At 38.5% G+C, this 144179-nt stretch overlaps 1 protein-coding gene across 3 annotated transcripts; it reads left to right on the top strand.

Moving 5' to 3' along the window:
- The first annotated feature begins 8669 nt into the window (after positions 1-8669).
- Positions 8670-98782, top strand: LOC131068483 (ankyrin repeat domain-containing protein, chloroplastic). 3 transcript variants are annotated; one of them, XM_058003664.2, is made up of 8 exons: positions 8670-9800; positions 42615-42691; positions 86239-86337; positions 86663-86761; positions 94116-94214; positions 94311-94409; positions 98241-98381; positions 98532-98782. In XM_058003664.2, the coding sequence occupies exons 1-7, from the start codon at positions 8780-8782 to the stop codon at positions 98376-98378; spliced, it is 1632 nt and encodes a 543-aa protein (XP_057859647.2). In that variant the 5' UTR covers positions 8670-8779; the 3' UTR covers positions 98379-98381; positions 98532-98782. The 3 variants fall into 3 exon arrangements, with proteins under 3 accessions (XP_057859647.2, XP_057859649.2, XP_057859650.2); XM_058003666.2 differs by lacking the exon at positions 86663-86761; XM_058003667.2 differs by lacking the exon at positions 86239-86337.
- Positions 98783-144179: the final 45397 nt, after the last annotated feature.

Consider the following 144179-nt stretch of genomic DNA (forward strand, 5'->3'; position numbering starts at 1 on the left):
GGTTGACTTAGACTTAATCGAGGACAATCAAGAGCTATTTGCAAGAGGTCATTCTGACGAGAGTATCATTCCTGACATTGAAATACATATTGAAAACTTTGACATCTCTATCATGACCCCTAATATCTTTGAAATAATTCAACCTGAGGATCCTTTACCCTTAATCCATCCTGAACTTATGGAGTGGGAAAATGAAAGACATACTACCACCATTGATACCTTTCCTAATGACCATGCCATATCCTTATACCTCAATACAATCGAACCCGCAACAACTCTCACCAGGGATTTCGCTAGCACATCTTCCAATCAAGTGGGTGCCAAATCTCCTAGTCGCAAAAGTGAAAATAAAGAAAACAATATCAGCTCTACTGCTGAAAACCATTTATTGGCAACATTAGACCGAGAAAAAGTAAAAAGAAAGGACGCATCTAATGGTGAAAACCTCCTCGAGGCACCGGAAGATGGGAGATTTGACACCTTACCTAAATACTATCAAGAGAGGTCATATATCATGATAGAACCAACAGAGGTAGTTAACATTGGCACAACTGATCACCCAAAGATTCTACATCCAACAACTTCTCTATCAGAACAAGAAGGACAAAAATATTTGGAACTCTTAAAAAGATGGCAAATCAATTTTACTTTGTCATATGTAGACATTCCAGGGTTAGATCTAGATCTTATAATGCATCACCAAGATGTAAGTCCAAGAGCATGCATCAATAATGGAACACAATATGGACCAGGAGCAGGCATTCTATTCATCACCTCGCAAGGTCACACAATTCCAAAGGCATATAAATTGAGTTTTCCATGCACCAACAATACAACAAAATATGAAGCTTTGGTCACAGGAATCAAGATGGCCATAAAATGGAACATTACACAGCTACAGGTCTTTGGAGACTCTCAACTCGTCATCAATCAAATCAATGAAGATTATCAAACAAAGGATGTAAGGCTAATGCCTTATAAGAAGATGGTTGATGATGTCAAGAAATACTTTGTCGAAATAACTTTTTAGAAAATTTTGAGAAATGACAACAAAGAAGCAGACGCCATGGCAACACTTGCTTCTCTCCTTCAGACACAGGAAAATCAAGAGCATTACGAATTCCTGGTGGAAGAGTAGTTTTACCTTGCACATGATTGTCCTGATTCCCAAATCATCTGTCACCTTGTTGGGCATGATTCCTCCCACTATGGCCAAATTTATACATACCTGAATGATAACACCCTCCCTCTTGACTTGTCAAAAAACCAAAAGAGAAATTTCATCCGCCAATCCTCCCATTATACTCTTGTCGCAGATACCCTTTTTAAACGAGGTCTGGACGGTACTCTTTTAAGATGTCTCAATCAAGAAGAATCTAAGAAGGCCTTAAATAAAGTTCATAACGTCATCTGTGGCACTCATTCAAGTGGTCTTACCCTTTCAAAAAAACTCATACACTTGGGCTATTATTGGTCAACTATGGAACGAGATTCTTTTCAGATAGCTAAAACATGCAAACAATATCAGATCCATAGAAATTTAATTCATGCACCAACACAAGAGCTTCATGCTTTGGAAACATTTTGGTCGTTCTGCCAATGGGGTCTTGATCTAGTAGGAAAGATAAACCCTCCTTCATCAAATGGTCACAAATTCATCCTTTTAGCTACAAAATATTTTATAAAATGGATTGAGGTGGTACCTCTAACAAATATCATAGGAAAAACAAATTTCTGCATTTATCTTGAACTACATCATATGTCGTTATGGCATTACCCATGACCATTATCATGGATAATGGGTGATCGTTCAAGAACCAGGATGTACAAGAGCTTTGTGAGAAATTTCAGATACAACATAGATTCTCCACACCCTACTATCCACAAGGGAATGGACAAGAAAATGCATCAAACAAAACAATTTTAAAAATCCTCAAAAAGACAGTAAATGATGTTGGCAGAGATTGGCATATTCAATTAAACCCTGCTCTATGGGCCTACCATACTAGTATTCACACACCAACAGGAGCCACATCATTCTCTCATGTTTATGGATCAGAAGCAATACTGCCAATAGAAGTAGAGATACCTTCTCTACGAGTATCATTAAAAGGTCTTATCCCAGATGAAGAACAACGAGTATCTAGATTGCAAGAGAGAGAATTAATCCATGAATGAAGACATAATGCCTTTGATCATTTAAAGGTATATCAACAAAGAATGTGCTGCAGTTATAATCACAAGGTCAAACCACGAGCCTTTCAAGTTGGAGAACTAGTACTAAAGGAAAATCCACGCAATCAGTCAGATCAAGAAAAGAAAGGGAAGTTTGAACCAAACTGGTTAGGTCCGTTTGTGGTCACAACAGTATTTGGGTCAGGAGCATATCAACTATCAACATAGGATGGGGATCAACTCAAGGAACCCATCAATAGCATACATATGAAGAAGTTTTATGTCTGGAAAAGCAAAAAAATCCAAAAACAGTGGAAAAACTAGAAAAATCCAAAAACAGTGGAAAAGCAGAAAAATCCAAAAAAGTAGAAAAGTAGAAAAATCCCCCAAAAAAGTGAAAAAGCAAAAAAAAAAAACAAAAACAGTGAAAAACAAAAAAAAATCAAATATGAGAAAAAGTGCAATAAAAATAGATGGTGAAAACTTGGCAAACAGGCGCTATCTGTCAGCTAGCTCTTCCATCTATTGGTCCATGCATCCATCTGCTTGCATTCATTTCCATCAATGTTATTCATATCCATAATAAAGCCTTTGTACATACGCAAGCATCACAGGTGATTTCTCCCCATGGTTTGGATCATTGCATATATCATAATAAAGTTTGTTTCTAGATTGGGGAAAAATCCTGAACCTAGCTGGGGGCAAAAAAATTCATTGTTTTGAGCTTAATCAAATAGGTAGAACAACAATTAGGCAACACTTGTCAAGCGAAAACTGAGACACATCCAACATTGAGCACAAGATCAAATTGTCAACCATCAACTATCAGATATTAGTCTAAACCTAACAAACATATATCAACGGATGGTATCTTTTGACTAATGATTTTAACACTTTGACAATAATGGCTCAATTATTTTTACTTGATTTTTAGCTATCATGATTTCTGAGTGACTCCAGGATGTCTTTGACTAGAGGAACAAGGAAGGAACATGATATTTTCTTGTTTTATGTGTGTAAATTAATCACTGATATGTGCAAATTTGTCTCAGGACATGATCATTGGAGTATCATTGAAGACATTTCCGATTTGCATATAGAAATGGTTAATACTGTCTATTTTACACAAGCAACACTCAAGTCATCTTGATTCAGTTGTACCTCGATGCTTGTGCTAACTTGCAATATCAAAATCCAAGTAAGTAGTGCTCAGGTCAACATGGTTCAATTATACCATTGATGTTTGCACTCACTTCCCACATTTTGAAAATCTCAATGATGACACAATGCAATAACCTAGTGACTAGTCCGATCGTAGCATTTTAACACTAAGGTCTACTTACAAAATGACATCTACAGAGTTTTGAATTTTAATATGGGTAGGCTTCCCTGCAAGTATCTAGGTCTGCCCCTGGATAAGGACAATGGTTCGTCTAATTTGTGGGATTCAGTGTTAGATAGGATTAGGAATAAGGTAGCAACCTGGAAAGACAAGAGGCTATCCTTTGCTGGGAGAGCTACCATGGTCAAATCGGTTTTGGCAGCGATGCCAATCTATCAATTATCATGTATAAACCTCCCTCAGTCCAAAAAGGAAATATTGAATAGACATCTTAGGTCTTTTTTTGGCAAGGTGCTGAGGAGAAGAAAAAGATCTCCCTTATGGCTTGGGATAAGATCTGTAGGCCAAAGTCAGAAGGGGGTATCGGGATTAAGAATATTAAGGACCAGAGTAGAGCGCTAGGGGCTAAATTAGTTTGGAGAATGTTCAGATCCCCCCACCTCAAGTGGGCTCAAATCTTATTCCACAAATATCTTAGAGGTAGGGACCATACTAGCCTCTTTAGGGAATCTTCTCCCTCGAAAGGTTCTTGCATTTGGAATTTTATGTTGGAATGCAGGAAAATAATTTTAGATAAATTATCTTGGAATTTGGGCAATGGTGAAGAAGCCCTTTTTTGGATAGATTGTTGGGGAGGTGTCAAGGCCCTTCATAAGAGTGCAGATCTGGAGTAATCTAGAGTAGTGTTGGAATCTGTATGGGGTAGGTATGTTAAGGATTACATATCGCCAATTGACAAATATCTAGTTAAGGGTTGGAAATGGAAATCTTTAGATTATGTGGATATCCCAGTAGGGAAAAAACAGATGCTCCAAGACATCCTTAATAAGAGAATGGTCACTTTCAATAGGGGGTCAAATACTCTTGTTTGGGATGGATCAAAATCGGGAGAGTACACCTCAAAAGATGGTTATAATCTTCTCCTTAGTCAAACACTTCTGTCCCCTCAGTCCTATGTTGGGATAAGATGTGTTTGCCAAAGGCAGGACTATTTTCATGGTTTGCTCTCCAAAATAAGATTCTAATGGCAGACAGATTTAGGAAAATGGGCTTTGAGGGACCCAGTAGATGCCTTTTATGTGAAAAGGCAGAAGAGGATAAGGACCATATCCTCCTCAATTGCAATTATGCCTCCAATTGTTGGCTCTAGTTATGTAACAAATTAGGATGAAGCTCATCTCTCCCTAATTCCATTCTTGGAATGTTTCAAGCATGGCCCATTCTACATCAACGCTCCCTCTTTGGAGGGCTATGGAAACTGGCCCCATCTTTGGTTCTTTGGGAACTTTGGAAGGAATGCAATAGCAGACTCTTTAAGGATAAGAAATTGTATTGGCTCCAACTTGTGAATAAAATTGAATCCTCAGTAGTAGAAACCCTTAATAGCAGGACTTCTAAATTTCCTAGGAAACTTTTTGAGATGACATATTGGGATGAGAAAATGAGAGGCAGATGGTTAGGTCTGAAGATCCCTCCCTTTGTAAGAATAAGCAATTCTAATAAAATGGAGTTAAGAGAATCCTGCAAATGGAAGGTCCCAAAAAAAGGGTGGGCTAAGCTTAACTTCGATGGTGCTTCTCGTGGGAATCCAGGTCCTGTAGGGATCGGGTGTTGTCTGCATGATGATGATGGCAGAGAATTAGCTAAGTTGGCCAAACCTATAGGGATTGAATCCAATAATAAAGTAGAGATTTTAGCCTTAGTTGAAGGCCTCCTCTTATGTTAGAATAGGGGCATTAGTAAGCTTGCCATTGAAGCAGATTCGGGTATTATTATCAATGGCCTTAGAAAAGGTTTTCTTCTTAACTAGAAGCTGAATGTGATCTTGTCAAGAGCTCTAAGCCTCCTCAAGGATTTCAAGAAAACAACCTTCAATCATATTTATAGAGAAGGTAACTTTAGGGCGGATGAATTAGCTAATGCAGGGGTTGATGGACGGTTCATAAGTTAAGATAGAGTCCTCCCTCTTGTCCTAAGAATCTGCAGCAAGGTTTAGACTCTTAGGCTTTTGTTCTCTATTAGTTAAGTTTTGGTATCTCCCCGGGGATTCGTCCCTTGACCTAGCCCCCCTTTAAGAGGTTGTAGGTTTCGTCAGTGACAGATGGTTAAGACTAGGTCGAAGGTTGTAGAGAAATTTTATCTTGCATTTCTTAAAATCTTGAGTATTCTAAGACATGTTGGATATCAGAGCACGGTCCTCTTCCTTATCACTCTGATTATAAATATCAAAGGTATTCGGGACAAATTCACAATGTATCATTTGTATATGTGCTTATATTCACACACACACACACACACACACACACACACACAGGTGTATATGTAAATGTATGGATGTATTTATATAGAATTATATATATATGGTAACACTCATCTACAGGCATATTACTAGTTTAAAGGGGCAATTAGATGCCTTTAAACATATTTATTATGTCATCATCTTGTCAGCACATTATCTTGAGTATTGCCTTCTTTGGCGGCATACTTAGAATTGATGATGTGACTTCCCTTGTTGTATGAGCCAACTAATATTAAGGAGCTCACTCTACTAGTGGCGACAATATTTATTACCTTGATCCTGGAGATTGTTTAACTTGCATCACGACCCTTCATCCTTGCTCCTCTGACACTCTTTAGCGATCAAATTGGTCCTTTACTGAGAAAGATGAGTTGTATTTCTCGACGCCTTTCAAATCTCAATTAAGACAAGTAAGGGCTTGTTTTGAGCAGATGGTTATCTGAGAAACTCGAAGCTCATTATGGATACTCCACTAAGGCTTATAGGGCTCAAGTGTCAAATAGCTTTTATAGGGGAAATTAAGGAAGAAAGACTGAAAGGCATTCTGGTCTTCCCGAATGTCCTGGTTATCACGACAGTCATGAAAATTCTTGAGGAGGAATATATCATGAATGAAGACCGCACTAGGGCTAATTCTGATATTGCTTCTATGTTCTTAGTGGTGGCTATGCATTTTGAGAAGGACAAGGACATGGTGATAAAATTATGCAGAAGTGTCTTCAGGAAAGAATTGCTGGGTGAACTTGAGAGGGTGGTTGTCAATATTGACGAGGAGTTAACTGCACCAAAGCCTCGCAATTATGATATACTCATACAGATGAATAACCTGGTGCCCAGATTTCCAATCTTGGAAATTGAGGATATGGCTACCTTTGCGGCCTATAGTCCAACTAGGCGAAGGAATTTTTTCTTTCTTATGTGGCTTTTGCATATTAGGAAACCGTCATGTAACAGGTGGCTGGCCAACTATCTAGAAGCTGAAAACATTGAAGTTGTCCTGGATGACATGGTCATCCCTCCCGTCCTTGCCTCTAGCCAAAATAATTTTCCGGTTAGCTTAGGAAAGAAGGTAATAGAGGTGCGGGCAAGAAGGTGTCGGGTAGGATAGTTGGTCTGTTGTCCCAGGTTTATCTTATTGTTTCTTTTTGATTCTTAAAGGGTTTACCGTAATACTTTTAGTTTATTTCAGACTTAACTTTTAAAGACTTATGGATGTTAAGGTTAATTCTTGCTCTAGCTTTAGATATGCTTTTTTCTATGTCTAGTTCGATGGCTTTCCTTTCTCAATCTGCCCTAAAATGATTCCTTTGAATTTTGGTGTGACTTTTATGGGTCGTGCTTGTGGGTTTAACAGATTATGTCTGAAAACTAAGCTTCCTATAGTATTTTCAATTCTTGGCTCTGTGTGATGAACCAATGCTCTCATCTTTTATATTCATAAATACATGCATATATATACAGAGGTGGGGAGGTTGACTGCTTCTATTTTATTTTTCTGAAAGAGAATTGTGAAGCCTGGAAAGGATACTCTTTGTTAATTCTCTCCTGGAATTTTGGATATCTCCCCTCATTCTTTTCCTTCCTGCTTTCGGTTTTGGTTGGTTCTGATATTAAGGGGGATAATTGTTTTTTAAAATTCTCTTTGGTGACTCAAATAGGCTGACTTTCTGAAAGGAATTGGTCTCTGAAAATCAAATATGATTAAGTCTTTCTGAAAGGAGTAGGTTTCTAAACATCAAATATGAATAGGACTTTCTGAAAGAAGTGATGTGACTTTGAGATCTTTTTGGGCGATAGATTCTCTATCTCCCAGATCTAGGCTATGTTATTTCTATGTCTGTCTTAATTATGATCAAGATGAAGGCAGTGTTAAGGATTTGGGTTTTTCTCAATACTTCTATGCTTTTTCAATACTAAAGATCTATGGTTGCAACAACAGCTATGGAATATGCTTAGCAACCTGGATATGAGATTGTATATTGGCTAACAATTCATGAAGTGGTCTTTCGTAAGGTTTGAAGGTTTTTGCAGGTATTTGAGATTTCATTTAGTCTGAGTGTCTTGACAACAGTGGAAAGGCATTTACAGTCTGTTAATAAGAAGCGGTCCCCAAAGGCAGACCTTTGCCTCAATTTGAGAGAAGGGATAGTAAATCTTCTGGGCCTGTAGGTGAATGTTCAGTATAGGATGACAGATTGTATTGATTACGCTGTAATCTCATAATACTGCTAAGTTGTAAGGCTGTAATCATAACTAGTCTTTTGTAACTGGACTTAATGTCCCAGGCAAGGCCGAAGGTTTTCTCCTCTATGCTCTTTCCTACCGACGCCCACACTGAGCGGAGATTGTAATGCAATGTAATGAATTTTTATTCTAATAAAATTTTATGGCTTTGGCCTTTTATTGATAAAAAATAAAATAAAATAAAAAATTATGCGTATTAAAAAAAAGTAATGCAATTTTTTTTCAATTAATACTTAATTTTATAATAAAAAAATTATGACTAGATTTTTTAAAATTTAATATTTCAAAAATTCAATATTTTTAAATTTTTTTTCAATTTTCAATTATTAATATATATTTAAATTTAATTATTTTGATTGTTTTTTGTTTATATTATTAAAAATTGTAATTACATTTATTAAAAATTTTAAATATAAAAAAATTAGAAATTTGCAAAAATTGATTTATTTTCAATTTTTTTTTATGAATTTTAATTTTGTTCAATTTAATTTTTTTTTTGGATAGAAAATTTGTTAAACTGAAATTATATTCATTATTAATATTCCTATAATTTAAATTGATATCTCAACGTAGTTTTTTAATGTTGTAGAAATCATTACATGAATTACAAATCGTAGCCTGAAAAGTGAAGGTTTCCGTCTGAACGACCCTTATCCATTGAAAAAGAAAGCAGTGTTAAAAACAACAATACACAATACCGGGAACAGCAGCAGTAAGCCATGATAACTCACAAAGCTGCTTCCATATTTACCCCGCATAATTTCTCGCCAAACTCTCTTCCTCATTGTCTTCAGTACAAACTCCACAAATTCCAGTTGAGCCTACCATTTCGCCTCAGAAAATCGCTTCAACTCCGCACCTTCTTTTCTCACCAAAATTGGACGGATTATGGCCAAGATGACAACATTCTTGGCGACTGCGTTGTTTTTGAAGAAGGCATATTTGAACAACCACAAATTATAAGTAAACAGACAAAAAATATTTCAAAGGAGGATGAAGAAGAAGAAGAAGAAAGCTTAATACCGGAAGAATGGCGGGAGCTGCAAACGGAGCTCAACGTCCCAAAAAGGGAAAGAAAGAAAAGAATGCAGAGTATTGAATCGGCCAACAGTTTTCGGAGAAACAGAGAATTTGAGCTTTCCAGGGACGGTTTATCAGAAAACAATACTATTAAATTGCCAGAGTTGAATTTTACACAAACGATAAAAATCTCTGATAATCAAGCGACGGAGATTTCGTCTGCAGAGGCCGGGGGTTCAGATAATATTTCTGTTACGGAGGAATTGACGGGAATTTCTTCTGTCAAGGACGACAGTGACGAAAGTCGCTGCATTGAAGAGGAAAATGTACAAGCCTTGAGGAGTTTCTCTGTTGGTGAAAGGGGTATAAGTTCTTCTCAAACGTCACAAATTTATTCTTCTTCTGTGAGAGAACGCAATGGACAAATTAGTTGTGCTGAAGGGGAAAGTGGGAAGCCACCGGAGAACTTTTTTGTTAGTGATGGGATTTTAAGTCCATCTCAAGTGACAGAAGTTTCTTCTTCTGTTAGTGAAGGGAATGATGAAATTCATTGGGGAAACGGTGTTGATAAAGTTAAAATTTCGTCAGAGAGTTCTGTTAATGCAAGGGTGTTTCCAAAGAACCCTCGGCTTCAGGTTGTCGGAGCGGGATTTGAAGAGATCTCTAAGAGGCTGGATGAAAAGTACAAGGTTGAAGATGATGAAGAAAATCAGCCACAAGGTACATTTTGTTTTTGAAAGTACTTGTTTATTGCCAGTCGTACCTACTACATGAATCTCAAATCAAGAGGTATTACACATTTTGTTTTTGTAGTTGCTCGTGTGTTTGCAGTCATAACCTTATACATGAAATTTCAAATCAAGACAATTAAATGAAGTTGGGGAGAATTTAATTAAATACAAACAGCTACTGTCTAAAGGACGAGAGTGGAATCTTTAATGGTTGTTGTTTCTCTTAGTTCTGACACACAAACCAGAAAATTGTACAAGGCGACAAAGAAAGAGGTTTTACAAACCATGAATCTAACTACTGTTGGTAGGGATTAGCTTGTCCATTTATCAACTAGGTTTATGCAGACCAGTTCTGTCTCTGTGTGTGTTGACTTTTTAATTTGCCTCTTGTGAGAACACCAAACAGAACCCTTCTTCAAATTGTTAGGGGAAGTTTCCTGAGACACCACAAAATGGTAAGTTTCCTCAGATCTAATTAAATCTAAAACTAACACTAGACTATAAGTATAGGTAAGGTTTACAGGTGGGGGTTTGCATAAATGAAAATGATTAAATGCCTTTGTTTTTGGCCTTGGATGTATGTGCAGGACTACTAATAGTCAAGCCTTGCAACAAGATTTTTAGATATTAAAGAGACAAATTATCAAACACAAACTAAAACCACAACTTCCTACCAGTTAAAACATAGACTTGAATTCCGCTATTAACAACTTTGGTGAATGACTCTGGTAAACATTGTAAGTGCCTTTATGATTTTATATATGAACGATCCAAGCTAGTGGAAAAAATGTCCTATTAACAAGTTCATTCATTAAATTGAGATGAATAGGATTTTGAGGCAAGAGAAGTTTGAAGTAGGAAGTGTGTTTGAGATTTTGTTTTGTATTGCAAGTGGTTAAGATGCATCATTTGTTCTGAATTATGGTGAAATGGTGCCCAAGTTTTCTTTCATTGCAGATCTAAGAGCTCATAAGGTAGAGCAAAGTTACGAGACTCGGACTCGGGACTCAGGGTAAAACTTGGCGCAGACTCGGCAAAGTGAAAAACTCAAGAAATTTAGAGATTTTTAAAGATTTAAAACTTGTTTCATGTGCCCTCTATTAAATAAACCTTGAAGACACAATAACATCATCAAATAGAAGCTAATTGTTGGTTGTAATTAGGGCTGGCGGATTCCAATTGCCTTGGGCAACATTGGAATCCGCCTCCTTCATATAGGGCCTGGCCCAATACCTTTCGGTGCGCCTAAAAGGTTTCCACGCTTCACCCAAACCCACTCGCCTCCTTGATAGGGCCGACCCTATCTCACTTCACCTAAAAGGAATTAAAATAAATAAATATCTAAATGCAAAGAAGGCCGACATAAATAAAAAGCAATATGACTCCTATAAAGGTGGCGTATACTTCTCAATATCCTCATTCAGAATGCACATGCAAAATATATTCAGTGAAGGCGAAATTCATAGAAGGGCAGTTGGTAACAGCGAACTCCAATAGAAGTTATCAGATCTTGAAATAGGAGGCAGCGAACTTCACCAGATGGCAGCAGATCTCTAATAGAAGACAGCGAACCTATTTAGCAGCAGATTTCCAATTGAAGTGAGCGAACCCTTGAAGGACTTCATTGAAGGACTGTAATCTACTTAAGGTGCTGCTACCCTTGTTACACTCAGAAAATTCCGATGAGAAGGACTGCAAATCATAACCTCATTAGCAACCTAATTGTGAAGACTTCTATCTCTTCTTCTTTGTGACTGCAACCTCTATGCTCCAGATAAGTGTGTAATGTTCAGTTCATAATCATAATCAGATCTGAGGATCCTTTGGCTGGGTTTTTCCTCCTAGGAGGTTTTCCCAGGGTAACTGTGTTTTGTCCTTGTGCATTTCATTTCATTTCATTTTCTTATTATGCCTAAGTCTGGAAAACTATAAGTTAATTAACCTAGTTTAAACTAATTCTGATTTTTCTGAGTTTATTCAATCTGAAAGTACTAAAATTAACACTAATATGATTGCTTACACAACAATAAAGTTGACTTATATATTCAGTCCAATTCCCATCTATCATAAACTTCATGCCATAGTATCACAATCAATTGCCCAACTCAATATATCAAACTCGGCTCGTTAATGAAGAGCACATGATTATACTGAGACGGGGGGTGAATCGGTATAATAACAAACTTTTGCTTTTCAAATCTTGATTAGATGCAATATCAATACTTCAAAAATCTTAATCAACCACACATGCTAGATCTAGCAAGTAAGAACACAAATGAGAACATGATTTACGTGGAAACCCTTGCGGGATAGAACCATGGTAAAATATTGCTTTTGTATTGGGAACTTCTTACAAATTTCATAGACACCAACCAACAGGAGACGCCAATCCCCTCTAGAAGATTTGTAGGCACCAAACCTTCTGGAGACACCAATCCCCACAATTGAGCACCAACTCATCAGGAGACACCAAACCTCCAAATCGTGCAAAGTAGAAGGCACCAACCTTCGAAATGCAAAGTGATTATAATGTTGTTGGATCTGCCCGAGATCCCTTCAAGGTCTTCAACAAAATCTGCCCACTCCTCCACACAAATCTGTGTTGTCGATTGTAGCAGCGGGAGTCTCCTTGGCCGACTACGATCAAATATGCAATTAGCCTTTCGGCTTTGTATATTTGTATATGCCGATTAAAATAAACGATTTGTTAATAAAATATATATATTTTGTTGAAGGGCCGACTTGGTAAAAGTCCGCCACCCTTGAGGAAAGACGTGTTGATTTGAATGGAGCCGACCCTTGGTGAAGAGACACCCACGTATGGGTATAAACAAAGATCGGTTCCCTCTCCATTACATCGAATATAATCTACAGCAGTTCAAATCTAATCTACTGCAGTTCGAATACATACAGCAGTTCACTCTCACACTGCAGATTGCAGAACATCTACAGCAGTTTGCACTTCTAGAGTAGATCGGGTATCATCTAGAATAGTTCGTGTATCCTCAGCAGACCGATTCATTCTGATCATGCTTCAAAGAGTGAAGTGATTCACATTGATATTGTAAATGCGTCTTATTGTACCTATTTGTTAAATATAATAAGAGATCTTGTTGTTGGGTTTTTCCCCCAGGGTTTTCCCAGGGTTTTTTTCTGTGCAAATTTGATTGAATTGTCTTATATCTACATTCTATTAATCTGATCATAAAAATAACATGGTATCAGAGCGGGTTTAAGAAAATCGTGATCAGATTTCTCTAAAGCAGTGAAGTTCACTATTCTCCTCCCCATTCTAAGGAGTAATTCTTAGCATCAATATGATGAATGGACTCAAGGTTGAAGATAGGCTTGAAGGTGCAACAAACTTCACTTCATGGAAATATAGAGTTCTCATTGCACTTGAAGAAAATGATCTTCTTGAGTTCGTAGAAAAGGATGATATATCTGAACCAACCGATGTGTTGTGCATAGTGCACACACACCTCGTCCTTTTGACAGGGGACCCCCGTCGTTGCCCTTCTGGCTGCCCGAATGAGAGAGAACCCCTCCATTACTGCCCAGGATGTTTAGAACGAAAAGAGAGGCTCAACAAAATGAGATCTTTGTGCCGATAGCCTCTGCAATCAAACAAGTCAAAATGCCTTCATGACAAAGACTCGCAAAGTGGTGTAGTAGGCCGAAAATGCGAAAATCACAAAAATGTCTAAATCTTCCAAATCGGCTCATAGACTGAAAGTTCTAAATTGCGCGTTTTAACTCCAAAAGGTTCAGGTCGCGCAAAGTTGTCAAAGGCCGAAAATGGGTTAAGTTCGCCAAATCCTTCATTTGGCCGAAGTTCACCAAATCGGCTAATATGCCAAAAATGATAGAAGGAAAACATATTCGCGTGAAGAGGATGAAAGAACCGAGAAATGTAAAGCTCGCAAAGTGGCCTTAGAAGCCAAAAACGGGTCCAAATCGCACCAAATAGACCCATGGGCCAAAAATGAACTAAAGCGCAAAACCAATTTGCACAAAAGGGTCATTTGGCCGAAAATCCCATAGGCCGAAAATCATAAAGAGTCTAAGTCGCACAAAAGGGGTTCAAGGTCGAAAGTAGAGAAAAGGAAAAATCGTGCAAAAAGACCAAATAAGCCGAAAAAGAAGAAAGAAGACTAAAATCGCCTAAAGGACCAATTGGCCAAAAATAGTTAAAGGAGCAAAATCACTAAAAATTCTTCAAAAACCCGAATTCACTTAACTGAGGGGGAGAAAGCAAAGTTCGGTGGTTTCATTAAGTTTGCAAGCAAAGAAAGAGTCTTCACAAAGTTCGCTCATTTGAGCAAAAGTGGCTGAATTCCATGAAGCAAAAGGGGGCGTTTAAAATTAAAAGAGAGAAGTTCGCTTATTTTGAGTAAAAGACCAAATAAGCTCGAAATGAAGGAAATGAGTTTTAAAACATAAACCAAAATTGTGCATTTTCCTCCTAGTGGCCAACTTTCTTCTCTAGAAGTTAGGCATTTTAAGTCAAAACAACAAGAAGTTCGCCCAAACTAAGAACAAAGACTGAGTTTCACGAAACAAGAGGGGGGGATAGAATTTTAAAATGAAAGCTTGCAAATTTCCTCTCAAGGCTGAATTTCTCCCTTAGTTGAGAAAATAAGTGAAAAGATAAAGGGGCGAAATTTGTAAGGAGGAGTTTTGAACTCAAGGTCGCACATTTCCATTGAAGGGGGGGTCGATATGTCGTTTTGCCTAAAACCCGGGTCTTGACATTTAAAAGTTAAATTTAATATTTGTTAAATTAATTTATTTAATTTTTCAAATGATTAATGCGGGTCAAAATTGATTGTTTGCAGGATGACATCGGGAAGAGCTAGAGCGTCAACTTGAAACGCAAATCAAAGACGCGATCGCGACCAAAGTTGGGAAGTGACGATGCAGAATGCAGGATCAAAAAATGAAGCATGGGAAGCACGCCACCACTTGAACCAATAAGACCGAAGTGAAGAACACATAATGCTACAAAATGTGCATTCCCAAAAGGATACACAGCTGGATTTAATTCCAGAAATTCAGTTTTTGAAAACTGAAATGCTTTATTGTAAAAGAACTACTTGTGGGTCCCGTTCAAGATATTTTAAACAAGGGAACATAGGTCAGTTATGTCCAACTACTTGATAAACCTGAATTAAAGCCAAACAGTTGTAGGTAGTTGAAAATGTGGTTGAAGGGATAACTGAGAATTGAGTAGGCATGGGTTAAAGCTGCCAGGCTTCTAGAGGGCAGATCAGGGCCTTTGGATGCAGTCAATCCTGACCCTCAATTCAAATTGTAAAATCTATAAAAGGCAGGGTGCCTCTCATTGTAAAGGGTTAGATTTTTAGGGTTTAGAGTTTTTTTGTAGACAGTTAGAATAGGTTAGATTGTTAGAAGGTTAGAATTTAATAGTTAAGGAATAGAGTAGAAATGTTGTAGAAATTGTTGTAATAGTAGCTAGAATCAATATAATGGACATTGATTTTGGTGTTTATTGTAAATGTTATTGCAATTTCCAATTTAATAAACAAGTTATATGCTAGATAGTGTATTTCTGATTTTGGTATTATTATTATGACAATAATATTATTGTCTTTCTTTTCTGCAGGTCTGAAGGATGAACATGTATCGATTTCAATGTCATTCCTTTTCTTTTGAATGTTGTATATATAGTAAAGCAATCACGATCAAGTGGCACCTTGATCGGACATGTCTTTTAGACACGTCCGACCAAGATGTCACTTGGTCGTGACTGTCTACTAATTCATTCGGTGTTTATGATAATTTAATCGGTGCCAATACTAAATGATAACAGATCGATAAACACACCCGATAATGAATCGGTGTCAAGGCAAATGTTAACTGATCGATATAACCACACCCAAATGAATCGGAAGGCAAATGTTAACCGATCGATATAACCACACCCGAATGAATTGGTGTTAAAGCAGATTATGATATAAGCACACCCGATAATGAATCGGTGTTAAAGTAAACAATAACAATAACTAATAGCATTATATGCTATTGGGTTAATACCCCGATAGTATATTAATGCCCGATAGCATTTAGATCGACGCTTAACTATGTTAAGTAGGTCGTCGATCTAATCCATCTTTATCCAATATCAATATCATAATCAAGATCAAAGTTACAGTCTGATAAACATATTCAGTTCAGATAATCTAATAGCATAGATGAGTAAACCAAAAACAGAATAGAGGAGATTAATGAGTTAGGAAAATCTTATCTTGCAAAAGCTACTAATGCATTAACATTTATCATCTTGGTTTTAATCTGTTTGCATGTTTTCCTTCAGCAGATTAGATAAATCCTTTTGGTGTGTAGGTATTTGATGGATTTAGGCTCATACCATTGAAGATATGCTGATTGTGTATCCTTGTGTATGGTTAGCCCGAGCCTTTAAAATTGTGTTTAGTTCAATTGCAGGTGCTCGTCTGAGCTGCGCCAAAATTGGGTGTTTGGGCATGTACCTGCAGTCTGAAAATGTTGTAAGTGCCCTTGAAGATTGTACCGTTCTTGTGAGGTTGTGAGTTATTTTGGCCAAGTAGGGATTGGTTATGTTGAATCCGTCTACTTGCACACCAGTCTTGTTAACTTTAGGTCTCTTAACCCTGTCCTTTTGCATTTATTTTTCTTGCAACATCTTAGGATGCAGACCAGCTTGTTGTAAACGTAAGGCCCCTTGTGCTCCCAACAAATCACATCAGACCATTGAGTTATCCCGCAGTTAAGAACTGACATTTGGAACCTTGAGGTTGTCCCCTTTGATCAACTAAAACAACATTAGGGATTCCTTATACAAGAGAGGATAGGATACTCGACGAGTACATTCTATTCTGCATTGGCCGGATAGAGTCGTAGCAATGCAACTTTAGCCACGTCAATACGATGAAGCTGAGAAATTTCAAATGAAGAAAAATGGTATAAAGGCCAAGAAGATGTTGATTGATTCGGTGAAGGATCATTTAGTGCCACTTATCTCCAAGATGTCAACCGCTAGAGATATGTTCAAAACCTTGGAAGGACTTTATGAGATCAACAACACTAGTAGAGCCCTAGCTCTAAGGCAACAACTTCATCAAATCAAGATGGCGAAAGGAGAATCTGTCATATCATACTTCATGAAGATTATTGAGTTAAGAGATTAACTAAGCGCCATTGGAGATCAAGTTGTGGACAAAGACCTTGTCATGTTGGCATTAAATGGTCTCCCTCAATCTTGGGAACCATTAATTCAAAGTGTTAGTGGGAGATCCAAGTTTCCCAAGTTTGACCGTCTTTGTGCAGATTGCATCCAAGAAGAATCTAGGTTGGCTGCAAGGGGAAATGGCCGAAACTCTCACAATGAAGAAAATCATGATCTAGCCACTCAAACTACAAAGAAGAAAGGAAGAGATGGGAGAAAAGGCAACTTCAAAAGAAACATAGATAGAAGTTCAGTTTCCATACCTAATTCTAAGAAGAAGAAAGATCTCTCCCACATCTAGTGTTTTAGATGTGACAAGTACGGTCACTATGCAAGAGATTGTTTGACAAGGCCAAAGCAACATGCTTCTATGGCAGATGTTGGTGAAGTGTCTCCTCAAAAGGAATCTAGGAACAACCAAGAAGGGTTTCTATTTATTTCTGCCCTATCTAGCAGTGTTCCAACCGATAGCAGCACTTGGTTGATTGATAGTGGCGCTTCTTGTCACATCACAGGTTATAGGGAACATCTTTCAGACTTGGTGGAAAGAAAGACCAATCTTCAAGTGGTAATTGGAGATGATGCATGCTACTCGGTGAAAGGCTCTAGATCTACCTCTCTCAACTTAGAATCTGACATCCCTCTCCATCAAAGTGATGTCTTGTTCGTGCTGGGAATCAAGAGGAACCTTGTCTCCATTTCAGCCTTGGAAGACTGTAAAGTTCCCTACCCAATATCCTGAAATGAAGGCAAAGAGTTGGTAAACTGAAAGAAAGCAATTACCCTTTTAATCTAATAATTTTTGATAATATACGTAAAGATCCAAATTATTAAGAATCCTATGGTTTCACATATTAAATAATTATGATTTAATTATCAGTTGTGCGGTTCCAGTTTAATGTTACAGGTTTGGTAATCATGATAGGGTTGCCCATCCAGACCCTGCTATGCCCACTGGTCTTACTGGCATAGTGTGGGTCTTACGTCCCTAACCATACTCCGTTTGGGGTTCCAAGTCTTGTCCCGATTGCCCATCCAGACCAGGCTGTGCCCATCGGGTCATACAACGTGGTGTGGGTCTTATCTCCCTGATCATACTTGTACCCTTATCATTTCACTATAGTTGATCACATATTAATCAATTAATACCTTATTTATATTGTTATTCATTGATTATCTATTCTGATCTTCATTATGTTATTCAACACCATTGCTTGTTCTACAGATGGTATTAAATATATGACCATAGTATTGTCATCTTACTGTGCCTTCATCAGATTCAGTTCACATTATCATTATAGGTAATTTTATGATTATTATATCGGGGAAACAGAATATAAATCCATTAGACTTATATACTGTGTTATAATGTGTTTCATTCTATTATGATTACATATATCAAATCATCGACATTAGATATGCTGTGAATTTTCTGTAGCTTTATTAGCAGATTATTAGCAGATTTCCAGACAAGTGAAAGCAGTCTGTATTTATCTCATATTATAACTGTTTGACAACGACTGATACAGTTTATTAATCTCCATTATTAGGCACACTAAATTATTCTATTACTATTACTTGTTATGCAGAATGCAAATCCATTAATGTTATTTAATGTAATATAATATGATTCTTTGCTTTATGAATTTGAATGCATCCACAGATTACTACAGATTTCTGAAGGTTTATTACAGATTAATTTCAGCTACTAAATTATTATAAATCTGTTTATATATATTATATATTCAAACTGCTTTGAAATTTTAATGATCATATCAGCATTAAAATTTATTATCTATCATACGAACTAGATATTCACATTGTTCAGTTCCTAAGGAGACTTACCTGGATCGGCTCTCCTCTGATTTTTTCCTGATCGCCTTTCCTTGGGACTTTCCTTCCTTCCCTGGCGCGATTCCTTAATTCTTTTATTCTCGTCTGCAAGCTTTTCCCTCTCCAATCCTCTCCTCCCCTGTAGGAGCCCATCGAAGCCTTATAAAACGTATCGTGCAACCATGGCCGGATGAGTCATGACCCTTTGGAGGGATGCAATATCGCACGGTATAACTTATGGGTTATAAGTAACAAAATATTTAATATCAATCGTTAACATTTACAATAGAATATCATTTTGATTACACTATTAAGCAATAGTAATTTACATAAATCAGATATTACATAAATATTGTTGTTTTTTAACACAACAAATGCGTTTAATATTCAGTGTCAAAAATTAAATAAAGATTTGTAGTATAAAAATATATTCATGTTTAGTACATTCAATTCTGGGACATGACAAAGACAAAGGTTATCAAGTTGCATTTTCAGAAGGGAAAGTTCTTGCTTGGCCAAAGAACTCTAGCATCAAGACAACACGTGTGATTGGGAATCGGCATGAAAGTCTATACAAGTTTTCCATCCGTCCAGTTCAAGCTCTCCTACATGACTCTACCAGTTCCAGCAAGCTATGGCATATAAGACTTGCTCATTTGCACTACAAGGCTCTCCCATCATTGGAGAAAATGGTTAAAAGTGTACCTAAGCTCAACCATGAACATGGTGGCACTTGTAAAGGTTGCGCCATGGGTAAAAATATTAAGAGTCCATTTCATAGTAGTGAAAGTAGGTCAAAAGAAATATTAGACCTTGTACATTTTGATTTATGTGGTCCAATGTCAATGGCACCCCTAAGTGGATTTTTGTATTATGTAATTTTCATGGATGATTACTCTAGGAAGACTTGGATTTATTTTTTGAAGTCCAAAGAGTCTGAAGAAGTCCTAGATAGCTTTAAAGAGTTTAAGGCCCAAGTAGAAAACTTGTCTGTGAAGAGGATTAAAGTCTTAAGGTCTGATAATGGAGGTGAATACACTTCAGCAAGCTTTCGTAATTTCTGCATTGAGGCAAGAATTAAGAGGGAGCTTTGTGTTCCTTACAACCCACATCAAAATGGGATTGCAGAAAGGAAGAACAGATCCATAGTTGAAGCAGCTAAAGCCATGATTCATGACCAAGACTTGCAAACCTTTCTTTGGGCAGAAGCTTCTAGAACAATAGTATATGTTCAGAATAGATGTCCTCATCGGATATTGCAGAACATGGCTCCAGAAGAAGCCTTTTCAGGGGTTAAGCTTGAAGTGAGTCATTTGAGAATCTTTGGTTGCCCAGTATACGTTCATGTACCTAAAGATAAAAGAACCAAGTTGGAACCTTCTGGCAAGAGAGGAATATTTATGGGCTACAGTGAAATTTCAAAAGCCTACAGGATTAACTTTCCAAGACAGAAACATATAGAGGTTAGCAGAGATGTTACATTTGAGGAAGATGTTGCATTCAGAAGATCTAAAGGTTCATGCATGGAGATAGATGATGATGACCTGTAAAATCCTCAAGACATGGATGTTGATCATACTCCTGAGATTCAGAGGGAGTCTACTGAACTTGTAGAGGCTGTTGATCCAATTGAACCCTTGGAACCTATTGATGGTCTGAGAGACATTGTCATAAGCAAGAAGAGACCTCTTTGGGCTAGGAAAATTACGCAGGAGGCTGAAAAGTTTGTAGCTCCTAGAGGCACATTCAAAGAAAGCAAAAGACCTCAGGAATTTTCAAGTTATGTTGCATTAATGAGTAATATCATTGAATTTGAACCTTCCAGTGTTGAGGAAGCTTCAAGTCAGCATGCATGGAGAGATGCTATGGATGAAGAATATCAATCCATTATTAAGAATGATGTTTGGGACATTGTTCCAAGACCTGAAGGTAAATCAGTTGTATCCTTCAAATGGCTGTTCAAGATCAAGCATGCAGCAGATGGAAGTATTGAGAAATACAAAGCAAGATTTGTAGCTAGAGGATTCTCTCAAAAGGAGGGAATAGACTATGAAGAAACCTTTGCTCTAGTTGCCCGCTATACTTCTATCAGGACTATTATTGACATTGCAGCAACAAAATGATGGATCTACATCAGATGGATGTGAAGACAGATTTTCTCAATGGGGTAATTGAAGAAGAGGTCTACATTGAGCAACCTGAAGGCTTTTTGATTCATGGGAAGGAGTCTCATGTTTGCAGATTAAAGAAGGCTTTGTATGGCCTAAAGCAAGCTCCTCGTGCTTGGTATGAGAGGATTGATCGATACTTGATGGGCTTGGGGTTCTTCAAGAATGATGCAGATCCAAATCTTTACTTCAAGGTAATTGATGGCGAGGCTCTTATTTTGGTTCTTTATGTTGATGATTTATTTATTACTGGAGAAGATCATCTCATTGACAAATGTAAGGAGGAGTTAGCTTCTGAGTTTGAGATGAAGGACCTAGGTCTTATGCACTATTTTCTAGGATTGGAGGTATGGCAAAGACCCGGTGAGATTATTCTAAGTCAAGGGAAATATACCATAGATATCTTGAAGAGATTTGGAATGATGGACTGCAAGTCTATGTCTACAACTATGGAGACAAATTTGAAGAAGTTGAGTGAGTCTGCAGCTAGTTCAGATTTGGTAGGCTAGTTCAGATTTGGTAGATCCTATCATGTACAGACAATTGATTGGTTCATTGATGTATCTAGTCAATACTAGACCTGACATTTGTTATGCAATGAGTTCTCTCAGTTAGTTTATATGTGAACCAAGACATATTCATCTAGTTGTAGCAAAACATATATTGAGGTACTTGCGTGGCACTGTAGGATATGGGTTGAGATATACTTCTAGTGCTGATCTAAATCTGCAAGGATATTCTGATTTTGATTGGGCAAGGAGTGTTACTAATTGGAAGAGCACCTCAGGTTGTTGCTTCAGTTTGGGGTCTGCTATGGTTTCTTGGTGTAGTAGGAAGCAGTCTTCAGTGGCACTAAGCACCGCAGAAGAAGAGTTTATTGCAGCATGTGTGGCAGCCCGAGAAGCAGTGTGGCTTCGGAAGCTCCTTGTAGGATTGTTTGGACAATCGATGGAGCCTACTGTCATTCATTGTGATAATCAAAGTTGTGTGAAACTTTCTGTCAACCTTGTGTTTCATGACAGAACAAAACATGTGGAGATCAAATACCACTACATTCAAGATATGATTCTAAAGAAAGCCATTCAGCTGTGGTACATTAGCATTGATGATTAGACGACCGATATTCTCACCAAGTCCCTTGCCAAAGTGAAGTTTGTGCATTTTCGAGACAAGCTTGGAGTGCACTTGGGCATTTTGTGCATTTTTGTGATATTATTAAAACCATTAAATGGGGCAATTTTTGTGATATTATTAAAACCATTAAATGGGGCAATTTTTGTGATATTATTAAAACCATCTAATTGGGCCAACCTTCTTTTTGTGATATTATTAAAACTCTTTCCCAAAACTTGGGCGCTTGCAATAAGAAGGTTGGCCCAATTAGATGGGGCACACAAAAACTATTAAATTAAAGGGGCACACAAAAATTATTAAATTACATTCTCTTTGTCAAAGAGGTCGGTCCACTTGCTGTCCCATAAGTATATTAATAAAATATTAATATAATTACCATTAAACAAGGCCACTTCCACACAGGGTTTTTATTAATATTCTGCCTTATGATTTAATTCTTCTGCTCTCAGGAAGCAATAATGTCTGCTCCAGGAACACCTCCATCTCTGCCTTCATTTCTGCTCTTTTTAACAATACAACTGTTTTACATCAATAACAAAATAATCCAACAATTAAACCTCCAAAACCCACACCAAGAAAGTACTAAATCCACGTCAAAGGAAAGAGTTTCCTCACTTTCCAAGGAAGTCGCCAAACCCTCCATAAATCCCACACCAAAAAGTATCATAATGCAGCCGACCAAGCTTCTCAAAAATCCATGCTAGACAATATCCCCATTAAATCTCCACCAATAAGATACTTCAAAAACTGGAAATCTGTTTCTGAATAGGTCTTTCACAATATTTGCAATATGACCAGATAACCTACAATTTTGTCTCTGAAAGAGACTTCACAAAATTGAAAACTCAATCTTTGGAAGCACAATGAAATACTTGTAAGATATCTGCAACAATACCAGCCAAAGTAGATCTTTCACTATCGTAGCTAGTCTTCTTCAAGGGGATTTCATCCTCAGGAAGGCTGAGTCAAACCAAGTCCAACTCCAGAAACCACATAGGGTTTTTTTCACATCAGAGAGAAATAGCAGAAATAATAAACTCAACAACTGTCATGCCCCCGCCATGATCCTTCTCACCACCTACCTTAAAAGAAAATAATTTAATAAAATCAGATATACATGCTCAGAAAATTGTCTTATTTATAAGACCACAATTTTCTAATATCAAAGCCTAACAGCCACTCGAGGGAGTTATTAATACTGATTTCTTTAACTAGTGATTTGTTAGTCTTAAACCAGTCATTGAGTAAACCAATTTCCTAAAGCCACGATGGATGAATAGGCTTGGGGAGAGGCAGCGATTCTATGCTCATGTCAATACATGTGTTTATCAATCATTGACAGGAAGCAACTGCCTTAATCAGCAAACTTGTGAACTTAGCAAATTACTGAGCATGCGGTTGCCAAGAGGTATGTAGTTAATTTGGAAAAAAGTAGCGTTTTATTAAGTCAGGGGTAACGGTCAGCTTGAAAGGAGACACCACTTTAGAAGGGACGTGGCCATAAGAAGGGTCATAACCCTCCATTACCGATGGAGGGATATACTTATATGTTGCAGATCGACACTCCAAGGAGAGGAGGAGGGATATGGATAAGGATATAGAATATTGGATGCCTTAGCAAGTAATCAGATCAGACTATAATCTGTTAATATTCCAATTTTCTGTGGTAATGTAGAGATTATTGTTCAGTTCTATATATGAATTTATATGCACATCTCTGTTATATACTAATAAGTATTAAAATATACATAACAACACTACAACAGTCTGTCACATAGGGTAAGGAAGGAACCGCATTAAGAGAGAACAACTTGTAGGGCACCTCGCTACAGTGGCAAGTAGAGAGAACAGCTATTAGGGCACCCTATTGCATTGTAAGAGAGGGAGAGAATGGCTAAGTGCACCCTATTGCAATTTCCCTTCCAACCTTGTAATGTCCCTTATTTGGAAGCTGTCATATTTCCAACAATTATTATACATTACTGAATGCATTACCAAGTTATTATGCCCATTTTACAATTAATTCTACATTTCATAATTCATAGCCTTCTATATTATGATCTAACCTTGTTACTACCAAACCCTAAGGGAGGAAGGGGTGATTATGTTGCCAAGGCGCTAAGAAACCAAACTACACAGGCTCCCTCAAGGTATACGGATGCAGACCCTTACCCCATCTCGAAATTATACCCTCAAGGTTTATGGAATCCGATCCTTACCCCATCTCGAAATTATAACCTCAAGGTTTATGGAATCCGATCCTTACCCCATCTCGGGACTACCTAATTGGTTGGAATTAGACTGCCTCTCCCTGAGCACAAATCTAGCCCATCCTCGAAAAGGCATTTGCGAAAGATGAAGGAATAGGCTATGGGTATTCTAACTTTTCATGTGCTATGAATATATATGAAATTAAGTATGACTGTCATACGTATTGCAGTCTATATAAATATTACTACTAAATTCTGCATAAGAACATTATCAGGCTTCATATATCAAGCATACATATTAAGCACATCCCCATGCATACCACCAAGAACAAGGATGTTACTGCTTGTAACTTAATAACAGTTCTGATCTGATCTGATTGATGGTGATCCCTGGAGGCTTTTGATTCCTTTCCTTTGTATCTCTCAATGTGAGGGAGAGGTCACACCTCTTCATCATGTATGCCCTTTGGCAAGAGACACACCCTTTCACCATTATCACCCTTTGAAAGAGTACAACTCTTCATTATTTCTTCCCTTTGAAAGGGACACAACCTTTCACAATCAGATCTGCATATCTGATTCCCCAATTATCCCCCCTCAAATGAGGTTCTCTTCTCCCTTTTATATCTCATGTTTGAGGGAGTCAAAACTTTTCATTTTTGGTCTTTTGACCATTCATTAACTTAATTAAATTTTAATTATATTCTTTTATATCTTAATTTAATTTTTAATATTTTAATTTTTTTTATTATTTATTATTAAATTCTATTTCAAAGTGGGGACATTACAAACCCCTACGTTGAGGAACCGTTGATGAACCCAAAGATCTCCAGCCATGGAAGAATAAAGGGGGATTGCATGGAGGGAGAACAGTTGTCTTAAGCACCCTACCATGCCTCCTTATTCCATATCTTATATAACTGAGATTCACATACAAATCAGACTTGCTGCATATTGATGAATATATGATTTCCCTTCTCTAATAGACTTATTTCATGAATTGTGTCTGCAATGTTACCTAACTTGATTGCAGGTTTCTGGAACAGGCTTAGCTCATCTTATTTTTAAGAAAAAAATGTACCCCTAACTATATTATATGCTTTGTTTCATTTGGTTTTGTGAATTTAGGGCAAAATGTAGAATGGTCCAGCAAGGGGACATTACAAATGGTATCAGAGCATGATCCTGCCCTCCTACAGGGTAAAGACGAATCAATGAATCATTCTAGTCAATGAGAAGGAATCTAACAATACGTATTTTTATGTGTATGCTCTGTGTTTGGTTCAATACAAGTGAAATGTAATCCACAATGGTGAGAACAAGTCAAGAGATTCTAATGGGAATCTTATCAATTTGTTCCACTCCAAATCCCCAACCATCTAGCATAATCTCCTAGTAATTTGTTCCACTCCAAATCCCCAACCATCTAGCATAATCTCCTAGTATGAGAGAGAAAGGACAACATGCAGGCATTTTACTGTCAACCGTGTAGCATAACAAGGCCTCTTGCACATTGTCCATGTTGATGGGTAGCATCAAAATGAGATACTGTAATAGTGTGAATACCTATGACTATGAGACATTAAACTCAAGTAATCAAAGTGTTTTGAAGATGCCTTGGTCAAGGTCTTAGAACAATATTACAACACATTTGCAGCATGATTATGATTAGTTTGAGAGTACCTGCACCACATTGCATCGATATATTGATGCAATAAAATTGTAACTAAATAAAAGGCTTGGGGCCACAATCCATCACATAACACAAATATTTGCACAATAAAGTTGTAGAGCCACAACACACCCACAACATCAGGTTCAAGCTAAATTCATTCACAACTATGGTGAGTACCACAAGGTACTTAGAGAGAGTGATGATTTGACTAAAGAAGAAATGTTCCCCTCGTGACATTGAGAACTAAGAAGGAATATTTGCAGCATTACAAACCATCGATGAGATTCTTCAACATTCTATGGACTCTGTTAAATTTGCAAAGATAAAATCATTGTAGTGGGACCTAGGTGTAGATCAACTGATAATGTTTGTTTTATAGTCCCCTTTAGTGGAAAATAAGGCAATTATAAGCTATAACTTAATTTGCCATGAAATTGCTCTTGATCAAGAGGAAAGACATATCCCATTATAGACGTCTACCAATTAATCCAATCCAACTAGAATGATGGAATATGGAAAGTATTAGTAAAAATGGTCAAAGGTGAGTCTTCTTTTGACATCTTGAAGAACAAGTTCTGAAAATTGTCAATGATCCTCTGGAGACATGGACATGAAAATGGGAGGCCATTTTATAACAAAAGTTACAAAACCAAACATTGCATGCTAAATCTGGAGTACAAATGCCAAACCAATAAACCAGACTTGTCTCATATATAACTAGGAGATGATTTGAAGGAGAAGTTTCAATTGGATTACCCTACCACGATAATGTGATTATTCTAATACAAGATCTATTCCACCCTTGTCAAATTCAATCACAAGGGGACAAGATGGTGAAACAAAAGGGACAGTTCTTAAAACCCTTATGACAAAGAACATTACACAGATATGTGCCATGCTTTCTTATTTTAACATTAAGAGCTATCTATGATATTGTGCATGCAGTGGGATAACCTAATTGTTTCTCTACAGTTACACAGTAATGCATGAGAAAAACTTACGAATCTTGTCAACTCTAGATTCTATTGTTACAAGTTAGTTCAAAATTGCAATTAAGGTAATATCAGAGTTGCACAGCAGAATCTAATTGTGCTATAATTCTAAGGGTTGATTTGAATCCGTGTAGTAAAAAAAGATTCAATGAAAACTAACATTGCTTGAGGACAAGCAATCTCGGGAAGTGCGGACTGTCATGCCCCCACCATGATACTTCTCACCATCTACCTTAAAAGAAAAAAAAATAATAAAATCAGATATACATGCTGAGAAAATTGTATTATTTGTAGGACTTCACAATTTTCTAATATCAATGCGTAACAGCCACTCGAGGGAGTATTCATTTCTTTAACTAGCGATACGTTAGTCTTAAACCAGTCATTGAGTAAACCAATTTCCTAAAGCCACTATGGATGAAGAAGCTTGGGGACAGGCAGTGATTCTTTGCTCATGTCAACAGGTGTTTATCAATCATTGGCAGGAAGCAACTCCTTTAATCAGCAAACTCATAAACTTAGCAAATTTCTGAGCATGCGGTTGCCAAGGGGTATGTATAATTTGAAAAAAGGTAGAGATTTATTAAGTCAAGGGGTAATGGTCAGCTTGAAAGGAGACACCACTTTAGAAGGGACGTGGGCTTAAGAAGGGATATATATATATATATATATATATATATATATATATATATTGCAGATCGACACTCCAAGGAGAGGAGGAGGGATATAGATATGGTAGAGGATATTGGATGCCTTAGCAAGTAATCAAATCAGACTATAATCTATTAATATTCCAATTTCTTGTGGTAATGTAGAGATTATTGCTTAGTTCTATATATGAATATATTTGCAAATCTCTGTTATATACTAATAAGCATTAAAATATACATATCAACACTACAACAGTCTACCACATAGGGTAAGGAAAGAACTGCATTAAGGGAGAACAGTTTGTAGGGCACCTTGCTATAGTGGCAACTAGGAAGAACAGCTTTTAGGGCACCCTATTGCACTGTAAGAGAGGAAGAGAATGGCTCAGGGCACCCTATTGCAATTTCCCTTCCAACTCCCACGTTGAGGGACTGTTGATGAACCCAAAGATCTCCAGCCATGGAAGAATGGAGGGGGATTGCATGGAGGGAGAACGGCTGTCTTAAGGCACCCTACCATGCCTCCTTGTTCCATATCTTATATGACTGAGATTCACATACAAATCAGACTTGCTGCATATTGATGAATATATGATTTCCCTGCTCTAATAATAGACTTATTTCATGAATTGTGTCTGCAATGTTACCTAACTTGATTGTAGCTTTCCGGAACAGGTTTAGCTCATCTTATTCTTAAGAAAAAAATGTACCCCTAACTATATTATATGCTTTGTTTCATTTGGTTTTGTGAATTTAGGGCAAAATATAGAATGGTTCAAGGGGACATTACAACAACCTACAAATGAGCTCCAAAAACCCTTTTTATAAACTTCAAGAACAACACCCTAATTAGGGTTATGCAACCTTTTAATTTAATTTTAAATTCACCTTATGTCTCCCTAAGTTGATACTCACTTCAAAGCACTTTATTTAATTATTTAAAACCTTAGGCACCAATATAAAAGCATTTTATCAAATTAAATAACATTAGTTAAATATTTAATTTAACTTTAGTATTCTAACATTATTTAACTTAATATCTCAAAACACTTTATGTCGCCAAGATACCATTAATTTAAGCAATCATTGACTATTTAGAAATAGTAACTTTGCCAACTGACCAAGTTGATATCCTAATTGACACTTACTATAAATAGTGAGTACAAACAAATTGTTTGAGATCCCTCCAACTCTAATAAATCCTTTGAGCTCATTGGTGACAATGAAATACTCCTCTGAATTGGTTGACACAAACCTTGAAAATCAGTGCCAACTGCACTACAAGAGAACCCAAAAAAAGGGACATTATGTTATTTGTTACCACCAGTTGTCTTTTACACTTGCATAGTGACTTTAGTGGTGTGTAATAATGTTAGCTATTATTAATATTTAGAATCTTGTACAAATGTTGTGTTTATTTATTGTCGGGTACATCTCTCAAACTCTATAAAGGAGATTGAACCTCTTCGTAATTGTCACTCCAATATTATATTGTGTTATTGTTTGAATGTGCTCATTGCCCTTTTTTAAAATGTGGTGTCAGAGCAATGTTTTTAGCCTACGCGTTAGTCTGAAGTTGGTTGTCCATTATTGGTCTTGCTTTCTCTGATTTTGAGTTACGTAATGTAGATTTGGAAAAATCATCCAAGGAAATTTGACATAATCTGAATAAATTGTTTGGAGCAAAAGTGTTTAATGCAAATTTTCTTGAAAGCTTCAGATATTTAAGTTCAAGATGGTTAGTTGAGTCACTATGTGTACCCACATAAGCAATTTAAGATTTCTAATTTGATAGCTAGAAGTCAATCCTATGGTAAATGATGAAGATGTCAAAGTTATTATGTTAAACAGTTTGACTTCTAAGTTTAGCAATGCCATTTTTACTCTTGGTCATATGACTTATGAAACTTTGGAAGACATGATTTGAGCTCGTTTAGTTGAAGAAAAGAGAACCATTGTAGGAGACATAGAAGATGATCATCAACATGAGACTGCATTATATTGAAGAAACAGTCATAGAGGATTAGATAAAGATAAAGGGGAGATTGAATTTTTAATTGCAAGAAAAGTGATCACACAGCTGTAATGTCCCCTACTAGATGTAGACCTTTTTAACAACAATTACCTAATTTTAATACACTTATGACTTAAATTAATTTGCTTGATCAGGAAACAATTTCCATTCTTAACTTGCTAAAAGTATATCTGAAACAGATATCTATCACACTCAATGTAATTATTCTTGAATCTAATATCCTACTGCAATCAAGAATTCATTAGTTTATAAATCCGACATAGGGCTTGAGGCTTACCTTGTATTAGAGGAGTGGAGACTTATAAAGATAACCTGCACCACAAGGAAATGCAAACACCTACGAGCATATCCATTCTTAATCAGTCATAATCTATTCTAAGGTAACAATAGAAAGAGTGGGTATACAAAACATGAAAGGGTTGCTTGGGTCCGTTGTCTACCCAGTCCAAAGAATGGTTGCTTCTAACCTCCTTGCTAGACTTGGCGGCCCATGTTGCTGTCCCTTCCAAGCCCATTACCTATACACCAAGACATGAAAGGGTTGCTTGGGTCTGTTGTCTACCAAGCCCAAGGAATGGTTACTTCTAATCTCCTTGCTAGACTTGGCGGCCCATGTTGCTGTCCCTTCCAAGCCTAATTTATATGAAGGATTCAACAACCCTTTCTCTCCCTACACCTATTCCCATTATGGAGCTCAAGGAGAATCACACAAAGCGTCTCGAGTCCATCCCTCTCCAACAAGCCCAAGAGCACCAAGGACCTCGCCAACTTGGCCTCTTGGCCCACACTCGGGGTAGGCATACCTGCTGGAGCCTAGTGCTCTTGCTTCCTTGTATTCTCCCTCCATAATTGGATGGTGAGATTGAAAGGTATTACAGACTCCATCATATAATTTACTTAATCATCATATGAACAGTTAGTGATAGAAAGGCATTGTTACACTGTCATACATATTGCAGTCTATATTAAATTTAATATTACTATTAAATTCTGCATAAGAACATTATCAGGTTCCATATATTAAGCATACATATTCAGCACATCATCATGCATACCACCAAGAACCAAGACATTACTGCCTATAACTTAATAACAGTTCTGATCTGATCTGATCGATTCCCTTTAGTGTTCTCAGAATGACCAGAGAACAATGATCTTATCATTTACTGTTATCATAAATAGCAATTGAATGTTATTCATACTATCTACTGCTATCAGAATAGAACAGTGATCAGATTACTTAGTTGTTAACATAAATAACAAATGAATGTGATTCATACTGTCTAGTGCTCTCAGAATAGAGCAGTGATCATGTCATTTAGTATCATCATAAATAACAGGTGAACAATATTCAGACTAGCAATAGAACAGTGATCGTAGTTGGCAAGTGAATGGTACACTAACGATACTGAACCCATAGGTTGTTGTGAACAAGTTTAATTTTATTCTAATTCTTGCTGAGTGGTACTGTTTGTTACAGAACATTAGTAGTGTATCAGTTCATGCCTGGAGTCTTTCTTATGGCTTAGAGGCAACTTACAATGGCTGCGGTGGTCTGAGTTACTTCTGTTGTGTGAGATATTACTCTCCCGATTTATTTCTTATTTCCTCTGATGCCTTTTTTTCCCCTAACTTCCCTCCTCCCTTTCCTATCCTCCCTCTGGATGCTTTATATGAGCAAGGGAGGGTGATGGCTCAAGGAAGAGTCACCACTATTCAAAGGGGGGTGACTTTTCCAAGGAGTTGTGCCTTAGGATTACGTGGGACCTCTTTGGAGATTAGGGACCCATTTATTAATTTATTTCATCCCAAACATTTCATGAATATCATCATTTAATAAATATTAATTAATTAATAATATTATCAAACATTCTTTAATTAATATTTATTAAATAATATTATCAAATATTCATTAATTAATAATAATATTAATATCAAACAAAAACTCATTAAATATTAAATAATTAATAATAAAATATCAATTAATTAATAATAATATCAAACAAACATGCATTAAATATTAATTAATTAATAGTGATTGCTACATTTATTATAAAATCATATTTCAAAGTGGGGACATTACAACAACTTGGAACTATAGAAGTTTAGCCAATGATTTTCTCAAGGGAAAGCTCAAAGACAAATCAAATGAAGCTAATACAACCATTGTTGAAGATCCACTGGATGTTGATAGTGGTGAAAAATTTGTTGATGAAGTACATGTATTTTAAGTAGCTCACACTTAGAAGATAGGAAGGGATCTAGTGTAGATGAAGTTTAACATGGATGTCCGTGCAGTTAGTTCAAGAGTTTGTGGATCTTAGGAATTATACCCTCATGAGAGTCACAAGTAAACTTGATGGAGCACCATGGATGTATAGCAACATTGTTGTTTGTTCAATAATTTAGGAGATTTGTAATTTGGGAGTTTGGGGAGGTATTGTGCATGAGGACAATACACTCAAATAGCTTCAAATATGTTATTGAATTATAATGCAAATAACAAATATGTTAGGATACAACTGGTCTAGGGCCTAGATGTGCATGAGGACAATACACTCAAATAGGGGAAAGATGAAGATGTAGATTGTATTTGGTTGTTTTTTCATTTTGACTTATTATCATATGTAAACAATTATTATGCTTTTATACAATTATTATGCGATCCCTTTCTTACGAAACATTTGGGAGTCACAAGCGTTCTAGGGTCCGAAGTTTTTTAAAAGTTACGAAACATGCGCTAGGGTCCGAAACATATTACCCTAAAAATCGCAAAACGCCTTAAAACGTGAAATCCCAAACATGATAGACATCTGAAACACTTCCAAGTTTGCGAGAAGAGGCGTTGAAGGTCCGAAATTGATAAAGGCGTTAAAATTCATCCAAAAACTCTGAAATCGCCAAGGACGCGAAAATCGCGAGGGATGCAACAGCTTCAAAGTTTGTGTAACTTGCAGAAGGCACCCAATGGTCTGAAGTTCGTCCTTAGGGTTTTAGAAATCGCAATTTGAAATTTGCAGAATAGCGCCAATGCTCTTGAATTCGCCATAAACTTCAAAAACTGCAACGCGAAGAAGCAATGCAAGAAATTCGAAGATTGAAGATAAAACGCAGTTGAAATTCCAAAGTCCCCTACTTCTCCGAAATTCACTAGAAAGCAGATGAGAGTTAGGATTTTATAATTTGCAGGAGCTCTTCAAAACTCCAGAGTCGTGCTGTAAGAAGCTTTCAAAACGCCATAAACCCCTCCATATTGCCAAAGTTTGCGTAAGAAAGGGATCGCGGAATGATTTGAAAGATAGAGCCAGGAAGCACGATTTGCATTCAAGGTAAAACGCTGCATAAACTATTCCAAATCATTCAAGTTCAGATTACCAATTGCCCAAGGTAAAAACGTTTAAAAATGATAAATTCTTTTCCATCTAACAACTGCAAAAATTTGAATCAAGGAGATAACCGTTGGAATTCGAAACTTTGTAGAATTGTCCATTTGTCTTTACGCAGCAAGGTCAGGCAATTTCTCGTCATCCACTCTCATCAGGTAAGTGCGCTTTGTCTCTCTTGATCATCTGAAATGCTTATTAATCAAATGGACGCCTGTGCAAAACTGATTAAAATGCTTAAATTTTCGAAATCTGCATCTTTTTCGCTTGAAAACGTCATTCAAAGCAGTCAAAATTTAGAATTTGCTCCTAAGGTTTAACCAGAAATTGCATTTTCAAACTTAGGAGAATTTTTCAAGCTTTGTCCCTGTTGAGAATTAATCCAGAAAGTGCTAAGTATAAATTCGCGATCAAAATCTTCATGAATACTTTGGTTTAAAATCAATCAAGCTTTTAGATAGAAATGTCGCTCCATGCCCAATCTCAATTTTGAATTAATCCTTGAATGCTGGAGTATTCTCTATCTAACCCGCCTTACTTCTTTGTGTATCGCCTCGTAATCCGCATCCGGCTGTGCAAGATAAATGCCTAAATCGGCGGTAGAATCATCAAAGACGCCCACTACAGCCGAGACATCGCGAGCATCCAAATCGGATATCCCACACAAAATTGAAAGGATGAAGTATTAGTATCAAAGAGGAGGATTGAGGGAGTCAAAGGTTCAGAGCGTCTGGGACAATATCGGTGATACCGACCTAGGCCATATCGACATCCAGGACTTCAGGAATCGGGTCTTCTCTCCTAACGCATATGGCAAGCCTAGACAGATGGTGGAAAGTGGCATCGCCCAAGCGACGGGATTTCCTCCAGCAGTACAGAACTATGACTTGGTGGTAGAGGCTGCCCGACATTATCAGCCAAATTCCAGACTGGTGCTCCTCGAGTACATGACCATCGCCAACTTCTTTCCTGAGGCCATTGGCGATGCATTCGACATTCCCTTTCCAAACAATCCCACGAACACAACTATAGATGAAGCACAGGGGGCATATGACATGAATCCGGCCCGATGCAGAGCATTGATCAACGAAGAGTGGTACAAAGAGAGAAGGCTTCTGAGCGCCAAAATTGGGAAAAAGACCCCAAGAAGTGATTTTCATAATGAGCATGGGGATATGGTCACATTACTCAGCCGAGTCATGGGACTTCCTAAATCCAACTACTTTGAAGAGTGGATGTTCTATTTTACAGAGCAAGTCTTCGCTGGGAAGTTTGACTGGGCCCAGATCATAAGCGACAACATCCACACCCAGCTGATAGAGCTTGAAACGAAGAAATACTTCACTATGACCTCTTATTTGGTCTACATGTTTGCCAAGAACCAGCCGCTGCCAGGTTTGATAATGAAAGGTGAAATCGGGAATGGGCCTGGTCAGGTGAAGGTCTATGATTGTTACCCGCAGCTGCACTACCAAGATATTGCTCAGAGGGAAAAGAGCAGCCCAGCTTATGCAGCTGGCCAATATGAGCGCGTCAATGACGCCTTCACAATGTGCCTGGTTAGGCTAATGCAGGGAGGATTACACATAAGGCTTTTAGGGCAAGCTACTATTCTAGTACAGAGGTATGGAGCCTGGTTCATTCAGTTCCCAAGGTTCTCCTATATCCGAATAGCAGGCTTTGATGGTGCCCCTCTCCGACTTCCACGGTACCCAACCGACAAAATAATTCTTATGGAGGTCGCAAGGCAGTCACGTCCGGCCGACATCTTACTCAGAGAAAGCAAGCAGGCTGGATTCGCATTCCCCATGGTCATAGGCAATTAGGATGTCCACCTGAAGACTCCCACCCTAGCAGAGGAATCCCTCGCAGAGCTGGCCTCTTATGGCCTACAGGACCATTTTCCGAGAAAATATTTCGATCACGATAATTTGGTGAAGAGAGCCTATGGCAGGCGGTACAGAGCAAAAGAATCAGTTGAAGACTCTTGGAAGAATTGCTCTGATGACTATGAGGTCTGGAGACGTGAGTATTCTAGGCTGAGTGTGCAGCAAATGCGACTCTTTGAATACCGTCGGGTCCCAGATCAGTTCACAGATTCAGGGAATTGCCTCCAGGTCCGAGAGTTTGAAGCAGTAAGGCATCTCTTGCCAGGCGTTGATTGGTCCCAGGACCCAATCACTGATTTTGAGGCAGTCATGGCAGCCCCAGCAAGGTACACAGATCAATGGTTACATCAACATATTGAGAGGCTAATTCACGAAGGAGTCCAGTTCACCTACCACCTAATGGGTAGCCTTGATTCTCAGTCCTCCGAAGATGAGGGAACGTCCAGTCCACCCAGGGAAGAAATTGAGAAACCTGAGAAGAGAAAGAAAGCTAAGGCTTGCAGAGGAACTCGAACGTCCAAGAGAACAAGAAGGAAGAAGATTCCTATAAGGAGACTAGAGGTCACTTCATCGTCAAAGGACCCTAGTTCGTCCGACGATGTAGTGGAATTAGATTATATACCTGCTCCCCCTTCCCAGAGTGACATTGATTTGTTTGAAGCCAATGATCCTCCTGTGCCCAACGTGCTAGAAACTGAGCTAAGAGCCACTGAACCAACCAAGCCAGGTAACCGAACAGTGGAAGGAGAAATTCCATCCATTCAAGGGATCGAGGTGCATGAACCCACTCAACAAAGCCGCCATGAGTTGCTGCCCCACAATACAACCAAAGATGACTCTACTGTTGAAGGAAAGCAAAGGACAGAGGAGACTCGCGAGCTCGAAAGGACTGAAGAGCAACCATCACGTGAAAATACCAGACAACTGTTCAGTGAAATGGGAGAAAGTTCAGATGCAAGTAAGGAACTTGGCACCTCTTCCACCCCTCCAGTGTCAGAGCAGCTACGAATCTGTGATGAGTCAGTTGAGAACATCAAGGAACACAATGCAAACTTAGTCATATCATTAGCCCAGGCAGTACCTCAAGAATGGTTGATTGCCAGAGCCCAGCGCAAAGCTGCCACCAAACCCCCTATTGATCTGGAGGACATTTTCTTGCGCATAGACCAAGCAAAAGCTAAGGGGAAGAAAAAGCCCAAACCCCCTATTGATCTGGAGGACATTTTCTCGCGCATAGACCAAGCAAAAGCTAAGGGGAAGAAAAAGCCCAAGGCGTATTCGAGAGTGACTAAGGATGAGCAAAGGAACCACACTCTTCACATCGCCACCCCGCCTGTAGACAAGCTAGCAGATCAGATCACACTGGCGGATTATAGCATCACGACTGTCCCCATTGGACGCGCCACCAAGGAGCAAGAAAAAGAAGAATTCAAAGATTTAGTGCAGAATATACTCAGGCAGCTTGAAGAGATAATAGCTGAAAAGAACATGTATCGGACTCGTGCTGAGCAGGCTGAGGGATACATCAATCAGCTCCTGAGGCCACTACATGATGCTTCCGAATCCCATATTCCCCCGACAACATTAGCACAGAGAACAACAACAAAATTTGAAGGAGTACGGGATACTGCAAGGGCCGTCAGAGAATGGATACAAGGCATCAAAGGGAGAGGAGAGCAAATCCTCGAGGAAGTAAAAGAGATGGCTCACATCGAGAGACCACCTTGGTCCGGCTATTAGAGGTAAAGAGGGAATCCCTCCAAATGCACGAAGTGGCTGCCACTACCCTTCCCCTCACGAGAGCTCTTTTCTGGACACACGCGCAGATTCCTACATTGTCCGCTATCCTAGATCCTCATAGCATCAGCACTCTTAAGGAATGGTATTGGACTATCAACATGAAAAATGACACTAGAGAAATCATTGACAAAGAAATGACGCGTGTGAGGTGATTCTGGGAAACATGCAAGAACTAGGTAAGACAATCCTTCGATCAATGGTTTCGGGATGGGTAAACGACTTGTCCAATGATGCAATCCAGCCGGACTGGGAAGAAAGATTGGGAACGGATAGGATTACCTATTCCGCTAAAGACTTGAGTTTTGCTGGTCAGTTCCATTCAGACATGCTATGCTTTGAGCGTAATCGCTCCAGCTGGAAGGACGGTTAAAAACACGTAGACTAGTATCTCGAAGGCATGCAATACAAAATTTGCCCTCCTCCTATGCCTCCATTCAATCTGCTTTTCAAATTATGCATCGGGTTCCAGGAATATGTTCGTGAGGAACGGGCAGCAGGTCGTGATCTATGGCGGGAATATTTGCATGATGAAGATGAATTTCTAGAAAAGGAATCTAGAGCTGAAAAAGAAAAGTGATTTCTCAAAAGTGCTTTTTTCTCTATAAGTCTTAAAAGTGCACTTTTGCACCAAAAGGTGACATTTGACTTTTAGTCAACAAAATGTAAAAGTTTATTAATGCACCTTTTTGGATTATTTCTGAAATTGTTGTAATTACCTTTTTGGGTAGTTATTGCCCATTTTGGGGTGGTTGTTGATATTTGCCTCCCATTTATGGATATGGGCAGCCATGTTTTATGGATGAATCTGGGCCACTTGTTTAGATTAAATCTGGGCCATTCATCCTGTTTTGAAGCCTATTTAAGGGATTGGTTTTCCCTCATTTTGTAAGAAGTTCTTGGATTGTTGCAAAAGCTCTGGCGAAATTTACAGGAATTAATGCAAAGATTAAGACTGTTTTCAAGTTTCCTTGTGAGTGCATGGTCTCCTTCTTCACTCAATTTAGAAATCTTTCAGTTATGTTTATTTCCTTTACATAACATTTTCAAGCAAACATCTGATAGAATCCTCGCAATCCACACCATTGGGGAACGGCTGATTGCCTTTCTCTCTGCATGGTTAATCTGGACCTTTCATGCTTAGTTCGGTTATTGAATACTCACTATGAATGTAAAAGTTCTGATGTTGTACGTGATAACATGAAAAATCTTATTTTCCTTTGAAGATTGCACTAGATTTATGCAAACACTGTGCTTGAGTAGCTGGTAATGCTTAGTCTTGTTATTTGGAGGCTTCCGTCTGTTTGATGAAACTGCTATATTAGTTAAAATTTATATTTCATGTATCTCTCTCTCCCTATCCTTCCCTCCTTTTTCCCCTTTTTTTAATCCAGAAAATCCGCAGTCCCATTAAAAAACAGTATCAACTAAACCGAAATCATTTGATAGAAAGATTATAAAAGTTCCAAGGAACTTATCTATAAATTGCCTATTTCAACGTAAGTCCCCCTTGTGTTTCCAGCATAAACACATCAAACCACTGAGAAATCCCGTAGTCAAGACCTGACAAACGAAACCTTGAGGTTGCCCCCTTTGATCAAATATATAAAAAATAGCATTAGGGACTTCCTTATCTCAAGAGAGGATAGGATACTCAGCTGGTTATTCTATTCTGTGTTGGCCGTATGGAGTTTGCAGCAATGCGATTTCAGACACGTCAACACTTTCCACTTAGTAATGATATCTTAGCATACACTTCCTATCACATTCTACAGGTATTAGAGTTTCTCATCTAAATCTCTCTTCGTTTTGTCTCATAGACACTTAGATGAGGTTTGACCATTGGAAACTTAGCTTTGAAACCCATGACTCTTCTTCCTGTTTTTCTTAAGGTGAGCATTAGTGAAACTAGCTGAGAATGCATATATTTATTATGTATGCTTACTTTTTCTTTAATATGTCTTTGTTTTGTTTATGTATTTATTCTTATCGTGAACATTCATCAATCTATATTAAGGCAAAAAATTGGTGAGTATTATTGGCAGTAAGCACTACATGAGGGACTATGAATAAAGGTGAAACCTGGAACTTGGGAGCTTGAAGTGTGAGAGGTGAAGATACAGTTGGAAAATTTGAAATGGAAAAATTCTTAAATCGTGCCCTAAATCCTTCATTTGCAGCAATTGGATTTTTTTTTGAATTGTGCCTTAAATCCATTCACAGCAATTGGATTTTTTTTGAATTGTTACCTAAATCCATTCACAACAATTAAAAAATTCCGAATCGTGCCCTACCTTTTGGTCAAGGAGTTCATTCACAAATTGAGGACAAAAAATGAAAATTGTGTCACTCTCTCAGACTGAACTGCTTGCCAAGTTTTTTGGAAAATGTGAGTTGACAAGTTTCCTTCAATTCAGGTGATCCTTTTGAAAAATTTTGGGGCAATTTATATCTAAAACTTGGCCCTGATTTATGCGGGTGATTACTTTGGTTTTTTTGTTAGCAAGTACTCGCTAGTTTTTTCATCTCCGTTCTCAACAGATAATAGAAAAATCTAGGCTGGAGGTTATGACTTTGGAGATATTTAAAAAGATGATCGAGAATGCTTGCAATGACATATAGATGATTTCAAGCAGCAATATGCATGGGAAAAATCTAGGATCATTGATCACTTTGTTGTCAACTTCTACGATATGTTCAGTCCCCTTGATTTCAGTTGACTTTATCAACATGTAGACTGTTTCCGGTTTCGACACCAAATACCATATAAGGTAGGAGCAAATTTGGATCTCTTTACTTTTGAAGGTGAAGTAGATGTTGGTGTTCTAGATAATTGACTATAATTGGCCAAGTCTCGTTTTCTCATATTATGCAGCTAATTGGTATTTTATCAAGAAAAGATCACCTGTGTCCTTTTGAGAGTTCTCTTTCTATAAAGAAATAGTGGAATAATGACATGCTAGCCACAGAGATGATTTTACACCTGTAGCTACTTATAATGGCTTTGTGGAGCTCCGAAAGAAGCCTATTACCTTGTTGGAAACTGTGATGATAAGTACATTGAGTATTCTCAACTTTGCTAAGGTTGTCATCACCCTGTTTAAGAATATATTGATGAATTCCATACTTAGATTTCCAAGTCGAACATCTAAGGAAATAAGTAAAATCTCAATTTTTGAATTATAGGTTGGCTGGAGATGATATATGTAGACCGACATGGAGTTCCTTCATATCTCTTTCTTGGGAGAAGCCTATAGGCAAGCTTGTAAGATTGAAAGCCAGGCACTAGTCCAAGAATGAAGATTCCAAGTTCCAAGATAGGTTGTAGAATAAGAACTCTTATCTATTGAGCCAAATAGAATTCAAAGTAACAAGGAAAAGGACCATTATTGCCAAAAGAAGACAATGCTTGAAGAGAAAAAGAAGCAATTCAAGATTGGCAAGTGGTGCAAATTAAACAATTCCTAAATTATCTCTTCCTAATGCCTCTGTATATTGCCATTCATTTCTTGAGAATGAAGAGATTATACAGCAGATCCATGAACTTATGGAGAAGGAACACGAGGGGCCTAGCTCTTCACCTTGTGACAGCTCCATTTTGCTTGTGCCAGATAAGTATTTTCTCATGCAGGTTTTGCATCAACTACAAAGCTCTCAACAAGATCATTATGTAGAATCATTACCCTCTTCCAAGGATTGAGGGCCTACTGGACCAGCTTTTTGGCAAATTCTTTGCTAGGCAAGATCTCAAATCAGGGTACCATCAAATTCTTGTTGAGTTCTCAGATGTTTGTAAGAGGTATTATTGCATGTATCTTGTAGATGTTGCCAGTATGTGTTGGTATCATAATTGTAACAAAATTGAAAACCTACCTGAGATGTGAGTGTAGGATCCATTGTAGAGCTAGTGATGCTGGGCTGAGTGATGCAGGCATCTTTCTACCTTAGTCCATGATTATATTTTGTACTTACTGTTTTTGATGACATCGATATTCTAATCTATGACTTTTGTAGACCAAAAAAAACAAAAAATATAATAATATTAATATATTAAAAAATCATGTTTTCTTTAGCTCAAATCTGCTTTGGTTCTCATTTTTTTATTTGTACTTGTGTATGTGAGCAAAGTAGCATTAATTGACTAGTTTTCTGTCTTTAAATTTGATTGAGAGAAGGTGATAGAAAAGGATGTGTTAAAAAATATCTATATATCAAGTTTTTTTCAAAATTTCCAAGATGAGTCTTTTTGGTGAGTCCAAGTCTGAGTCAAAAATTAGATTGCCAAGTTCTAGCCTAGTAACTATGTTTTGGTCATTGCCTTAAAACACAACGTTATATACACCCACAAAGTTGTTGGGCAATAATCTTATCCCTTACCATGCTAGAATAAGTTATAATAAGCTAGCAATAACCCTCCCCCAAGCTGACTCGGTCGGGGAGCAGTAGATTAATGACGCTCCATGGCAAACCTAGCTAAGACAGTCAAAGAGATTCCCAGTACACCCTATAAGCAATTGCACCTTTGTATTCTACTCGTTTGATTTCAGTATTCCAACAGTAGCTCTGAATCAAGAAATAGGCTAGCAAGATCAGGTTTTAAATAATATCACGAGGTGAGATATTGGTATGATTTTAATTTTTAATCAAATAAAGACAAGGATAGAGTTTGGTCTTGGTTTCTGATGGGATTCACAATGTTAAGATCATGCACCGACTGACTGGATCATCGACATGGTTGAGTAGTTAACCACCAGGAAAAGTTGATTCCACTCCATGTTTATGTTGGGTATCTTGGGTCAGCCATGCAACATTTGTTGCTGAATGCCACAACAAATCCTCTGTTTCCCAACAAACTTATAGTTGTGGTCATCACCTGCTCGTGGTATGCCTATTGCCTAACCTCTTTCTTTTAAATAGATCAATACAATAGTCAACCAAAGAAGATTACATTTGTTGAATCAAATTAGATCTCAGGTGAGCACCACAATCTCTAACAGCTCAATGCCGTATAAGAATTATAAAAGTGCAGTCTATGACTCTATACAATGGTGTTTTTTAATATAAATACACATGCACACACATTCTGACCCGAGACTCAGACCATATACTGACTAGACTTGTGATTTCAAGTAACCATGCAGTGTAAAACTCAAACTGCTATGTGTGAGTGTGTGTACTCATCACAGTCTCACCTCTCACCATATGTATATAAAGTGCTTTCTCCCTCATGATACTCTGCCCTGGCCATTGCTAATTGGGCATCCCTACATCACATGCACCAGGGAAAACAACATCAGTTTTTGATATCAGAATGAAATGAACATCAATAAAGAGTGACTCATCTGTCAATAATAATTATCATAAAATGTGTAAGAATATTGATTATGCATTCATCATAATCAAAATGTTCAACTATCTCCATGACGATGCTTATTAGCTTAATCAATCATTTGCAATTATTATAGTATATAATAAATAATAATTACTATTTTTCAGGGATATGACATTTCATCTGTAGTGTAATGTATTGGATGAGGCCAAAACAATTTGGGCTTGTAAGATCAACTTTTTTTTGCAATTGTTTTTGCACAGATGTCAGTAAGGTCACCTTAACTTTATAGCAGACACACCTTCGTCTCTTTGTAGCAGATAGAGGTGGTATTTCTGCTGGTTCTGAGGCATTTTTCTTTGTAACATCCAACAAAGATTTAGCTCTTTGTTATTTGACTAGATGATGACTTCAAATTTTGACTTATTTCTCTAATTTTTAAAAAGAAAAAATAATTTTTATTGCCTATGTAAATTTCAGAGCGTCGCCAGTTATTTACACAAGAGGAGAAGGTTCTCTTAAATAAGCGCACACCTGATCTTCAACGAGCTACATCTGTTAGTTATCTGAACTTCCCTGTATTCTTCTGGAATATAAAAATAGTTCTATGATTCATAGTTTAAACTTCAATCAGACAATTTCTTTTATCAATGCTCACATTATAGTACAGGAAAGGTCTGAACGTTGTAGTCTTACCTGTGCCTGATTTTCAAAACTAGAGCTGTATTGACTGTGTAAAAATAAGGGAATTCATGCTTGAAAACTACTTGAATTGGTATAACTTCTTGCGTGCTTTGAAGTGGCACCTAGAAACTAAGTCTGCAGATCAGGAGTATGGATTCAACGTCGAAGGCTGTGAATTTCTGTATTTCACGATTTGATCCTCATAATAGAGTTGTTGTGAACAACTTGTTTTGATTATTGAAGGTTTAAACAATGCTGTTTGAGAGGTAGATTATTTTGTGTCCTCATTAATCTGCCAAGTGTATTGCAGAAAGTAATTGCAAAATTTATGGGAAAATGATAGCTTTGGAAAGGCTTAAGTTATCTGCATAAAATACTTGATCATATAGTGACAGTAATGCTGAGAGGAGAGCATATGAGGTTAATGACCATGCCAATAAAAAATGAGTAGGATAAGTCAAATAGTCAAGAAGTGAGGATAGCCAACTACTGCATTAGTTGAGAGAAGAAGCCAGCATTTCAACAGAGCAGTTTTAATTTAGAAGTAGTGTAATAAACAGAGTGGACACAACTTGAAATTGGAAGATAACATAAAAACAAAACAGTCCATTTCGGATGGAAAGTGTCAAAACTGTTATTAATGAAAAAAGATGACCACAACATGGGCCTAGACCTGATTTGCCAGCCTACCGCACCAACTCATCATTGTTAAAAGTTCAATGAATCTCCCAACAACAGGATAGACAAGCATGTAAGTCTCTCTAACTCTAGGGCCAACAAGATATACATGGGGTTGCTGGGTACAACCAACTACCCTAGTCATCTACATGACACAAATTCTTAAGGATAATGTCAAACTACCAAATACATGAAACATACAGCCTAAGGTATAATGGATAACCCAAATAATAACATGATTGTCTAATGTCACATTGACTTGATATTTTCCTCCTTGTTTTGACATCCTCTATATATTAGGTATGAGACATCTGATACAATGTACAGATCATAGTTTGAAGACTCTCTGAGTACTTTGCAAACTCCCGAGTTGACCAGATTCCCATGCTGTGTCTGGCTGACTTTTGGAGAGTTCTCAGCTGAGTGCTACTCCAAGATTCTCCGAGTCTTAGGCTCGGATTCTCAAGTCTTGAGCTCAGACTCTTCTATCTGATGCTTGGACCTAATAGCTGCACTTTTTAAAGTGAAATTTCAACTTTTTTTGGTCATTGTTTGCTCTTATCCACCCATTTCACCCACTTAAGCATCAACATAGCAAGAAGACAGTTTGAGAAGAGAATTCTTAAGGATTCAAAGTTGATCAAATCATCAAACAGAAGCAGCAAAATGGATGCAATGGAGGAAAACAAAGACACTTTTGAAGAAACAGTCTATCATCATTTTGAAGTTGACTTACCATTTAGTTCAAGTCTTGAAAAATTAAGTTATGCTAAGAGGGGAAAGATGAAGATGTAGATTGTATTTGGTTGTTTTTTCATTTTGACTTATTATCATATGTAAACAATTATTATGCTTTTATACATTTATTATTTATAATTTTGTTGTATTATAGTGTATTATTCGATTTTGAAACTATGAAATTTCAAATTTTGAGAGTTTGAGGATCATATGATGTGTAATGTTTGAATAATGACAAATTGATAGTCAAATTAGACTTTTATGTTCTCTAAATGCATTAATTTCTGTTTTTGTGTGTAATTATGAATTTTTTTTTCTTGCCATGTCTCTATCGAGTTTTTTGCCAAGTCTGTACCAAAACCTGAGTTTGAGTCAAAATTTTGGGCTGTTGAGTTGAGTCTGAGTCTGAGTTTTCAAACTATGGTACAGATGACTGAGCATAGGTATGCTACCACAAGGAGAAAAGCAAAACCTCAAAAATTTAAACTTGACATTTTCCTTCAACTAGAATAAATAGAACATTGATGCTGATCGGAAATAATCAAGTTGTGATTTTCAAAATCATGACCTTAACATGGATATCGTGTCATGGAACTTGCAGTCAAATTGTAGAACTGCCAAAAATCCACCATTCACATTTCTGTGTTGTAAGAATAGAATTGATGTGCTGGTCTGCAACCAATGTTATGTTTGCAACCCTATTTGGTCTATTGGGCATGTCAACTATTTTAGTTCTAGTGATTAGACCTAGATGTTGTGTAGACTCCTCCTGCAACTCTCTTTATGTCTCATACATATATACACGTGGTGATTTGCAAGGTTACAACTCAACAAGCATGCTAATTTGGCATATGAGAGACTCCTCCCATAACTATCTCTATTCGTCACTTGAATAATTTATTTGTTCAAAATTTCAATTGTGTAGGTTTTTGAGTCGTACCAAATTCAAGAGTAAATCAAGCTCTACCAATCCACCTATACAAGTGTGCTCTATATATGGCATAGTCACTAGGAGATGTGGGGGTATAGATACTGGTATGAGGATGGGGATGCCATTTGAATAAGGGTACATGAATAAATGAAAAATGGTATGACAATCTTCAACATAATTAGTTACCATAAGATGTGGGTATGGGTATAGAGACAAGGATGGGGATGGAGTCCTCATCATCACAATAGAGTACTTGGCAACTATGAAACACATGTACACACATTTGTCCTTGGGAGATGTGGGTGAGTAGACAAATTGTTGGTTGAAAATTTTGTACACTTGGGGAAATATACAAAATTGTGGCTTCAACCACAATGTGTGAGTAAAACTCTCATAATTAAGGGAAAGCTCCCCCTATCTATATCTAATCTAAAACTAAACAGGATGAGACAACAGTCTTTCGTCTTTCTTCAAGAAAGCCAATATCCTTTTCTCTTCATAGAAAAGTGATAGCAAGTTAACTCAGAACAACAATAACAACTTTTTGAAATAAGATGAGAGAAATGAAATGAAGTTTCTTGAAAGCTCAAAGACTTCCGTCACTTCCTTCGGGACGAGACAGTAATATCAAGCTCAAAGACTTGAATATATGAAGTCCTATCTACTCTTTTCTATGCTAATAATATCAAGAACAAATTATAGCAGCACAAAGTCTGAAATATCTTATTCTCTTTTACACAAAACAGTAAGAACTAGTTTAAGCTCAAAGACTCATAACTATTTCTTATCACAAAATCTATTTCTAATTTCTTTCAAGAACAAGTGTAAGCACAAAGTCTTACAACTCTTCCTAGAAGAATGTTTACTCTAATTTATATTAGCCTCCAATACTTGCAACACAAAGACTGCAAATCAAATTCGATTAAGCTCTTTAAGAAACACTTGCAAGAAAGATAATATGGAACGCAAACTCAAGAATGTAGCACCAAGACTCAAAACTTGAGCAATCTTCTTCTATTCCTTTCAATTCTTCAATTTACACATAAAAGCTCAAAGACTTCTTTGCTGCAAATTTGACAGAGTTTTTGCTTGCTTTCTAAAAGATGAAAATTACAATATACCCTCTCAAGTATTTATAGGAGAGGAGTCTTGAGCAAAAGGTGGGAGGATCCTAACTAACCTGAGAAATTCTCTCAATCACCAAGACTTATTCAATAACTAACTATGACTTATTCAAAGTCACAAGTCCTATTCTAAATTGACTTGTAACTCGTCTACTTGTAATTACAAAAGTGCAAGTAATGACTTAACTTGCAATTTACAAAATGTTTTTACAAGTAAACATGTCAAAAGAGAAACTACAACTAAGAGATTACAATTTTGAAAAATGCAACAAGTGTTGAAAAACACTTAGGTTGCAGCGTGTGAAGACATGAATCCTTTGAACTTCTGGATGATCATTTGCAGCTCATCGGGATTCGGTTCATGGGTATTCTTTGCCACGATCATGGTTTTGACAATAACATCGCTGCAACGAAGGATTGTGGCATTATTCTTCTCAAAGGAAGACTGAATTTTCTGCAAGAAGACTTGATAGGCAACCAAAGCTTGAATAGATGCAGCTGAAAATGGTTCACTACTCCACTCATGATGAATCTTCAATTGTAGATTTGAGAGAACCCTTTCTTCTGATAATAATTCCCCATTGTGATCCATGATATTGCAAGAAGCTTTCTCACAACGAGAAACAATATCCTGAAATACTTCCAATCGCAATTTCATAGAATCATCAATGTTTTCAACAAGTGACTGGAGAACAAGGGCTTTCTTCTCCAAGAGCTCCTCGTATTCTAGATACATAACCCTCGAAGGAATAACTTGATGTTCTAGAAGAACACTCAACTTTTGTTGAGGAATCTTGAGCCATGTTGTCAAGCTATCTTCCACCTTTTCCAAGTTCTATTTGAAGGTGTCAGAAACTTGGTTCAATTGTTTGGTTTTCAATTTGACCATCATTTGAAAAACCTCCTTCAAGACCTGTGCACATAAATCATGAAGTTAATCCACCCAATATTCCAATGCTTGTACCTTTTGAGCAACTCTCTCAACTCCTTGAATTAATTCTTGTGGACCGGAAGAACTTGAAGGATTGCTCCCTTCACTAGCGAATTTGGTGATCTTTTGAACAGCTGCAACAAGTTGCCTATTCTCCTCTTCTAGCTTGTCTTTCTTCGCGAGAAGCTTATCATACCGTTGTACTAGTGAAGCTACAAAATGCTGGGCATCATGCTTGACCACTTCATGTGTTTGCTTACCCAACTCTATCCTTGTGAACTTGTAATCAGTAGCTTGCATCTCATGTGGCTTGTCTACAAGAGGTTCAACAATTTTAGCCACCTTCATCTTGTTACTGTCAACTGTCACCCTTGAGATTGTCTTAGCTCTTTTAGCAACCTTGGGTCTTGATTGCCTAAATTGCTGATAATCAAAGACATCAGGAGAAATTTCCTGCTTCTTTCTCTTGGGAGTGAAAGAACTGAGCCATGGAGGTAAAGCCATTAGCTCTCCTTCAGTAGCAGCTGAAAGCAGAGGAGAAGCAGTTTTTGTTTGAACAGCCGTGGTCATCCTGGGGGAAGTATCTGTCTGGATAGCAACCATTGCTTGCTTGGTAACCAAAGGACATGAGGATTGTCTCATAAACTCCTCAAAGCCGGAAGTAGAGGTATCAATCTTTGACAAATGAATACGTACAGGAGTATCCTCGAAGATTTCTAGCAAACTCTCTTGTTGATAATCAAGAGGTGGCTCAACTGTTGAAATGGGGATGGCGTCCTGAGGAGACTCATCCACTACTGTAGGAACATCATGAATAATGGAGGAAGCATCCACATCTGTGTCAGGAGGAGATAAAGGTAACTCCATGGGAACTGAGGAGGGAATCTCATGAGGTGACTCTGAAGCTAGCGACTTAGGAGCATCATTTGAATGTTCTTCTTCTTCTGGATCTTCAGGATCAATCACATGAATGTGAAGCTGGGATTTTTCCTTCACACAAATGGTCGCCTCCTCAGGAGGAAGTACCATTGCCCGACTAACTCGCAATTTGATTCTTGTGCTCGAAGATGATGCACCTTCCTTGTTATCTATTTGGATTTCAGATTTGCGTCTGAGGGGTCCTGTAGAATCATCTTCTCTTCCAACCTTGATCTTTATGAGTCTAACACCATTACCTTTGAGCCAAGTGTTGGTGTTAGTTAGGATAGGCTGAAATCTCTCAAGAATGGAAGTGCATTCTTTATGTGACCATTGAATTAAAGGAAGTGGGGCTTCATCAACTTTTCGTGAAACATATTCTGGATCAAGCACATTCCCATCATCAATCATTCCTTGCGGAATGTTCATCAGGTTCAAATCAATAATCTTCTCAACGGTGAGCTTGCAATAATCCATCTTATGAACCTCCTTTTCTGTACAAAGATCCACCCATATATCCTCTATGTGATGCACATGTATGAAGAACTTTTTAATTCTCTCCATACCTCGGTAGTCAAAATCATCTCTTGACTTAAACCTTTTGAGTTTTATCTCCTGCATTTCGGTCTCCATAGCTTTGGCTTTGGTGGATGTAACAAGGGAATACTGCCCAATCTTCAATGGGTTAGTTGTAGAAATCCCCATCCCAACCTTATGCTTGACAGATTGATGTGCATGAACTGCCATGATCTGTCTTCCCAATTCCATAAGAATAATCTTCTCAGTTGAGTATCTAGGGAGCATGTATGGCTGCCCGCTGTAACATCCAACTCTCATGTAAGTGAAAGTCGGGAATTGAAGGAACAAGCAACCATATTCATTCACCCTTTCCCATGTCTCATCTAATACTAATTCTTTAGAGTCTTATCAAACTGACACATGAAATAACCAAAGAATGCATCCCGAACCCTCCTGAAATGTAATATGCTGGGTCTCAAAGGCAGCTGATCATAATACTCCCACACAGGTATAAGCGAGCGATCACCCTTGGTAGAAAGACCAGGGAAATGTCTAAGTGATGCTGCTAAATACACCAAGTATGAGTTCATATAGAATGTCATGGTAGTAGGGACTGCTGCAAGTTGTTCACACAAGGCATCACTGATAATTTCTCCCCATGAGATGTGATGGGACTGCCTTATAAACATGATAAACTGATACCTCCAGGGCTCAAAAACATTAGAATGCTCTAGACCCAACATCCTGTTGAGAAGAGTAATGATGTCTCCAATTTCCCACTTGAAGTCACAATTGTACAACTTAGCCCACCTTGTGAAAGCGGCACGTGGCTCATGGATCCACCTGTTAATGTGGTGTTTACAATCTTTTTCCCTCTTGACATAATAATCAGTTGCACTCTCTTTGGAAATCTCCATATACACAGGTGCTGATGGTATTATGAAAACTTTGTCAATAGTATCCGCATCAAGACGGATTATTGCCTCCCCATCATCATTTCTGATAGTTCTTGTCTCTTTGTTGAAATGGTGAGCACAAGCAAGAACAAATTCAGGTTCTAGGGCAGCCACTGGAAAAGAAGAAGCATGATGAATGTGGCTGTCCAACAATTGCTACATATTACTATCTTGTGGATCCTCCACCCTTTTGATGAAGTCTGACATGTTAACATGCCCTATTTCCGTCCTTGATATGATCCAAAAGGAGAAGAAACTTGTGAAGGGGAAACTTCAGTCTGGTACTTATCAAATTTATATTTCATCTTCTTTGGAACGGAAGATGATGACAAATCTAACATTGAAGAACGACCTGGTACGCTGCGATGAAGAGTTAAAAGTGTCAAAGCAACATCAAGATCAGCTGCAACTAACATCTTCTCTTCTTCAAATGGGAAAAATTCTAACCCTTGCACTTCACAACTTTGTGAGAGGAAGATAGGAAATAAATAAGGATGTTTGAAACTTGGCTTTTGACCAATTTCGGATCTTGGGGAATGTTTTACAAGTATACAAGTGGGGAAGAACAAATGTGCAATCGGATTTTTGAAACCCGAATGCAAGTATACTTGTAAAAAGAAAAATGAAGAATTGGGCGAAAAATGAGAATTTGTTATGTGGGAAATGACGGGAATGGTAGGTACGGATGATGGTATTGAAAATGGAAAGATTTTGGGAAGATCAGCTTTATGAAAATGGGAAGAACTTTCAACTTGTAATCAGATTTTAAAAACCGATTTCGAAAGGATGAACATTTTTCAACTTAGAAACTTGAAATTTCACCTAAAGATGGTTAAAATTTTCCAACAAAAGGGGTAGATCAATTATTTTCATCTTGCTTACAATTGGGTTTTTAAATCCCGAATGCAAGTAAAGAGGGAAAATGGGGAAAGACAATGCAATTCACAAATTGCTTTGCAAACTTGGAACAAAGGGGGAAAATCTCTCACAAAACCGATTTTAGGCAAGAACTAACAAAACTAAAATATATACAAATTGATCAAGGAAACCCAAACAAACAAGAAATGAAAACAAAAAAAAGAGAAAAGAACATACCTTGATCAATCAAAACATCCTCCAAGAAGCAAGAAACAGTTCTTGAAAGAAGAGAGGAAAACTCTTAAATAGATAAGAAATCACATTCCAAAACCCTAGCCACGTTTTTGCCAAAATGCCATATGTATCAAAACGCCCATTAATAGCATGAAGAATCGGTCAAGAAAGACATCCAACCTCCACGCCTAGGCAAGACAAGAAAAAACGACTTGGAAGAAGTAAGATTCGTGGCACTTAGATGAGGAAAATCGTGGCATTTTTCAAACACGTTTTTGCTGTTAAAACACCATAAAACCAGCGATAATGTCTTCCAAATGGCATGAAGAGAGTTGGAAAATGCATAAAAATAGCAAGGAATTCAAAACGCCTTCCTCCTCCTAAGATTTCTCAACAAAAATCGGCGGAAATTGTCAACAAAATCCTTCAACAAGGCTGGTCGGGTTCTTGGGAAAGAACAACAAGTTTAAAAATGCATGCAATAAGGAAAAACAAGTTTCTCAAACCTTTTTGCATGTTTAAAATGTTCACTTTTCCCCTCATAAGGCAAAATCGGGGTTTTAAGAGCAAACAAGTTTAAAATACTTGTAATAGGGAAATAAAACTCCCTTTACAAGTTTTAAAACAAAAGACTAGTAAAGGGAAAATAAAATTCCTTCTACAACTAAAAGTGACTTTATAAAACTTGTAATGGAGGAGAAAAACCCCTACCATAACTTAAAATCACTTAAGTGGAACTTTTTAAATGAATTACAAGTTTTATTTAAACTTTATAATTTAAAGTTCACTTGTAATATGTCTAAAAAGTTCCTACAATGACTTAAAAAGCCAAAAAGCAACAAGGGGGAAATAAATAGTAAGTTACAAGTTCTATTTTTCATGAAGTGCACTTGTAATTAACTTAAAATTTCCCTACAACACTAAAACAAAGGGAAAATTAAAATTTGCAACTTAAGAAAAATTTCCCACCTCCAGTCAGGGAGAAAAAACCCGAAATTGAAGGAAAAACATAGCAAACGAACTCGAAATGCGATGAAATTTGAAACGTGGTTTGAGGATGGACTGAGGATTAGTTTAGTCCAAGGGTAAGGCGAAATTATGCATCAGGAAGCGTGCCATAGAGTAAAATTTTCATTTTTTTAACAAATTTTTTATGTAATGGTCCATCATTTTCGAAAACAAAAATGAGGACAACACAAATATTATAAGGTTTTCAAAGAATTGAGGGGGCATGTACTTAGAAAGTGGAGACAATCAAGATCCTATGAGAAGAGTGCATGAGACATGTAGATATAATATAGGCTATGCAGGGAGAGTCTATGAGATTTCTAACATTTTCAATATGAGGCTTGGCTACATCAATGCACTCCTTCTCTTCATAACCATACAAGTATTAGTGATTATGTAACCATACAAGTATTAGTGATTATGCATGCTATATATCTAATGTCTTGTTATGTATCATATAATATTATTATAATACATGCATACATATGTACATATTGTAACATTATATTATAAAATAAATTAAATAATGTTATTTTATAATATAATAAAATATAATATAGTATTGCAATATACTATTATTTATATATTATTTTGTTCATGCTTCAATAGGGGGTTGTCAATATTAATTTTTATTGCTAGAGAGTTTTGGATTTGCTTGTGTAAAATATTTGAAATTGAGACCCATAAGCTCCTAGCAATATTATTTCATTATATAATATATTGCTTCTTTTGATAAATATGAAGGATTCTTTTGGGTCTCACTTGTTTTGGAAGAAATGAAAAAAATATTACAAAAAACGGACCAATAATCATTACATGGTATAGTTGACAACTCCACCATAGAGTTTGTTGGGTCCCAAAACTACTGCTCCACTTCCTAGAACAAAATATCACTCACACGGCCCAAGTTGTTGTCATGCAAGTGAAATCAATTCATCAACAAAGTGTGGAGGGTTGATGGCCAACTCTATGAGAGTGGGTTATCTCTCCTACACTTCAAGCTCAACTTAGACTTAGGAGGGTGTTTCTAAGGGTATACCTTAATAGGTATTTAAATCAAACAAAAAGGACAACAAAAAACAACTATAGCCAAACCTAATAGCATTCTTGACCCCGAATACTGTCACTAGGTCAACGAAGATTGGTTGCATAAAATCCCTATATAGCTGATACAACCATGCAAACATAACCCACATAAATGGATTCATTTAATCTCATTTAAGACAATTTCTAAACTATTGATTTGATGGTGTGAGGTTGGTGTATGGTTGCAAATCGGTGCCTATTCCTTCGGCAACAGAGTCACAATACCTATGGAGAAAACACCTTTTTTTTTGTTCGGTAATAATGATTATTTTTATTAATATATAAAAGGAAATTTACATAGCTATATCAGAAGTTTCCAAGAGATTTCGAGAAAATACACCCATTCAGACCATACTTTACTACTTTCCCCTGCATTTGACTATACCTATCACTCAAGCACCCGTAAAGAGCTTGAAACCATTTGTAAACCCTATTGTGGGGAGAGAGGACAAAAACAATCCCCATCAACGCCAAAACCCACCCAAACCTACAGACACCCCAGAAAACCACCCTGATTACAATTTACAACTATTTCACAAGGCTTATATGCCATTTACAAACGCTCGTATGTATACTTTCTAGCCGCACCAAAAAATTTGGGCCAAAATACTGCAAGACCAAAAAGTTGACAACGAACAAAAACAAAACCAATAGTAAAAGGGCTAAAGTCCATCCCTTAGAAGGCAGGCCGCACTGTCACCTGCTCCACAAGCCTCAAACACCAACACCTCTGCTCCACCCTACAACTTCTTTCTTCCCCGCCAAGCCTTCCCTAGACCCGCACCCTTCCTTTTTCCTTTCGCCTTCTCATCCCATGTTGGAAGTCCACACACTCTGGCTCCACGAGACTCAATCTGCTTTTCCCTCAGGTACATTTTCAAAGTCCCATCCAATCGAAGCCTCTGCATGCCGTTCATCTCGGTTTACCCCAAACGACCATCGTATGAAGGGAACCAATTCCTGAAGTTCATGCACCCCATCAATGTCGAGGCCCTCCCCCACATCAAACCCTGCACCCGACATGGCCTTTTCCAGGAGCTCATTTAGTCTACATAACTAGTCATCTATTACACAACCTTGCAGAACCTACACAATGGTGTCTTCTTTCTCTCCCAACTCGAGCTCCCAAGCTAGAAGCCTAGAACCATTGTGACAATGTCAACATTGGTTCTGTATTTGTGCATTGCCCTCAAAAAACAGTTGCCCAAAAGGGTTTCCATTATTTGCACAAAAGCCTTATCCCCATGCTTGAAAATACCTTTAATCCTCTTCGCAGAAACATCCCCCACAAATGCCAGTTGTTGCTTGGAAATTTAGAGTGTAAAATGTGGCCTCCATCTGCATAGACACCTTGCCACCAACAACCTCGAGACACACCCAAAACAAACCCTGTCACCTTTAAATAATGTAGAATTACACCTTTTCCTACACATTCGGCCTTGCAGAACTATAATTGTTTACTTGCGGTGTTGTACTGTCCCCCTTCCACATCATCATTCGTGGGATCTCAAAAATCCTCAACACGTACTTAATCCTCATCAGCAAATGATAACGCCCACTTTGAAAGGACGTTTGCCACCTCATTCGCCTCCCACCGTACATGGTGATGCAGTAATAATGTTTTTTTAAAAATCATTTAAAATGGTGAAAACGTATTTGTTGAGGTGCCAAGCTTGAGCCTCCCCTTTAATAACTGCATTAATAATTATTAAAGAGTCTCCTTCTAAATGCAGATTTTGAATAGCCAATTTTAGCTCCATTGAATTGCCAACATGGCCACTTTTGCCTCCACGTTGTTCGTTTCTATCGACTGTTTTTTGCTCCCATCACTAGGATATTACCCAACCAATCTTTGATTACAAACCCTGTCCTTGATATTCTTGGGTTACCTTTAGAAGCTCCATCGAAATTTGCTTTATACCAACCCTGTTGAGGAGCAACCCATTTCACATCAGATCTTTGTTACACCACCAGATTTACCCGACAAGGCCCATGAATGGGCATATGAAGAAAACAAATTGAAACCGAAGGAAGATTGAGTTATGTATTTACATACAACAAAGATCATGGAACTCATAATAGAACATGCTAATTAATCCATAATAGAGTTGCATAAATCCATACATAATAAGAGAAGGATCATCACAAAGCTTGTGATGTTTTGAAAATACTGGCAAATTTATCTAACCCAAAATTACAGTCATGCCAACAAATGTGGCAAAGGAAATTTCTAGCCGAGACTAAGAAATCCTCTTGCATGTTTACATACCATCATGGAGACATTTTGTTAAAAAAGCCATTTAAAATATTAATTTCCCTTGATTCCATAGGTTTGTTCTTAACCCAAAAGAACTAGATTGGCATCAATGGCTGGCATGCAACTTTCTAGTGCCTGAAGGCCACAACTGAACCAACCTCTTCCTGAAAATGATCCCAAAATCATGCTTTAACACCTATGGGGCATCAAACCCTAATTTTTGCATTGTAAATATTTGAAATCCATGGTCTAGAAGTGGTCCCTCCCAAAATGAGCACTTCAAATTGAACAACATTTGCATTGAATTTTGGTAGGTGGGGGATCCACAACATTCATGGTGGGTAGGTGGTGAGAGACACAACACCACATTTGTTTGGCGCTCAAAAACACACTTGAAATTACTTTTGAAATATCACTAGCACCTCTCCTTATGAGCCTCTAGCTAGAAAATCGAACCATGTTGGGTGCCTTATCCATCAGGATGAAGATTTCTCGGGCTCTGGTGTGCAACAAGATCTTTTGTGGGAATATGCCACCTAATTGGATTTGTGGAAAAATATATTTGAATTGCACATACGGGAAAATCCAACTAAACCAACCTACTCCATAATCTTTAAATATTTGGTTTAGATGAAAAGTTTTGATGATGATATTAGTAAAAGAATAGGATAACGTCATCATGGCGTGGGGTGCTTTGAATGAGGTGACATCATGATGACGTCAGTAGAGTGGGATGCGAGAGAATGTGAGTGGATTGGTTTGCGGGGAAGACCTAAATCAGATTAGAAGGTGGATTTTGAAATGTTTTAGTTTAGTTTGTTAGTGCATGATAGCTTCGGTAAGATAAATGATTGAATGAGAGATAAATGAAGTCTCTCATTCAATCATTTATCCTATCGATAATTATGATGAAAAACTTTAAGCTATTAATACTTCATTTGATAACCATTCTTCATTTGTATATGATCAATCTACTTAGTTCGATCAAATGCTTAACTATCGATAATCATCCTATAGCATTATTTGTGTTCACCGATTATTAAATCGGGCTAACCAATGCAATCCGATTTATATCGGTTAGCATATTTAATAGTAAACAAATGATTATCGGATTAACCAAACACCGATTAGTATCGGGTGTTAATATAAGCTTGCACCGATTGATATCGGGTTATGTATGCACCGATTAATATCGGGTGGCAAGGTAAAGAAGCACCGATTGGTTTCGGGCTGTTAAAGTTAAACATACACCGGTTGGTATCGGTTGTTAAATATGCACCGTTTGTTATTAATACGATTAGCAAAGGGGCACGATCAAGTAATGTCTTGATCGGTCATGATCGGTCAAGGCATTGCTTGATCGTACCCAGCTTGCTATATATATCAAATGGCATTTGTGAGAAAGGACATCGAAATTAATAAATGCTCCTCTCACCTGCCATACAAAAGAAGATAGTCAGATTTATAATATAAATAGATAACATATAGAACAAGATAATATGAACTAGAATATAACTTGCATAGTGAATGGAAAATTGAACATCATTTACATGGTATCAGAGCCAGGTCCAGGCTAGGAGCCCCAAGCACACGAGAGGTGTGGCTTAAGGGGGGGTGTTGGTGTTGGAAATAAGCCACACCCGGATCGACGATGGATTGGTCCAAGAGGGGCTAGTAGCTCAGTGGTAGAGCACTCCAGCAGCGTATGGAAGGTCCTAGGTTTGAGTCCTAGCTGGTCAATGTCTCATCATGGTATCAGAGCTAGGTCCAGGCTAGGAGCCCCAAGCACACGAGAGGTGTGGCTTAAGGGGGGGTGTTGGTGTTGGAAATAGGCCACACCCAGGCCGACGATGGACTGGTCCAAGAGGGGCCAGTAGCTTAGTGGTAGAGCACTCCAACAGCGTATGGAAGGTCCTAGGTTCGAGTCCTAGCTGGTCCATGTCTTTACATGGTATCAGAGCTTTGGTTAAATCGAACCCGAGGCTGTTCAATTTTGCGGAAAATTCAAAACAAGCATATATTCAACATCACAATTCTTTCAATGGCTAGCGCTATCAGATTTGAAGATAGACTCGGAGGAGGTGATGACTTCTCAGCATGGAAGTTTAGAATTCAAATGATTCTAAAAGAAAATAAAGTCGAATCATTTGTAAAAACTGAAACTGAACTTGAGACTGAACTTGACAAAACAACTTGGAGAGAGGGAAATGAAAAGGCCATCAAAATGATAGTTGATGGGGTGAGAAATAATATTATGCCCATCATAAGGAAACATGAGACAGCCTACAACATGTTCAAAGCACTTGAAGATGCATTTGAGATATCTAATGCCAGTAGAACCTTGGCTTTAAAAAGAGAAATAAATCACATAGCCATGATAAAAGGAGAATCAGTCAATGCCCTACTTCATGCGAATATCTGCCCTAAGGGATGAAATGGCAACCCTTGGATATGAGATCCAAAGCAAAGAATTAATACTCATTGCTCTAGATGGGTTGCCTAGCATATGGGAAACATTCGTCCAAGGCATCAGTGCAAGGGATCAATTTCCTAAATTCAATAGGTTAAAGGCTGACTGTCTCCAAGAGGAATCAAGGCAAAATAAGAAAGGGATCAAGCAAAAGAATATAGATGAAGATCTCCAAGTTCTAAATACAAACTCAAACAAGAAAAGCAAACGGAAACAATTCAGAAAGAGAAAAGGTCGTCACGGCAAGAACACCTTCAAGAAGGACCTTTCTCAGATTCAATGTTTCAGATGTGACAAATTTGGGCACTATGTTGCCAAATGTCTAGAAAGAGCTAAGCAACAAGCCACATTTGCCAAAACAGGAAAATCTAAAAGGGAAGAGGACCCCGAGAAGTATGTACTCTATTGAGCACTCACAAACCAAGCCTTAAACAAAGTTAATTCCTGCGTGATCGACGGTGGCTCATCCAGACATATTACAGGATTCAGAGAAGTGCTAGACTCCATGAAAGAGGGGAATGATGAGGAAGTAACTATCGTAGATGACTCTACACATCCAATCAAAGGAGTTGGAACCTGCACCATCAAACTAAAGTCAGGTGTATCATTACAACTTAAAGGAGTACTATATGTTCCAGGCATCAAGAGAAATCTAGTCTCAATATCAGCACTGTAGAATAATGGATACAGAGTGACCTTCATGGACAACAGAGTATTGGCTTGGCCAAAGAACTCATCCATCAAGAAAGCTAAAACGATTGGTCAAAGACAAGGCTACCTATATGAGCTATGCACAGAGCCCAACTTAGTCCTAATCCATGAAACTACAAATGCTAATGAAGTCTGTCATAGAAGACTAGGCCACCTAAATTTTAGAGCTTTATCATCAATGGGAGACTTTGTCACAGGTCTACCTAAGTTAAAGCAATATCATTCAGGGGTATGCAAAGGATGTGCCCTAGGTAAAAATATTAAGGGTGCTTCTCAAAATAGTACTAGGAAAACAAGTAAAATTTTAGAGTTAGTTCATTCTGATGTATGTGGACCCATGTCTGCACCTTCTTTGGGAGGATTTTTGTATTATGTAATATTTGTCGATGACTACTCTAGGAAAAATTGGATCTACTTTCTGAAATATAAAGAATCAGAAGAGATCCTTAATATGTTTAAAGAATTCAAATCATTAACAGAGAACTACTCAGGAAATAAAGTTAAAACCCTAAGAACTGATAATGGGGGGAAATACACATCAGAATAATTTAAAGAGTTTTGTAAAAATTCAGGGATTAAGAGGGAGTTAACAATACCTTATAACCCTCAACAAAATGGGGTAGCTGAGAGGAAAAATAGGACAATCGTTGAAGCTGCCAAAGCTATGATTCTCGATCAGAATCTAAATGTCAATCTTTGGGCAGAAGCAACTAGCACTGTTGTATATATTCAAAATAGATGTCCACTCCCATCTTGAAGATAAGACCCCTGAGGAAGTCTTTATTAAATCAAAACCAGATATTAGCCACCTTAGGATATTTGGATGCCCTGTCTATATTCATGTACATAAGGAGAAAAGATTAAGATTAGAGCCTTCTGGAAAAAGGGGAATCCTTGTAAGATATAGTGAAACCTTCAAAGCCTACATGATCTATATACCTGGTCAAAAGAATATTGAACTAAGTAGGGATGTGATCTTTGAAGAAGACTTAGCCTTCAAAAGAGACCAAAGCTCTCTAGACCCTGAAGTCTATATCCCTACCCCTAGCATAGATAAAGATCCTACTCCTGAGCTTCAGAGGGAGAATCCCGAGGAAACTATAAGTGAAACTCAAAGTCCACCTAGAGAAAACCTCAAGAAAAGACCACTATGGGTCACCAAGACTGTAGCAGAAGCTCAGAAGTTTGTTGCTCCCTCAGGGACCTTCAGGGAAAGAAAAAGGCCAAATAAATTCACTAGCTATGTTGCCCTTATGAATGATCTCTCTAAAGCCGAACCAAACAATGTATCGGATGCACTTGAACATCAAGTATGGAAGGATGCCATGTTTGAAGAGTATCAGTCCATTATGAAAAATGATGTTTGGGAGATTGTTCCTAGGCCAACTAAGAAATCTGTTGTTTCATCTAAATGGCTTTTCAAGACCAAACGTGCTGCAGACGGCAGTATTGAAAAACGCAAGGCCAGATTTGTAGTTAGAGGGTTCTCACAAAAGGAAGGAATAGATTATGAAGAAACTTTTGCACCTATTGCCAGGTATACATCAGTAAGAGCTGTATTAGCCATTGCAGCAGCAAAGGGGTGGAAGGTACACTAGATGGATGTTAAGACAACATTTCTAAATGGTGAGATCTCAAAAGAAGTCTACCTCAAGCAACCTGAAGGGTTTGAAATTTATGATGTTGAGTCTTATGTGTGTAGACTCAAGAAAGCTCTCTATGGGCTTAAACAGGCTCCCAGGGCCTGGTATGAAAGAATTGACACCTATCTCTTAGGACTAGGCTTCTCTAAGAATGATGCAGATCCTAATCTCTACTACAAAAGAAATAAAGGTGATATGTTAATATTGATTTTATATGTTGATGACTTATTAATCACAGGAAATGATCATCTTATAGATCAATGCAAGAAAAATCTATCCAAAGAATTTGATATGAAGGACTTGGGACTCCTTCATTACTTCCTAGGATTGGAAGTATGGCAGAATTCTGACAACATTATACTCAACCAAGGAAAGTATACCTTGGACATTTTGAAGAGATTCGGAATGCTAAAGTGTAGGCCTATGACCTCTCCTATGGAAACCAACTTATATAAACTTAAAGAAGCAACAGTAGAGTCACAACCCACTGACCCTACTCAATACAGACAGATTATCGGATCTTTGATGTACCTGGTAAATACAAGGCTAGATATCTGTTATGCAGTTAATGCTCTAAGTCAGTTTATGTGTGAACCTAAGGAGAAACACCTGGTTGCAATAAAACACATTATGAGATACCTACAAGGTACCCTAAACCTTGGTCTCAAATATGAGAAAGTTGATATAGACCTACATGGATTTACAGATTCAGATTGGGTTGGAAGTGTGACTGACAGAAAAAGCACTTTAGGGTGTTGCTTCAGTCTAGGTTCAGCTATGATATCTTGGATCAGCAGGAAGCAGTCTTCCGTAGCTAAAAGCTCCACCGAGGCCGAATACGTTGCAGCTTCTATGGCTGCCCGAGAAGCAGTATGGCTTAGGAAGCTGCTTGTGGGGTTGTTTGGAGAGCCTATGAAACCCACTGTTATACATTGTGACAATCAGAGCTGCATAAAACTTTCAGTAAATCCAGTGTTCCATGATAGATCCAAGCATATTGAGATTTCATACCACTATGTGCGAGATATGGTAGACAGGAATGTGATTCAATTAGAATATGTTTGTACAGGAGATCAAATTGCAGATATTCTGACCAAACCTCTTTCCAGAGTGAAGGTTGATCACTTCAGAAAAGGTTTAGGTATGATAGAAAGGTAATTTGCTTTGTAGATCTGTATTTGCATATCAATAAGATGTTTAATGTGTAAACTTCTTTGTCATGATAGGACATTTTGGACTTTATCCCTTGGGTTCATATCTAAGAGGTGACGATCTCTCAAGATAATGAACACTTGTAGACATTATAAGGTGACGATCTTATGATGTCCAAACTAGTTATCATGTTGGATCTTTGGTGTGTCATGGATGTGCCATGATTATGTTGTGATAAAACATTTGGATAAGGTGTTGGTGCACGTATCACAACTTGGATAAGATGAGAATTTAATCCTTCTCATATGATTTTCCTTAAGCATTGCGTGTTTAGGCAATACTGATATCACATGCTTAGGTGATATCCTGTCATCACAAGATTGACGTGATGGACATTTGTATCATGTGATTAGGTGATACTTCATATCATGTGATTAGGTGATATGATTTTCTAGAGAGTCAGATTGTGTAAAGAATGCTAACTATCATTTGAATTATGATGCTTGATATATTTGCATTTATCTTACCTAGCTAAGAGGGAGTGTTAATGCATGATAGCTTCGGTAAGATAAATGATTGAATGAGAGATAAATGAAGTCTCTCATTCAATCATTTATCCTATCAATAATTATGATGAAAAACTTCAAGCTATTAATCCTTCATTTGATAACCATTCTTCATTTGTATATGATCAATCTACTTAGTTCGATCAAATGCTTAACTATCGATAATCATCCTATAGCATTATTTGTGTTCACCGATTATTAAATCGGGCTAACGAATGCAATCCGATTTATATCGGTTAACATATTTAATAGTAAACAAATGATTATCGGATTAACCAAACACCGATTAGTATCGGGTGTTAATATAAGTTTGCACTGATTGATATTGGGTTATGTATGCACCGATTAATATCAGGTGGCAAGGTAAAGAAGCACCGATTGGTTTCGGGCTGTTAAAGTTAAACATACACCGGTTGGTATCGGTTGTTAAATATGCACCGTTTGTTATTAATACAATTAGCAAAGGGACACGATCAAGTAATGTTTTGATCGGTCATGACCGGTCAAGGCTTTGCTTGATCGTACCCAGCTTGCTATATATATCAAATGGCATTTGTGAGAAAGGACATTGAAATTAATAAATGCTCCTCTCACCTGCCATACAAAAGAAGATAGTCAGATTTATAATATAAATAGATAACACATAGAACAAGATAATATCAACTAGAATATAACTTGCACAGTGAATGGAAAATTGAACATCATTTACATAGTTATCTATATAATCTTTGCAAAGGGCTAGTGATGTAATGGTGATGGAATGATGACATCACGGAGATATGGTACTTGAAACTTTCAAAGGGAACTAGACTTATATTTAGTTGGTATGGATTGGGTTCAGATTGAGCTTGAACTTTTGCAATCGTTAAATTTGGCTTGATAAAAGGTTGGATGGAGAAAGAGTGAAGTGAATTGGATTTTCACTTTGGAAATGGGGAAGTTTGGATTGGGGGCAAATTTCCACAAAAAGTATAATGATGCAGAAATCTTCAACTGATTTGGATATGTGAGAAAAGGCAATTGAATTGGACCTAAGTTTTAAAAGGGGAAATTCAGTAAGAAGTTGTGTTCCTGGAAAAATTAACTTATTTTTCTTCGTTTTTTCTCCTTTTGTGGGGACTTTCAATTGGTTAGGACCTTGTAGGGAATACTAAGGGAATCAAATGTGGTTTGGATGGACATGAAAAGCCACAAGCAAATTTCTGATTGGTTCTAACTCAATTTGACAAACATTTTGAACATTTTTTTAACCCTCTTGAACAAACTTCAACATTTGGACCCAACTTAGAAGATTTCTCATATTAATTATCAACAAATGGGTCACAAATGGCCAAGACAACACATGAAAAAGAAAGGGACTCAACCAAAAAGGGGCTCAACAGATTTGAGTCCCAACAGAATCAACTACAAAGGACTAGAAAAAGGAAGGTAGTAATGCATATTCCTTTATGATAACTCCCTTTGAATCCAAAAAGGAACCTGCTTTGTGCCAAAACCTCTAGTAGACCTCCATTGTTAGTTGATGCCCTCACAATGCTATTATCACTATGTTAGACCAATTATCGCCACCTCTAGTGGGTGCTTGAAAACCACATAAATGCTACCAACCTCTGTTTACATACTTGGTGAGTACTCACCATTTTGTACCCTTGGCAAGTAACTCATGGGTTTACTCTTGAGTTGTAGAGATACTATTTACTTGGAAAAAATTGCAGGGGACTTACAAGAACTTGCTGGTTGCAAAAGAATTGGCCGGATGCGTCCAAAATGCGACAAAAAATGCGCCCAAAATACGGCAAAACAATCCTTGAAAATGTGGGACATGCCCATAACATGCAAAAAGAAATGCAATGCAAAAAGTATGTGGGTTTAAACATGGTAAAGATGCCACTGGTTGCTGATATAAACCCTAAATGGGAAATAAATAACTATTTCCAATGATGTAGGTGAACTTCAAGTTCTTTTGAAATATCATAGTCCAAACATTATGCAAGAAAAAATATATAATCATAATGTTCAACCATTAAAATTCATGCTTTAATGTTGTCATGAGTATTAATGTTGTTGAGTCCTTGCCAATGTCTCCTCCATCAATGCTGATTTCTTTGATGATAATGGTATCATCCATGGCCTTTTCTTTCCTTATATAATCTCGTAAAGCTATCAATGTTTTGGTTATTGTATCCATATCTAAGCCTTCAATGTAGCTAGAGCAAAGGCAGTAAGAAATATACACATTTGCAATTTGATGAGCCTTAACTTGCTTCCCAACTATCTGCTTTTCAAATTCCTTAAATGTGAATTTGATTTTCATCAACTTATCAAGGAAAGAGGAATCGAAATTGAGCGGTGTTGTGACCATTTCACACATCGCCCCATCGCAAATGGGGACCCCCTCTTTTTGCTTGTTTTTTGCTCGTTTTCGCTTTCGTTTTTAGGGTTTTGTTAGTTAGTTGGTCGTCTGGGTTTAGGGTCAAACCTTAGGGTTTTAAATTTTGTCTTTTCAGGCCAAAATCCAGTCGTTTTTGAGGGCTTTTGAGCTTCCTTTTCTAGGATGCAAATTTTGAATGCAATGAATTCGCCAAAATGGTCTAATTTTCAATTGGAATGTTGATGCAGAGCTTTAAATTTGTCTAAGTGTTGGCAGTCAATGTGAATTTTGTCTAATTAAATATTTTGACCAAATTTTGACTTTTTTGAATTTTGATCTTGGGCATTGGAATTGATTTGTTTTCGCCTCGTGAAGTGTTAAAATGTGAAAAATCTTGTTATTTTGGCTTGTAGGAGCAAAATCGCTCCTGTCCCTCAGTGAAGGACGGGAGCTCATTTTCAAATATCTCATCGTCCCTGCAGAGTCCAGACAAATTTCAAGTTGGAAGTGATGGAGAACGGCAATATCTTTCCATTGAATATAAATTGAAGATTTTCATGAGCACAGAAATGCCTCCAGGAGGAAAATCGCTCCTGTCCCTCAGTGAAGGACCGGAGCTACAATTCAAATTTCGCCTTGTCCTTGCAAGATTTTGAAAACTTAACAATTTGAAAGGGTCCGAAGGAAGATACTTTGCCAAATGAATATAATTTGAGATGCAAAAACGAAGGAGAATGACCTATATTGACCAAATCGCTCCTGTCCCTCTCCAAGGGACCAGGGCGAGGTACCTTGTAGCTCTCGTCCCTCTCCCAGGGACCAGAGCGATTTCCTTCATTATGCAAAATCCAGACAAGGGTCAAGGCAAGTTTACGTTCAAAAACAAGGGAAAACATGAGATGAACGCATTGAATATAAATTGAAGATTTTTGGGACGTCCATAACAGTGTTAAATGCCTAGTTCGCTCCTGTCCCTCAGGAAGGGACCAGAGCGATTTTTGATATAATTGCTTTTCTTGCAAGGTTACAGATGATGTCAAGGCATGGACGAATGGAGTGAAGAGGGACGAATCCGTTGAATATAAACTTGGAACCTGGCAAAGTGAGATAGTGGCCACAAGGGAAGGATCGCTCCTGTCCCTCTCCAAGGGACCAGGGCGATACATTGGTGATGATACTTCCTACACAAGTTCAAGGTCGTTCCTCCAAAGTTCAAGGTCGACTCAAGTCAAGACAAGGTGGCGAGGGACATTTCAAGGCGTCTTCATCATGCGCAAACACTCAAAGGACGTTAAAATGAAGAAATTGACACCCTATAACATAGATCGCTCCTGTCCCTCAGGAAGGGACCAGGGCGATGTTAGATGCATTGGCCATTTCATGCAAAATTTACGTAAGGACAAGACGTTGCAATGTTTTATAGGGTCCATGGTATGATAAAAAGATGATAAACAAGAGTTTTGAACGTGAAATGATCATCATTTTGAGCATGGAGACTATATCGCTCCTGTCCCTCTCCAAGGGACCAGGGCGATTTGCTTTGGATTCCTTGTTTTGCTTCAAGATCAAGCTAAGTCAAGACGTCCTAAGATAGCATATGGTCCAAGGCATCGTTTGATGATAATTCGCAAGGGTTTTGAACGTCCAAACATCGCCAAATAATGTAAAAGCCTCACATCGCTCCTGTCCTTTGGATAAGGACCAGGACGATATCATCAAAAGCACGCATATTCCTTCACGATCAAAGTTAGGCGAGGATAGGCGAGGCAAGGGACATCGTTTGGAAGACATTGCAAAGAAGATTGAAGTTTAAAATTGCCAAGGTTAAGGAGAAAACGTGGATCGCTCCTGTCCCTCTCCAAGGGACAAGGGCGATGGTCCCTTTAATGCGTCCAAACACTTCGTGCAAACAAATGAAACAAACGCAAAAGGAACAAGCATAGGTGTTGTTCGCCCTACAATGAAGATCAAAGATAGAGGATGCATATTGAATGTGGAAATTAGAAGATCGCTCCTGTCCTTTGGACAAGGACCAGGGCGATATGCACTTAAAGGACACCCATATGCGCACACAAGGCGATCAAATTCGAAGGACCATCAAGATGATTGATTTTCAACGTGGAGATGAAGGAGTTGGACGTAAGAAATGCAAAAGTCAAGACAAAAATGGTGAATCGCTCCTGTCCCTCTCCAAGGGACCAGAGCGATGAGGTACGTCCCTTTTTTTTTTTTTTCAGTTTTGGCGCCAAATTAAACAATTCAAATTTTCCTTAAATGCTAAATCGATTTAAAAAATTGAAAATCCATTTTTATTTAGCATTTAATATGGCGTTATCTTTTATTAATTATTTTTTGCCTTTATTAAAAATCGAAATTCTCATTTAAAAAACGCAAGGCATTAATAATTAATTATTTAGTTAATATAAAATCGATTTGAAGCGCCCAATTAGGCAAGTCGGCCTTGTTATTTTATTGCAAATCATTTAAAAAATGGTTTTATTTGTCAAGTCGGCCTAAGGGGTGAAAGGATATGAGCGCTATTTATAAGGGGAGTGAAATGTTCATTTTCACATAATCATTTTTACCTTTCTTCATGCGAATCAAGAAGAGGCGAATATAGTGCGAATTGCGTTGAAGACCAAAGGTGGTGCGAATTTCATTCATCCAAGGGTGGCGCTTAGTTATCAAAAGGTGGTGCGAATTTGAAGACCACACCAAGGGCGAACTTGGAGATCCATCTAAGACCACGCCAAAGGCGAATTTGAAGATCATTTAAGACCACGTCTAAGGCAATACTTGAAGATCACGTTCTCTCCAGAGGTGGCGAAGTCGATTTTGAGGAAATCATATTGAAGATTATCTTATACCTCAAATTTTGCCTAGGCAAATTTTGTTTTTGCATTCTAGAGTTAGCTCTCTATCGAGGTATGGCGATTTAATTGTTATTGCTTTATTCATTCATCGTCATATTTCAAATTTTGTTGAATTTTGAATTTTGAATCTCTTGGCTCAATCGTTGTATTTTAGGAAATGATAACTCTAGAGACTTATCATGAGGTTTCCTAAAATTTATCTCTCTTATTTACGTTATTTATTGCAAAATCTATTTCTTATAATGAAATGTTGTGTAGGTATGGCGACCCCAAAGGCGGGAGCATCCACCAGTCGCTCGGCTCTCATGAAAGAAGATCAGAAGACCGAAGAAGTAGAGACCAAGATCGTGTCTAAATGGAGCAACATTGGAGATACAAACTTGGGGAACTTTAGCACGAAGAAGTTCCGGGAGGTCCCTTACATCGGCAAGCCATCACCTGTCGCCCGGAGAATAATAGAGAGTGGCATCATCAAGGCGGCCGGTTTTCCTCCAGCCATTCAGTGCCACGAGTTGATGATCGAGTGTGCCCGTCACTACAATCCACAGTCCAGGACAATTGTGTCCAAAGAGGGAAACACTTTGGCGTACCTTTCAGAGGAAGCCATAAGTGAGGCCTTCCATCTTCCAGAGCACAGGGACATGATATATAAGAGCATTGAAGGAGCCAGATCAGTGTACGATGATGATCCAGATGCTTGCCTAAGCATAATCAACAAGAACTGGCTACTCAAGAGTCGTCCCCGTCTGAGCAAAGTACCGAACACACCACACAGGATTGATTTCCAGGAGGAGTACAGAGATTTGATTACCATGCTCAACAGAGTTACAGGAGCACCTCATGCCTTCTATTTTGAGAAATGGATGTTTTACTTCATCCAGGTGATTGTTCAAGGAAAGGGTACAATACATTGGGCTAGGATAATTAGCCATTGCTTAGACGTACAGTTGAGAAGACTCAGGGCTACTAAGTCCTTCCACATGAGTTCATACGTCATCTATGCCTTAATCAGGAGCGTTGAGTACGCAGGACTACCTCACAGAGGAGTGATTGGAAGAGGACTCGGCGAGGTCAGAGCTTGTGAATCCTATACCTACTTGCATCATCCGCCAGGGAAGAACTACAAGTTAGTCAATGATACTTTCACGATGAACATCACAAGGACGTTGCAAGGAGGGATTCACAACAGATTATCTCAGGATGCCCAGGAGTTCATCAAGAGGTACGGTGCTTGGTTCATTCAGTTTCCCAAGTTCACTTACATTAGAGTGCATGGATGTCCTTTACCTCCATACATGTTGCCGAGGTACCCGACAGACAGAATTGTGTTACTTGAAGTAACAAGGCAGTTGGCAGCATATGTGAAGGCATTCAGACACAGACATCAGAATGGAGTTCAGGTACCTATTATTTTGGGTAATTCAGTTGAGGTATGTCCTAATGTCTTAGCCACGGATGACGCAAAGAAGGAGTTAACCTTGTATCCTTTTTCATCTTTTGCTTGGAGGAATAGTTTTGATCCACATGGACATTTAGAAGAGACGGTCGGTAGAAGATTTAGACATGAGCACCAAATTGAAGATTTTATGATGAATCTCCTAGATGATCTCGAAGTGAAACGAAAGATGCATTCTAGATTGCCTTTGGATTTCATCAGGAAATGTAAGATTTACAGAGTGGCCGACCAAGCTCAGGACAACGGCAGGCACATCCAATCTTCATATGATAGAGAAAGCAAAACAATAAGTTTGAATTGGAATGAGCCCGAGGCCGTGGATTTAGATGATTTGATGGCACCAGTCTTGTCTTGTACTCGCAGATGGGTAGACGTTCAGCATCAGAAGTTGAGAGAACAAGGCATAGCCATGTCTTTTACTTTGGAAGAAAAGCCAGCCGAAGGTGGAGCCAGTGTTAGTGAAGGCAATCCTAATCCTAGGAATTCAGGTGAAGGTAACCTTCGATGTGCCAGTGAGGGCAATCTCCATTCGAGAGGTTCGAAGAGAAAGGAAAGATCAGAAAAGAAAGAGCCTTCCAAGAAAAAGTTAGGTGCCAACAAAGATCAAGCACCAGGTACTTCTTCCAGACCAGAAGATAGAACAGTTCGAGTGGAAGAGTCCATGGAGTCGATGGTACAGAATGACAGACAGGAGGAAGGACAGGCACAGCATGTTTCGTCAGATGGATCTCTCCAAGACTATGATTTAGATAATGATAATGAAGTAACATCTCCTCCCAGACAAGAAGAAATAGTACATAAAGAAATTCAAGTTCAAGAGACAAGATCGAATATCCCAGATTGGTTGAAGGAAAGATTGACTAAGGTGATCGTAATAGAGGACGAGGACAGTGCAATTGATTTAGAGAGCCTTGTTGGACGTTCACATATGACAACAGAGAAGAAGAAGGCCACAAAGATGTCCAAGATGATTCGAGATGAGACTGGATCTAGAAAACTGCAGATAGCTACACCGGCAGCAGACAAATATGAGGGTGAGATCCTAGCAGAAGACTATCATATACAGACTATTGAGTTAGGACCATCCACAGCAGAGCAGACTTTAGATGATGCCACCGACACATTTGAGGCATTGAAGGACAAGCTTAGAGAAGAAGTAGAAAAGAATAGAAAGCTTGAGAGAGAGGTCGGTGCATGGAGGACATATTTCAGTCACATCAATGAACCTTTGGGACGTCAGGATCCAGTTAGATCACCAGTGCAGGCATTGCCCCTTCAATCGATCAATGAAGCAGAAAGATTCAGGAACCTGGTCCAGCGTACATGTAGTTGGATGGATAGATCTCATACAATGGCCTTAGAGTTTGTTACAAGGATGTCGAAGATCATTCATCAGGCTATCCAAGTTCTTGAAATTATCCACAGATTGATGGCAACAGTAGCTGCATTTGCCCATACTAAGGACGTTGTCATCCATGTCTTGAAAGTAATAAGACACACATCCAGAAGAATTTTAACGCAGGAGAGGATCTTAGAAGGTGATTCTCACAGTTTGTTTCAGTGGTCAACCTTACTCCATATAAAGAGTGTTCTCTTCGAGGACATCAGTGTTAGATGTGGTCAAGTTGAGGAGGTGATCAATCCGATCCAGGACAGAGTATTTGAGGTACTTCGTACCATTCTTGGCAGAAGGATCGAGGTCGAGACAGATGTGGATATACAAGAATTTGAGGATAGAATCAAGATCATCTTTCGCAAGGACGCAGATGTTACAGATGAGCAGTATGATCAGATGTATGCCACCATGCTCCTGATTGACAGAACAAAGGAACTTGAACCTACTTGGGACGCAGCTCTTCTAGATGCATTCGATCAGGTTATCCACTTGGAAGAGAGTATCAAGAATCTTCCCGAGATTCCAATCACAGAAATCGAAGGAATCGTGACAAAATTCATTGCATATGCTAAGAAAGAGAATTGGAAAGGGAATAAGATTCTAGATGAAAGGTTGTTACAGATGACATGACATCTTATTTCTCATTGGTTGATACCTCCTAGATTTTTGTGCCAAATTTAATATTTGGCTATGTATTTAATATTGTTCAGTAAAAAGGAGGTCATTTGTAACAAACCCTAATTAGGGTTTAGGTGTCATGATCTTGTCCGTTGATTTACTTTCAATCTGGACCTTTCATTGTAACTGGGGACGCTATTTATACCCCCATTTTTCATTTCATTTGGGAATAGTGAATAGTATAATAGAAGAATAGAGTAATAGTCAATAGTTGATGTAAGAGAGATTAGAGTTAGAAGCAATTTTTATTTTGTAGCAAGATTGAGTCTTGAAGAGAGAAATTCAAGCAATTGTTGTATATGATGACTTGGAAATCAATAAAATATTGAAGTTATGGTGTTTTGTTGCAAATTTCTTGAGTTATCTTCATGGTTGTTGGATGTACTTGAATCACGCTCAATCAAAGTAGTTTGTTAATTTGAAAGACTAAGTGTGGGATTTGATATTTGGTAGGATTCGCAATCCAAACCACTAGCTTCTTGCTGATTGTAGGAACCCCTTGCGTGGTCGACTGGAAAACATTTTGAGTCCTTAACCTTCAAGCATTTTCGTATCTAGGATATGTACCTTCGTAGTAGTGTCCTTGGTCTTTGATGCATTGAACATCATTATTACCTTAGAAGATCGCACTAATTTCAATTGAGTTGTTATCTTATGGCAAAATTGAAGTTGGTTGAGTCTTGCCAAATCTCATTCATGCTAAGTCATTCATAGGGTTAGGCTAGATTAGACCTCTCAAACCCTATCTTTTGCTTTTTTTTTGAAAGTCCCTTTAGTTTAGTAAAATCTTCGAGCTTTGAATACGTAAGGCCCCTTGGAGGAAACAGCAAATCACATCATACCACTAAAAAGCTTGTCCACACGTGGAGACCCCACTAAAAGAACCTTGGAGTCCATCTAACTGATCCTTTTTGCAGATCTTCAGCAGTTAGAGACTATTTTCTCAAGAGAGGATAAGATACCTATTGGTATTTTATTCTGTGTATGATTGTGTATGAAATACACGTCAACAAGCGGTTGATCAAGGCCTTGATTAATTACTACAATCAAGTACTACTTCAGAGCGTTAGTCTAGAAATTTTAGTACTTTTAAATTTTTGCCGAGTTTGTGTCAAGTTTTCGTTGAGTTTTTGCCAAGTCAAAAACTTTGGGCTTGCCGAATACTCTTAGAGTCCGAGTATGTGATTTATATTGCCAACCACTATTTAAAATAGGGTACGAACTTCTACCTAATTGCTCAACCACATTGCTAGGACAAGTCCACCTCTTAAAACCAATGATTGCCCTCTAATCACAAGGGAAACAAAAACACAAACTTAGAATTTGGTGGTGGCAGACCTTCCTCTCCATTTGACTAGGCTCACCAATTGGTCTTTGTTAACTACAACTAGGGCTGCAACCTCAAACCTAGCTTGCATCTCCATGTTATCTAGTGATATGGTTGCCATATCATTGAAGATAATTCATTGGAATTCCAAGAAATTTGTCTTCCTCTTTAAACTTTGTGACGCTATCTTTGGCTGTTAGCAAAAAGCTCATCGAAGGTGCCATGGTGGTGCACATGCCCAACCTTAGGTGTCACTCCATTTTTAATGGATCTTTGTTTAACATTGTCTTAATGTCGGAGGTGCCTTTCCCCTCCCTAATTTGCTCCATAAACATGTGGCCACTTGCCATTCTAGGTCCTCATTTTCCTTTTTGGACTTTTGGGCATGGGATCACTAGCATTGCCCTAGGAGGAGGCAATTAGAAAACCAAACTTGACTTTAATAGTTCTGCATCACTAACCAGATAATTAGAAACCTTTTTTTCAACCAACCTAAGAGAGGAAGTGAAATCCTTTTGTTTCTTGCATTGGGGCAAGTGGGCTCTCATTTCATTCCCTTAAAAAATTTCCCTCTTTCAATGTTGCAAGTAGTGCTAGGAAGGCTTGTGTTACAAACTTAATTTTTTTTCTTTTCCATTTTTCCATTTGCTGCTGCAAGGTCAACAATTGGGTGAACAACATCCTAAAGGGATTTTAGTTTTGGGAGGAAGAAATTTAGGTGGAATAAAGAGCCTTGGTTAGGAATTGGAAAGTAAAAAATGTAGGGATAGCGGAGGCTAGTTCGAGGAAATCCTCCCCTAGGGATTGTAGGTTTTCTTCATTCATGGAATATCCCTCCACTTGTGCTCCTCCATCACCTACTGCATAACGTCTTCATCCATACATTTGCCAAAATGAATCATTGTCATGGTCTCTTGGATGTAATTGTTTTGCCAAACCTCATTGTTGAATGAGATATCATAGAGGATGCCATTAGAGATCGCAAATGCAAAACTAGAAGAGGCGAGGGGGATAAAGTGCACAATATGAAGAGAGTGGCAAGAGGATGAAGGGACAACGCCTACCAAAACTTGCATATCAACTCACATGAACATATGGATTAAAGTCCTTGCCAATTTCAAGGTGCCCCAAAAATCATTTGCCAAAAAATCAGCTTCCCCATGTCATTATACTTTCCAAAATTTCCTTTGACGATATTCCACTCCATTCCACAATTGGAAAATCTATGTGGTTTTCAGTAAAGTTATCTTTTGGGGTGGTAATCTTCATGTATCCTTATAGAGCAGCTCTTTCGAATAAGGCCAATCCGAAGACAATGATATTTCTATGCTTGAGAAGAATTCTAGATTGGCCAACATGTCATTATTTGCATCAGTCTCGTTGAAGAAGTGGGTGAATGAGAGATGCTCAAATTTATCACACATGCTTTATGAAGAATTCCATCCAATTTCTGATTCATGTTGCTGCTTATGATCATAGTGATGATAATCTGAGAGTTGCCTTGTACGGCTAACTTATCCACCCTTGAAGACTCAACAATTAGAGCTCATCCATAGTACCCAAGCTTCAATCTCATTATTTGTTCCTTGATGAAGGAAGCAAATGCCACCACAAAAACTATACATTGAGATTGAAGAAGGCAAGGGTTGCTCTGTGAGGCCCTATCGAAATTGAGTTTTGTTCGCCTTGGTTCGAGAGGAGACCAACTCATTGTGGATTGATACTTGCGTTGAAATCTTCTCTTGTTAATATAGTATGATATAATTAAAATTTATACTCTGTCTCTGTCTCTGTCTCTCTCATATACAAAAGTATGGGGGAGCATCATCATCCTTGTACCCGAGTTTCCTGGTCTCTAATATCTATGTTGGAAAGTCGTAGAAAAAAAGAAATAGATATCAATACCCATAGATGACCAAAATAGGCTGATGCAACTCGACAATTTAGCTATTAGAATTATCATAGAGCAAAAAGAAGCTACGAGTTAAACTAAAGTAAAAGCAAACTAATAAAGGAGGGTATCAAACACAGGGATGAACACAAATCAAGTAAGCCCTCATTGTTAAGGAGATAAAGCCATGCATTACAAACATTAGAGATGTACATAAAAAAGGAAGATTTGTCACCACAGCAAATCGTAAACTATAGTTTTTTCCCCAATGTTAACTATATATCTCAAATTCTTCATAATCAATCATTATGAAAGAGTCCATATCAGATCCATAGTAGCATTCTACTGACATGGTGAGGCAGCAGTGTAAATCAAACTGAATAACCTAGGTTTAAAATGGGCAAAAGTCTCAAAACTGAGGTACTTATAAAATGAAAATTATATTTGTAAAAATAGAGAAATTCATGTTTTTGTTATTTCATGTGAAATATAATGCAAATAAAGTAAAGAAGTATATTGGATCAAAAGATTCCAATTATACAAAATACAATTAGGATTCTTGTAAACAATTGTTTTACTTAAGAGGGTTTATGTGAAAAATATACATTTGGTCCTACAACAGTAGGCAAGTGCTATCATCATTGAATGCAACTTTGTATTATAGGGTTGATCCCAGTGTTATATATTGAACCCTCATTAGGATTTATTTAAAAGAAAAACCCTCATCAGTCTTTAACATTTTGACTAAGAAATTAACTTATTCAAAGCTAAACTTAAAAAGTTAGATTGCCCTAGCTTTAACCTTAAACTAAACATTTCCAATCTTCTCATGTTTTTATTTTTCTTCCCACAAGTGTAGAAATGAGCCAAAAAGTAAAAGAAAAAAGGTGCAGAAATAAACCGAAAAAGAAAAGAAAAGATATGCATAAAATTTCCAAACCACTTTCTGAAAAACTCCGGAATGTCATAGCAAATGAGTCAGGTGGCAATTACTCAGGGTGAATTGTGAGTTTTTGGAGCGTAATGCCACCATGAATTAAGACCTAATATCCATGGGAGATTGGCCAGGACTAAGTGGGCTTGGATGGGTGATCCTGCCATTAAGAACTTTTCCCAGAAATGCCCATATCATCCAAGACTGATAATCCTTTAATAGTAGAAGAGAATAACTGTCTTGTCAAATCTCCTAGAATGTGTTTGGTCAGATATCCTAGAATGTATCTGGTTAGATTTCACAGAATTTTCCAGGCTAAATCTCTTGGATGAGTCTAGGCAGATCTTTTGAAATGTGTCCATCTAGATCATGGACTGTGAACAAGAAGTTTTAGCTGATCCTCAACCCCTGATTTTACCATCCTATGGCCTTGATCAATCTGGTTGATCAAGCATATCCCTTTTTCCAAGATAATCTTCATGCCATTCTTCCATATAAGAATCAGTGAACAGAGTTTTTTCTTGAATGGTGGCACATAGAGTATATATTTAAACCATTCATATCTCCACTCTGTAGTTTAAAGTTATACTTTACCAACATTTTCAGCTGAATGGGAAGTACCATATACCAAGTGAACTGAACAGCCCCCCTTACCTATGATTTTGATTTAGTATGGCAAGCTATGATAAGGGATGCTATGGTTATAGATGGAGATGATAGTCTAAACCTAGGAGATAGATGTCAAACTAGGTTGTAGACAAGATCATGTGGAAATGGAGATCTAAACCTTAGCAAGAGGACAATCCTAATCCAAACAAACAAAAGTTGAAAGACTTCGTGTTTTTGAAATATCTTGATATTTTTTGCTTTTTGGTTTTTTGAAAGTCTAAGCTAAAAAGAGGACAGAAGGTTAAAAAATCTAAGGCTCAAAAAGGATAAAGTCCCCCGTTTGGCTTCAAGTGGGGATGTTCTAATCTAACAATAACAAACACATCAAACACAACAACAATAACCTATGTAAGATTTTTCTCAGCATCTGCCTAATTCCAAAATTAATTTGTAATATGTTATGTTGTGTTTCACTTATTTTTAGCAACTGAACATCCTTAATATGAACTTTGGAATTATTTGCCAGGAAGAGAAAGTCTTCCAGGTCAGCTTCCATTCTTAGGCCTGCTTCTCCTCTCACATCTGTGCATTCTTCATCTCGAACAGTCTTGAATTTAATGGTTTCCTCAATATCCATTGCAGATTATTTTCTCTTTTCTTTTCTTTTGCTTGAAGAAGGTGCCTCTGAAATTTCTCTGCATTTGCAAAATTAATTCCTTTAAACTCTCATCATCATTACATTTGTCTTTTTGTTGCTTGTGGAGTTTCTCCCATGCCTACTTTTTTAACTCGTTCTCTGCTTGACATTTGCAAGTTCTTGTTTGTTAGGTACAATAAAAAGCTCCTTAATGTAGTTTATGAGATTTCTTAAGACCATCTGATCCAGACTTTCTTTCATATGCAACATCTCCAAACAGTTTTAGTAAGGAGGCAACCCTTTAATTGTGGTTCTCTCTAAATGTTGTTCTTCCAGTTATTTTGTTCCTATGTCATCTCCTAAGATTTTGATTCTTGACAGGCATTCAAGAACCCTGTCTCCATTCTCCTTGTTTACATTTAACAGCTTCAAACAAAGATCAACTTTCTTACTACTTGACACTCTCTCTTATGTATCGTTTATCATGTCTTATGCTTCAGGATAACTAATGGAATGCTAATCTTTGTGAGGAATTCAGATGTAAAAAAAACTGTAATTTATGTTAATACTTTGCACTTCAAAGTTTCTACTCCTCTTATGCAACGAGATCGTCTCATAGTTCATTATGCATTGTGGTATCCCGCATTAATGTTTCCCATGATGTATAATCTGTAGCTGTCAGTTTATTGAAATGTTTCATCATTCATGAAATTAATCACCCTGTCAAAGCCTTAACTTAATAGCAGGCTTATGTGAACAACCCCTCATGCTTCCAACAGGCAAATGCTAAACTAGCAACTTTATGCAAACTTAGTTGTCAGGATTTTGGGTTCAAGGACAGGGATCCCATCCCCATCCCCCTCCCCCTTGTAGTACTTGTATGGTGTAGCTATATCCTTTTCATGACTATATTTAATTATAATATAGTCATACCCTAATTCTTGTTCTACTGTACCCTATTATGAAATGTCGTCCAGGGTCCTTGTTCCAAGGTTTGAGATCGAGTGGTTGAATTGTTGGGTTCTCATTTTAGAGACCCAAGTTCAAATCCCCAAAAGTGACGTCAAAGGTGGAATTCTAAGTGGTGACTATTAGTCTACTAGTAATTTCTAAAGTTTTTATCTAATGTTAATTCTCCTAAGGAGCTAAGTATTGTATTCCTTGTAAGATGCTAAGTATTAGTATCAGTTGGTTCAGATGCTTGCTTGAGATATATGTGTAAACTATCGTAAATATATAAAAAAATAACGCCATCCTTGTTCTTGTTTCCCTACCTGCATATCCTGTTAATAGATGACTATGATTGCAACAAAATACAAAAAGGAAATTGAACTCCAATACACAGCAACATGAGGAACTTGGAAGGCTCCTGGTCTCCACACAATGAAGTTTTTATCAATTCTTCTGCCTGGTACAATGAATTTCAATATATGCTTCCTACAATGAAATTGTCAAATTGGCTAATTATATAATTAAGTCAAATAAATGCAACTATTGGTTAAATCATCAATCTGTCCCACTATTGGTTAAATCATCAATCTGTCCCAAAAATACAGGCAATCCACCTAAAATTTGTCTTCACATGATTTTGTAGTTTTTGTATTTTTCAAGATTTCTTAAGTTGATAAACCTCCAATAGTACCAAGGAATCCACTGAGTGATATTTCTTTTTGATTAAGAGAGCTTTTGGAGTTAAATGTGTAAATTTGTTTTGCATCAACATATCGGATCGCACTTAATGATCCATCATCAGGATCAGAACACAACAACTGAATGGATTGCAGGTAGCCTCCAAGCTACAGGGGGCAGGGTGGGAGTTCTCAGGTGCTGGTTTGGAATAGGAAATAGAACAAGGTACAGGTTAGAGTGCAGGAAGACATCCCAACTGCCTCAAGGTTATCAGAAATTCCAGATAGACCTTGCAACTATATCCTAACATATCCTAACTCCACCTTGGGACTATGACGTCCCATATCAGCTCCATGAATGTGCCTTGCCGCCTTCCTGATTCTTCTAAGGATCACCGATCGTGAGAGTTTGAGGGATCCTGTTATCCCATTTGTGTTGAAAATCTTGATAAAGATTTTGATACTTTCGGGTACTTGCATTATGAGTGGCATTTGTTGGATTGTTTCTGACTAAGATGTCTACCTGCTTTAAACCATAGTTGGTGTTGCCCGGAATAATCATTATGTTATGTTGGTATATTATGTTTATGTTGTCGTCGGTAATAATGAGTTACGGCGGTCAGTTAGTTAGCCGACGGGTAGGTAGTTGGAGTCGCGACGGTTGTGTCGCACCCCTTCGGCTGTCATATATTGTACCACCTCCGGGTGTTGGAGTACATGGAATGTTGACGACAGATTATAATATGAACATCTTTTGACATTAATGGAAAGCTACATCCTTTGTAATTGCATTGTGCATTGCTGTTTAGTTTCTGTATTCTTCCTGTTTACCCAGTGAGGTAAACATTTGGCGCCGTTGCCGGGGAGAACTCAGGAACGGAAGACACGGATGGCGCACAGACACAATGGGCCTACTCGTTGGTGAAGTAAACCCGGAGAACCGACGACAACAAATTTTACGAGAATTTCATGAGCGCCAGGATGACGGACGTAGGGAAGACCGACGAAGGACAAATAATCCTTAAATTGTGAAAGGAGAGAAATAAAGAACACTGTTAGAAGCAGAAGAATTATGTTGATTGTATACAAAAGAATGAATTAATAAAGACGTGTTGTGTTTTGATTTATGTGTTGAGAAACATGAAATTGTATCACAATTAATGCCCAATTTACTGAATAAAGACAGAAATAAGAAATTAGAAACCGACGAGTGGGAAGCTGCGCAGAAGGCTTTGATTCTGGAACAACGTGTAGAACGTAGACGGAGGCTGAGGCAACTTGCCGAAGGACGACCTGCCGAAGGGTTGCCCGAAGGGAACCAAGGAGGTGTCACGGAAGGTGCAGAAGCCGAGGGGAATTTCTACGCGTCGCCAGACTACGGTAGAGTGAGAAGCCTTGAAGAGTTTCTGGAGGAAACTAGGTTACGGAGAGAACTAGTTGAAGAGACTCGAGATCGGTTCAAAAACTTATCTCTCACGCCACAAAGGGAGGATCATCGAAGGGAGCCGGGCACAGGTGACGACGAAGCGCCACAAAGGGAGGATCACCGAAGGGAGCCTGGCACGGGTCACGACGAAGGGGAAGTTAACCGCACGGTAGGTATAAGGCAGAACACCGTACCTTCGGTCACCACCACAGGAGACATCAGCGGCATCGGAGGAAGTAACCGCACGGTAGGTACAAGGCAGAACACCGTACCTTTGGTCACCACCACAGGAGGCATCAGCGGCATCGGAGGGAGCAGCACCAGAGGGCAGACACAGCCACAGCCACCTCCAAGTAGACGATTTCCATCAATGGCGACCAAACAGAAGTTACCCAAATTCAACGGGGATAGCAAAGATGATCCCGCACGGCATTGCCGTACATGCGAAACCATCTGGACAGCCAACGGGGTGACTGACCAGGGTGAATGGATGAAGCAGTTCCCCGCCACACTGAGAGGAGTGGCTATTGACTGGTATGCAGACTTGGATAAAACCAGTGTAACTACGTGGGATGAATTGAAGAAAGCATTCGAGAAGGAATTCCGGCTTCTCCGGGATGATAACAAGATAGTTTCCGAAATCTACGGAACAAAGCAAGGAAAGAAGGAGACCGTACGGGCGTACGGGCGCCGACTAAAAGAGTTAGTCGGGAAAATGGAAAGCCAACCGGCCGATGGCTTGAAGAAGAGGTGGTTTGTCAAGGGTTTGAACCCTAAGCTACGACGGAAGATGAAAATTGTGCCTCCAACATCCTACGACGACGCATACAACCGGGCCATGGACCTGGAAAGTGAAAATAAGACGGCCAAAAAGAAGAAGAATAGATCTTCATCATCATCTGAAGATGATGACACATCGGAAGAAGAGAGTAGTAGTGACGAGAAGCCGAGGAAGAAAGTCACAGCCCTTCAAAAAGATATGGAAAGGATGTTAAAAGAATTTAAGACAATGAAGGGGACTACAAGTAAGGACGATGAACTATGGTGCACGGAGTGTAAGGAGAGCGGCCACACGAAAGGTGCCTGTCCCAAGAAGGCATTCTGCGACATCTGCCAGATTATGGGGCATTCTACGAAGGAATGTCCATACAATCTGAAGGCACGTAACCAGCAAGTGCTCTTTGCGCAGGAGCAGCCATCCACATCGGAGGCAAACAATAATGCATCATCTGGAGGATACCGGGACAACAGACGCGGCGGCGGAAGGAATAGCAACAATACCAATAACGGAAGCCGTATCCAGTATGACGCCAAGGGCCGGCCAATTATCCAATGTAGGGCCTGTAATCAGTGGGGGCACTTCGCCCGTGATTGCACGAAGGAAGCCACCCCTCAGCACCTCTGCCGTTGGTGTGGGCCAGGCGACCATGAGGACGCAAATTGCCCGCAGGTAGGGGTTAATCTCCTCAACATTGAGAAGGCTGAGAAGACTCGTGAGAAAGAAGTACTGGCGATCACCCACGCCCAGACGAAAAAAGCCACTTATCCTGACCCCCGTACGGAGAAGGAGAGATTACGGGAGGCAAAGGCCAATATTGAACGTGAGATGACGACCGAACGACGGGACAACGAGGTGGCGAGTACATCATCCCGTATGGAAGCGGAAAATAACATCATTGGGCAAATCTTGCAGATGGAGGTGCCGATAAAGGTAAAAGACCTTCTAGACTCTATGCCACAATTGAGGACTGCCATCCTCACCAATGTGCAAAGCGCCGTAGCGTCGAGTGCACCACAGGTAGGGGTTCCCGCCACCGCATCGTCGAGTGCACCACAGGTAGGGGTTCCCGCCACCGCTACGAAGAGTACACCACAGGTGGAGGTTTCCGTCAGCCCTTCGACTGACCCGATGTTACTAGCCGTGAGCAGTGGTAGACACCCAGCTGTGGTAGAAATGGGTATCCGTGGGACCATTCTGAAGGACACCATTGTGGATGGTGGATCTGGGTGAATGTACTACCAGAAGAAACATGGAAGCTGCTGGGGAAGCCCACCCTGTGGCCACCCACATTCAACCTGGTGGGAGCGGACCAACACGGCATTAAGCCACTCGGCCTGTTGATGGCCCAACAAGTGACGATTGGTACGCAACCATTCTTGTTAGATTTCGTGGTTATTCCCTCGAAGAAGAAAGGCTATGACGCCATCCTGGGGAGAGCGTGGTTGATCAACGCAAGGGTAAACCACAACTGGAAGAAAAATACACTTTCCATGGAGAAGGGAGGGCGGAAATATACCATTGACCTACACACCCAAGATGTTGGCGAAGAGCTCGCCTCTTCCGACTCGGACTCAGAGGACTCTAATAAAGGGGAAGGGGGTCCCAATGAAAGTAAGGGCAAGAACGCGATGGAGCCGAACAGTGAAGGGGTGCTTGAATTGGAGGGATGTTCTGAAGATGAGAGATGCTCACTTAACGGGCTCTTCCATTGGCAGATGGAAGATTACGAAATGTTCCAAAGCTACAGGCTAGAAGTAGAGGAACCAGAGCAACCAACAAAGGTGTACCTGCCGGAATACAAAGAATATTGGAAGGGAGACGCCCCAAACCTTGGCGACGTAGATAATCCGAAGAGTGTTGGCAACAATTGGAACCTTGTGTGGAAGACCGCAGTCTTCAAAATCTTTATTACCCTTCTTCTTCTTATGTACGGGAAGGAGGTCGTGGTCCCTGTAGAATTTGTGGTTCCAGGTCTTTCAATGACCAGTGAAAATAGATTGGCCACCAACGGGTACAAATTGAAACCTTACCACGCGAAGCGCGCAGGGGACCTGAGAGGCCAGACAGACACTCGAGAGTCCGGAGGGGGACCCGAGAGGATGGAAGGGGACCCGAGAGGCCGGGCAAGCAACTCGAGAGGCACGGGACAAAAGTAGGAGACTTTTGGGCGAGAAAAATCGAGAAGGATGAAGGGCGATCCCAGAGACAGGGGACCCGAGCCGAAGACTCTCTAGACAACTTTAAAAAAAAAAATAAAAAAAATTGCACGGTCGTACGATACCGACCGTACGGTCAAAAAAAAAAAAAAGAAAGAAAAGAAAAAAAGAAAAAAAAAAAAAACGAAGGAAAAAAAAAGACCACCGTACGGTGGCCACATAGTGGATACCACCGTGCGGTGGCACCACCAACGGTGGACACCACCGTGCGGTGGCACCACCGAAGGTGGAACCCACCGTGCGGTGGCACCACCGAAGGTGGAACCCATCATGTGGTGGAAGCCACCGTGCGGTGGAAGCCGCCGAAGGCCGCGGGAATATAAACGCTGGCCATCGAAGAGGTTTCTATCACAACGCCGCACATACCGAAGGGAAGGAATACAGCCGCCGAACCCCGCACCACCATGCCACCACGCGGTAAGGGAACCACCGAAGGGAAAACAAAAGCAGCCGAAGGGAAAGAAGAAGGAAGCCACCGTGCGGTGGAAGCCGCGAAGGGCCGTGAAAATAAAGCCGCACACGGAGGGAATAAAATGCACCGCACGAAGCCGCACACGGATGGAATAAAACGCACTGCACGAAGTAAGGAAGAAAGGAATAAAGAAAGCGCAGAAGGATACCGCACGAAGCAAGGAAGAAAGAACACCGCACAACAAGCAAACACCGCACGCTAAGGAAGAAGACACCGAACACGGCCGAAGGCACATTACCGCGCAGCTAGGGAAAGGGACGCACCGCACGGCCAGATCAATACACATAGCCCACGAGCTACCGCAGGGAGTGAAGCGGATGGATGGGGTCGAGGGTTCTTATAGATTGATCCGCCGCTTAGGGAGAGCGGGATTTCGCACAATTCCACACAGCCACGTAAGGGCAAAACGATCGCCACAGGTAGACCAAGTAGCCGCACGATTGGAGGTGGTATGGCGGGACATTATAGTGCCTAAAAAAAAAAAAAAATGACGGATTGAAAAATGATTCGATGACATCTGGAGCCTAGACACTGAAAATATTGGAGTGTAGAAGAAGGGTTTTGACATCATAAAATATCACAGAAATGATGCGCGCCATGGACTTTCGTGGGGTTCTGAAGGTTGTAAATTGGTGTTGGCGGCGGGGGCGCTGCCCCTCAACCCCGCCCTGTACTGCGACAGGGAACGCACCTGGGGCGCTGCCCCAGGACCCTGCGAGGGGCGCTGCCCCTCGACCCCGCGGGGGCGCTGCCCCAAACCCCGCGAGGGGCGCTGCCCCTCGACCCAGCTGGGGGCGTTGCCCCCAGACCCCCAGTTTATTTTTGAGCTACAAAATACCACGGGAAGTGTTGTGCTTGTCCGTACTGTGAGAAAGAAGCCTGCAGCTAAGCATTGGCGGGGAAGAAATAAGCCGTAGAGGGAGACGGATTTGGAGGTTGCAAACAAACAGAGTTTGAGGGAAGGCATTGCAGGTCCGCGCAGTCGTACGACAACAGGGAGTTATTCAGTTCAGTTTTTAGCCTTTGGGGAGTGTGATGGAGGATTTGAGGTGTCTCCTAGTATTTGTGCCAGCGGATTGTGGCCACCTCCAGGCATGACTGGTACGCTTTGAGGAACTCGGAGGATGTCTCGGCTAGACGTGAGGTTGCCGTGGTGGATGCACAGAGGGCTCGGGAGGAGCTGACCACCAGGTTGGAGGCACTAGTCGCGTGAGACTTAGTTCAGCGTACCCAGGAGTTGGATGCCGGGAGAGCAACACGGGTGGCTATCGAGGACAAATTGGCTAGGGAGACAATATCAATTGAGTAGCAGTTGGTGGAAGCTGAGACTGAAAAACGTGTTTTGTAGACAAGTTTGGGTTAGGCACAGGAGGACTGTGATGGCAAAGGAAGCAATATTGGTGAAATCCGCACTTGAGCATCGGCTGGTAGCAGAAAAGGTTTTCAGGCGAGGATGCAGCAAGTGTATAAGATTTGGGCCCGACTAGCGTCAGTAGTTCCTGCCGTTCATCTCTAATTTGTATTAAGTCGTCGGAGTCGACTTCTTTTCTTGGGGGGGATGATGTTGCCCGGAATAATCATTATGTTATGTTGGTATATTATGTTTATGTTGTCATCGGTAATAATGAGTTACGGCGGTCAGTTAGTTAGCCGACGGGTAGGTAGTTGGAGTCGCGACGGTTGTGTCGCACCCCTTCGGCTGTCATATATTGTACCACCTCCGGGTGTTGGAGGACATGGAATGTTGACGACAGATTATAATATGAACATCTTTTGACATTAATGGAAAGCTACATCCTTTGTAATTGCATTGTGCATTGCTGTTTAGTTTCTGTATTCTTCCTGTTTACCCAGTGAGGTAAACAGTTGGAAACTAAGACTCAGCAAAAACTTGCCAGACCCAAAAATCTTGACTCAGCAAAAAACTCAGCAACTTAAAAAATTGCTTAAATCTCTTTAAAACACAATTTTTTTCCAAAATTCAAAGAGAAAATATATCTAGTGAGTCCATAAATGAATACAAAAGTGTTTTCTTTTAAATTTGATTCATTTGAATACAAATTCAGTACAGCATCACATCATCATGTGAAATCCTGATACAATAGTTATCTAGCAACTATTATGAATTTATAATGATTACCTTTGAGAATCATCATCATAATTCATAAACTGCATATTACAACATTTGACATCTTCCTCTTCCCTACTCTAGTGAAAACATGGGGAGGTTCCAATGTTTACACTCTGTCGTAGCTCCTCTCTCAACATTGAAGGATGTGTTTGTGGATTTGATTGGACCAGATCAATGAACACCTCTAATTTGTTGTCTACCTTTCTTTTGCAAAGCTGAAGGTTGTAATATGTATCATATTTTATAATAATAATAATGGCATTTGAATTTTTGATACTCATAGTATGATACTTCATCATTGATCAATCATATTATGATAGTGATAAAGATAATTCCCTCCCAAATCCTCTCGTCGTAATCAAATTTCTTATATGAGAAGAGATCCTATAACTAGTGGGCATCTAGGAGTGGAGATCTCAATAGGGTTGACGGGCAACACCTCTTGTGGGGGTTTTAACTTTGGGGCAATGCCCCCAACAGAGTTGAGGGGCAGCACCCTTTGTGGCAGTCTGCGGGCAATGCCCCTAGTGGGGTCAAGGGGCAGCGCCACTAAGCCCAAATTAGGCCTTTGAAACCACACAAAACTTCTTTTCACACACCATTTCACAATTTTATCACTTAAGAGAGAAATTAGGTATTTGACACAATTTTTAGTCTTTCATGCATTTATAGGGCAAAATTGTGACATTTTTGACTATTTTTGATTATTTTTTTGTTTCACATTTTAATGTGTTTGGCAAGATTTTTTGTCAATTACTCGCCAAAAAAATGGCAAACATGGGAAAAAATCGTTTTATATTTTACTCGGCTAGTACTTGTTGACTTGGGGAGTATACCATTATGCTCTAAACAACTATTTTGTAGCAAAAATGGCTCCTAACTGTAATTGAGCCAAGTTGGGACCCCTTTTCTTTTTGGAAAGGGTACAAACATTCAAAACACCCAGAGGAAGGCTACGCTTCCTTTCTTTCTTCTCTACCTTATAAAGGTTCTCTAAGAATCATTTCCTGCCCTTTGTAGCCAGCTACTAAGGGAAGAGGTACAATTAGCCTTGCATTTTCTTGGTTTGATATGCCAATTAGTTTATACATGAAAATTTTCCAAAATATTCAAGGCATAAATGTTAAGTTATTTGTGTTTTAGAGCTCCTGCAAGATTCTAGAAATTAAAATAGTCAAGGATTACAAAGATATGCAATTTCTAATTTTTTGGAAAACATGTTTCTGAAAATTTGTCCGTGCTCTTGAGATTGCTGCTATGGAGAAAGTTGCTTTACTGTTTATTGTTAATCAATGATTGTAATCACTGCTAAAACTTAAGTTATTTTGAATATACTTTATCATATGCAATCAAATTTTCAGTCCATGCTTACCTATCTTGGGATGTGGCTAAGCTGAAAAAATTATCCATTTTTTGTTGCTTTCAACTTATGAAGTAATCATTGTAATATTTATCCTTAATTATAGGTCACCAAAATCTGTTGTAGCATGTGCCTTCAGAGTAGATGCTATTAATTGAAAATTCTAATTAAATATAAAAACTTTGAGATTTCACAGTTTCACAAATCATTTTATAAGGAGTTTCTCATCTCACGTTCTAACTATGGAGTTATCTACAAACCTGTATAATCTCACCATTCAGTCATGATGGGTCACTAGCTGTTGCCCAAAATGTTGATTTAAGTTCCCCCTTTATGCAATTTACGTCCAAAAGCTTGCTTGTAAAAAATATAAAAACTCTTGAAATTCTCAGATCAAATAGGGCATTGACATAATTTGTAATGTTATGTTAACACACTGGCAAATGCATTTCAGGCAAAATGGATACCTGTGCATACATTTGCAACAGCAGGTCAATCTTATCTTTTGGACTTCCTTTTAATGCATGGTGTTAATGTCAATGTTATTGACAAGGTAATTTCCATTATTCTATATTGATGATACATTATGATTAAGTAATCGTTTGCATATTATTTTTTGAACTTCTACAATGATGAATTGATCATGTGATTTTTTCCATCATCTATCAAATGATTTTTGCCATTATCTACCTTTTATCTCTGGATATATGCCTTGTACAACTGAAGACGAAATGCAACTTTAGTCTTATTTCTATATGCCTTGTCTACCTTTTATCTCTGGATATCTTCAATTTTATTGAGAGCAATTTCAGTTAATGTTATAAGAAATCTTGTGATATTGTCATATTTCGTATGCACTGAGTTGTGATATTTTGTAGGATGGTCAAACTGCCCTTCACAAAGCTATAACTTGCAAGAAAGAAGGCATAGTTAACTACCTTCTTAAAGCAGGAGCGAATGCTTTAGTACGTGATAGGGTATGTATGAAGATATCGGACTGTTCAATTAATAAATGCACAGTTCATAAATTTGGAATATGCTAAAAGCCTTTTATTGTTTTGGTGCATTATTGTATTATCTTGTGTTTGTTAAATGAAAATGTCAACTCATGTTTACAGAAATATTTTATTATTAGTAGTTAATGAAGCAATTAGTAAATGAAGAAGTACAAGTTCACAACTAGAGGGTGTTTTACAGTAAGAAAAGACAGAATTACAAAACCATTTATGTTGAAACTTAGTAGCTTCAGTAAGATAAATGATTGAATGAGAGACTTCATTTATATCTCATTCAATCATCTACCTTATCGATATAACTACAATCTAAATGTAGACCTCATGATTAAATAAATGAACTTGTTATAATCATCTTATATGCATAATCAATCATACTATAATCATATTACCCATGCTGTGATTGTAATAAGATCATACCAGACTTATAACTATCATAGCTATCATATGATAGCATCGATTGATGCTATCATATGATAACTATAATAGTTATCACCTTAATCACATATTATACCGATCGGCTATCTAATGATTATATTTAACATAACCCGATCACTTATCGAATGATTATATTACTTGACGTGCCCCGATTGTTAATCAGTTAACTATACTATTTGACGTGGTTGGCAATCGGTTTAACATGTTAAATAACGTTACCGATAGTTATCGGTATAACACATGGTAATCTTAAGTGAAGCAGTGCCAATGCACCGATCAAGACATGTCTTGATTGGGCATGTCAAAAGACATGACCGGTCAAGGCATGCCTTGATCGGTGGGCTTGGCCTATAAGTATATGTAAATGAAGTGCTGTAGATGCATCAAAATAATTAATGTAATCTTCAGCAACCTGTGACATAAGAAGGAACATAAAACATCAGTAAAAATTAATAATAATATATATAACTTCAGACTTGAACATAAATTTGAATATCATTTACATGGTATCAGAGCCACGCTGATCGAACCTGAGGCATTCAAATTTGAGAAGTTCAAACTGAAGATATAAACATCATATTTCCCATGGCTAATGCTATCAGATTTGAGGACAGACTTGAAGGAGGCGACAATTTCTCAGCATGGAAGTTCAGAATTAAAATGATTCTAATAGAAAATAAGGTTGAATCATTCGTAAAAGTTGAATCTAAAGAATCAGAGAATGAACCTGACAAATCCATATGGATTGAGGGAAATGAAAAGGCCATGAAGATCATAGTCGATGGAGTAAGAAATCACATCATGCCAATAATAACAAAGCATGAGACTGCCTACTATATGTTCAAAGCACTCGAAAGTGCATTTGAGATAAATAATGCAAGTAGAACCCTGGCTCTAAAAAGGGAAATAAATCATATAAGTATGAACAAAGGAGAGTCAATCAATGCATACTTTATGCGGATATCAGCCCTAAGGGATGAACTGGCAACACTTGGATATGAGATCCAGAGCAAAGAGCTAACGCTCATTGCTCTAGATGGGTTGCCTAGTACATGGGAGACATTTGTCCAAGGCATTAGTGCAAGAGCTAAATATCCGAAATTTGATAGGCTAAGAGCAGATTGTCTTCAAGAGGAGTCAAGGCTAAATAAGAAGGGGATCAAACAAAAGAACATAGATGAAGATCTCCATGTTCTAAATACCAACTCCAACAAGAAAAACAAGAAGAAACATTTCAAGAAGAGAAAGAACCGACATGAGAAAAGGTCATCTAAAAGAGACAACTCTCACATTCAGTGCTTAAGGTGTGATCAATATGGACACTATGCAACAAGATGTCCGGATAGAATCAAACAACAAGCTACATTTGCAAAAGTTAAAAGAGAAGAATATGACTCCGAAAAGCATGTATTCTACTCTGCCCTCTCCAGTCAAGTATCCAATAATACTAACACCTAGATCATTGACAGTGGGTCTTCAAGACACATCACTGGGTATAGAGAAGTATTGGATTCCATGGTAGAAGAAACTGATGAGGAAGTAACCATTGGTGATGACCCTGCACATCCAGTGAAAGGCGTCGGTACCTGCACCATTAAGCTGAAGACAGGCATGTCTCTTTAACTCACTGGAGTCCTATTCGTTCCTGGCATCAAGAGGAACTTAATCTCCATATCTGCACTTGAAGATGATGGGTACAGAATAACATTCATGAATGGTAAAGTTCTAGTATGGCCACAAAACTCTTCCATCAAGAAGGCTACAACCCTAGGACATAGAAAAGGCTATTTATACGAGGTATGTACAGAATCTAACCTAGCCCTAATTCATGAGATTATAGATTCAAATGAAATTTGGCATAGAAGATTAGGTCATTTAAACTTTCGTGCTTTATGTTCAATGGAAAAATTAGTAATTGGCTTGCCTAAGTTAAAACAATACCATTCTGGTACATGTAAGGGGTGTGCCCTAGGCAAAAATACTAAGAGTTCCTTTTAGAATAGTTCTAAGAAAACAAGCAATGTTTTAGAGCTAGTTCACTCTGACCTATGTGGGCCAATGTCTGTACCATCATTAGGGGGGTGCCTTTACTATGCAATATTCATTGATGACTTCTCCAGGACGACCTGGATCTATTTTCTTAAACGTAAAGAATCTGAAGAGATTCTCAAGAGATTTAAGGAATTCAAATCCCTCTCTAAAAATTCTTCTGGAAGGAGAATAAAAACCTTAAGGACTGATAATGGGAGGGAATACACCTCAGACATTTTTAGAGAATTTTGTAAAGATGCTGGGATTAAGAGGGAGTTCACTGTCCCTTACAACCCCCAACAAAATGGGGTTGCTGAGAGAAAAAATAGAACCATTGTAGAGGCAGCCAAAGCCATGCTTCTTGATCAAAACTTAGAAACTCATCTTTGGGTAGAAGCCTCCAACACTGCTGTATACATACAAAATAGATGCCCTCACTCCCACATTGAAGATAAAACTCCTGAAGAAGTCTTTACAGGTATAAAACCTGATATCACTCACTTTAGGATATTTGGATGCCCTGTCTACTTTCATATACCTAAAGAGAAAAGAACAAAACTAGAACCCTCTGGAAGAAAAGGAATATTTGTTGGATATAGTGAAACCTCTAAAGCCTACAAAATATTTGTGCCTGGACATAGCAATTTTAAACTTAGTAGAGATTTAATATTTGAAGAAGACATAGCCTTCAAAAGAGCCAAATACTCTATTGAGTCAAAAATCTATGTTCCATCTTCAGACATAGAAGAGGATTCCACTCCTGAGATTCAGAGGGAGTGCCCAGAAGAAAATAAAGAACAAATTCCTCCCCAAGAAATCACTGAGAAAAGACCTATGTGGGTTCACAAAACAATGGAAGATGCAAGGGACTTTGCAGCTCCTTTAGGGACCTTTAGAGAAAGTAAGAGGCCCCGAAGATTCACTAGCTATGTAGCCCTAATGAATGATCTCTCTAAATCAGAACCTTCTAGTGTACCAGAAGCTCTTAAATATCAAGTTTGGAGAGATGCCATGTCAGAAGAATATAAATCCATCCTCAACAATGATGTATGGGAAATTGTTCCTAGGCCAAAAGGGAAATCCGTTGTCTCATCCAAGTGGCTATTCAAAATCAAACATGCTGCAGATGGTAGCATAGAGAAACATAAAGCCAGATTTGTTGCCCGGGGGTTCTCTCAGAAAGAAGGAATAGACTATGATGAGACGTTTGCTCCAGTTGTTAGATACACCACTATCAGGACAGTATTGGCCATTGCAACAGCCAAAGGTTGGAAGGTCCATCAAATGGATGTGAAAACTGCTTTCTTGAATGGTGAAATTGAGGTGGAAGTCTACTTAGAACAACCAGAAGGGTTTGAGATCCACAATACAGAGACACATGTGCGCAAATTAAAGAAAGCTCTATATGGTCTAAAACAGGCTACTAGGGCCTGGTATGAAAGAATTGGCAGCTATCTGCTAGGATTGGAATTCTTAAAGAATGATGCAGATCCAAATCTTTACTTCAAGAAAGTCAAAAGTGACATGTTGATATTAATCTTATATGTTGATGATCTTCTGATTACAGGAGAAAATCACCTTATTGGTCAATGTAAGACCTTGAAAAGGAGTTTGATATGAAGGATTTAGGCCTTCTACATTACTTCCTTGGATTAGAGGTATGGCAAAACTCTAATAGCATTATACTTAATCAAGGAAAATACACCTTAGACATATTGAAGAGATTTGGTATGATGAACTGCAGACCCATGACTTCTCCCATGGAAACTAATCTTCACAAACTGAAGGGGGCAGCAACAGATTCCCCATTGGTAGATCCTACGCTCTACAGACAGATGATTGGATCATTAATGTACTTGGTCAATACTAGACCTGATATCTGCTATCCAGTAAATGCCTTAAGTCAATTCATGTGTGAACCTAAGGAGATTCATCTTATGGCAGTAAAACATATAATGAGATACCTTCAAGGTACTCTCAACTATGTACCCAAGTATGAGAATATTGACTTGAATCTTCATGGATTCATTGATTCAGATTGGGCTGGAAGTGTGACTAACAGGAAAAGCACTGCAGGGTGCTGCTTCAGCTTGGGTTCAACCATGATATCTTGGATTAGCAGGAAATAGTCTTCAGTAGCTCAGAGCTCTACAGAGGCCGAATATATCGCAACTTCCATGGCTGCACAAGAAGCTGTATGGCTACGAAAGCTACTTGTGGGATTATTCGGAGAACCAATGAAGCCTACTATAATTCATTGTGACAATCAAAGTTGTATAAAACTCTCCGTGAACCCTGTATTTCATGATAGATCCAAACACATTGAGATCCCTTATCACTATGTGAGAGATATGGTGGATAGGAATGTGATTCAGTTGCAGTATATCACTACAGGAGACCAGACAACAGCCATACTAACCAAACCTCTAGCCAGAGTGAAAGTTGAACACTTCAGAAAAGGTCTTGGTATGATTGAGTTATAATCAGTTTTTGTAATCTGTACTAATATATGAGATGTTTAATGTGTAAACTTCTTTTGTCATGTTATGACTTTATGGGCTCCACCCCCTGTGTACATTTCTAAAAGGTGATGATCTTTTAGACTATGAACACTTGTATTAAACATTATGAGGTGACGATCTTGTAATGTTGATATCATGCTGACTTGATATCACTCTGACCCATGGATGTGCCATGATATGTTATGGTAGACATAATGTAACATAATGTCAGTGCACATACCATAACCTGGATATAAGGGAATTTAACATTCTCAAGTATTTTATATCCAAGGTATCGTGTGTTATGCGATACTAATATCACGTGTTATGTGATATCTATATCACGAGATGATGTGATATATCCCAGTGTTACTCATTACGTGATGCATCATGTCACAAGCATATATGATATGATCCTTTGTATTACGAAGTCGTGCAATACATTTTATTATGAGAAATATGATGCTTATTTTTCATAGGTCTCCAGTTATCTTCCCTAGCTAAGAGGGAGTGTTGAAACTTAGTAGCTTCAGTAAGATAAATGATTGAATGAGAGACTTCATTTATCTCTCATTCAATCATCTACCCTATTGATATAACTACAATCTAAATGTAGACCTCATGACTAAATAAACGAACTTGTTATAATCATCTTATATGCATAATCGATCATACTATAATCATATTACCCATGCTGTGATTGTAATAAGATCAGACCAGACTTATAACCATCATAGCTATCATATGATAGCATCGATTGATGCTATCATATGATAACTATAATAGTTATCACCTTAATCGCATATTATACCGATCGGCTATCTGATGATTATATTTAACATAACCCGATCACTTATTGAATGATTATATTACTTGACGTGCCCCGATTGTTAATCAGTTAACTATACTATTTGACGTGGCTGGCAATCGGTTTAACATGTTAAATAACGTGACCGATAGTTATCAGTATAACACATGGTAATCTTAAGTGAAGCGGTGCCAATGCACCGATCAAGGACATGTCAAAAGGCATGAGCGGTCAAGGCATGCCTTGATCGGTGGGCTTGGCCTATAAGTATATGCAAATGAAGTGCTGTAGATGCATCGAAATAATTAATGTAATCTTCAGCAACCTGTGACATAAGAAGGAACAGAAAACATCAGTAAAAAATAATAATAATATATATAACTTCAGACTTGAACATAAATTTGAATATCATTTACAATCTAGTTTAAAATTTCTGTCTATGTTGAACACGTCCTGATATACACGATTACTTAATGGACAACTTTTGTCTACTTGACCATTACATGATTTTGGAAAGCTAGGAGCGCCCAAAAGAACATTTGCTGGTGCTGAATGATTTGGCCATTTTAACAAATGTTTACAGATTTAGTGGGTACATACAGATAGTTCTTTTATGGTTCTTCACTGGCATTTAATTATTGGGCATATTGATGAAGTATTTTGAAAAGATTAGGAACAATTGCAAACAAGTAGCATCTAATATCAGAGTAGATTTTGTCCATTAGTCTGAAATGTATGCTTAATGTGTGAGGAGGGTTAGATATTTCCATCACAAGTTGAACTGTTTATTTTTTGATTAATTAGTGGGAGATCTATACTGCTCCTTCCCCTTCAGCCTAGGAAAATATCATTTACAAAAAAATGATCATAAGGGTCAGATATATATTTGTTTACATTATAGCTACATGAGCTACATGAACGAAAGATCAAAATATTGAATGACCATTAACTAAAACTAGAGCAAGCAACTGAAACAAAAAAGCCAGAGAAACTGGCTACCAAACTTGGCCACAAGGGAGTACCAAAAAGTACCCCTGCTGCCACCAAAAAGGAACATCAGGAATGGAGTCTAACAGACTCTCCATCTATCCATGCTACTATCTCCATCCAAATTCCAGCCTGCAAGGTTCTGCACTTCCACAACATTCATGTCTTCTCTACCCAAACCAGAAGAGGGACTTGAGTCAAGGTGTCCAAGGCCGGGAACTTCACACCATGAAATATAATGCTACTATGGAATTATGACATTCCTTTATCGACTTACTTTTCTGTTTTATTGCATATATGATGACGACCAAGAATGTCATCCACAATGTGTTTGTTATCTGATAGAATTGATCCCCTACTACCAAATATTATTCTTCCTTCCTTCGTACTTTTATTGCTTCCCACTTCAGCTACAGCAAGTGTTGTCATTGATTTTAATTGTGCCCTCGGCTCAGTTTTTTCTTCCTATAAATGCACCTTTTAGTTAGTGCCATGTCTCTGTAATGCTGTGAATATCCTTTATATTTTTAACCTTTATTTTGGTTAATTGCAGGATGGTGCTACATTGATACATTATGCAGTTGAAGTTGCTGCAATTCAAATAATCAAGCATTTGATCCTTTACAAGGTGGATATTGATGCCCCTGACAATGTGAGCATTCTACCTTAAGAAACTCGAACCACTGAAGTCCATTACTAAAAGTTCTACTGTTAGTGTTTTATTTTAATGCTTTATTGTACTTTGCAGTATGGATGGACTCCTCTACATCTTGCAGTTCAGAGTAGAAGAACAGATGTAGTGAGGCTTCTGCTGATTAAAGGTGCTAACAACAACATACGAAACAAGGTATTTTCCAGCCATTTCCCCAGTTAATTCACTTTCTTTAATTCCATCATCTTTTTAGTTTCAATGGACAAGTGTGCAGAAGTGTTAGAAATTAGGATCTTAGGATACTAACCATTATAAACAAAATATAAAATAAATGAAATGAGAATCATACATACATAATGTTAACACATTATACAAGATATACATGGGGAAAACCCTTTCGGAAAATACCCCAAAAGGCATCATTTTATTAAAACACTTACAAAATATAGTCTATAACAAGATAGACTTGACCCTGGGGATACTCCACATACTTTCACATGACCAATAATACCTCTTGTGCATAGTGATACAATTCACTATAAATCTCCAAGTTCACATATTCTCAAATGAGGGAGAACCTCCTTAAATATTGGAAGAAGGGTAGCTTCACTAGTCACACCTTTTCTAATAACCCCCATTCATAAATAATTAATAATCTAATAGTTATTAGATTGTAATTATTTCAAATGGGGTATCCTTAATAAAACATATAATAAATAAGATTCTATAACCTTATATTAGAACAATATATAAATGTTTTAAGGGTATTGATCCCTAGAAACATTATGTTCTAACAAGAAGCTGTTATTTCAAATCTAACTAGCCCTCAATGGGAAGGTTTGCTCTTTGTAAATAAAACAGTATCAATAGCTAGCTTCTCATAGAGTTTAGTGTATCTATAAATGTTGCCTAGGAAGTTTGATGGATGCACCTGTCCTAGTGTCCAAATCTTAGGCCTCTATTGGTTTATTTGTCTGTGGGGTGCAAATGGATAAATATGTTTGTATGAAGTAACACATAAGCTTATGTTAGTGATATGTATATGTAAGTTGGCTAGGCATATTAGTCAGGAATTATATATACAGATACCGAGTGCTAATATTCCAGTGGATGTGGATTTAAGACATAAAAAGAGTAAGGTAGAATGGGGGATAAGTTGTTTGTAACGTGTCTTGGCCAATGTAGACGAATTTTGGATGCCTTAAGGTTATGTTGTCTAAAACTACATATTGTAAATTGGAATTAGTTATCTCTAAGGAATGGGGCTAAACTACATGTTAGTTATACCAAGAGCTAATAACAGTGGATGGCGTTTACTTGACATATAAAAAGTTTTAAGATAGAATGATGGATATGGGATGCTTCTACATAATATGGTTAAACTACATATTGTTAATTGGAATTAGTTCCTCTATGTAATGCAGCTAAACTACATAGAAGACTGAAACTAGTTTTCTACTTAAAAGAATGTAGACTGATTGACCCATAAGTATGTTGGGACGGTCAACAAATTAGAATGAATTCGCATGAAATTTATGTTATAGGAGTGGAGCATGTGAGGATGATGTGTACAGTGCAACGCAAAGTTGTAAGAAATGTGAGAGACAACCAGTTATTAGTCTGTGTAAAACTGCATTGTTCATTACTCCTTTTGGTCTTGGACATTGTAGATGTTGAATACATCAATCGTTGGACAAATTCTGATATAAATTCTTATCACTACATTTCTTTCGGAAACTCTAATGTTTTGGGTAGTCAACTAGGTTGTGCTCAAGTGGTATTTGAGGAATACATGCTGAAGCCCCAGATTCAAATCCCTTGAAGACATGTCTATTAATTATATATAATGTCCAATTCCAAGATGTGGTGTGCTTAATCAGTTGGATGCCATGTGCAAATCATGGATGATTTTGATACTAGATGTCCCGTTGTTGTGGCATGGTTAAAAGAGACTCACATTGCAGCCTCATTTTCCTGTAGTGGATTTGCACCCTGGAATACAAATCCACAATTTATTTTGCAAAATTTGCATTTCTATTTGCCAAATCCTCATGAAATGTTTTCCTTTGGACCTCCAACCTTTTCTATTCAATTTCATGCTGGGGAAATAATTTCTGCACAATCCACTTTTGTTTGGGGATTTTTGGTCAACAATTCTCCAACCACTTCTCTCTCGCTGGCTCAGCTTGTCTACCCAACAGAAGAAAATAAAGGCATGGGATAGAAAAAGTATAAATCCTGAAATCTGAAAAAATACTTCACTTTTCTGTGCCCAAAAAATAGAAAAAATATTTTTATTGACTTTCCTATTGTTCACCAAGTGATAATACATGCTTCAAGCTGTGAAATCTATTAAAACTTGTATAATAAAAAAGTCTGGCCAAAACCTATTGTTTTCCTCTTTGTTTCAAACATGCTAGTCATATGAAAGAATGAAGATGTTTCTTTGTTTTTGTGCTTCAAGGGCACTAGGTTTTGAGAAGGTAGGGTACCATGCTTGCAGCCCCACATTGGTGTTTGATTTTTATTATTCCCGTTTCTGTATTCTAGAGGGAAATGTTCTTATACCTGTACTTCATTTGAACACCAGAAACATTTCCATATATGCAAATATCTCATGCAATTTTTTTGGCCCCCAGAAATATTTCCTTGGAAAATTCCTTGCTATTCTGTTCTGAACACCATTTCAGGTTTTCCAAAGCCATTTGTGCGCATGAGTAATGGGGACAGGATGCAAATCGTTTTGGTTCTGGTTTGTATTAATAGGTTCTTAACAAATCCATTAATGTCAATGCAAATGTAATATAGTGGACTGCGTCCATGTTACAATGCAATATTGTTCAGCTCATTTTAGGCTGCAACAAGATCTGGAAACCGTTTACACCAATTTTTCAAGGACAGAAGACAATGATGCACAAAAGATGTTTTTGTTGATGCAAATTACATTTCACGGCAACCATATAATATAAAATCCTAAACGCCTAGATACCAGATATAGCAATTGGAGAAGGCAAGTATGTCTGTACAGTCATTTCAATTCTCAGTTTAATCTTTCAGAAACTGACAACGTCAATAAAGATTATAATGATCAATCAGTTATCTGAGTGTCCCATTTGATAGCTTTTGATTTGACTATTTGTCTATGAGATTATTTGTACCTCTTCCCTTGCTGTTGCCTGCATATTACTTTTATTCGTTCATGTGTTTTATTTAGCTATGAAAATCATCAGGTTTATTACATACTAAGAAATTTATTGACATTCTTTTCTTTCTAGTTTTATGTAAACTTTTAGCAATGCAAAAATAATTGGATACAAAAGTTATGGCAATGCACTACAATAGCAAATTTCTTTTGTGTTTTCCCCAGATGTAAGTTTTTGTGTTACATAATAAAAAAGTTGTGATCATTGGATCTACTCTCTGCACAACTACATAGTTTCGTTTACTTTGATTAGGTTAACTTAATGTTTCTTTCCAGTCACCATTGCGATAATGACTAGCACATTAGCTTGTTCGGTATTTGCCACATGAATATTTTCTCGGACTTTACTGATTATTTCTTTTCTAATCTCCATGTAAATGTTTTTAAAGCTCTTTACTATAGCTAATGTTTTTATCCAATCACAATTGCACCAGTTTCCAATCCAAGTTGATTGTTATTTTCTGGCACAGGTAGTTGTCTCGGTTTGTTGATTTTCTTTTGTCCATGCCGTTCTAAAATCATTACAAGCTATTTACTAAATGTTTTATCTCTTCATAACATGATACATAATGATTCATGCTTGCACTTTTACATTGGGAACGTGAACTATGCATAGTTTCTATACATTTAATGGGTCTGTTAGAAGTATCCCCATTTTTTTGAAGAGCTCAATTTGTATTGATCTAATGATTACTAGTTCTATTGTGACATTCTACACTTACTCAAATCCATGCATTCTGCCAATAGTCATGTTTATGACAAGGGGAACTGTTTTGAAAATCATGTATCCATAACGTAGATGGTTGATTTCTGAATTATTTCAGGATGGAAATACACCTTTGGATCTATGTTTACACTCGGGGCAAGATATGAGAACATTTGAACTCATAAGGTTACTGAAAACATTACCAAAGAAAAGTGAAACATTACCAAACAGTATTCCGTCTCAGATTCTAAGGTGACGGGTATGTGAGAAAATTTTGTTGCTTGTCATTGTTATTCCATAGCAATTTCCTTTAAACACTGGAAAGATGTGTCATTATATTGAACTTTGATAGTAGTGTTGTTCGGCTTCTTCCCAAACTTAATTCCCATTTCTGTTGCAATGTAAGCAGATACCTTGCTTTTTTTGGGTTCCATCCTATTTTGGAAATCTTCTGCAGAGCTCGGTTTTACAACGTTTTCCATGGACATAAATAATGTTGCTTTCTAATGTTTTCTGTTATGTAAATAATTTGTTCATTATGATAGCAAGTCGTGGGAGATAATGAAGCAAATTAACAGGTTTAGCTCTCTTGGGATGATCTGAGAAGATGGTTATTTGTCTAAATAGAGATTGGGCCACAAAATAATTTTCATTTTCCTATGGGTGTTCCTGTGCTGTTTTGTTTTGGTAAATACTTTTGCAACCAGAATTGCTTAGCTAGTTTTACTAGTCGTACTCGTGAATTAAGTATTTTTTCTATGTAAAATAAATATTTATCTTTTACAAAGTTTATACGTAAATTGTGTAAAAGAATATTAAAAAAATGAATTATTAACAATCTGATTGGCTGTAGAGTTTCACCTCTTATTGCAGCTTTCACGTTGTTCAAGAAATATAATAATGATTGGTGTACAATTCTAACCTATTCACAGTAGGAACACATTGCATATAATTAGTATACATATTTAAACCATAACAAGAGGTTGAGTTGTAACAGACAGCAAATACCTTTGTATGACACATGCATATTGGGTATAATTTATAACCCATTAATAAAGATTTCTCGTTATACATTATATTCAGTACAAGTTCAGAGCTAATGATGGCAGATGTTCATTCAACGTTTGCATTTATATGGCTGTGACAGCTTACGATAAAGGAACCTAAATTTCAAGGAAGATATTTGATTGTATTCTACTGTTTAAAATTAGCAAACGTGGCCATCAAATTTTACCACAAATGTCTGCATGTTGGGTAGTCGAGGCTGTAAAATGATGGCCATTACTTTTGTGAGAGTTGTGCTAGAAAGGGGAACTTCTTTATGTGTCAAGTAATATATAAGGGTTGCAATTACAGGAAAGGTTAGACTTCTAGTTGCACAGCTGAGAACTGGTTCTCATTATCTTATATGTAAGACAGGTAGATGGGTAGTCCCCAATGAAGAGTGGGAAGAAAGAACTTGTCTTTTCTGAAGTAAAGGGGTGGTTGAAATTGAATGGCACTATATCTTTGATTGTGCTGCATATGAGGATATTTCTATACAATATGAAAACAATTTGAAAGTGAGTAGTCTAAATGAACTATTTGAGGAGGCAAGACTTTGCAAAACTGCAGGTTTCTTGATCAAGATCCACAACATAAGAGCCGACATTGAAAGGAACTTGAAAATTGTTAAAGATGTAACTCTTGATCTTATAGAGTGATGATCTTGTGGACATCATTAAGATTCATTCATTCATTCCGATAAAAGAGAAGTGCAACACACATTCACTATCATCATTAAGTAGTTGAGGCCAACATTGACATCCTTGCAATAGACTTTGAAAAACAAAATGAGGAACAAAAACTAAACTCTATTGTGTGGAACCTCAATCACACACCCAACAATTGTCTTTTAGATTTTTTCATGCAAGGGCAATGAAGTTAGACACCTTCACCACTTATAGTGTGTAGTCAACTACACCCACAACCTAAACATCCATTTTAAATAGTTTCAACAAGTTATTTTTTCACTGCCTAAGATGAAGAATAGACGACTTTGTCTAGCCTCAAGGTTACACGAGCTTGAAAAAGGCAAATTGATCACATGGGTACCACAACTTCGTAATGGTACTAAATGGGGAGCATAATCGTGTAGACACCTTACTATCCTCTTTAAGTTGTGGTATGCACACCGTGATATCCCCATCCAAACTCAAATACATGGCATTAACTTAAGAAAGGTCCTTGTATTATCTTTATAAATAACGATGACAATCTATAAGATAAACCAGATTGTGATTGTAATGAACAAAATAATATCTAAGATCAATAGATTTAAGTTTACAAGGGAATTGACTGAGGCAAGTATCGATTAATGTTAATGATATGAAAACAACTTAAGCAATATCTATTGAGATAGAGGATGATCGATAGAAATCTGCATTGTCTATCATAATGAGGATTGGTCCAAGAAACCAAAGAACACAAGCATCACTAGTCACTAATAGACTGATTACTATGGAGGCAATATCGTCGATCAATGAATAAGGAACTAGTAATGAAGAACGATAGCTCAATTTATAAGTAATCAATGATCCTCGATATGCAACAGGACGGTATGCACATCAGTAAATCAACCAAGAAGGAAGATAACCATTCATATATTGTTAATAATCATTGACAACATCAATATCGCTCTGATTGATAATGGATTAATTAATCATCCTCCCAGCAACATAATCGATTAACATATCAATTGTTTACTGACATAATGATATAAATGACTTAATTTGTACTTTGGTTAATCACTCATCATATTCGAATTAAGGATAATAGAAAATCATTCGATACTAATCATATTCAATCCCAACAGCATCGATGATAATAATAAAGTGCGATTTGGCTAACAAATCAGTGATGAAGAGGCATGTTTTGTAAAGGATGTAATCCTTAGAATAAACGGACATTTGCTGAAATAATGCCTCTCCCACAATATAAAGAAACAATGAAAATCAGTCCAAGGGGGCATCGAAGGAAAAGGCAAGACATAATATTAGGAGGAACCCTAAACTGGTCTGAACATTACCATCGAACAGCCAAGACAAATAGGAAATAATATTAAGTAAGGAATGACGCCTGCTCAACATTGTTATTGAACCATTGGAGACAAGAAATAATATAAAATGGAACCCAGTTTCTGTTGGAATCAGGGATCACTGAGAGGGGGGGTGAATCAATGATCTACCGGTTACCACCGGAAGCAAATACTTGAAACTGAAATGCAGAAACACACTGGATTTTTACGTGGAAACCCAATTGGGAAAAACCACAGTGGGATTTGAACCCACAATATTATTCCACTATGGCCAGTAGAAAAACAAAATTACAATATGGGAATGCACAGGAGTTAAGGCACACTGCCTAGGGCTCATTGCTCAATTACAATAACCCGGAAGACTACAACCCTTAGGGAAGTTTCACTGACTTACAAGATAGTTACAGCGATGAATTACAATGAATGAACTCTGAAATAGCATCTACAATGCTTGGATGAGTTCCGGTTAAATGCTGAATATATTGACTGGATCACCTTCTCTGTTCTGCCCTGTTCACTGTCTCAGTCAGATATCGATTCAAGAATGCGCACGTGAAATTGCGCCAAAATGGATTCTCGATCACCACTCGTTAGCATACAATCACATCATACATAAAAAAGATCATCCACACCAAACTTATATACTGGCAAACCGAAAAATAGATCATTTACCATGTCGGCCTGCAAGTGTAACGTGTAGTCACATGTCGGCTTGATCGGATCACAAAAGATAATTGCGGATCACCAAAACAATAATAAAATGATGTGTCTATGTTGGCCCATTCAACAAAAACACGATTTGATGCACCACAATCACTGGAAAGCTTCCGGACCCAAAAATGCTTCATTCTTCCTAAAATACCGGTTAATTAGCTATTGGTTAACACCTGCTTCTTGATAAGAAGAATTATGACCATCAGATCAAATCTCTATGAAGAGTTGCCATCAATGACAACCCTAAACCAATAACCAGCCATTGAAAACCACCAGAAACCACCAGAAACCACTAGATGAGTGTCAATTGCCAACAATCTCCCCCTTTGGCATTGATGGCAACACTCATGAAAAATGGCTAAGTGTTGAGTACTGTATATCGGTTCAAAAGAATCAAAAGAATTTCTAAGGCTCCTCCTTAGACACAGAATTCCACTTCTTCAATATTGTACATTTTTCACCGTTCCTCTCCCCCTTTGACAACAATGCCAAAGATGGGGTGCTACCCAAAACTTATATACAAATGACAACTACTTTACAGATACTTGAAGATGTTAGCATAAATAGTTTTTAAAAATCCTAGGTGAGTATCCCACCCACTCTTCAAGTTATCTAAAACTGTGGTGAAGACACTAAATACAGTGGCATGAATCTCTAATTCCCTTAGGTCAAATGACACAGGCCGGGTCATCTCCTTCATACAATCTGCCTTATTACTCAACATGGTGTCCAATCGAGGGGCAATCAGGTTCCGGAGTTTACCTACTTTTCTCAAAATTTTGTCCTTGTCTGCTTGGAGGGTTGAGATCTGATCATTTAGAGCTATAATCCGCCCTTCAACACTTCTGGTTAAAGTTACATTTGGATCAAAAGACGGTGAAATGCTAGCAAGCTTGCCCTAGCAAATACCTATCTACTTGTCTATATCTCCAGTGAATTTAGGCAAGATTTGTACAATTTACCGCCTTCTGACAATGTATCAGAAATAATCTGCAGTCTCTTATTTAGTCTCTCTATCATCCTCAATCATCTTCCGAAATGTCTGTATCCTAACATCCTTAAATTTATCCAAAACTTTCCGAGTAGCAGTCTTCTCCAAAGAATCAAATTTGTATTTACACTGTTAATTAATTGCAACAATTTACCGGAGGGCCTATTATTTGAATCTAACTGTACATTTGGAGCCACCTTCTGCAAAACATCTATCGACATCAAAATTAGCTTCTTGTCCTCAGATTCAGACTTCACCAGATCCTGGCTAGCCTGGGCTTGCACAACAGCTGTGAGCATAAGCTTCTCTGTAGGAGACATCTTTCCAAGATTTAGCGAACCATCACGATTGATAGGGATCTGAGGTGGGTCCCTGTAACCAGAGGAGTGACAATTGCCGGATTAGCTACACCTTTGGCCTTGTTAGACTCTCCAACCTTTGCCTCTGCAGTCTCAACATCCTTCTTCTCTTCTCCATCCCCTTTATCTTTTGCACCGGTGTTGCCACTTGGTGTAGTATCAACTTGTTGGATCTCAGGGGTTGCAGAGTTTTCCACCACTGGAGGAGTATCATCGCTCTCAACATCAAGTGTAGTGTTACCTTGATCTTCTGGATGATCCTCAGTTTGAGTTTCATCCTTCTGACCAGCGGAAACACCTTGCTTCTCTTTCGGCTGAGAGGACTTAAATGCATCTGGGGATCATTTTGAATGATTTTTCTCCATATATCTTCTGTCTCTTTCCTCACCTCGTCCACATTTCCAATCATCAATCTGTTAACCTTGTTCTTGCTTCAGAATTCCTTCTTGTTTGCCTCTTCAATGAGTCTCTTGGCTTCACTTTGAGAGACACAGGTGCAAACATTTATTAACTCTCTCTCTCTCTCTCTCTCTCTCTCTCTCTCTCTCTCTCTTTCATCTCCTTGTCAATCTTACTTGCTGTCATTCTCCTTGCATCTATAAGGCTGTACAAATCCTTAGGAATGGTCTTCTAGCTCAATTAATGTTTTGCTAAAATTGTGTAAATATAGTACAACTGCCTCCTCAACCTTTCTCTTGTCAACCTCATTCAGGTTTGCATAACACACTCCAATATTCTTTAGATTGCCATCTACAATTATCTCATCAATCAACTGATCTGTTGTCAATGAGGGAACATATTCAAATTTACCTTGTTTGACACCAGACTCAGGTTGAGTTTTGACCTTTCTTTCTCTCTTAGGTCTTCCGACAGGGGCAAGATCTGATTTTGCCTTCTTGCTTTGTTGGGCTCCATCGGACTGCAACTTCCTCACCACTCTGACAAATTCACCTTTCTTCTTTGCTTTTCTTGCTTCCTCATCAGATTCTGTTTCAAAAGCTACCGAAGATACTGCAACATAGGTCCTTTTAGGCTTTTCTTTCTACTTCAACACACCTTTCTCGGATGGGCTAGGTCCTGCAGATTGTGCCACTGGAGCAGGAGCAAACTTGGTTTCTTTAGGTTTGACCTTGGAGGGAACCGGATCAACCTTGGGTTTCTTGGTTTCCTCTTTGGCCTCCTTCTGCGCATATCTCTCCCTTGTTTTCTTCACCTCCTCCTGGGTGAATCCCATCTAAGCTGCCACCTCCTCAACCATCTTAGTAACTTTTCTTTTCCTGGCAGGTGCAGTGAATTGTCTATGCAATTCAAGGTCTTTCTCCTTGAATGTTCCAAATCTCCCTTCCTTGGGATCCACCGGTTGACTCAAAAGGTGTTGGGCATATGCCTCAAGTGTATTGGAGTCAACTTGATACCCCATGGGCATGATCCATACCGTTCTGGGCTCCACCGCTTCCATTTGGCATTGATCTTTGTCGACCATGAAGCATATGGTTTGCTCATACTTCTCCACAATTTCCTTAGGGATCCTCTCTCTGCTTTTCATTGCTACTTGGAAGGATTTGAAGTATCCCCAGAGAGCAGATATTCTCATTGTTGCATCTCCAATTCCTCATAATCCCTCTTTAATTTGCATGGCCATTGGTCTGTTATAGGCCCATTGGACCTTTCCTTTTATACCGAGTATCTCATTCAAGAAGTATAGAGCCAAGCAAATAAGAAGTGTACCATATTTGAAGGTGTGCTTTTTATCTTGTTTAATCTTCTTCAAATTGCTTAACAACTCATTTAGGAGGGCTGAACACAGGTCATACCTTTTTTCATCCTTGAGCATTTGATAGGCAGAGTAAATGCAGTATCGGAGATGGAGTTGTACCTGCTTGACTGGTAAACCTTGTAACTGTTGATGTATAGCTTCGGTCGGACCCTTCAGAGCCGACTTAGCCAATAAATGTGTGAATGGCCATTGGCCTTATACATATAATATAGTTCGATTCCTTCATTACCATCCTTCATATTGAAACGACTTGTTAATAAAACATAACTAATAATAATCCGCTACCTTGGAAGTCGTGATCCTTGTCATGAAACGTGTTATTGGAAAAGGCATGTTGATTAATGTTATAGTCGACTTATAGAAAAGTCGTGTTGATTGAAATCTCTCATGATCGGGTATATGAATGAGTTGTATCTCTCTCAAAGGCATTGATCTATTTATCACTGCAGTTCAAATCTTCTATACCTTCAGCAATTCATATCATAGCAGATCATGTATATCTCCAGCAAGTCTACCTTTAACAGTTCGTTGATAATCATCTACAACATATTGGAGAACACATACTCCAACGAATTGTGCATTGTATTCAACATTTCAAGTCTCTTATTCAACAAGTTGTAAACTTCATTATATTGATTGATTCAAGAGTGAATCTCATTGTAAACCTTCAAAGTGTGAAGCATTTGTAAGACATTGTTGCTAATACATTCAAGAGATTAATTGCTGGGTTTTTTACCTTCAAGAGGAAGGTTTTCCCAAGGTAAATTCTGTGAATTTGTGTGTGAACCACTGGCTATCTAATCTGATCATGAAATTTAACATGGTATCAGAGCAACGGTGAAAGAAAGATCATGATCAAATTTCCTACAACTTCAAAGTATTCTCTCCTCTCTCCCTCCTTCAAGAAGTATCTACTAAGCCTCAAAAATGTTGAATGGTCTTAAAGTCGAGGATAGGCTTGAAGGCACATCTAACTTTACCTCATGGAAGTTTAGAGTGCTCATTGCACTTGAAGAAAATGATCTTCTTCAATTTGTGGAGGAAAATGATTTATCTGAACCTGAAGATCATGAGGAGAAGCTTCAATTTAAGAAAAATGCCATCAAAACAAAGAAGATATTAATTGACTCCTTGAGGGATCACTTGGTGCCTCTCATCTCCAAGATGACAATTGCGAGAGATATGTTCAAGACCTTAGAAGGTTTATATGAGATTAACAACGCAAGTAGGGCTCTTGCCTTGAGGCAACAACTCTACCAAGTAAAGATGGCAAAAGGAGAATCAGTTATGTCATTCTTCATGAAAATTTCAGAATTGAGAGATCAACTAAGCGCAATTGGAGATCAAGTGATAGACAAAGACCTTGTCATGCTGGCTTTGAATGGCCTTCCTCATTCATGGGAGCCATTCATCCAAAGCATAAGTGGGAGAACCAAATTACCTAAGTTTGATCGACTTCGTGCAGACTACATTCAAGAAGAATCAAGATTGGCAGCTAGGGGAATTATCAAAAGTTCTCAAAACGAAGATACTCATGTTCTTGCCTCTCAATCTACCAAGAAAGGAAAGAATTGGAAGAAGGGCAATTTCAAAAGGAACAAAGATTAGAAATCAGATTCCGCACTTGATTCTAAGAAGAAGAAGAAAGATGTCTCCCACATCTAGTGCTTTAGATGTGACAAGTTTGGTCACTATGCAAGGGATTGTTTGCTTAGACCTAAGCATCAAGGGGCAAACATCAATGAAGTTTCATCTCAAAAGGAGGCAAAAGATAACTCCAATGACTTTCTTTTCATATCAGCATTATCTAGCAATGTTCCTACGGATAGTGATACTTGGTTGATTGATAGTGGAGCCTCTAGACACATCACAGGCTATCGAGAGCACCTTTCAGATTTGGTGGAGAAGGAGTCTAATCTTCTAGTGACCATTGGAGATGATGCACGCTATTCAGTAAGAGGATTTGGTGCTGCATCACTAAACCTAGAATTTGGAGTCTCACTTCACCTAAGTGATGTTTTGTTCGTGCCCGAGATCAAGAGAAACCTTGTGTCTATTTTCAGCCTTGGAGGATAAGGGCTATCAAATTGCATTTTTTGAAGGAAGAGTTCTAGCATGGCCAAAGAACTCCAACATCAAGATTGGTCATGTGATCGAAAATCGACATGAGAGTTTGTATAGGCTCTCCACTCTTCCAATCGAAGCTCTTCTTCATGATTCTTCCAATTTTAGCGAACTTTGGCATAGAAGACTTGAGCATCTTCATTTCAGGGCTCTTCCATCACTGGAAAAGATGGTGAAAGGTATTCCTAAACTTAATCATGTACATGATGGTACTTGTAAAGGTTGTGCTATGGGTAAAAATATTAAGAGTCCTTTCCATAGTAGTGAAAGTAGGTCTAAAGAAATTCTAGATCTTGTACATTCAGATTTATGTGGTCCAATGTCAATTCCATCCCTAAGTGGATTTTTGTATTATGTAACTTTCATAGATGACTACTCTAGGAAGACTTGGATTTATTTATTAAGGTCTAAAGAGTCCGATGAAGCCCTAGGTAGGTTTAAAAAGTTTAAAGCTCGAGTAGAAAATTTATCTGGAAAGAGAATTAAAGTTTTAAGGTCTGATAATGGAGGTGAGTACACCTTGGGTAACTTTCATGATTTTTGTATTGAGGCAGGGATCAAGAGGGAGTTCCGTGTCCCTTACAACCCTCAACAAAATGGGGTTGCAGAAAGAAAGAACAAATCCATTGTTGAAGTTGCAAAAACTATGATTCATGATCAAAACCTTTAGACTTTTCTATGGGCAGAAGCTTCTAGAACAACAGTGTATGTTCAAAACAAATGTTCTCACTGGATATTGCAAAATATGACTCCTGAAGAAGCCTTTTCAAGGATTAAGCTTGATATCAGTCACTTGAGAATATTTGGTTGTCCTGTGTATGTTCATATTCCCAAGGACAAGAGGACCAAGTTGGAACCCTCTAGCAAGAGAGGGATATTTGTGGGCTAATGTGAAACCTCCAAAGCCTATCGTATTTACATTCCTGGTCAAAAGCAAATAGAAGTACACAGAGATGTCACATTTGAGGAAGATGTTGCATTCATAAAATCAAAGGGTTCTTGCATGGAGATAGATGATGAAAATCATGAGATTCTTCAAGACATGGATGTTGATCATGCTCTTGAGATTCAGAGGGAGTCTACAGAACCTGAATTGAATGATGATCCAATTGAACCATTGGATCCTACTGACGGGCCTAGAGATATTGTTGTGACTCAATAGCGACCTCTTTGGGCAAGGAACACTATGCAAGAGGTAGAACAATTCGTAGCTCCTAGAGGCACATTTAGAGAAAGTAAAAGACCACAAAGATTCTCTAGCTATGTTGCGTTGATGTGTAATCTTATTGAGACTGAACCTTCCAGTGTTGAGGAAGCCTCTCAACAACAATTATGGCAAGATGCAATGGATGAAGAGTATCAACCCATTATCAAGAATGATGTGTGGGATATTGTGCCTAGACTTGAAGGGAAGTCTATTGTATCTTCCAAGTGGTTGTACAAGATTAAGCATGGAACTGATGGAAGCATTGAAAAGTAGAAGGCTAGATTTGTGGCTTGTGGTTTCTCTCAGAAAGAGGGAATAGACTATGAAGAAGCATTTGTTCTTGTTGCTTGCTATACTTCCATCAGGACCATCATTGCCATTGCAGCAACTAACGAATGGAAGTTACATCAGATGGATGTGAAGACAACTTTTCTCAATGGTGTGATTGAGGAAGAGGTCTACATCGAGCAGCCTGAGGGGTTCGTGAATCATGGGAAAGAGTCTCATGTATGTAAATTCAAGAAAGCCTTATATGGTGTTAAGTAGGCACCTCACGCTTGGTATGAAAGAATTGACAGATGCTTAGTGGGCTTGGGTTTCTACAAGAATGATGCTGATCGGAATCTTTACTTCAAGGTATTCAATGGTGAAATGCCGATCTTGGTACTTTATGTTGATGACCTATTTATCACCTGGGAAGATCATCTCATCCATAGATGCAAGAAGGAGTTGACTTCAGAATTCGAGATGGACTTAGGACTTATGCACTTCTTTTTAGGTTTAGAAGTATGGTAGATGCCCAATGAGATTATCCTAAGTCAAGGGAAATACACCATTGATATCTTGAAGAGATTTGGAATGATAGATTGCAAATCTATGTCCACACCGATGGAAATTAACTTAAAGAAATTGAAGGAAGCTACAACTAGTTCAGATCTTGTGGATCCTACTATGTACAAATAGTTGATTGGATCCTTGATGTATCTTTGTTATGCAATGAGTGCACTGAGTCAGTTCATGTGTGAACCAAGACAGATAGATCTAGTTGCAGCCAAACATATCCTGAGATACTTGCGTGGCACAATTGGATATGGCTTGAAATACTCTTCCAGTGTGGATCTGAATTTAGAAGGCTATTTTGATTCTGATTGGGCAGGGAGTGGTATTGATCGGAAGAGCACCTCTGGTTGTTTCTTCAGTTTGGGATCTGCTATGATTTCCTGGTGTAGTAGGAAGTAGTCTTCAGTGGCATTGAGCACCGGAGAGGCAGAATACATTGCAACATGTGTGGAAACTCGCGAAGCAATGTGGCTTCAGAAGCTCCTTGCAGGATTGTTTGGACAATCATTGAAGCCTACTACTATTCATTGTGATAACCAAAGCTGTGTGAAGCTCTCGGTTAATCCAGTGTTCCATGACAAAACAAAGCATGTTGAGATTCAATGCCACTATATCAGAGATATGGTACAGAGGAATGCTGTAAAGTTGATATACATTTTTATTGAGGAGAAGACGACTGACATTCTCACCAAGCCTCTTGCCAGAGTGAAGTTTGTGCATTTTCGAGACAAGCTTGGAGTTGTGGAGAATGAAGCCCTCTCTGAGAGGGAGTCTCAACATCAGTGATTACTTGATATGTATTATAATGCATTTTTCTCTGTGAGGGAGAAGTTTGAGGTGCAAGCCGTTGTCAATGCATTCTTCTCTGTGAGAGAGAAGTTTGAGGTGAAAGCCCTTGTTAATGCATTCTTCTCTGTGAGAGAAGTTTGAGGTGTAAGCCCTTGTTTCACTCTCTACGAGTAGGCACGGTGAATCCACCCTCTGCGAGTAGGCATGGTGAATCCACCCTCTGCGAGTAGGTATGGTGGATGTCATGTGAGAGACTCCATGACTTGGCATTTGTGTTTATTCACCCTCTGGGAGTAGCCATGGTGAACATCATCACGTTGAGTGACTCCATGATGAGCACTTGTGTTTTTTGCATTTCCATTCATGGGAGTAGCCATGATGGACCCACCCTCAGGGAGTAGCCATGGTGGATGTCACTATGTGACTCAGATATCGATAAGGATTCCCCCTAGCTAAGAGGGAGTGTTGATGTATAGCTTCGGTCGAATCCTTCAGGGCCGACTTAGCCAATAAATGTGTGAATGGCCTATGGGCCTTATACATTTAATAGTTTGATTCCTTCATTAGCGTCCTTCATATTGAAATTACTTGTTAATTAAGCATAACTAATAATAATCTGCCACCATGGAAGTCGTGATCCTTGTCATGAAACGTGTTATTGGAAAAGGCATGTTAATTAATGTTATAGCCGACTTATGGAAAAGTCGTGTTGATTGAAACCTCTCATGATCGGGTATATGAATGAGTTGTATCTCTCTCAAAGGCATCGATCTATTTATCACTGTAGTTCGATCTTCTATACCTTCATTGATTCATATCATAGCAGATCGTGTATATCTCCAACAAGTCTACCTTCAACAGTTAATCGTCTACAACATATTGGAGAACACGTACTCCAACGAATCATGTATTGTATTTAGCATATCATGTCTCTTATTCAGCAAGTTGTAATCTTCATTATATTGATTGATTCTAGAGTGAATCTCCTCATTCTAATGCTTCAAAGTGTGAAGCATTTGTAAGACATTGTTGCTAATACATTCAAGAGATTAATTGCTGGGTTTTTTACCTTCAAGAGGAAGGTTTTCCCAGGGTAAATTATGTGCATTTGTGTGTGAACCACTTCCTATCTAATTTGATCATTAAATTTAATAGTTACCGACCACCATCGATGCAAATTTCACATCATTCTCTAGAATTTCGTTTATGGTCATGAATCTGCTGTCAAATTTGAAGCCAGTGGTGGCTATCACCGTATCATTCGACACTTTCCTCAGGCTAGGCAGCTCACCGGTTTTTGCTAGGCATGTCACAGCTCGAATCGCCTGTTTGGTAATCTTGTGTGGCCTGTCAAGCCATATAAACTCATCATGAACACGACTAAGAATGTACCATATCTATTCTGCTTCGTCGAACAACGAAAAATGAACGAACTGCAAGAAACCCTTGTCTTGAAGAACTTTGTACTCAGGTTTGAGATTTCCCAAGCTGTCCACCAAGTGTTTGTTGTACAAATCCAACATATCCGGATTTCCAAGTTCCTTGAGATCACAGTGTATGTAAGCCCTAATGTCTTCATTATAGAGAATGTCGTAGGGTATCGATGAGAATGCACCTTCTAGATCGTCCTCAACCGACTTGAAAGGGTGTTTCTTGAAAACAGGTCTGGCCCTGTCCTTAATCTCGACCACCAAAGGGGTAGCAACACTAGAAGCTGAGGCCATTTCGAATGCTAGGGTTTACAAAAACAGAAAGCCTGAATAGATAAATACCATGATTCACAACCGGGCATTGAAATTCGCTTTAGAATCGCTGAAATTGTTGTTGAAATCGCCAAATCGCTTTGCTCTTCTTCTCTGCTTTGTTCGCTTGATCGCATTGTGACAAATGAAACTTCAAAATGTACTTTTATTCTTCGAAAACCTAATTTTCCACTGTAATAAATGTTGCAACCGGTTACCATGATTTTCACAGTCTCTTACTAGAGCACCAAATCCTTCCTGAAACTTCCAGATAACATTTACACATGATTCAATCCTTCTGCAACCTTCCAGAATCGATTGAAGATCACCGAAGAGGGGGTTCTTAGAATCTGCATGAAAAGCTCCCCCTAAGGCATAAAGCCCTAGTTACCAGATGAAGATCCTGCACTGGATTCCGGTGCAGACCCATTGTCAGCTTTCGATTCATCTTTTCTAACTCACATCTTCTCATGTTTATTTCTGATTTCTTCTACTTTCGCTTTTCTCATCTCATTTGATTTGCTCTTATCTACCAGAACGTTGTTCTTGCTTCTGCAGTACTTTGCAATGTGATCGGTTTTGTTGCATGTACGACAAACAACATTGTTCAACATGGGTCTGAAGTTCATCTGATTTGGTCTCATCCTGCACTGATTAGAGATATGTCCAAACATTGCACAAGCATAGTATCTTTTGTTTTGGAAGTTATTCATTACTACTCTACACATATTTGACTTGTATCCAAAATTATTGCATATGAAACACTGACCGGTAAAGGTAGGAACATTATTCATGTTATTCATTCTATTATTCATCTTACTTCTGCATTGATTCACCATATGACTTAACTTATTACAAGTAAAGCATCTACCATAGAATTTATGAGCATTAGGCTGTCTTACTGGAGGATTCTTGCTCTTCTTTTAATTAGGTTTTGCATTGCCTTGTCCAGATCCAAAGGATTTACCGTACTCAAATCTAAGTCCCCACATGTCCTTTCCATGTCTCTGACTTTCTAGCATCTCATCAAGCCTTGTTGAGCTAGCTTTGAATTTGTCTTTGTATTCATTAATAGTAGCAAGTTCATCCCTTAAAGTAGCAATCTGTCTTTCAAGTTCTTGACTGTGTCAACTCAAGCTTCAATTGATCATTCTCATAGGTAAGCCTGAAGCATTCATCAACTCTTTCCTTCAATGATTGTGCCAGATTGATGCTTGAGCATCTCCGGTTCATAGCAATCTTGAATCAACCAAAACCATTTTCCTTTCTGTTTTGTTTGCAGTTTTAGTTTTCTTTCTCTGTGTCCCGATTTTGGCTCACCGGATCATGTGGAGTTGGATTCTACTTGAAGACTTGATCATCTTTCTTGCTTTCAAACCGCATCTCTTTTGGATCATTTTGCGACAAGATATCGCTATCAGTTTCCATGACAATTTCTTGTTACCGGTTGCCTGAGACCTCTTCTAGTGATCTGCCAGAACCCATTCCGAAGCTTGGGGAGCCTTGAGCGTTGATCTCGATGTTTCTTGGCGTATGGCTAACCTTCTATGTTTCATCCTTTGGATTTTTTGGAGGAATCTCTTGGCGGAGGCCTACCTTGTTCATGTTGCACATTAGATCTTGTTCTTCGGGTTTTGATCCCTTTTGGGCCGACTTGATCCTTTGGATCGATATATATATTTGTAATCATGCTTTAGAATGCAATCAATTAGAATCTATCAGAATATTAGATAGATAGACTGTGCCTAGAAGATAGGTCTTTCGATTCAAGGTCCCGGTTGTGACCTATTCTATCAGGCCTATGTGCCGGCATGTTGTAATTCTGTTGTTACCGATTGGATGTAATCGAATTTCATGCAATAAATCAATCTGTTCTACATTGCCTCTATCATATATGTGTATTTCCGTTGTGTTTACTCTTGCTGACCAGTCCAGACTGATATCCTTGAGGTCCCTCCTCACCGGTGACTGCTTCACAGATTCTCTTCATTCTTCTTTCGGTCCTCAATCTCCTTAGTCAGCCTCATCACAATGGATTGCATCTCATTCTTCAAAGCAACATTCTCTCTTTCAAACTTGTTAACTTCATCAACTTTACCCTGATATTCCATGCTATGATCTTCTTTATCCTTCAACTTGTCCACCAATTTTTTCCTCTTGTCTCTTCAAGTGCTCACTTGATCCTTCAAGTCATTAATGAAATCATCAGCAACATTCAGGTTTTTCTTCAAGGTACAAATCTCATTTCTAGCTGCATCAAGATCCTCAAGTGCCACACTCAGTTGTCTCTGAAAAAAGGAATCCATTGAATCAATCTCCCGAACCTTCCTCAAGCGGTTAAGCTTCCTCAGAGGAACTAAGCTCTGATACTAATTGTTGGAATCAGGGATCAGTGAGAGGGGGGGGTGGGGGGTGAATCAGTGATCTACCAGTTACCAAGTTTTTGTTGGAATCCAAGAATACTGAGAGGGGGGTGGGAGGGTGAATCAGTGTTCTTTTGGTAAATTCAATTTTAACCTTATTATAATATGCATTCACCAACCGGTAAACTGGTACATATATAATTGAAAGAAGTAAAACAATCAATGAACCAATCACACAAATTAACACCATAACACAGAATTTATACATGGAAAACGGTGGGGTTTGTGACACACAATATCAATCCACTGGCCATATGAAAAGATATTACATAATATGGGGGCCTGCACATGCAGGAAGACTTATAACCTAGAGCACACTGCTGAACACAAAAGAGTCTCACTGATTACAGTCACTTTGAATAATAAAACATAAGACTGAACTCATTTAATGCATCTGCTATGCCTGAATGAGTTCCGGTTCAAGTTCTGACTGTTCCGGTTCTGAAATCCTAAACCCTTACAAGAATAACCTTCACATTACTGATCTAATCACACAACATCCTCAATTAGAATCATTACCATCATTTCCTATCATATCACAAAATGATCTAATCAATTGACCTATATACCCTTACAATCCTTCATGACTCATGTCAGCTTACATAGATAATTACAAAATGATTATACATGTCGGCTCATTGCATATATACATAAATATCAAAATGAATAGCCGATTGCCGGATCTCCCAATGATGTCAGTGTCCTATACCGGTACCTTGTTTGTAAGTCATGTCGGCCTTCAATGCCGGTACCCATAGAATCATTCCTACCGGTGAAGATACCAGCCGGTGAAGTACCAAACCAAAGAATGAAGCTAGAACATGTTGCCATCAATGACAACATATGAAACCAATCAAACGAGTGTCAATTGCCAGCAATCTCCCCCTTTGGCATTGATGGCAACACTCATGTGAAAAATGATAATGGTTTCCATTTGCCGGTTTCACCCTGAGACTGCTCCCCCTGAGTTGAATATCCATCTGTGATCATGATCTGTACAAATACTCCTTATCTTATGATGTCAAGAATATATTTTTCACCTATACCTCCCCCTTTGACATCAATGCCAAAAAAAAAAAAAACCGAGATGAAGAATGAAAGTCTGTACAAAGAATATGTCCCAAAATACCTTATTGGAGCTTAATATACTTGAAAATTTCCGGATAGGCTTTCTCCAAAAGCTCTAGATAAGTGTCCCAACCGGATTTGAATGTGCTGGATACTGATACAAGTCCATTAAGCATGTGAGCATAGGTCTCTTTCTCCTTAAGCTCTACCGGTGTGGGCTTACCAACCATATCAATGCATTCCTTCTTATTTACACTTAAGGAGTCCAACCGAGGACTCACCAATCCTCTGAGCCCTTTAGCTCTCCTTATGATTTTGTCTTTATCCCTTTCAAGAGCTGAAATTTGAGCTTCTAATATCAAAATCTGCCCATCAATAGATGTAATCAAAGAATTGGAGCCATCAAAAGAATTGACTATACCTAAAATTTTATCCTGAGAATCCTTAATCCCTTTACCTATATTTGCAGTAAGTAATCCAATGCTATAACATACTCTGTATATATTAGTACATTGCCTTAAGGCATTATCAATTAACTTCAGTTTGTCAGAAATCTCTTTCTTCTCTGATTCAATCATCTGATCAAAAGTGGCTCTCTTAGCTTGTGTGAATCTCTCCAATGCCTACTGGTTAGATATCTGCTGCAGTGATTGAAAATCCTTAGAAATGTGCTCAATAATTATTTTGAGCTTGCCGGATGGGCTTGCTCCTTTGTCAAAACGACACTCCAGGACAAGTCTGTACAAAATTGGGATTGATTGATCAATTATTCCTTTGTCCACTTATCCTTCCTTCATCATCTTTTGAGCAACCATCATCACGAGCTCAGTAGAACTCATCTCAGTTATGCTCTTCTACTCTACCCGTGAGGTGTCAATTGACAACAATGATGTGCTCGCTATCGGTTCCCCTGTTGGATTCCTCTTTCTTCTCCTCTGATGGTTGATTGACTTTAATAACTTCCTCTTTTGCATCGATGGCTTCGCCACTTGGTGCAGTATCAGTTATTGCCGGTTCCATATGAACTGTATCCTTGACTTGTACATTCTGATCCGGGTTACTATTGTCCTCAACATTTGTAACCTATACACTCTGTGAATCTGCCGATATATCTACTTTTGCCAGTATCTCCTTACTGTCCTGTACATTAGATTCTACCGAGGGCTCTACATCCAATGCCTTAGTATCTTTCAAAATTGTGGTGAGGCACCCATTACACCTTTGCCTTTCCCTTCAACTGGGATGTTAGTAGTCTCAGTTTTAGCTTTCGGTGAAGTGTAGAAACCAGGGCTGTCAATAAAGAATTGAACCCATGCTTGTGGGTTTCACTGATTATTTCATTAACTTTACCTGACATAAGACTAATTATCCTGTGCTTGCTTCGAAAAATTGTTCTGTCTGCAACTTCAAGTGTCATATCCAACTCATTTGGAGTAATTGATCCACAAGTAGTTAATAACTCTTGAATTTTTATGCGCTTATCCTCCTCCATAGCTGATAATCTCCTAGCATCTAGGTTGTCATACAGTTGTGCCGGTATTTGCTTCTCAATTTCCAACAAAGCTTTCTTAAATATTTCCAAGTATAACAAAACTGCTTCTTCAATTTCTCTTTGTTCATCATCATCTAAGTGCTCATAATAGAATTGTACATTTTTCAAAATTCCATCCTTAATGATTTCATATATCAATTCTGCACAAGTCTTGGGTGGGATTATAGTTACATTACCGGATACAATAGCAAGGTCCGATTCATCCATCTTCTTTCTTTTGCCAGTACCTAATGGTGCAAAAGGTGTATGAGATGTTTTCTTTGGAGCTCTTTTCTTTCCAGGATTGCTGGCTCGTACCTTGATTGTGACCTTCCTTACCGGTTGCTTCCTCCTTAGACTCCTCACCTTTCTTCCTCAATACCCTCTTAAATACTAAAGGTGTGTCCTCTCCAGTTCCAGAGTCTGATGGAATAGGCTCAATGAAGATTTCGGGCTCTTTCCTCTTCCTTCCTTTTGCCAGAACAACATCCATTAAGACTTTGATGTCCTGAGATACTTGTTCAACAAATTGCTAGCCTTGCCTTGCTATTTCTCCCTCTTCTTCCGACTGAATTCAGTTTGAACCTCTTGCTTCTTTTGTTTTGCATTACCAAAGGATTTTTCAGTCTCATCAATAGGAGCATCAATCAACATTTTGGCATAAGCATCCAGAATTTCAGCATCAACCTCATATCCCATCTCCTCTATCCATATCTTCCGGGGTTTAACTGCTGCTATTAAGGTTTCATCCTTTTTGACCATAAAACAAATCTCGGTTGAGTATTTCTCAACAATTTGTTTAAGAACCCTCTCTCTAGATTTCATTGCTTTCTGAAATGCCTTGAAATAACCCCAAACCTTATCATCTTGTTGACTACCCAAACTAGCAATAGATTGTTTCAGTTGTCTGCCTACTAGGATATCAAATGCCCATTGTCTCTTCCCAAAACCGAGAGTTTCATTAAGGAAAAATAGCATTAAACAGACAATAAGATTCCCAAACCGAAATATCCCCTTTTTCTCTCCTTTGATCTTCCCAAGGTTAATTAACAACTCATCTAACACCCATCCACATAGATCTATCTTCTCATTTTCCCTCATAATCTTATGTGTGACATATATGCAAGAGCTAGAAACAGAATTGAGACGATTGGATTTAGTTACCTTATACCCAATGATCATGTTGCCAAATCTGATGTCTCTATTAGTGATGGTGCTGACCCTCATTGATCGTTGGTCCGAAGTTGCGTCGGTGAGTTTGTTAACTTGATCATTTGAAATCTTTTTCTCCGGACGCTGACCAATCTGCGACAAACTAGTGATGGCCCTAATGGCCTCCTTTGTGATCTTATAAGGTCTGTCCAACCAAATGAACTCTCCATGAACTCTGCTCAATACATATCAGATGATCTCATCTTCAAATTCAGGGATATCAAGAATGCCAGTAAACCCTAGATCCTCAATGTGCTTATACTTGGGCTTGATCTTTCCGGAGTCTCCCATCAACTCGCACATATACATGCTCTTGATGTCACTGGTACCCAGGTCCTCAATGTGGCATTGAATGTATGCTCTGACGTCTTCCACATAAACAACTCCTTCCGGAACACGGGAAAATGGACCAACCAAATCATCCAAGGTGGAAATATACAAACATTGCTTGAAAATTGGCCTGGGACGGTCCTTAACCTTGACAATAGTAGGATTTGTAATGAAAGTAGGTGTAGAGGATTATCTCACTTCCATGATGAAAGATGATTTCAATAAGTACGTGAGAAATGGTTGACGGTGAAACCCTAGAGGACTCTTCCGATCACTGGTGGAATCGCTGAAGAAGATATCTGATCGCATTGAATCGCCTTAGACTCGCTCTGTATCACTCTGAATGCTAGGTGATAAAAAATGAAGTGGATTCAACCTTATAACCTTCAAGAAACCCTAATCCATCATTGATATGAATGACATTCCAGTGGAATATATCAGATCTTAGTCAAACATCTCCATACCGGATAAACTATTTCCAATGTTCGGAACATCTTCCAGATCCTCTTCTCGGGGCTTGAGCAATATTTTCATGAATTTTGCCTACCCCTAAGGCATCTGCCTCAGTTACCAGATGAGCTTTCTGCCGATGTAGGAGCAACCTCTTCTGCCGGTTGAGTAACCAGAGCATTCCCATCTGTTGATTGATCACCTGACTTCCTGACCCATTTCTTGATATGATCTTGCCGGATTTCATTGATCTTTTCTTTCCCTTTATCATTTGATCCATCATTGTTAACTGATGGATTTTTGCTTCTACAGAACTTAACTATGTGTCCAATCTTGTTGCATGCATAACATGTAACATTGTTCTTATGAATTGATTTGCTATAACCAGTATAATTGCTTGACTTGCATTGCTTAGCCATATGTCCGAATTTTCCACATGCATGACATTTAACATTCATTTTGGAATCTTCTGTCTTATGACTATACTTATTGCATTTATAACATTGACCGGGAGTAGAATTATAGTTCTGATTTGTTCTATTTCTACATTGCCTAGCCATGACCAAATTTATTACAAACAAAACATCTACCATTAAATTTGTAAGCATTGAGCTGCCTTACCGGTGTCTTCTGGTTTTGACCTTCATTTGCAGTACCAGAGCTTTGACCTTGTTCAAATCCAAGTCCACTGGAATCTCCATTCTGTCTTTGGCTTTTCAATAATTCATCAAGCTGTGCTGAACTAACCTTGAATTTGTCCTTGTACTCATTTGCAATAGACATATCATCTCTTTGAATTATCATCTATCTTTCAAGTTCTTGTTCATTGCTTTGGGATTGCACTAATTCTGTTCTCAACATATCATTTTCATGAGCCAACCGAATGCATTCTTTAGATCTATCTTTCAGAGATCTCTCAAGGTTTTCTTCATTCATTTTCCGGTCTTCAATCTCGTTTGACATCCTCATAGTTAGGGCTTGCATTTCATTCATCATGATCATATTGTCCCGACTCAGCTTCTAACATTTTTCATTAAGGGTCTCTTTCTCTTCATTATCCTGATTTTGCAGAAGTTCCTTCCTCCTAGCTTAAACAAATGACAACCTCTCCTGTAGAATAAGAATGAATTCCTTGGCAGAATTCAACTCATCTTGTAATTTCATGTTCTTCATCCTTTCAGTATCATAATCTTCAAGTGCTACCTCACTTTGCTTCTCCATGCTCATATCCATGGATTCCGGATTCAGGATCTCCCTCAAGCTGTTAGACTTCCTCTGAGGCACAAGGCTTTGATGCCAATTGTTGGAATCCAAGAACACTGAGAGGGGGGGTGGGGGGAGGATTGGGGCGTGAATCAGTGTTCTGCTGGTAAATTCAATTTTAACTTTATTATAACATGCATTCACCAATCGTTAAACCGGTACATATATAATTGAAAGAAGTAAAGCAATCAATGAATCAATCACACAAATTAATACCATAACACAGAGAATTTATACGTGGAAAACCTCAAAGAGGAAAAACCACGGTGGGATTTGTGACCCACAATATCAATCCACTGGCCATGTGGAAATATATTACATAATATGGGGGCCTGCACATGCAGGAAGGTTTACAACCTAGAGCACACTACTCAACACAAAGGAGTCTCACTGACTACAACCACTTTGAATAATAAAACATAAGACTGAACTCATTTAATGCATCCGCTATGCCTGATTGAGTTCCGGTTCAAGCTCTGACTGTTTCGGTTCTGAAACCCTAAACCCTTACATGAATAACCTTCACATTACTGATCTAATCACACAACATCCTCAATTACAATCATTGCCATCATTTCCTATCATATCACAAAATGATCTAATCAATTGACCTATATACCCTTACAATCCTTCATGACTCATGTCGGCTTACATAGATAATTACAAAATGATTATACATGTCGGCTCATTACATATATACATATATATCAAAATGAATTGCCGATTGTTGGATCTCCCAATGATGTCAGCTTCCTATACCGGTACCCTGTTTGTAAGTCATGTCGGTCTTCAATGCCGGTACCCAGAGAATCCTTCCTACTGGTGAAGATACCTGCCGGTGAAGTACCAAACCAAAGAATGAAGCCAAAACATGTTGCCATCAATGACAACATATGAAACCAATCAAATGAGTGTCAATTGCCAATAGTTTTCAAACTTAACTATGAACCACCAGAAGCAAATACTTGAAATGAAAATGGAAAAACATAAAACAAACAACCACAAGATCATAACACCAAATTTTTACGTGGCAACCCAATTGGGAAAAACCACGATGGGATTTGAACCCACAATATTATTCCACTATGGCCAGTAGCAAAACAATATTACAATATGAGAATGCACATGCATTTAGACACACTGCCTAGAACTCATTGCTCAATTACAATAACCCGAAAGGCTACAATGCCCAGGGAAGTCTCACTGACTTACAAGATAGTTATAGTGATGATTTACAATGAATGAACTCTGAAATAGCATCTACAATGCTTGGATGAGTTTCGGTTAAGTGTTGAATATTCTAACTGGATCACCTTCTCTATTCTACTCTGTTTTGCCCTGTTCACTGTCTTAGTTAGATACCGGATCAAGAATGCGCACGTGAAACTACACCAAAACGGATTCTCGATCACCACTCGTTAGCTTACAATCGCATCATACATCAAAAAGATCATCCACACCAAACTTATATACCGACAAATAGAAAAATAGATCATTTACCATTCAGACTGCAAGTGTAATGTGTAGTCACATGTCGGCTTGACTGGATCACAAAAGATAAATGTAGATCACCAAAACAATAATGAAATGATGTGTCTATGTCGGCCCAATCAACAAAAACATGATTCGATGCACCGCGGTCATCAGAAAGCTTCCAGACCCAAAAATGCTCTATTCTTCCTGAAATACTGGTTAATTAGCTATCGGTTAACACCTGCTTCCGGATAAGAAGAATTATGACCACCGGATCGAATCTCTATGAAGAGTTGCCATCAATGACAACCCTAAACCTATAATTAGCCACCAAAAACCACCAAAAACCATCGGATGAGTGTCAATTGCCAACAGTTTGATCTTCAAATTCATATCAAATCATAATAGCAAGAAAGAAAATCACAGGGAATCACAATTGGATCTGACTTTCACCATCAAACAGAAAATAGAAAGAAGATTGAGTACGATCAGACCAAGGGGAAACACACACAATCAACAGACTGTCTCATCAGCAGTTCCCATTGATCAGGCCACATAGGTTAGACATTGGACCCCTTTTCTTGTAAGCAACAGTGAGGAAATTATCTTCACAAAAGTATTGCTGGCAATACTAATTTCACCACGTCATTTCATACTCATCTGATTGCTTAATTGAAGTATCATTCGATTCATATATGACTACCATATTATTCTCAACGATAATACTTCAATATATATCATTATGAACTCAACCTTTATCCTTGATTAGTAAGTACTTATGCAATCTAATTGTGAATGATTATTTTAAGATAATTAAATATGACTTAGGTATGTCTAATATATACCATACACCATTTATTATCAATATATTTAAGTGTATTTTTTGAGATACTTAGTTGAGAAGAAGGGTTATGAGTTGTAATGGAGGGGTGATTGAGTTACTTGTAAGTAGGTCGTTTTAGAATGACCCAAGTGGCGTCTAGGACCTTGAGGGCCCTTACTTTGGACCCAGTTACAATCTCTTTCCAACCTCAAGACTTGTTAGCATGGGAGAAGAAGATTTGAGGGGTGAACTAGGATGAGTTGCCAAGTGGAGCAAGAGGGGTGTAGGAGGCAACCTCTCTTGGGCTTGGTGTAGAAATGACTCTAGGAAATCCCTTCCTATCTCCTTTCCCCAACTTTAATATGTTATAGCATTAATAGTAGTTTAATTATGTATTTTTTCTAACCCATATATATATTTATATGTTCTTGGTTTGTGTGCATATATTGTTTGGTGAGTTCAAACCCTAGCCCTTATTTGTGATTTATGTTTTTAGGTAAAAACTTAGTGCAATTTGGGAAGGGGACATTACACACATTTAAGTTTGCATCCTATCACTTCACAAAATTTGGTAGGAAGGTGTTGCCCATGGCATGATGTAATTGTCTTTGGATGTTGTTATTTTGATAGTCACTTGAGTTCAACATTTCTCGTGGCCTTCATCTACATCTTGGGTGGTTGTGCTTGTGAATTTGACTCCTATATTACCTAAAAATTGAAGCTCTCGTTGTGCTTCAAAGAGTTAGAGGGATTATTCACTCCCTTCAATTAACCTATCATTAAAAGAAAACACCATTACAAGCTTGTGTCTTGAAGGGTCTTGAGCATACAATAAATTTCACATCTTATTAGTGGTTGACAAAAACATCGAACTCAACATCTCTATCTCATCTTTCAAACAACAACAACAACAAAAACAACATAATAGTAGTAATAATAATAGTAATAGTAATAATAATAATAATAATAATAATAATAGTAATAGTAATAATAATATTAACAACAACAACAACAACAACAACAACAACAACAACAACAACAAGAACAACAACATGACCACCACCAACAAAAAAAACAAGAGCAACAACAACAGCAAAATTAATAAAATCAATTCAAAACTGGCTCGGTAGAGTTGTGCAAAATATTGCAATTTCAATGCCCACACATATGATGAAATTTATGAACAAAATGAATAAAATTTCTTTTTCAATGCTTAAAGCTACTTTGACCACAAGATGCAAACTAACTAAACAAATCTTAGATAAATAGAAAATAATAAGTGCCCCCTTCATTTTACATCCCCCTCCTAACCTTGGACAATCCCATTGACATGTACACATGATCCATAAGTATACTCATAATAGTGAGACAAGGACACAAAATGCATACTAAATAGTAATATCTTTGCCTATCTTGTTTACACTATTCACATAATGACCCCACACTGCAACAATTAGCTGCAAGCCTCCTACATGGGAGGTCTTAATCTCAAATCTCAAAGCATTGTTAAAAAAAATCCAAAAAAAACATTCTACAACCATTAAAATAAAAAAAATCTCATAGCAATACATATGATAATTTACAATTTTTTAAAAATGGATATCTTGCACAACACTTGAAGAATGTCAATTAAAAAAAATTATATGGGTATTTGAGAAATCCTATCATTACTATAAAAATGAGGTAAAGAGATTGACACAAATTTGCCCTCCTTGTCTCCCTTTCCCTTCATGAAATTGTGGAGAACTTAAAAATAAATCTTTTATTTTAGCAAATATTTTAACCAATAAATGAACACAATATTATTAATAGAAAATGTAACTATAAGCTCTCTCTAATTAATATTAAAAAACTACCAATTGCACCTTGGTGTGTGCCAGGTATGCAAAATAGGTGTGGAAGATTAATCCAGAAAAAAATGGGTCTATTTTTTGCATACATTTTTGCAATACATGAGGTCAATTGATAGGCCATTTATCAAATGATTGTGTTTGTTGTGAGGTGAAGAGAAGGAGAGATAGGGGTGGAGAGAAATAGAGAGGTAATGAGATAAAAATAGAGGGAGAGATGAAAGAAGAAATAGTGAGTTAGAGAGATAGAGAGACAAATATATATATATATATATATATATATATATATATATATATATATATATATATATATATATATATATATATATATATATATATATATATATATATATATATATATGGAGGTATAGGAATAATAAAAGGGAGAGGGGGGGAGAGAGATAGATGGATGGAGAGAGACATGTCTAAAGAAAGAGGTGGAGATGATAGACTGACAAAGAAAAATGGAGATATACAAATACAAATAGAGAGAGAGAGAGAGAGAGAGAGAGAGAGAGAGAGTTTTATGAGGATAGGGAGGGAGTGAGGCAGGGAGAGATGAAGATAGATATAAATATGGAGGGAGAGAAAGGGAGAGAGATGGATAGAGGAGGGAGAGAGAGAAGAGGGGAAGAGAGAGAGATATGGGTAGAGGAGGGAGAGATATGGGCAGAGGAGGTGGGAGAGATATATATAGAGAGGGAGAGGAAGAGATAATTTAATATCTATATATATATATAGAGAGAGAGAGAGAGAGAGAGAGAGAGAGAGAGAGAGAGAGAGAGAGAGAGAGAGAGAGTTGGCGATGGAGATAGGGATAAATATATAGATAGGGAGAGAGGGAGAGATGAAAGGAGAGGAAGAGGGAGAAATATGTTGGCATTGTGTTGTCATTGATGTCAACCAGTATAGGATGGCTACCGGTACAAGATATGTATGTGGAGCAATGCCACTGATGCAAATATGATGTTATGTCTTTAATATCACCCTGTGTTGCAGGTCACCGGTAAGGGAGAGAATGTCATTTAGTACAATGACCATTGGAGTCACCGGTACACAAGTTAGTGTTTGACTTGTGTGGAAGATATGGACAAGAGACCAATATGATATAACAACCAGTAAATGATGATATCTGTGAGGGCAAGATGTTGGGCTGTTGATTGTGATGAAGAGGCAGAATGTTATCATGAATCACATCAACCCCAGAGGAGAAGGATTTACAGGTCACCAGTATGTTGTGTGGATGAAAAATAGCACGACTCCCACTGGATAAAGATGCAGTCACCCTCTCAAGAGATGATTGACAGTGAATGCTTCTTAACCGGATTACATGTGCCTGTTTGGAGGTGTGTTGCTCAAACAGGGAAGCCACATTGGTGCATTGCAGGATGCATATGACAAGGATCCACTCCCACCGGTAAGTGGATCTTATCTCCTATCATGAATAAAATGCATCATAGTCCACTGAGAGAAGAGAGAAGAGTAGAAGGCAGGTGATTGAAGGCTAACACCGGATGAACAAGTGAAACACTAAGTTGCCTTAGGTGCATTAGATCAGGGATGTGCACCGGATCAACATGAGATGACATGATGAGCTGTCGGTATAGAGATTGAAGGATATGGTTGTCACTTTGACAAACTGGTTGAGATATGGTTTGGGTTGATGATGAAGAAGGCAAGGTCGAGCAACTATAGACAAAGAATGCAATCGGATTGCAGTTGCCTCTGATGGAAACAGTTGAAAGTTGATGACATGGTGTCATCAAGGTGTTTACCGGTAAGTATGTCCACTGGTAATGCTAAGAGAGTACAGATGCAAAAGACTCCCATCTGATGAGGATATGCATAAGGTAGGTTAACAAGTGTGCTGACCAATTGAGTGTTCCACCGGAAGAGAAGAAGAGTGCTGTTGGACACAATGGATCATTGAGAGGGGGGTGAATCAGTGATTTGAATAATTTTTTACTTAATCAGAGCTATATCGGTTCAATATGAAATAAACAAAATGCAGACTGGTTACCAAAGCAATGCAAACAAGGTGTGTAGGAGAAACATTTAAAAGATTAATACAACGCACACATGAAGATGCAACTCACAACACCAAATGTATGAGGAAAACCCAATGTGGGAAAAACCTCGGTGAGAATAGCTGCTGAAGATTTTCTACTCCAATCCAGCCTCACAATGAAAAGATCAGATTACAATTTTTTAGGGCACCAACCCAAGGAGCACCAACCCCTGATTTATGAGCACCAACTCAAAGGAGCACCAACCCCTACACAATTTATAGGCTACAACCTAAAGGAACTACAACCCCTACAGTAAGTACCTACTCAGTGAAAACAATATGAAAACTTAGATATACAAATGAGATCCCTGCTGCAAATGATGTTTTGCAACCCTTCAAAGCTTTGCACTACCAGTTTCTATCTTACTGGTTTGTGTCAATTCAACATACACTACAACTTAGCTTTTCTGCTGGTTCTAACTCTGCTAAATTTTCTCTCCCTTTGTTCGATCTGCTGAATTCATCTCACACTTGGTCACTCTCTATCAGGTACTGCTTCTTCCAGTTTGTCACCTCTGCATTTTATGCTCACTCTGCCGGTTTATTCCTTACACCGGTTTACCCTGCTTCTCCTTACCAGTACAATCTTCAGTCACAAACACTTCAGGTGGTTATCTCTTCGGCTGTCAGAGAACAATTTCACTCTATCCTTCACTCTTCAGCAACAACACTATCTGTCTTAGGTCGCCATATTTAAATTGAAGTTTTCCTGCCAAAAATCAATTCAAAATAGAGGGTGGCTAGGGTTTCCTTCTACCGACCAAATCTGCATCCAATCTGATCCGATACGCCTTGGATCACACACCTGCTTTGGAGGAATAAGCCATCACGCGTTTTCCATCTTTCCAAAGCATGTTTGCCAAAAATAGCAAACCCGACCATGATTTCTGGCCTTGAAATCTGTTGACTCATTTATGAACCAACTGTTTCTTTCTCGAGGTCCTCTTGCAATCTGATTTCCTTGTGTCGATCCATGCGGCAACAACTCCCTAATCTTTCTCTGTCGTTTATTCTTTCTCGAGCCGCATCAATTTGTCATTGACCCGTGATTTGTGGCTGTTTCATTTAATGTCGACTAACTGCTCCAACAACCATGTCGACAGAAACTTCATCAATCTCAGTATGCTTGCCACCTCAGCTCCACGTGGCATCACATCGGCATACACTCAGCTCATCGACACAGGGTCGGTTTAAACTTGAACATTCGACAAATCCTCATACCGACACAAACTCTTACTGGTAAAACATTCTCCTGATGCTATGGATAACATACACTACACTGGTAGCTCCACTTCACCTCCGATGGTTTGTGATCTCTTTGTCACTCTGCCTCTTTATCACAAACATTATCACAAACAAACAACCATCCTTCATACTAGTTACAACTTGTCATGCCAACACACAGCTTCATATCACCTCTTACCGGTGATGTCACTGACAGTCTCAATACCTGCTTGTCTTCCATGTCTTCATACCGGTTTTGACATACCCTACCGGTAGCCTGCAATACCAGTTGACATTAGTGACAACTCAATACCAACAATCTCCCCCTTTGGCATTGATGTCAACAAACATTATCAGTTCTGGTTTCTCTCTCACTCTGACAACAATGGCAAAGGGAACCTTAGTCTGACACCAATAATCTCTCCCTTGGCTACATCCGGTTAGGACACATTCTCCCCCTGTGTCCATGCTTCATGATTCAAGAGTCATACAATAGCAACAATTGTTGACTCCCCCTGAATCATACATCCTCCTACTCATTTAAGTGCTGCCGGATGCTGGGACAACTCCCATCTTTTGTCTCAAGTACTCAAATGGGCCCAAAGGAAGTGGCTTAGTAAACATATCAACAATCTGCTCACCAGTTGGAATATATTCAACAATGACCTTCTTGTCTGCTACCTTCTCCCTCAAGAAGTGGTACTTGATTACAATGTGTTTTGCTCTTGAGTGCATTACTCGATTCTTGGAGATGTTGATTGTACTTGAGTTATCACACCGGATTGGAATAGTATTCGGTATCTCCACCTGTATGTCCTTCAATTTCTATTTCATCCATAGCACTTGTGAACATGTAGCAACAACTATATATTTGGCCTCATTAGTGGATAATGACACTGAGTCTTGCTTCTTGCCATGCCATGATACTAACCGATCTCCTAAGTAGAAAACACCTCCACTTGTACTTTTTTGGTCATCAATACTTCTTGCCCAATCTGCATCAGTATAAGCCTGCAAAGAGAAGTCTCCTTTCTTTGGATACCACAGGTTATAACTGATAGTTCCTTGCAGATACCTGAAGATTCTCCTGACTGCATTTAAGTGAGACTATTTAGGAGCAGCTTGGAATCTTGCTACCATGCAAACAACTTGTACAATATCTAGTCTAGATGCTGTTAAATATAACAGACTACCAATAATAGACCTATACAGTGTTTGTACAGCTTACAGTGACTCATCTAGTTTGCTCAACTTACAACCGGTAACCATGGGAGTACTTACCGGTTTGTTGTCCCCCATATGAAATTTCTTCAACATGTCTTTCACATACTTGGTTTGGGAGATGAAAATTCCTTTCTCCTGCTGTGAGATTTGCAAACCAAGAAAATAGGACAACTCACCTAACATGGACATTTCAAATTCCGTCTTCATCTAATCTGCAAATTCTTTGCACATAATGTCTTTGTCTCGACCAAAGATAATATCATCCACATATACAACCACTATAATCATGTGATCTCCATTTACCTTGACATACAAGTTACTGTCTGCATTCCCTTTCTGGAATCCTTGCTCCTACAAGTATTTATCCAACCGGGAATACCATTCTCTGGAAGCCTGCTTCAAGCCATACAAGGCTTTCTTCAATCGACATACAAAACTCTCATGATTATGTAAAAGATAACCCTCTGGTTGTTCTATATACACCTCTTCTTCAAGGTTACCATTCAAAAAAGCAGATTTGATGTCCATTTGGTAGGCCTTGTAACCTTTATAGGAAGAGAAAGCTATAAACATTCTTATTGCCTCTAACCTAGCAACCAGTGCAAAGGTTTCTTCGAAGTCAATACCTTCCACTTGAGTATACCCTTTGCAAACTAACCTTGCTTTATGTTGGATTATCTTGCCTTCTTCATTCATCTTATTCTAGTAGACCCACTTGGTACCTATGACATTCTTGTTTGTTGGTCTAGGAACAAGTTCCCATGTTTTATTTTTCTCAATTTGTTTCAACTGTTCATCCATGGCATCTACCCATTTCTCACTTTTTCTAGCTTCATCAAAAGTTTTGGGTTCCAATTCTATCATGAGGCAAAAATTTGCCTGCTCATCATTCTGGGCTAGTCTTCTTCTGGTCTGCACACCTTCATTTTTATCTCCTATGATTTGTTCTTCCAGATGGTTCTTCTGCACATACCGGTTGGAGTTCTTGGTTGGTGCTTCCTCTACAGGTCCACTGTCAGGTTGATCTTCATCCTCATCATCTGAAACATCAATATAGGGTGGCGATGTAGATTCTTTCTTATGCAGGTCTTCATCTATTTTTACATTTATAGTATCAACCATTTTTCTCAATTTCTTGTTGTAGCATTTGTAGGCTTTGCTGTTGGTTGAGTAACTCAAGAAGATTCCTTCATCACTCCTGGAATCAAATCTTCCTAATCCATCAACATCTCTTTTGATGAAGCACTTGCTTCCAAACACTCTAAAATGCTTGAGTGATGGTTTCCGGTTGTACCATAACTCATAAGAAGTCATTCTACTGTTCACTCTTAGCTGTACTCAGTTTAATGTATAGACAACAGTATGCACTGCTTCCTTCTAGTATGTATCTGGTATGTTGGCCTCATTCAACATTGTTCTAGCCATTTCCTTTACTATCCTATTCTTCCTTTCTGCCACACCATTTTGCTGTGGTGTTCTTGCAGCTCAATACTGTCTCCAGATTCCATGTTTCTCACAGTAGTCAATAAACTCATTTGAAGAATATTCTCCACCCCGGTTTGATCTTAAACACTTTAATCGGTGTCCACTATTATTTTCAACCATCCTTCTAAAAATCTTGAATCTTTCAAATGCCTGTGATTTTTCATGCAAAAATGTCACCCAAGTCATCCTTGAGTAGTAATCAATGAATAGTATGAAGTATCTCTCACCGTTCAGAGCCCTTGTCCTTGATGGTCCACACAAATCTGTATGTACTAACTCTAGAGGTCTTGAGGTATTATACTCCTTTGTTTTTCAGCTCACTTTGATTTGCTTGCCTCTGATGCATTCATCACAAAAGGTACTTGTTGGTTTAGTTATTTGTGGAATGTTTCTTACATACCGGTTCTTGATTATCTTCATCAGATTGTTAAAGTTCACATGGTTTAATCTCCGATGCCACAACCAACTTTCATCAACCTGTCCCATCATACATTGGGACTCATAGCATTCCCTCAGATTGTAGACATTACCATCTATTCTCTTTCCTTCTGGCACAAGCTGACCGATGCTCTGCTTTCTTATCTGACAACTGGTAGAGTCAAATGTGAACTTGTACCCTTTGTCACACATCTAACCTAAATTCAGTAGATTATGCTTTAGTCCTTCCATGTAGTACACATCATGAGACTAAAGCTTGCCATCAATATTCAATGTACCACTACCTTTAATCTTGATGGAGGAGTTGTCACCAAAACGAACAGAAGTACCATTCCAATCATCAAGCTTAATAAACTTTTTCTTGTCTCTGGTCATGTGATTTGAGCAACCACTATCAACTACCCATAAATTCTTCCTTTCAACATGTAGAGTAGTCTGCACAATCAAGCTTGACAATGTCTTGTTCTTCTCCTTCTCTATCCAAACCTGTTTCTCTTCTTTCTTCTCCTCTTCTGTCATCTTGTGGTCCGGTTTAGTCTCTATCTTTTGATCCGGTACTATTTTCTTTTGCTCACTAGTTCTCAACTTACAATGCCTTACTATGTGACCAATCTTTTGACACTTATAACATTTTACATTAGCATTGAAAGATGAATCCAAAGCATTCTTGTAGGACATCTGCCCACTTCTCCTACACTCATAACTCTTATGACAAAACTCATTGCACCCATAGCAAGTGACATTTTTACCTTGTAATGCAGCAAATGAGTTTCTAATCTCAAAACTGGGGTTTACATTCATTTTCCTACAATCTTCCATTCTCTGACCGAACTTATTACATCGGTGACAATAACTATGAAAGTTTGGAACATACCGTTTAGATTACCTTGGTCCTGCAAATGACTGCCTGATCGTGGGTCTTCCTTTCATGCTGCTAACTCTGGTGAATCCTTCATGATCAACTCTTGCATTTCTCCTTGGATCTGCATGTTGGTGCATTGAGTATGGTCTCCGATTCATTGATTGTGTATACCGATTTGTGTGACGGTTCTTAACAATATCTGCATATGTCTTCTTACTGGTATCTTTGCTTACCGTGAATGTCTTCTTCTCTTCACCTTCATTTGAGGAAGTAAACAATATCTCCTTACTGGATGTGTCTTTGCTATTTGAACTTTAACCCTCTTCAAATCCTAAAACACCAGTATCCTTAGATTGCTTCTGTTTTCTCAACATCTTGTCTAAATCTTCGGTGTTGGCTTCATATTTGCTTCTCACTTTCATTTCTTTCTTGCTTTTCTCTAATTCCTTTTGGAGTTTGACAATTTCTTCTTCTAGGTTCTGATTCTCCTTCTCCTTTTTACTCAAGCCGGTTCTAGTAACTTCACAGATCCTCTTGGCTTCTTCCAATTGAAGTTCTAGGTCTGCAATTGTTTTCTTGGACTCTTCAAGAGATTTCTCCAACACCTCTTGTTCTTCAGCTATAGCCTTTTTCACCTTCTTCAGATCTCTTCTTGTTTTCTTCATCTCTTCCAAGGTGCCGATGAGCTCTTCTTCAAGATCTACTTCTCCTGCTTTCTCTTCCTCTTCTTCATTTTCAGGTACTGAAACCTCTTGGGCCATGAAAAGGGTTGCACCGACTTCATCTTCATTGCAATAGTCATCTGAGACACTCGCCTCATCAATGGTATCATTTTCATGTGTGTAAAGACTGTTCTGATTCCAGTTGCCTCTTCTACCATGCTGGTAGACATTCTTCTTCTTGTCCTTACCGTATTATCTGCTACCACTTGATTGATCATCTTCATTCTTATCACCATGGGGTCATTTGGCAGCAAAATGTCCAATCTTTCCATAGTTGAAACATTTCAGGGGCAACTTGCCTTTGTATATGCCTGAACCCATGATGAGTCTTCTTACAAAGTTTGCCATGATATCATCAGAATCTTCACCGGTTCCATCATGAGTAGACTCTTCTTTTCCTTTTGTTGATGTTTTGAATGCAACTTCTTTATTCACAGCCTCAGTACCGACAATCCTCATTTCATAAGCAGTTAGGGAACCATACAACTCATCCATTGTAAAGACATTCAGATCTTTTGCTTCTTCTATTGCAGAAACCTTTGCATCATACTTAGGTTTAAGGGATCTAAGTACTTTCTTCACTACCACCTCATCTTTTATTTCTTCTCCAAGCCCTCTAATGGTGTTTGTTGTTTCATCAATCCTTTGGAGATAGTCAGCAATCTTCTCTTCATCTCTCATCTTCAAACCCTCAAGCTGTGCTCTCAATGTCTGTAACTTGGCTTCCTTGACTTTAGCATCGCCTTCAAATATTTTTTGCAACTTATCCTAAGTTGCTTTGGCAGATGAGCAGTGCATGACCTTAACAAACTCATTATTAGATAGCCCACTAAGAATAACATTTTTTGCCTTAGCATTGTTCTCATATTCCTTCTTAGCATCTGGATCAGTAGGGGGATTATTAGGGACTGTATACCCATTCACAACCGACATCCATACATCACAACCTAGAGAGGATAAATAGGTTTCCATTCTTCTACTCCAAAAGGCATAGTTGACACCATAAAACATAGGGGCCTTTGAGGAGGCTGATTCATTTCTTGCCATTGTGAACATTTGAGAGGATCTACCCAAGCTAGAGGACACTTTGACAAAATAGGGTATGTAGGCTCTGATACCAATTGTTGGACACAATGGATCACTGAGAGGGGGGTGAATCAATGATTTGAATATTTTTTTAACTAATCAAAGCTATACTGGTTCAATATGAAATAAACAAAATGCAGACCAGTTACCAAAGCAATGCAAACAAGGTGTGTAAGAGAAATATCTAAAAGATTAAATATAACACACACATGAAGATGCAACACACAACACCAGATGTACGAGGAAAACCTAATGTGGGAAAAACCTCGGTGATAATAGCTGCTAGAGATCTTCTACTCCAATCTATCCTCACAATGAAAAGATCTGATTACAAATTTTTAGGGTACCAACCCAAGGAGCACCAACCCCTGATTTATGAGCACCAACTCAAAGGAGCACTAACCCCTACACAATTTATAGGCTACAACCTAAAGGAGTTACAACCCTTGCACTAAGCACCTACTCAGTGAAAACAGTATGAAAACTCAGATATACAAATGAGATCCCTACTGCAAATGAAGTTTTGGAACCCTTCAAAGCTTTGTACTACCAGGTTCCATCTTACTGGTTTGTGTCAATTCAACACACACTGCAACTTAGCTTTTCTACTGGTTCTAACTCTGCCAAATTTTCTCTCCCTCTGTTCTTCTAAATTCAACTCACACTTGGTCACTCTCTATTAGGTACTGCTTCTTCCAGTTTGTCACCTCTGCGTTCTATGCTCACTTTGCCAGTTTATTCCTTACATCGGTTTACCATGCTTCTCCTTACCGGTACAATCTTCACTCACAAACACTTCAGGTGGTTGTCTCTTTGGTTCTCAAACATCAATTTCACTCTATCCTTCACTCTTCAACAACAACACTATCTGTCTTAGGTCGCCATATTTAAATTGAAGCTTTCCTGCAAAAAATCAATTCAAAACAGAGGGTGCCTAGGGTTTCCTTCTACCGACCAAATTTGCATCCAATCTGATTTGATCCGCCTTTGATCGCACACCTGCTTTAGAGGAATAATCCATCACGCATTTTCCATCTGTCCAAAGTATGTTTGCCAAAAATAGAAAACCCGACCATGATTTTCGGCCTTGAAATCTGTTGACTCATTTATGACCCAGCTGCTTCCTTCTCGAGGTCCTCTTGCAATTTGATTTCCTTGCGTCGATCCAGGTGCCAACAACTCCTTGATCTTTCTCTGTTGTTCATTCTTTCTCGAGCCGCATCAATCTGCAATCAACCTGTGATTTGTAGCTGTTTTATTTAATGTCGACTAACTACTCCAACAACCATGTCGATGGAAACTTCATCGACCTCTGTATGCTCGCCACCTCAGCTCCACGTGACATCACATCGACATACACTCAGCTCACCGACATAGGGTCGGTTTAAACTTGAACATTCGATAAATCCTCATATCGACACAAACCCGTACTAGTAAAACCTTCTCCTGCTACTATCGACATCATACACTACACTAGTAGCTCAACTTCACCTCTGATGGTTTGTGATGTCTTTGTCACTTTGCCTCTTTATCACAAACATTATCACAAACAAACAACCAACCTTCATACCGGTTACAACTAGTCATGCCAACACACAACTTCATATAACCTCTTACCGGTGATGTATGTCACTGACAGTCTCAATACTTGCTTGTCTTCGAACCCTTCATACCGGTTTTGACATACCTTACCGGTAGCATGAAATACCAGTTGACATCAATGACAACTCAATGCCAAAAAGTGCAAGGTTGATTGCAGACCGGTTTGGGTGTAACCGACAAGGTTTGTGAACTGGTAGATGAATTTGGTATTGTGTGTTGGTTGGTGACCGACACGAAAGACCTAGCAAAGGTGGATGCCGACATAGTGGCCACATAGAGGTGAAGTGGAAAGCATGCATAAGTCGGTGAGGTAGTTGGCGACAAGTCGACATTTATGTTGACTGCAACATTCACGGGATGAGTAGTAGAGGTTTGCGGCTCGAGGTTAAACGGACAACATAAATCCAAAACATACTGTTTGAGAAGATCGAGGCAAGTAAAGGAAACCACGAAACCATTATTGGTGATCGACCAAGAAATTAGTTGACAGATTAAATATAGACTGCTAAATGAGGAAGGCGTGTTCTGGAAGACACGACAAAGGTGGGATTGATTGATGAGTTGCTGTTCATCAATCTAGGTGATCAAATCTGATTGGATTTGGTTTTTCTCGGGGTCAATGAAGAAACCCTAACCGCCCGAAATTTGAAGTGTCTTTTGGCGGGAAAACTAGTTTATAAATATGCAAGCCAAAATCGATGAAGGTTGCCACTGGATGAGAGGGTATTGCTGCTAAAGAAGTGAAATCAGTCAAGTGCTCATCAAGAAGGAGAAGAAGAGACTGAGTGTGAGGAGGAACATGGTTGAAGTGTTCAACCGACAACAGAGAGAGAACCGACAGTCAACCATTGAGTCTGACAAAGGAGTAAACTGATGGTGACCATACCGACAGAGAAGAGTTGCAAAAGGCTGTAGAGAAGGCAGGCATAGAACTGACAGAGCGTAGTACCGGTGGAGAGCAACAATGTAGCAGAAAGAAGAGAGAACCAACAAAGAACAAGGAGATACTGAACCAGTGATTGTGCAACAGAGAGTAAGTTGCATCAGGAGATAGAGTTCCAGCAGAGAGGTGAGTAGAGAACTGACGGAGAATTGGAGTTAGGAGAACTAGTGAAGAGATTTGCAGAAGTGTTACAAAGCTCATTTGTAACAAGACTATTAATCTTGTAATTGAATATGTTCATTGAAGATCATTGGGAGCTCGGTGCAGTGGTTGTAGCTCCTTGGGTTGGTGCTCCTTGGGTTGGTGCCCTAAAACAGGGATTGGTGCTCCTTTGGTTGGTGCCCTAAACATTGTAATCAGAGTTTCATTGTGAGGCTGGATTGGAGTAGTAGAATCCAATAGCATTTCTCATCGAGGTTTTTCCCATCTTGGGTTTTCCTCATATATGTTGGTGTTATGTGATGTCTCCTTCATGTGTGAGTGCATTTGTGATTGTCTCCCATCTAACCGGTAAGTCTTCTTTCTGTTAGAAGTGATAACCGAAATACACACATAGGATAGATAAAGAGAAAAGTTTGTAAATTACTAATTCACCCCCCCTCTCAGTGGCACATTGTGTCTAACAATTGGTATCAGTGCCTAGGTTCCCTGTAAGACAAGCTTTCTCCAGCTTGGGTAGATTTTGGCTTAAGGACACAATGGTTTGTTTAGTGTCAATCCCAACTCCAGTATTTGATGGTTCAAACTATTCCATTTGGAGTTGTAGAATGGAAGTCTACTTGTCCTCCCTAGGGTTTGATGTGTGGATGTCTGTTGTAAATGGTTGCCCTAAGAAAAGTTGGTTCTCCCACCAATTCAGATGCAGAAAGAAGAAACCAATGCAATGATGCATCAATGAAGGTTATACTCTATGGGTTATCAGATGATATTTCCTCACAAGTGGACAGATGTAGATCGGCAAAAAGCTTATGGGATAGATTGAAGGTCTATGGAAATGAGCCTACTACTGTAGAACCGACTTGTGAAGATAGGATGAGAAATGCATTTGATGTATCTGCGGATGATGAAGGCAAATCTGTTAGCAGCTGCAACAATGATGAAGAAGGAACCCACCTCTTCATGGCTCAAGAATCAGAAGATGAGAGGCACACATTTGAGAATGATCATTTAGATCACTTCTACTAGCAAGATGTGTTTGGCAGTGATAGTGAAGGGGAAGAAGAAGAAGAAGAAGCAAAAGTTTATCTTGAAGGAGAACTTGTAAATGCACTTGAAGAACTTAGTAGAGTGAGAAATGAATACAAGTTATTCAAGAATGCTGCTATTGTGGAGCATAACCGGTTGATCAGATGCCTTGAAGAATCTAAGAAATGTATCTCAAAGCTGAAGACTCAACAAGAAGACACCAAGGAGTGCTGGTCTAAAGATCTAGAATCTGAGCTAGAGGTAAAAGATAAAGTATATGAACAACTGGTTGGAGAAATGGAGATTCTCTGAAATGACCTTGAGAAATGTCAGGATGATCTCAAGGTGAGAATCTAGTTGGACAAAATGTTGAAAAAGAAAAAGCATGCCAAGGACACTGAAGTTTTAGGAAGTGGTGCCTGTGAATGCTCCACCAGCAAGAATGTCCCCCACAATGACATTCTGTTTGTCTCCTCAAATGGAGAGAACAAGGGACAAACCTTCATTGTCTGAAACACTCCTCGAAAGAAGGATGATGTAACCACAACCGATGAAGACTTGCAGACAAGGATGAAGACCAGTGGTACAAGAAGGAGGAACAATGCAGATTCCAAAGGAAAAAGGAAGATGGGAGAAGATAGCTTCATTGGAAGCAAGAATATGAGAAGGCAACAAAGAAGACCTCCTACCGGTAGAAGACAAGGAAATGATACCGCACACAAGACAAAGCAAGTGTGGGAAAATAAGAGATCGGATGGAAGAAATGCAAAGGATGGACAACCTAGGATCCATCCTTGGAGAAGCAGAAATGGAGATGCAAAACCAGTAAGATCTCCCCATGCATGGCATAATAAGTTTTTAAGTTATAAACCTTCTCTCTCTGTTTATTGCTTTATATGTAATGGTTATGGTCATAGGGTAGAAGAATGTAGAAAGGGATCTAGAAAGAATAATCTAGGACCTCATAGATATAATGCATGAGAGCAAAATGTATCAAGGAGTAGAAACATGCATATCTCCTCTCCCGGTTATGCAAACAATGTTTGTTATAACTGCAATAGATTAGACCATAGAGAGTTTGAATGCAGGAAGAAGGACTTGCAGTCATATGGAAGCCGATATAGCTGCTATGGTCAACATAGAAATGAATATAGAGGATATGGAAGTTAGGGAACTGCATGGAACCAAAGGAGAAATGTCCCTGCAGGATCAAGAGGACCACCGGTTCCGGTAGCTGGTTACAATAGTATGAATGAAAGAAGATGGTCAAATCGACATGTAAGAAGGTTCCCCAGTCATGGGATTGGCATGGATGCTGTGTGCTACTATAGCATTGCTTCTGGTTATGATGCAGAATCAAGAAATGGAAGGACCCATCAGTGGAAGAAGGAAAGACCTACTCCCAAGATTGAAAATGGGAAGAAGAATGAGATCAAGCAGGAATGGAGGAAAAAGCAAGAAGATGCAACCATGGACCGACACTGCATATTCAATGCATAGGTAATATCTCCTAAGGAAAAAACATGATGTAGGACCTTAGGGGGAGTAGTACACTGACCTTATCATTCACCCCCTTAGTGAAGGACACTTGGAAGAACAAGCTGCTGCCAGTAAGAAAGAAGAAAATGAGATGACAAGTGTGTGTACTGGCTGCCTTGGCTACACACCTATAAATGAAAGATGGATCACTACTGCATGTGTCAATGGTTGACATATTTACAATCGACATCAGATGCAAAGTAATGCATGATATTAGGAGTTATAGGGAGGTGCCATGGGGAAAAGACAATGAGAACCAGGGAAAGAGTTCCCAAAAACAAAGACATGGGTTTTAGTAGTAGGCTCCCACAACCTAAATTAGTACTAGATAAAGGCCAGAAAAAATCCAGCCAAGGCTCCCCCAACCAAAATCCATTAGGATTTACACTTTGCACTACTCTTGTGGGACTGAACAGTCATATCAAAAGAGGGTTTTGAAGATTTAACTTTCTTACCCATAACAATAATCCAACCCTCGTCCACCTGAACTGCCATATCATGCCAAGCTAGCGAAGGTCCACCATGAAGTTGAGAAGGAGAACCAGCAGAAAGAGGAATCACCCTATCAGAGGAATTAAAATCTTTTCTCCCAACATCAGAACATTCACCAAGATTGATAGCAAGAATGCTATCATAAGACAAAGCAAGTTGGGGCGCAATGCCACTCGCATTTGGGGAAACACCATGTACAACCATCTCTGGATCAACATTCCCTCCCTTTGAGATATCCAAAGATGTTGCGTCAGCATTCACCGGAGGGGAAGCCACAACACCTTGTTAATCCAAAGAAGCCACCTGAGAAAAACTCCTATGTTGCTCATAATTTTTCTCAACCGTATAGTGTTGTTCAGAAGCGCCTTTCCTCCACGAGACCGTCATAGTATTTTTCTCTAATCTGCACTATGCAGCCACATGACCTATTTTAAAACATCTTCTACATAAAAAAGGTAGCCCCTCATAGTCCAAAGATTGAACCCAACCATCCTTAGAGGAATTGAGCACAGTCTCAGCAGACGGCCCTTTTGAGACATCCATTTCAACCAAAATATGGGCAAAGGTGGAGTGAAGAATATTAGAAGATTCGTCATCCACCATCATAAAATCACCAAGGGCTTCACCCACTTCCTCCAAAAGAGGATCAACCCAAAGATGAAGGGGAAGATTAGGCAATTGAACCCGAATAGGTATCTTGTTAAAAGTTTCAAAAGAGGGATTAAAATCCACATGCCAAGGTTTAATCATCAACATGAATTTATCCTCCCAGCTAAAATAATGATCACATAAAATAACGTCTCTGTCCTTAGCAATATCAAACTTAGCTATGAAAATCCCTTTAGCCATAGGATAAATATGAACTTTACCAGTAATGAGAGGCTCCCAATGTTCTGAGATCCAAGCATGCAACTGAGGGAGGCTGGGCCAAAAACCTCTAAACCGATAGATAACTCCATGACTAGAAAAAATAGAGACATTGTCGTCTATTTCCTCTTCTGTCTCCGATTTCAACTTAATGGAGATGGCATTAGAAATCAGAATAAAACCTCTGTCAACATTCCTTCTTAACAATCCTTGCTGAGGTCTAGCCTTCGAGCCCTTACTCAAATCACCAGATCCGGAAACAGGCCCTGTCGCACCCCCTCCAATCCGAATGGAAGAATCAACCCTAGCAGTAGAAGAGTCAACCGCCACCGTTCAAGTTTTAGCCGAAGACTTCAACCCTACAGTCACAGAATGCGACACCGAAAGGGGAGCCACAAGATCCCCAACCACAAGGGTCAACACGGTGTGGGCAGTAGCTCTAGGAGGTTTCACAGAATCAGTCATAGAGGGCTTGTCACTGCCAACCGCATAGGAGATCATCGTAGTGGAAGCCGCCACAAAGGATATTTAAAACAGTCACCGACGAGGAGGGAATTCAAGGAGATTAGTCCCAACCAGTCAGCAAGAGTAAACACAACATAAACACACATATATGATGGAGGCAAATGCAGAACAGATACTTTTATTGCATGAAATTTGATTACATCCAACCAGTAACAACCAAATTACAACATAATGACACATAGACCTGGTAGAATAGGTCACATCGGGACCTTGAATTGAGAAAGGTGATCAAGTCTTCAAGTAGAATCAAACTCTATAGGATCCGGTGAGCCAAAACCATGACATACAGAAAGGAAAACTGGAATTGCAAACAGAAAACAAAATAAAAAAGAAAATGTTTTTGGTTGATGCAAGATTGCTATGAACCGGGGATGCTCCTGCATCAGACATCCGGGGTTAATGAAAAAGTGAGCGTCTCACTTTGCTGGCATCAAAGGGAAACCAAGGTGGTCTACCTTTGCTTGAAAAATCCAAGATGAATCTTCAATTGGTCTGCTCTTCCACTTCACAGATATTCTTTGTATTGACTGTTCTGGGTACTACGCCCAATCCTACTGTCCAAAATCTTTTCAATTTGATCTGGTTCCTTCTGGGGTAATTATCTCTGAAGGCCTGCAACACTTTCCTCACTGAATTCTGGGTCATGGTACTCATGAAGATCTACAATGTTGAATATAGGTGAAATACTTAGATTATCTGGTAGCTCTATTTCATATGCATTTCTAGAACTGAACTTCCTCAAGATCTTACAGGGTCCAAACTTCTTCATCTGCAACTTATTATAAGTTCCAACCAAGAGTCTCTCTTTTCTCAAATATACCATCACTTCATTGCCAACTTCAAATTCTTTATGTCTCCTCTTCTCATCTGCCTTCTCCTTATATTTTCTATTCATGTCTTCCAAATGTTATCTAACCTGAATATGCAATGCTGCCATGTGATCTACAAATTCTTCTTCTTTTGAACTCTTCTACTCTTCACTGCTAAAGTCTCTCAATTCTGCTATTCCTTTAGGATGCATTCCGGTAACAATCTCAAAAGGTGTTTTTCTGATACTTCTATTCATTGAATTGTTACAGGCAAACTCTGTTTGTGCAAGAATCAAATCCCAACTTCCGGTTTTATCTGCCACTAAACATCTCAACAGGTTTCCCAAACTCCGATTAAGTACTTTTGTCTGTCCTTTAGTTTGTGGATGAAAAGTATAACTGAACTTCAAATCTGTCTTCATCTTCTTCCAAAGTATTCTCCAAAAATAGCTAACAAACTTAGTGTCTCTATCTAAAACTATGCTCTTAGGTAATCCATGCAATCTTACCACTTCCTTGAAAAATAAGTTTGCTACATGCTATGCATCTGATGTCTTCTTACAAGGTATGAAATGAGCCATCTTTGAAAATCTATCCACTACCACTAATATAGAATCATTCCCTCTCGGTGTCTTAGGTAATCCAAGTACAAAATCCATGCTTATATCCTGCCAAGGTCTTACCGATACGGTCAAAGGTTTATACAATCCCATATTCTGACTACTACCTTTGGCAACTTGACAAACTCTACAACTCTGCACATATCTCTTAACATCCTTATGAATCTGGGGCCAAAAGTACTGCTCACTGACCAATGCAACTGTTTTATCAATGCCAAAATGTCCAGCTAAACGTCCACTATGTTTTTCTTTGATTAGGTTCTCTCTCATGGAACTCTTAGGTATGCATAACTGAACTCCCTTGAATAACATCCCATCTTGAATGAAACAATCCAACCATTTGCTTCTATCAACCATAACCGGTTCTCTACATGCTTTCCAAGGTTCTGCAAAATCCGGGTCTTCATCATACAAGGTATGCAAATCTACGAAATCTAATACTGTCACTCTCATCTCTGTCAGTGAATTCCTTCTCCTACTCAATGCATCAACAACTTTGTTAGATTTCCCACTTTTATGCTTCAACCAAAAGGTGTAACTCTGCAAGAACTCTACCCATCTCATATGTCTATGAGTCAACTTACTCTGACTATTCAAATACTACAAAGCTTGATGATCTATATACAACACAAACTCCTTAGGCAACAAGTAATGTCTCCATTTCTTCAAAGCTTGAACTATGGCATAAAATTCCTGATCATACATTGAATATCTCTTCCGGGCATCATTCAATTTCTCATTGAAATATGCTATTACTCTCCCTTCTTGACTCAAAACTGCTCCTATTGCTGTTCCACTTGCATTACAATCCACTTGAAATACCTTATTGAAATATGGTAAAGCCAACTTTGGCTGCTCAGTCACTTTCTGTTTCAACAATTCAAAACTTTTGTTTGCTCCAATGGTTCACTTGAATTCCTTCCGATCTCCTCTCATGGTCTCAGTCATAGGGTTACAAACTAAATTGAAATTTCTGATAAACTTCTGCTAAAAACTAGCCAATCCATGAAATGATCTTAACTCTCCAATGCTTTCTGGTGTAGGCCACTCAACAATGGCTTTCACTTTCTCAGGGTCCATCTTCAAACCATCCTCAAATATCACAAATCCTAAATAGACTAACTCATCCTTCATGAAAGTGCACTTCTTGATATTGATCAACAACTTTTTTTCTCTCAACCTTTGCAAAACTTGTCTTAACTGCAACAAATGCTCCTCTTTTGTCTTATCGAAAATTAACATGTCATCTAGATACATAATAACAAACTTACCCAAGAATTTCTTCAATACCTCATTCATCAACCTCATGAAAGTACTCGGTGCATTAGTCAATCCAAAAGGCATCACTAACCATTCATATAGTCCTTCATTTGTCTTAAATGTTGTCTTCCACTCATCACCTTCCCTGATCTTGATCTGATGATATCCACTCTTCAAATCTATCTTTGTAAAGTATTTTGCTCCACTCAAGCAGTCCATTATGTCATCCAATCCTAGGCTAAGGAAATCAGTATTTCACTATGATCTTGTTTATTGCTCTTGAATCGGTACACATCCTCCACTCTCCATTCTTCTTAGGTGCTAATATTGCTGGTACTGTACAAGGGCTCAAACTCTCCCTGATCAAACCTTTCTCCAAAAGCTCCTGCACTTGTCTATTTAGTACTTCATTCTTTGCTGGTGTCAACCGGTGTGCAACTTTTCTAGGAAAACTAGCTTTGTGAACCAAGTCCATGCAATGACTAATACTTCTAACAGGTGGCAATCTATCAGGTACATTAATTGAAATGATGTCCTCATATTCCGTCAACAAATCTCTTATCTCTGTCGGGTGTTCTCCTTCCTGTTCCAGTCTCTCAGTCTTCTTAGGAATTAAGAAAAAACACACATTCTCATGTCTTAGTCCATCCATGAACTTCCTTCCATCTACTAAACCGATTCTGGCATTTGTACAAACTTCATTCTTCAAAGGTTCCTCCAAAGGTAACGAGGTTTGCTTTATCCCATTGGCCACAATAGTGTATGTATTCTTCCTCCCATGATGTATTGCTTGTCTATCAAACTACCAAGGTCTTCCCAACAAAAGATGACAAATATCCATAGGCATAATATCACACAAAAATTCATCATGATAATTCCCAATTTTTAAATTTACTAAACACTATTCACTTACTAACAACTTATGTTCATCCTGAATCCGTGCTATCTAATAAGGCTTAGGGTGTTTCAATCTCTCTAATTTCAACTTATTCACCATCTCTTCTGAAACAAGATTATCTAAACTACCACTATCAATAACAAATTTACAGCACTTACCAGATACC

This window comes from Cryptomeria japonica, chromosome 3 (genome assembly GCF_030272615.1).
Source record: "Cryptomeria japonica chromosome 3, Sugi_1.0, whole genome shotgun sequence".
In the NCBI taxonomy this organism is placed as follows: domain Eukaryota; kingdom Viridiplantae; phylum Streptophyta; class Pinopsida; order Cupressales; family Cupressaceae; genus Cryptomeria; species Cryptomeria japonica.

Excerpts from the sequence above, each read along its gene's own strand:
- LOC131068483 (XM_058003664.2), top strand. The coding sequence starts at position 8,780 with ATGATAACTCACAAAGCTGCTTCCATATTTACCCCGCATAATTTCTCG. Across the intron at positions 9,801-42,614 it reads TGAAGAAAATCAGCCACAAG|AGCGTCGCCAGTTATTTACA; the intron begins GTACATTTTGTT and ends TGTAAATTTCAG. Across the intron at positions 86,762-94,115 it reads ATGCTTTAGTACGTGATAGG|GATGGTGCTACATTGATACA; the intron begins GTATGTATGAAG and ends GGTTAATTGCAG.